The sequence below is a fragment of the Nannobrachium achirus genome, assembly GCF_963921795.1.
Source record: "Nannobrachium achirus genome assembly, chromosome: 10".
Lineage (NCBI taxonomy): Eukaryota > Metazoa > Chordata > Actinopteri > Myctophiformes > Myctophidae > Nannobrachium > Nannobrachium achirus.
In genome coordinates, this window is record NC_137819.1 from 49,323,213 (window position 1) to 49,440,712 (window position 117,500).

The following is a 117,500-nucleotide window of genomic DNA, read 5'->3' on the forward strand; positions in this document are numbered from 1 at the left end:
AGCATCTTGCAATGGGCCTGGTGTACAAGATACACTACACCTCCAAGATTCCCATGTACCTGACAAACTACTTCTTAAAGGTCAAGGATGTTCACGATCACAACACCAGAGGCAGCTCCACTAATCATCATCAACGTAGATTTAACACTAAACAAGGCTCTAACTCGTTCTCCTGCTACACCATCAACATGTGGAACGCCCTTCCTCAAGCCCTAAAGGAGAGCAAATCCCTAGCCTCCTTCAAAATTGGTATGAAAAGTCACCTTCAGACAGCTGCTACCCGTGACTTGTAAATAGATTAAGCCCCCATGCTCCCCCCCTCCCCCTTTTTTCCCCTTTTTTCTGCCTTTGTATTTGATGTTATGCTTTTGAAACTGATATTATCCTAGATAAAGTACTATGTTCTATCCGTCTGTCTTTCAATGTTATATGAGATACTTAAAGAGTGGTTCCTGTGGAAATAAGCCTCGGCTTTCTAGGATCTCCTTTTAGTTGACCTTGTACCAGTGATTTGTACTGTCATGAAACTGTACTTTTTTCTATTGCAAACTTCTAATAAATTCTTCAATCAATCAATACAGTAATACAACACAAGGTGGCAGCAGAAAGCAGATTTTGAGCTTTACAGCTTTTGCATCTTCCTCTCATCTACACTATAGTACTCTGCCTTCCATTATTATCTGTCCTTTTGATGTAAAAAGTAAATAGAAAGTTATATTTACTGTTTTGATACTTATCTCTATTAATGCTGGAGATCTCTACACACCTGTGTCACCTTAAGACCTCAGGAGGGACCCACCCATTACCTTCCCAGAGAAGCCGCTGGTTATGAAACAGGAGAGAGACTTTAGCTTTGGCCAGGAGGAGGAGATGGGCAGTGTTTTGGCCACCACTGCAGACCCACCATCAGTAGAGTGTTGCGGTTCAGGGTTGAAACACCTGACGATCAATGGATACCGCCTGAGTACATCAATTCCTCCTAGCCAAGGCTACATTCACAACATGAATTAAGCATCTTTAGATGTAATTGTAATCATATTGAACACACTTTCTTTCATTTTGTAGTAGCCTTACATTTTGTCCAGAAACTCAACCCGCATGTTTTCGTCACAGTACTTTTATTTTCATATTTGATGCACAAGATATTTGTTTCAAACAAACATTAAAGTGAAACTGATTTGTAAATCAGTGGACAGATTCACCCCCAAGAGTTTAGTGCAGATTGAGAGAGAGTTACTAAATACTAATGTATTCTTCTGAGATGATCATAAAGAACAAACAACGCTACACATCGCTAGCCTGGTAAACCATCCAGGTTACGTAAATTCACATTCACATGTGTCTTCTGCAGACTGGTCTGGTCCCAAGCACTGGTGGAAAGTGGAAAAGCCACTTTTTGGTCAGCGTCTATCAATCATAGGGCCCTGAGCGCAGACACTGATTGGCTCTGCCACTTTTTGGCTTCTGCAAAATGGCCACCGAGCACTTTGGGCCAAACTGGTCTGCAGAAGATGGGAATGTGAATTCATGCAACCGGGAATGTTTATGGAAGGAGAAAAACGCCCGCACACTGTTCATATGCTCCAAAAAACTTACTTTTATTATAGGCAACTGGCTGCAACGTTTCGACTTTACGTCTTCATCAGGCAAAACTGAACTTTTGCCTGATGAAGACGTAAAGTCGAAACGTTGCAGCCAGTTGCCTATAATAAAAGTAAGTTTTTTGGAGCATATGAACAGTGTGCGGGCGTTTTTCTCCTTCCATTATCTGATACCTTGATGTCCAGCACCTGGCCTGAATATAGGCTTGAGATGTGCACACAATCTTGTCTATGAACCGGGAATGTTTACCAGGCTAACACATTGCAACACCATCAAAAAGTAAAAATCACACCCGTGTGAACTGAGCGGTGGTTTACCCCCCTCCCCCCTCCAAAAAAGAGATGTGGCTTAAAACTCAGTGAAAGAAAATATACTAGATTATAGGTTGTTCTGATCACTAGTCAGTCTGCCATCTCAACTTTAATGGTTGATGTATAATATTTAATTTATAATCTAAATTTCATTTTATTTAAAATCTCCCTGGCTGGTATTGCTTCATATGCGACATGTGCAGACTCCATTGCTGTTGGTTCACAACCGTTTCAGCAGCAAACCATAGGGGCGGAGAGATTCCTGCACTATTGCTCTTGTCTTTCCGTCGTCAGAGCAATGGGGCACATAGATCACCCAGCCTTTTTTTTGACACGCGGTCCTCATCTTCGGGTTGATCCGGTTCTGAAGGACCACCTTGTAAGTATTCCCATCTACCTTGGACTTAAACTTCATGCAGTACTTCTCTGCGATCTTGATATCCGGTGTTGAGAACACGCCCCTCGTCTCTTGGGGGGTGAGCGAGTCTGCAGCCTCGCCCAAAAATTCTACCGGTTTCTCCTCTGTGTTGTTGTTGCCATTGCCATGGTAGGAGACTGGCCAGGCGCCGCTCCCAGTGCCGAGCCACGCTTCTCCACCGTCGTACTTTCCCACCACGCGCAGGGTGATGCGATTCCATCCGCACGGACGCAGGTACTGCTCGTTGCCCCGTGTGAAGCCCACGTCACCATCCTAAGATTGAAGTAAGGGTTGACAATTTGACCGAATTAATTAATTAATAATTAAGAATTTCCCTGCAACAAAACATATACATGTATTATCTCCACCATAATGTTTGTGCGTGTGTGGCCGTCTAATCTAGGGCCTTACTAATCTACAGCCATTACACGCACGTTCCCAGTAGGCCACATTTTTCAAATCGGCCTTATGGAGGTGACATTACATTTTGGCCGGTACTTGGATCATACATGCCACAACTTCCCACATTCATTTGTGCCTGACTCTCAAGACAGATTCTGCAGAACCTGTTGTGCCTGACTCTCAAGACAGATTCTGCAGAACCTGTCAGATCCTAAACGCAGAATGGTCACAGGGTCCATGGTTGTGTATTCAACAACATTAATCTAAAATGTGGTGTCATCTGCATCTGAATGGTTGTCATTTACCATACGAATACCTGTGCGTGCATCTGCTCCAGGACAGCTGTGAAATTATCCTTTGTACTTTAATGTTATCACAGAATGGAATGCAGTCTGACTGGTGTCGTTCACCACTCAAATATATGTGTATCAGCTCCAGGCGAAGCTTTGAAATGAATCTCTGTAATCACAGAATAATTTACCCTAGTAATTTCACAGTGAAATCTATGACAATGCATTGTTTTGGGGATGCACAGTTTGACCCACATATGGTATCCCCCCCCCCCCCCCACACACACTAATACATGGAACGATTTGCAGGGGTGACGGGACCGAACCTCTGGAGTGACAGGGCGACTGTTTGTTGCGATACAGAGCAACTGGTTTGGTATTCTAATCTACTCCCCCTCCCTTACCGTAACATTGGTGAAGTCGTAGTCATACTGTGGATCAAAGAAGTCTTGCGGATTAATTTTCAGCTTGGGCCTCCTGCCCACATCCTCATCGTCTGTGTCCAGCAGGGATAATGTCCCCACACTCGGGTAGACGAGTTCGTCGTAGCCTTCTCCCTTGTAAAATTCCTGCAGAGCCACAATGTTGACGATATCTTGAGGAGTCAGCTGGGACAATTCCGTGGTCTGTTCCACTTTAAACCCAGAGACAGCCGACAGGGCCTCCAGACACAGCTTCAGATCTGGCATGCTGGCAGAGTAGGAGATAGAGAACAAAAATGTGTATTGCAAATTTTCTTCTACCAGCAATTATTACTGTTCAAAAGAAGCTAGTCTATTCTGTCATTTGAATTGTCAAAGCTCCTTTCTAGAAGAGAAGCAGAATCACCGGACGTCTATCTCTGTGCACAAAAAAGTGTATTTTACTTTCACTTTCAGTTGCTCTCAGATTAGTCATTGTTGTATTAATAACCAGTCCAACTACTGTATAGACTATGCCACCGGACAGCTGTGGTTCGTCTCGTCATTTCTACTGCACATTTAATGAAAATGTACATGTATCTTTACAATACCAAAAACTAAAGGTCAAATAAATATAAACATACTTACATTGTTGAATGTTGTTCTCTTCGTCTTTAGGTAGAGCAGCTGAGTCTTGCTGTAATGGATCCCCCAGTCTGAAGGTAACTTTCCAGCTAAATTAGTATGTGTACACAAATTAATGTATATATATATTTTATTAATACAAGTGTGATCCTTTACTTTAAAGAAAAATGTACTACTATAGCCCATGTCATTTGTATTTAGTTTGATTTAAAAAAGTACACGTTTGTATTGATGTTAGTGTCATGTCAAGTTCATATATACATAAACATAGATACCTCTCTACAGCAGTGGTTCCCAAACGATTCAGCTCAAGACCCAAAATAGGTGTATTTGAAATGTCAAAAGATCCTCGATCCTTTTTAGAAGAGAGAAGCAGAATTACTCAATATCTCTCTCTATGCTTTGAGCAGCAACACGTTTTTGGAAGGTGACAAAGTCTGCCGTCCCTTTAAAGCTCTATGAAATGGTGGAGGAGCCATAATCAGGTGTGGCTGTGGAAAGGGGAAGTGTCTGAAAAAAGGCTAGTAAGGCCATTGGTCAGAGTGGGGGCAGTCAGTGTCATTGACAGTCTCAAATGATCCACCGTGATAATTTGTTTATTTTTGGAACATAGTTCTTTGACACAAATTACAATATAAAAAAAGGCTATGGGAATTCAGAATGGGGTAAAAAACGTGACACAGGTGGATTGTGTAAATTATGTCAGACTTTGGTGCTCTAATAGCTAACCACTTTAATCCTCACATTTTAGCCATTATAGGCTAAGAAGAAAAGAGAATAGATGATCTACAAGCTCACAACATGTCGTGATGAGTTGTGATCTTGTAGATCGTCATTTCCCCAAAATATTTTTCATTTAATTTTTAATTTCATTTGTTTTGATAAGTGACCCGTTTAAAATGTGTTGTGCAGTGGAATAGAGTAGACACTATGGCACATCAGGAGTCCATTAGTACTGTATACATTTGGGACTAGGCCTATGTGTTTGTGGTAATATTGTTGATCACTTGTTTTGCTTGTCTGTGGCAAAAGATTTATATTGATGGAAATGTCCTGAAGATGACCAGCTACTGGACGAAACATGTCGGCTTTTTAATATAATGAAATAAAGGCGATTTCCTCGATTTTAAACTTTGAGTGCCTGGATCACTTTTTCCTTTTTTATGATGGAAATGTCCATCACAAGCTGGCATGGTGATGATGACCCCTGACACAAGGTAATAGATCAAATGTGTAGAAATAGTCATCAGGTTCATGGGTCCACCAAGAACCTATAGACATTCCACAAATGCTTATTTAAACCTAGTGTTGTTTAAGAGCCTGCAGCTCCCAAGACGTGGCATTCCATACCTTTTTGTTTTGGGTAGCAGTTAGAGTACAGTATCTTAAGTATCTTGCTCAGGCCTCAGGGACACTTCTAACCTCAGGCTTCCCAGGCAGGCTTAACCATTCAACTATTGCTGCCCAACCTGTTGCAACGAATGACTGCTGGGCATGTATCGTTGTAGCAGGTAAATGAAGGGTCCTGGATCCTATATGCTTCGAAGTGAGGCTCTACTCGCAGCACTGGTTAGTCAATCTAAGCTATAAATGGGCATGACCCAAAGGAAATTGCAATAGTAATCATTCATGGTTTTTTATGATCCTTAGGTTCATCCAAAACACTTGTTAAAAATTGTCCAAAATATTCTTAGTGGATCAAGGTAAATTCAGGGGGTTCAAGTTTGGGTCCCTTCACTTACTATACAGGGGGGAAAAAATAAAATAGACCTCTTTAAGTAGCATGTGAGGGGTCTAACTAGGGGTTTTTCATGATTCTGAATCCATTGCAAGCATTTGTTTTGCACTAAAAACATTCCTCTGGCCAAAAACGGAACCACAACACTATGGTGTAGTGATGGTTTAGTGACTTTTCACACTTTTGTGGGGTCCATTTTTTGCCCGAGGAATCTTTTTTTGTGCATGGATTCAGAATCATGAAAAACCCCTAGTTAGACCCCGCACATGCTACTTAACCCTTAAGTGCTGTTCGGGTCATTTTGACCCGTTTTACATTTTCATTTGGAAAAAAAAGGTAGAAGTTAAAAATGTTTCCACCTGAAACTCACTGGCCTTAAAGATTCTTCTGAGATGAACATGTAAAAAAAATATTTTTGCACTACACCCATGCTACACCCCCCTCATATTTTTTGAACCTTAAGTGCTGTTCGGGTCATTTTGACCCGGAAGCACAGAAATACACAGTATTATGCCAAAACACAGACACACAGTCACCCCCACTTCTAACACCCCCCTTCCGAAGCCCCATTCCGAACCCTCCCCCCCTTCCTATAAGCATGAGCAATATTGCCCAGTATTAAATGAAGTCGTTTTTTTTACATGGATTTCAGCTAAATCAGTAAAAACGCCTAGCTCTTTCAGTGTTTAATGTGATATAGCAAAGCAGAAATGCAAACATTTACCAAATATATCATATGAATTGTTTGGTATTGAGTCAAAGTCAATGTATCATGATGATTTGTTAAGTTAAAATTTATATTAGTGTTGTTTTTTTTTAATCAAATATCCACCGGGTCAAAATGACCCGAACAGAACGAAGGTGTAGTGAATCTGAACAGAACTTAAGGGTTAAAGAAGATTTATTTTTGGTATTTATTTTCCTGTAAGTGAATGGACCCAAACTTGAATCCCCTGAATTTACCTTAATCCACTATATTTTGGACAATGTGTTTTGGATGACCCTAAGGATCATAAAAAACCTTGAACCATTACTATTGCAATTTCTTTTGGGTCAAACCTCAGATTGACTGGACTATGGTGGACACTCTGATCTTTTTTGTCCCTGTGGTTGTTTCCTTCAAAAGCAGGGGTCATCACCATGCCATCCATATTAAAGTTTTGCCATGAACATGCAAAACAAGTGATCAATAATATTACCAGAAACACATAGGCCTAGTCCTAATTGTAGACGGTACTAATGGACTCCTAATTTCTATTCCACTGCACTACACATTTTAAAACGAGCCAATTATCCCAAAAATAACCCAAAGCTCACAGCCTATCACGGCTTGTTGTGAGATTGTAGATCTATTTGCAGCTATTTTCTTGTATTTTAGCCTATAATGGCTAAACTGGCAGGGTTAAGGCCTTTGCACACAGGGTTTGATTTTCTGCACAGAAAAACAGACAATAAATGAACAGATGCTGTCTCTATGACCTCATGCACACTAGTTATATTTATTTTTAATTTAAACTGGTTGGATATGTACTGTATACTACTGAAGTCATCCTCTGTATACTGGCAGCTAGAGGGCAGTCCTGAGACAGGCATTAAAGTATGTTCCATGTTTGGGATTTCAATAATTGGGTTTTATCAGTTCAGTTCAGACAGTGCTTCCATTCCATCTTAAATTGCAGGAGCAAAAGGGCTAGCTGTAAAGGTGATTGGTGCGTATTAGATTTCATATGGTTATTAGGATGGCTTTTCAAGGGACAGTGTTATTTGAGGATGGAAGGAGACAGGATGTTCTACCAGCTGAACTAGTTTGTCAAGGTAGCTTCAATAGTTTCCATGAAGGTACAACTACTGGCTGACTCATGTTGGATACAGCACAAAATTCATGCAGTGCAGCAGGTGCTCTGAAAAAAGGTCATTTTGGGGGTTTAAAAAAACTCCTTTAAAATGTATTTAAAACAATTTTCATCTGCCCCATGAGTCTTCCCTCACTGTCTCTCTCGACACGGTAGAACCAGGGTTCTACCAGCAGAGACGGTAAAGTTTGACTATGCTGACTAAGTGTATAGTGTGCTGTGGAGTGAGAGCTGGTGTTTGAGATGGTGACAGGAAGATGACATGTGGTCAAATGGACAGAGATGTGCCTTGAGACAGTGACAGGAAGCAGCATGTGGTCATATGCACAGAGATATGAAATGAAAGCGAGAATGAACCCCCCATAAACTGTCAGAAACGAAACTTAGGAACAGTGAAGACACCAAACAAATCTAGTCACTTACCAATGAATGTTTGAAGAAGGGAAAGTTAGTGTCGAGAGAGCCTTCCGTTTTATGGTGAAAAGTCTGTAAACCACACGCATACACTAAAAGTGGTATTTTTTTCAGGCTATTGTGCATGACATCCCCCTTTCCTCGACCGTATATAATGAACTACAGGGGCCATGTGTCAGTCAGACAGTGGCATTATCACATAATCTACGAGGGCCATCCTCATTGAAGCACACTATGGCATATCGTAGATGGGTGATCATTTTCCTTAGTAAGTCCTTTTATTTCATTTATTTGATTGGCCAGTAGATAGTTGCTATAAATGGATGGATGGATGGATGGATGGATGGATATATCACGGGTGATAGCCAGATCTGCTGAAGCCTCAGCAGGTCATGCACACTCAAGCACACAGTCACCGAGAGAGAGAGGTTCACTTCTTTTCATTATCATTAGGCCTATATTGTTCATTATCTTCATTATCATCATTGTTAGGATGTTTATTATGGTTTTTCACTTGTCTCTTTAGATTATGAAGCCTCTCTTTAGTCTATTATGCGTGTTATGTGACTTCACTTGCAATAAAAGCCATATTTTATAGAGAGAGGGAGTGAGAGAGAGAGAGAGAGAGAGTAATCTGCCTCCTTTCTCCCCTCTTCATGACGTCTTCTGTTCCTCCTCACTCCTCATCACTACCTCCCCTCTCCAACCCCTTTCTCCTCTTCTCATCTCTACCCCTTTAATGTCCTCTCATCCAGGCCTCATCGTTGACCATCTCCCTTCCCCGGCTTCAGTTACTGTGTCTGCCCACTCCCTCCAGGTGACTAGGCCTGGACAGAACCTCTCTCTGCCCTGCAATCTCACCTCCAGCACAGAGGTCGCCTGGTACCGCCTGGGAGTGACTCCTGATAGTCTCCTCCTCCATCTACTGTCGGTAAATCAAAATAAATTGAACCAAAAGGCGGTCATTTCCAGCATAGACGAGGCTCGTTTTCAGGCGAAGGGTGACTCGAGGAACGGCTCGGCGAGTCTGGAGATACAGGCCGTGAACGAGTCAGACACCGGGGTGTATTTCTGCACAGGCCGGTACAACGGAGTGACACGTTTTGGGAAAGGCATTCCCCTCATTGTCGGCGGTAAGTCATTTTGATTTAATGTAATCAAATCTTATACAATAATGTCCTTGTTTTAGTTTTTTCTTATTTTGTGCATGGTTTACACACCTTTGGTGTCTGTCTGAGTGTCTGGCCCTGTTACAGCGCCACCAGGATGCGGGTTTGAGTAAAACACATTTTTGTACAGTACTCCTACAGATTTTGTCCAAAAATCATGCATCGGTACACAGTATCTCCATAGCCATTAAACCAAACAGGTATTTCTTACATTGGTGCTCCTGCATATTATCATGCAAGCACCAGTTAAAGTTACTTTTCATCCCTCATATACTGTATGCACAGTGCACAACCCATAACCCACACATTGCACATCATTTTGGAGCTCATATCTTCGAACGGATACGGGCTAGTATGAGTATAAAGCAAGAAACTGGAACTGGAACTGGTTCAGTCCCCTGCATAGCTTGATGTCTAAAAAACACCTTATTCAATAAGGCCGTTCCATTCTTTTCCGACTACCGACCCCCATTACACCCCCAATGGATAGTGTAGTTCGCATTACTGTGGTTTTGTGTTTGCAGATACAAATGCGGAGGAGGCATCAGACGCAGACAGACAGAACCTGCCATGTTGGAATCCCCTGCTATGTGCCCTTCCTGTTTGTCTTCTAGTCGTCACACTCTGTGGTTGTGCCTTCACTTTCTGCTGCTACTCAGGTGAGTTTGAGTCCATGTCTGTCTGTGTCTTAAAGTGGTTGTAGGGTGTTTGTAAGTGTGTAAGGGGAGGGCGGTGTAAAATTGGGTAACTACTAGATGTGCTATACTGGGATGGAAGGTGTTGTGCTCCGTCTCCCAGGATAGATTTAACACATTGAAAAAGGCCAATATAACATATGCCACTTTGCCAAACAGGTTGCATACTCTCCAGGGCCAGAAAGAAAATCTATTTACACCACAAGATGGCAGCACAAAGCAGATTTTGAGCTTTCCAGATGCAGTCCTTTTGATGTAGTCAATACAAAGTTATATTTACTGTTTGATACTTGGCTCTATTGTACTAGGCTGGCTTAGACAGACTATAATACGAATGCAGCTAACTAACACTAACTGGATGTCTAGCTGAGCTAGGCTACGATTGTACACAGCTTTGTCTCATTTTCTAGTAGCCTGACATTTTGTCAAGAAACTCAGCCTGCATGTTTTTGTCACAATACTTTTATTTTCATATTTACACAAGATGTATGTTTATGTTTCAAACAAAACATTAAACTGAAATTGATTTGTACATAATTAATTAATTATATTGATTCACCCCCAAGAGTTTTGTGCATACAAAGAGAAAGTGACTAACGCCTGAGATTATCAAAAAGAACAAACAACAAAAAACATTGCTAGCCTGGTAAACCATGACGGTTGCATGAATTCACATTCTTCACGCAACTGGGATAATATAATAATAATAGTTACCTACTTTCTCTCGAGGGGGAATTAAATATTTTCAGCCCAAGCCAGCTGATTCACTGCCCACAAGGAGCGTGTGAGCAATTAGGGGTTAAGAGTCTTGTTCAGGGACACACATCAACATTGCTACCCTGGCCTGGAATCAAACGAGGGACAACCAGGGACTCTGGTTCCCCAGGCGGGCTCCCTAACCGTTCAGCTATGCCAGGCTAACACATCACAAGTCGCAACACCATCATGTGTGACAAAGTAAAAACTCAGATGACTATTAATTAAGGCATAATGTACAATACAGGTTGTTCTGATCCCGTCAGCCTGCCATCTCAACGTTAATAGTTGATTTGTAATATATTTACTTTATAATCTAAATGCCCCAGATTCTGCTTTATACTTAGTAGTCCTCTCTTTGATCAACTATCCCACACAGATCAGTCTGATATACATTATAATGTTCCCATGTCTAAACAGAGACATGACCTGTTAAAAGAGGGTGTGTGAGCCAATGGTTGCCGACTCCAGTACTAGGCAGATTACAGACTACAGCTAGTTTTCTATTCTAACAGGAACAGCTACTGTAATTAGTTGAATTTACCTGGTGTCTCATGCATATACAGTAAGCTAGCTTGAGATGGCTGAATGAAAAGCAGCACTCTAGATCCCTAGGACTTCAGAAATACTGCACTAGATTCACCACGTAATGCTGTCACCTCACAGACTGGCAGCCTGTTAACTGTGGCTGAATATTGTATCTAAAACCTTTATTAGCTGCGCAAGTATTATGGAGGGCTGAAGGTATGCACGATTACTTTCCAACCAAATTGATTGATTGATTGAATACTTTATGAGAAGTTCGCATAGGAAAAGCACAGCACAGGACAGTTCAGATACAAGGACTACTAACAGGATTTAAACCCCAAGAAAGCACAATGGCTTGTTTACATTAGGGTCCTTTTGTACTCAATTCATAGGGAAAACCCCACCACCAACTGTTTTCACTACTTCATTACACTCTGAAGGTAAAATAATAAATGGTGTAGTGATTGGCCAGAGAAATAACCTACATACTGTAGGCCTACTCTTGTCGCTCATATGGGACATGAGCAGACTCAACAGCTGTTGGTTCACAACTGTTTCAGCAGCAAACCATAGGGGCGGAGAGATTCCTGCACTATTGCTCTTGTCTCTACATCATTAGCGCCGTGGGGCACGTAGACCACCCAGTAGCCTTCTCTCTGACACTGCTGCCTCTTCTGCGGGTTGATCCGGTTCTGAAGGACCACCTTGTAAGTATTCCCGTCTACCTGGGACTTAAACTTCTTGCAGTACTTCTCTGCGATCTTGACATCCGGTGTTGAGTACACGCCCCTGCCCCGTGTCTCTCCCGCAACGAGACAGGCTGCAGCCGCGTCTAAAAACCCTGGCTCCTCCGCTGTGTTCTCTCGACGGGCGAGGATGATTCCGGGGGTGCCGTCCATGTTGTTGCCATGGTAGGAGACTGGCCAGGCGCCGCTCCCAGTGCCCAGCCACGCTTCTCCACCGTCGTACTTTCCCACCACGCGCAGGGCGATACGATTCCATCCGCATGGACGCACGTACTGCTCGCTCCCCCGCGTGAAGCTCTTGTTACCATCCTAAGATTGAAGAAAGGGTTGACAGAATTAATGAATTGATTATTAATTAAATATTTCCCATATAGGCTACATAATCTCCACCATGTCTGTGTGTGTGTGTGTGTGTGTGTGTGTGTGTGTGTGTGTGTGTGTGTGTGTGTGTGTGTGTGTGTGTGTGTGTGTGTGTGTGTGTGTGTGTGTGTGCGCGTGTGCGTGTGCGTGTGTCTAATCTACGGCGCTGCTGGTGTGAAACATTACACACATGCTTCCAGTAGGCCACATTTTTCAAATCACATGACATTACATTTTGGCCTTTAACAATCCCATTGTCTTTTTCCCTGGATTCCTTGGATCATGCCACAACTTCCCACACTTATTTGTGCCTGACTGACTAATCTCTCAAGACAGATAAGAATAGCAGAACCTGTGTCAGCACCTAAACCTAATGTTGTTGTTTATTAGTAGGAATAAACATAGAAGTATCCAGGAGGAAGTGGACTAAGAAAGCCAAAACTATTTCCTGTTTCAACACAAAATAGGAGGTGGTGCCCCCAGAGGTATTTTCTTTACCGAATGGGCTCCCGGTTTGGTGCCTGACAACATTATCTACCATTTTGCGTTGTCTTCAAAACACACTTTTTGCTACTACTCCTATTGATTTTATTGAGATCTGCGCCCGAGCAGCTTCAGGTGCGCAATTTTCTAGTTAAGATTATATTCACTTTAATGTATTTATTTATTGTTTTGTAACAGGAAGGAGTGAAAGTAAAGAAAAGGTCAGAGAGGGATCACAACATGCAACATGGTCCTGGATAAGAACATGGTCACAACAGTTCACAGTTCATTATTTACAACATAATCCTGATGATCCTGATTCTACAGTTCTTCATTTTGTTATTCATCAAAAAAATATTTTGAAGTCTCCTACCGGAAGTTCATGGCGTGACAAACGTAGGCTACTATGTTTATTTGAGCTCAAGGAACAAACACACCTCAAAGTTCAAACAGATCCTATTTCCATGAAACAGCACCATTATACGATATGATATGGTATGATATTAAATAGACAGGCCTGTAGTGTATAGTTTGAGGAAGCACTACACTGCTATAATCTACTCCCCCCTTACCTTAACATTGGTGAAGTTGTAGTCATACTGTGGATCAAAAAATTCTTGCGGGTTAATTTTCACCGTGGTCTTCATGCTGGCATCCGGACCAGCTGTAGATGGTCCCTCCTCTAAGGCAGGGGGGGCACTGTACAAGTCCACATCATCTGTCTCCTGCAGCGATAATGTCCCCAAACTTGGGTACTCGAGTTCCTGGAAGCCTTCTTGCTTGTAGAATTCCTTCAGAGCCACAATGTTGACGATATCTTGAAGAGTCACCTGGGACAATGCTGTGGTCTGTTCCACTTTAAACCCAGTGACAGCCGACAGGGCCTCCAGACAAAGTCTGAGATCTGGCATTCTGTGAATCGGAGATCTAGGAGAAACAACACTGGTGTATTGCAAAGTTTCTTCTACCTTTTAAAGAGATTATTATTCTTCAAAAGAAACTAGTCTGTTGTGTAATTTGAATTGTCAAAACTCCTTTCTAGAAGAGAGAAGCAGAATCACAGACGTCTCTCTCTGGGCTCTGAACACAAACAAGTTTATCTCACTTTCACTTTCATTTTCAGTTGCACTCTGCTTAGTCACGATTGTTGTATAACTCTGTCCAACTATAGGCTATGCCACCAGACAGCTGTGGTTTACAATAAACACCAAAAACCAAAGGCCAAAAAATATAAAGATGTTAACGTACATTAATTGTTGAATCTTTTCCTTTAGGTAGAGCAGCTGAGTCCTGCTGTTGCCGTAATGGATCCCCCAGTCTGAAGGTAAATTAGAAAACTGTCAAAAAAAAAAAAAAAAACTCTGCTCTACACTACACCAGTGGTATCTTCTGATTTAATCATGTTATTTTTCTCTCTCTTTCTATAGGAAGTGGATTTACACTATGCCAGTGTGAGGTATGCAGGTAATACCCACCGCTCCATCGAGGGAGGAACAGGATTGGCTAAGGAAGATGTCACTTACTCAGTGGTGGCCCTTCTGTCATAAACCCCTTTTATACATATCCAATCCATACATATCCTTTGTTTTTACCACAAGTGCCTGTTTTCTCTAACAAAATACATTTCTGATTATTAATGTAAATAACCTTTGATTCCGACTTGTGTACTTTTAGTCAGTAGTAATCAATTGTAGCCTTAAAGGCACATTGCAAAGAAAATCACATCCCCTACTCTCACTGATTTATCCAGAGTTATCATGTGTTGCGGACACTGTTACAGTCTTTAAAACGGACTAAATGAATACCACCATATCTTAAGTCACCAATTTCATATGTTTTAATAAAACAAACAAACTTTTAATGAAAAACAAACACACACACACACACACACACACACACACACACACACACACACACACCTACACACACACACACACACACACACACATTGTTGAGAGTAATCATTGATTCAATCAGATATTATTATTACTACACATTTTGTACGCTACTGCATTTGAGAACTAAGGCTCCTAAACCATTGTCTACCCATTGTTCATTTAATGTGTTTGATATTCTTCTATATAGTTTTCTTATTGTTAGAAGCAAATGTCTGTCTTGCTAAAAGCCACATTTCCCATTTGGGACAATAAAGTCATTCACTTAAACATAATTAGTGAAGTTGGTGTGATTTGTTGTTTTTAAATCAGGCTGTTCAATTGCGGTCCCATTTTTCACGTGGGGCACCAGGTGGAAGCAGTTATCTAGAGCAGTGGTTCTCAACCTTTTCAGACCGCGACCCCCAAAATAATCATATTTCAACTGGGGACCCCCTTACCCTGATGAGCACTAATGCTCACAACGCCTCGTGTTGCGAGGCGTTGTGAGCATGTAGATCGTCTCTTTTCACAATTTCTGCCTCTAATATTTGGCAATTTGGCCAATGTTTAATTTGCCATTTTAGAGGTATTAAAACGTCCTTAAATTGTCACGTTAGAAATGTGCAGATACCCTGCATACACTTAAACTTTATGTTGGTTTGTTTACTGTTGAGTGAGAAAACAATGTTGCACATCATCATCTGGGGCCCACTCAAAATAATTTGGGGACCCCCCTGGGGGTCCCGACCCACAGGTTGAGAACCCCTGATCTAGAGAATAGATGTTAGTTACCATAACAGAAATAACACACACACAGCTCTGGACAAAATATCTGGTTGTTTGTGCCTTTGCACTATTTCCCAGTAGACGTGGTGATGACTGAGGAGTAGATGACATCCTTGTGGTACTGATCGGTCAGGGTCTGGACATGTCTCTCTCTCCAGTTGTGTTTTGCCAGAGAGGCATAGTGGATGTAGTCCTCCGCTGGACTCTGGCTCTCATACTTCTCAGACTCTGTGAATTAGAGAATTAAAGCTTTCATTTTGTCAGCATGTGGCTGAAAAAGAGCATATCCTAATATTAAGTTCTCAACAAACCTGCCCCTAGAAAGTGTAAAACATAGTATGTTAAAAGACCTGCATGGGACAGAAGCAAAGTGGACATGTGAGTCTGACACCTCCTTCCCTCATGTCACTTGTGTCTCCTCAGCCTGCTTATTTCACTGTTTTATTCTTTGATGACAAGAATATGTCACTTGTCAGAATGAACTGATTTCCAAATGAACACATAGATGTGATACATCGCTTGTTCTCTTGGAAATCTGTTATTTCTGAATAGCGACACCACTGTGCAATGGATATGCTTTAGTGACAGTGTCGTGTTACATGTCAAACGACTAAAAAGGGGAAAAAAAGTCATTCATGGCTGATGGTGGGATGTAGCTCTTACCTGTTGTTCTGTGGGAAGACTTCCATGGCTGGAGTTCAGTGTCTTCCTGTCTACAGGTATGTCTTGATTGTTCTAAATACAGAAGTTAAGCTGTTTTTAATTAGGTTTGTCAATATCATTTGATTGATTGATTGATTGATTGATTGATTGATTGATTGATTGATTGAACACTTGATTTGTCAGTGGTAGGATTATACAATGGTGCTAAAAGGCAAAAAAATATAACACAAAAAGCGCTGGGGGCTTAATTATGTTATGGTTGTGTGATATACATTACATTGTAACTTGAAGTTGAAAAGTTAAAAATGATTTGAATTTGATCCTGATCTGCCAGGTATCGCCTCTGAAATCCCAAAGTTCACATGACATTTTTGTACCTTTACTTTTGTTGCTCCTCTCCCTGGTACACTTGGTGTTGCTCAACAACATGCAGATCCCACCCATCAGTAGAGTCATCAACCCCAGCCCCGCCACCGCCACTATCACCATGACTACAGGAGACAACTTTGGATCATTTCATCATTTTAACAGTTAAGTGATATAAACAGGTACACCGTACATGTACAGTAAAAGTCTCAATGTAAATTGATTAATTCTTAACTTCAGAGGAAAACAGATGATCTGGATTTTACAGTGTAGGCTACCAAAAAAACTGTTTTTTAAACTCACTGTTCTCAGGGCTCTTCTCTTTATTCTTCCATTCAACAACACCTGGGGAACACAAATGGTGAAAGCACATGCTGTATAGAAATTTGTGTCAAACTTTATTTACAAACAATATTTTGGGATTTGTGTTAATGCCATTTAATTCAATCAGATGGTGTTTTCTTTTTTATTATTAATGATGTACACTTAATTAAACTCAAAACCTATTAAAGAATAAAACAAACACTAAAATGATAAGCAAAAGTGTTGTTAACAGGTCAGTGTATTGTGTTGTGAGAATAGAATTACAATGAAACAAGATGTGTGTTGCTGTGATGATAACAGTTTTTCTTTTTTACCTGTTTGCATCACAAGAGCAGTTGTAGTTGGTGTGGTCTGAGTGATGCTTTGATCCGTGTGCACTATAATATACAAATGCAAAATATAAACATTTCAAAATTCACAAATAATCTGTATCTGATATAGTCTGTTAGTCTTGTGATGGCCAGTTACTTTAACTATAAGAACAATCCTATAACAGTTCATTACATAATAAATACTACAATACATAGATGAATAAAACATTAATACTAATGGATTGCATTTTTATAGAGCTTTTCCAAGTGCTCAAAGCGCTTTACAATGGTCCATTCATACATTGGGTAGCGTCCTCACTTCCCATATTCACACACCGATGATGATGGCAGGCTAGCACCGACCTACTCATTGGAGGCAATGTGGGTTCAGTGTCTTGCCCAAGGACACTTTGACATGTGGACAGGAGGAGCCAGGATTTGAACCGCTGTCCGACGGATCATTGGCCAACCGGCAACCTCCTCTACCTCCTGAGCCACAGCCGCCCTGCCCCACCACAAGTGTGATTGTAACCACTTTAACCGTGGAATCCCTATTTTCATTTTGGGCATGTCAGTCAATAGGCACATTTATTTTAGACAATTTATGACTGTTGTCTTTTCTATTTTTTCCCACACAATTTTGTTAATTTAAGGCTTAAGAGGTTAACTAACTTACTTGCCACTACAGTGACTTGAGCTTCTAAATCTCCATTACACAGATACTGTCCGGTGTCACCTGGCTGTAAGTTGAGGATCTGCAGGGCGTCATGGTCATAACCATATCTCCCCCATGAGTCTTCCCTCTCCCTTTTCACTGTGCCATTTTTGAAGCGTGTAAAGATGAGTTGGCCTCGCCGTCTCTCTCCCTCCTTCTTCCGATGGTACCACCTCTGCTTGAGCTTACTGGAGCCTCGACACGGCAGAACCAGGGTTCTACCAGCAGACACGGTGAAGTCACGACCTGTGAAGAGAGAGGTATTGAAATATTATAGAACCCTAACCTAGTTAAACCACTGTTTACATCAATATGGGGAGCTTGACAATGTTTATTATTGAAATAAGAGGGTGTGGGGTTATTAAGATTCTTTGAGAAATTAAATATTCTTTGAGATTTTGTCTTGCTCCAAGTCAATGAAAGTATGAGGACATTTAGGATCCAAATATCTTGTGAAAGGGTGTGGGGGGGGGGGGGGGGGGGTTACAAATGTGGACATTCATTTAGAAGAAGAGATTCTGTTACTGTAGTACACACAGAGTTCTGTCTCCCAGCATCCATATACTGTACCTCAACATTGTGTGTATATTTTTTGATTGAATCTTCATACAGTATGTAGTCCTGTGATGTTGTCCTGTGATGCTCATTGAGTTTCTTGGGGTATGAAGTGTACTATATACATGAAAACCAAAGGACTTAAATAGAACGTACCTGTCAGTACTTCCACCTCAGCCACTAGCTTGTCATTACAACTGTACTTCCCGGAATCACTTTTCTCCAGTTCCTTGATGCATAGTGAGCCATTTGACAGGAGGCTATACTTGTTTCGGTTATGATTGGTTTCATAGTTTCCCTGTTTGGTGACAATCACTTTCCTGTCCTGTTGAGTCCAGATGACATTATCAGAGTCCCCACAGCGCAGATACAGACACGCACGGTCTCTGGATGTCTCCGAGCCACCCCAACCCCTCAACTACCTGTCTTAGCTGGAATCGCCCCAGCTGAGGTCAGAAGGGAGGGAGCCATGCTGGCCCTTGCCCAGAAGGCAAAGAAGAGTGAATTCCACCTCCTCCACCAGACGGTCACAGAGAGACCGCAGCGTAAGCGCCTCAAATCCCGGCGCCCTTTTGCCACACATGCCCAGGAACTGCTCAGCAATACACCAGCTGACACCAGCAGAGCTTCCTGGGTCAAGGCAAAATGGAAGGAGCAATGGAGAGCAGCAGCACCATCCAGACTCCACCGCTACATTGATGATCCGACCGATGTACCTGGCGAACACCTCCCCCGCGGGCAGTGGACAACCCTCAACCGCCTGAGGACAGGTGTGGGACGCTTCGGAGCGTCAATGCAGAGGTGGGGCCTTGTGGACAGCGCTCACTGTGACTGTGGAGACCCCTTACAGACTGTTGACCACATCCTGATCAGTTGCCCCAAACACCGGCCACCGAATGGCGACCTAGGCCTAAAGAACCTGGACAACGAGACACTGGAATGGCTTGCTACAACTGAGCTGAGGATCTAAAGACATACGCAAGAAGAAGAAGATACAGACAGTGCTCCTCAGGTACCGAGATCCTGTTCACTGCTGTGAACATCATGAAATAAAATGTAATACATAATATATTTATGAACAATGTGGACAGAGGCAATACTATCTTCTTTTAAATATATTACTCTTATACATTAATATGCGCTTTATAACTATGAATAACAACTATGTACATTAATATTACAAATAATCATAATACTTAAGCACAACTTTTAATTCTTCATCATGAGGTATTCTATATTTGTCTGTTGTTGTCATCCATATCTATATTAGTCCAGTATTAGACACAGGGCTTTACTGTCCCACTCATATCCTGCTGATGCTCCGTTATAGACATGTTTCCTGTTTTATCTGCCTTTCCGCTTTTATCACAGAGAAACATGCACCATACGCAAACATATAAACGGTACAATGAAGCTAATGTCCAGAGTAAGATTCTGAGTATCAATTCAATTCTGTGTTGCAGTATAAATGCAGTAACAAACATACATGTTTCTTTCCTAAAACGTTCAGAACTTTCTCTTTGAATTTTCCTTTGTTCATGTTAATTTCATTATGTTGTTATTTATATTTTCACATTGACATTAATATTTCAAGTTAATGCACTGCTTGCATTTTTATTTTAAATAATACATTTTGTGTAATAGTGTCAGCTAGATATGATTAAATTAAATGTAAGGATTAATTAAAAAAGTACATTTGCAATAAAGGTATAATATGCAGTACAGTACATAAAGGTATCATTCAACCTGACACTGTAATTATAGTTATTGTATTTATAATCACATAATAATAACATAATTATTATCATTTGCATTTAAAGGAATCAACCAGTAAAATTGACTTTTGGCAAGTAAATGTTTGACTGTTAACTTAAATGTTAAAAGAACCTGTAAATATAATAACACTACCTAGTACTACTACTACTACTACTGCTACTACTACTACTACTACTACTAATAATAATAATAATAATAATAGCTTTTTATCACATTACCTGATGAGGTTTCAGTGAAGGTGAAGACAATCATCAGAAAATAACAAACTTTACAGAACATCACAAAAATCATCTTTAAAGTACACAAACCCAGGATAATCTTTGTGTTCTGTACAGACTTATGTACTGTCCTGCACTGTATTATACTATACTGTAGGCTACTTTCTTGTCCTGTCCTGTCCTGTCCTGTCCTGTCCTGTACTTTACTGTATATACCCTGTGTTTAAAACAGACTTATACCCCTCCTTTCTGCTTCTCTTCCTCTTTCCATCTCACTCTCCACTGAGCTACGGTACATAAAAGAAAACACATAACACACAAACTCCCAGCAATTAGAATACATGTGTATGCATACTCTTATTCCTTTTATTAGCCATTTCAATGGGAGCTTGAAGCACCATCTAGGAATTTCCATAATATTTTGCAATGCTGTCAAATATCAGGAAATGTTACTGTTATTTTAGCTATATACAAATGTGTAAATAGAAATTATCAATCATTGCTACTATCATCAACTATACTAGAACTGCTACTAGCCTACTAATAATACTACTACTAACACCACCACTACTACAATATAGTACTCCTTTGAGGTTATTTTAATATAAACCTGTTTGTGTGTATATCAGTAATTTATACCACTGGCACTGGGGGGGGGGGGGGGGGGGGGCACTCTGGCGACTAGGTTGGTAGTAGGCCTATCGGCTTAGATATAGCAGTAGCGAGCGTCTAGTCGGCGACCTGGCCAACTCGGGAACGATGTAAATAGGGAATGAATGCCCCGCCCTTTAATGCAATCCCCATCATACCTGTTGTCATAGGACCTGTTTTGACCATCTGTTTGCCTGTGTCCATGTATGCACATATATGGAGATATCTGTCTGACTGCGTCCATGTTATGTCCATATATGGAGATCTCTGTATCTGCCTGACAGTCGGCTGAGCGTCTAGTCGAGGACCGGCCTACTCGGGAACGATGTAAATAGGGAATGAATGCACCACCCTTTAATGCAAACTCCATTATACCTGTTGTCATAACCTGTTTTGACCATCTGTTTGCCTGTGTCCATTTATGCCCATATATGGAGATATCTGTATCTGTCTGTCTGTGTCCATTTATGCCCCATATGGGGATCTCTGCAGACAGTGCCGGTTCTGAAAAACATGTCAGACATTAGCTCCGCATACGGAGATTCCGAACCTTTCGTGCCGGTTCCGGAAAACCGCATATCAGGTCAGATCGAGGCCGGGCACTGCACTCCCTGCTGCGGCGGGGAACGCGTGTGCCGAAGTCTGTGTAATGCAAACCCCATTATACCTGTTGTCATAGGACCCATTTTGACCATCTGTTTGCCTGAGTCCATTTATGCCCATATATGGAGATATCTGTATCTGTCTGTCTGCGTCCATTTTATGCCCATATCTCTGACACAGTGCCGGTTCCGGAAGACCCTGATGTCAGACAAGAGCTCTGCATACGGAGAAAATCGGGTCGCGTGCTTAATTTGAAGCTGGTGGGATGAACGGTTCTCGAGATAGGTGGATTACATACATACGGTACATATGTAACGGAGGTGATCCGAACCTCCCCACCCGGCTTCGAACCCGGGTCTCCCAAGCAAAAATCCAATATCTTAACCACTAGACCAGTCCGGGGGAGATACTAGACTTTTTGAGGCTTCAAGGCTGGGGCTGCGACTCTCTCCGTCACACTCACCCCCCTTTAACCTCCTCCTACGGGGAAGCCCGGATCCGGGTCACGGCACCAATATAGAGATGATCCGAACCACCCCACCTGGCTTCGAACCCGGGTCTCCCACATGAAAGTCCAATATCTTAACCACTAGACCAAAGAGACATCTTTTTGATCCGTGGGAGATACTAGACTTTTTGAGGCTTCAAGGCTGGGGCTGCGACTCTCTCCGTCACACATACATACACACTCACAGAGATTTTTTGTTGACTCATGTGGCGTACGTGATGTCAGAGACTTTTATGAAGTGATGTCACAATGAGTCAGCGCTTGCTCCGGTCCCTCCGGAACGGCCCGATGTCAGACATCATCTCCGCATACGGAGATTCCGAACATTTCGCGCCGGTTGCGGAAAAACGCATATGGGGTCGGGTCGAGGCCTAGCCAAGAACGTAGGCAAAGATCTGAGCTATCTGTGTGTGAAATTTGGAGTCTGTAGAACCAACCATGTGCTGTCAGGGCTCCTTCAAGCGATTCGGGCCAGTTCGCCTCGGCTTCAATTGGCTTCAATAGTAGCCAGGACTCCGCATATGGAGATTCCGAACCTTTTGCACCGGTTCCGGAAAACCGCATATCGGGTCAGGTCGAGGCCTAGCTATGAACGTAGGCAAAGATCTGAGCTATCTGAAAAAAAAATGGAAAATTTGAGTCTGTAGAACCAACCATGTGCTGTCAGGGCTCTTTCGTGCGATTGGCCCAAATCGGCCTCGGCTTCAATTAGTAGTCAGGATGACAAAATAGAAGACACATATATGCAAAAAATACTTTTATATCAACAGATACATTTATTATTTAGACATGGATTAAAGAAACAACAGAACATTGAAACATGCTGCATATACTACATTTATAACACAGTTCTATTGTAAAAATAGCAGATCTACAAGCATGTAGATAGTCTATCTTCACAATTTCTGCCTCTGATATTCGACAATTTGGCCAATGTTTAATTTGTCATTGTAGGGGTAGCCTCGGAACCCCAGGCTTATTTTGGCGATCAGAAGAAAAATAAGCCTGGGCGATCGGGTTAAAAACACTGTTGGAGGAAGTGTAGAATTTCCCTAACCAATCAGAGTGCAGAGGGGCGTCGCTCCGAATTTGTTGACGTCATGACGCAGCAGCGTTCTCTGCGCTGAGCAGAGGAGCAGAGGGGGGTGGGGGAGGAAAACACATGCTATTGGCCGGAGACTCCCGGAGAGATTCGCCGGGTCCGCCCATCTGCCAACAGAAACTGTCCGCGTTAGCTCAGAGTGTTGTAGGGGTATTAAAAAGTCCTTAAATTGTTACTTTAGAAATGTGCAGAAACCCTCTACACTTAAACATTAGTATACATTGGTTTGTTTACTGTTGAGAGAGAAAACAATATTGCACATTAAGTTAATCATCTGGGGACCCCCCGAAATAATTTGGGGACACTCCCGGGGGTCCTGACCCACAAGCTGAGAACCACTGGTTGCTTCTGTAGGACTAAACCTGTGTTCCAGTGGTATGTCTAATGAGACAACAACACTAATCAACAAATCAACAGTAATTAACTACTTCACTACATCACAAGCATTAGCTATTAGCAGAGTTTTTGCAAACAATTCATCATGAAGGTTTTGCAACCTATCCTATTCGTCTTGGTCTGCTGCTCTTCTGCCCCCTTCTGGTCATGTCAAGCCCTTGGACATGTATTCTTTTGCTCTCTTTCGCTCTATTCTTTCTCTCTGCCTCTGTCTCTCTGATATTTATCTCTTCTCTTTGCCCCTCTCATTCCATTCCATGTCACTCAACCTGTCTCCACTCCCTCATCAAAAAAAAAAGAAAAAAAATCAGCTCTGCACCCTTCTGCCTGTTATTCTCCTGTTGTCACTTCCCTCATGCAGCCTGCCTCTAAGCTGGACTCATGCCCTTCTGTCACGTTTGGTTCATAGTTCCCTGTAAGTGTAGGTACCTGTTGGGCTCATGCCGCCCATCTGTATTTTTTAGCATTCCTGGGAATCCCCTTTGCTTTGTGTTTTCTTGATCTGTATTTAGATTTTTTTTGTTTTGCCTGACGTGTTTGTTTTTGGCGTGTTTGGGGTTTGTTTAATAAACCCCTTTGTTTTTGGTCTGCCTGTCTGTATACGTACTTACTATATTCCACATTCACTTTTGACAGTTTTGGTACAGTTCCAATCAATGTTCACCTCTGTTGCATATCAGTCCCTCAGTCTAGCCTCCTGTCTTTGCACCATAGTGTGCATGCTGTTTCCCTTAATATTTTCTGTCATGTAAAAATTGGAGTAACGTTTTATAAAAAATATGTTGATAGAGAATGATGGGGATTCCCTTCATATTTGACATATCAAGGATTACTTGCTGTCAATTTCTTCCCCCAAATGTGAGAGGTATATACCGGTATGCCTATGTCAGAACTTTGTTATGCATTATAAAATGTGATGAATTTGCAGATCTATTTTGGGTGAAGATATTTGGTAGGTTATTAGAAAAAACAGGGAGACAATATATAATAATACCCTGGGGGACTCAAATCAACTAATATAGGATTGAAGTGGTATTCTCTGGATTAGATTTTTTATTCCTAATAAAAAAGATCTAATCAAACATAAAAATAAAATGTCCTGCCGAACCAAAGGGGGAATATCAGCTACTAGCCCCATGAAATCAAATCAATAAACAGCAGAAAAGAAACACTCCAGCAAAATTCCTTTACAGAAAATGTACATGGGGATTCAACAAGTTTCTTTGGAAGAGCATTTTTCGGTTATTCGAAAGCAGCCCATCTACAAGCGTCACAATGCAATTGTGATGCATTGTGAGCTTGTAGATCGGTTATTTCTTTAACATACTGACTAATCTTACAGTATGTTGACAAATCCTCTCTATGGGGGTCCCTGCAACAGAATCTTTTCAAATGGGGGTCCACGGCCAAATATATTGTTCTTGACAGGAAAATGTTTAAAGTGATCCCTGGCTAATACGACAAATATGCCTTAATACATTATAATAGTCCTCTATAACTACAATGTAAAATTAAAAACACCTAAAATATTTTATTTCTCCTAGAAATAACGAATCTTTCACTCAATAGGGGAAATGCCTGTCGCAAGTTGATGATGTCATAAATGTCATGTGTGATCTATCCCTATGGAATTTACGGCATGCATGTGCAAAAAACACATTTGAAATATTGATTTGATGCTCATATTAACCATAGGAAATATTAAGTTTATTTTTATTTTCACATGCATGCCATAAATTCCATAGGGATAGATCACACATGACATTTATGACATCATCAACTTGCGACGGGCATTTCCCCTGTTGAGTGAAAGATTCGCTATTTCTAGAAGAAATAAAATATTTAAGGTGTTTTTAATTTTACTTTGCAGTTATAGAGGACAATTATAATGTATTAAGGCATATTTGTCGTATTAGCCAGGGATCACTTTAAGAACCCATGGAATAGGGTTTATAATCCCAGCAACTGAGGATGTAGGACCTTTTTTCTGTGACGACTTCCTCCATGAAACGAGCACATGCTTTATCATAATAGATGATGAGTAGATCACATGGTGTTGATGGACCACAGACACAGCTACAGTAGTATCTCATCACAGTCGGCCTTTGGTCTCATTCTCAGGTCACCAGCTCCTCCTAGGCAAAGTTGAAAAGGTTTCCATTTTGTGCCTTTATTTCTCTTGTCTCTTTAGGTGAGTCAATGTTTATGTTTTTGTCTGTAGTCCTTACCAAAGCATTTTCTTGTAGAGTATATGCAGATCTAATATTGAATTACAATTTTATTGTTTTTTTATTTTATTTCTTTATGTTAAGCATTGCAGATGGGTTATGGAGGGACTTTAATATAATCGTATGATTATGCTGTTACTGTTGGATTGTGGCAAAACCGATCAGTTAATTAGATTAGTCTAAATCCATACACTCCAGTACTACAAAGTACAGTAAGACATGATTAGAACAACAAAGCTGAAATCTAATAATATTTTATAAATCAAATGTTCTACTGCAAAATTATATATATAATTTTGTTAAACCCTAAATACACAGTAATGTTAAATGTAGCTGATGTACCGGTAGTCTGTAAAGGTGAAAAGCGATTTTGAATGTAATCTTTTTGAAAAGCCAGCACAACTACATGATCTCAATACATTTTTTTTATAAATTGGAAGAATGTAATGTCTCAGTATAATTACATGGCTGGCAGCACCATGTTGGACCAGTGTGTTTCTGCCCTGGTTCCATAAGCACATTGTTCTGGGACAATGAATCCTCTTCTCTACCTCATGTACTTAATAGTACTGTCCTGTCTCATAAGAGTAGAAATGGATGCATTCCTATTATAACACTTCACGGTAAGGGTGCATGTTATACTATTAAATGCAGAAATCTATGTATTCCTTAAAATAATGTATGCATTTGACACATTAGTCCCTCATATTTGTCCGATGAGCAAGACATTCAGGCAAATCACTCACGTTCTTTGGAGCGGCAGCTGGATGATACAGTAATGAGGAGGATGAAGACTACTGTTAAAGTTGCCACGCCCACAGGAAGTTGCCAGTTTTGAGGAAGAGCTAGAGGATGAGGAAAGAGGATTCTGTTGGAATCAAAGATTATAACTTGGGGAGTGGGTAGTATATCAGTGTTACTCACCTTGGTGTACAGTTTGATCCATTTTTGTCCTTTTTGTTACTGCAAGTAGGGCTACTTTGGTAATTCCTATTACAATGACAATGACATGCCAGGTTCATGTTTATTGTCATATGTATTGATACAAAGTAAAATTACAATGAAATACTTATGCTATGAGCATCCTCAGCCTTATACACACGAGACAAGGTAAACCTACGTACTATTGTACACATGACAAGTCCCAACAGACAGCTGTAGGGAGTGTACGCTTATCTACCCCAATACAAACGACACAGTGTAACTAATACAATACAGTGCAACACAATACGATGCAAAGTGACAAGTGCGTACAGTGCGTACTGTTCAGCTGTTCAGCAACCTGACTGCCTGGGGGTAAAAACTTTCTGAGACGGGTGGTGCGTGATTTGATGCTCCGATAAGTTTCTTGGCTGGGAGGAGTGAGAACAGGGTATATGCGGGGTGGCTGGTGTCTTTAATGATGTTGTGGGCTTTCCTCTTACAACGAGTGGTAAAGATATTTTTTAGATTTGGCAATTCTGTACCAATGATTTTGGCTGCTACCTTTACTGTCCTCTGCAGCCGTCTATAGTCCTGGGCAGTCAGGTTAAGTACCATGCATAGTAGTACCGCAGGAATACACAAGAAACGGAGGGGGAGAGTGATTTAATCCGGTTCCTCCGGCCGTCCGGACGTAATTGATTGTCTCCGTAACCTTACGGACAACACTCAACCCGACGGATAAAAACCGATAAAAACGTACGTACACATGAACTACCCGTGGCGAACTTTTGTCAACCGTGGGGGCAGTAGTGAGGGAGAAATGTTTCGTCTTTTTTCTGGTCTCCATTTCGTATGTGGAAGTGACCTCATGCATTGCCGTGGGCATAAAAAAAAAAAGAAAGAAATCACAAAGTAACCAACACGCTGAACAGTAGTGAACAGGCCAAGACGCAGACCCGTTGCCAGCCTAATCAGCGCTCTCTGCCAGCTCTCTGCCTCTCTCGAATGTGCCTCTCTCCACTCCCATGTTTTGGGGTGTTTTTAGTCGGTTTTGGGTCGGTTTAGGTGGCTCATTAACTGTCGGCGGCGCCCCCTTGAGATAGCGCTCTAGGCGGTCGCTTGCAACGGCACTGCGTGTCCACGCTCATCCATTCTCCAGTCCTTTTTATATTATATCCAGACAGCACAGTGTCTAGCGCCGATGGGAGAGTGTTTTCTGCAGCTCGTTCAATCCAAGTGTATCTGTCAACAATGAATGTAGGCGCTAGCCTATGTAGCATTTGCTCATTGGGAAGATGCATTTGGGTGCCATCTAGTGGATACAACATAGGATTTATTGAACCTAATGTAACACAGAGACCGTACTGTACTATGCATGTCGACGCAATCACCGTACGTACTGTCTCACCCCCAAACGTACACAAAATCAACCATACGTAACTATAAATGGCCCTTTACCAGACCACACTGTGATACATTGTCATTGTGAATACAATATGGGCTATCATTATCCATCATATAATATTACATGCAACATTATTAGTTGATAGGATTGATTCTATATCATACTGTAGATGTGACTAACCCACTGAGGTGCATGTCTGCATGTCTATGTCTGAATGGGGAACAAAAGTAAGCAAATAACAATGGTTGAGGGGGGAGGACTAATAGAATTGTTTTATAAATTTGTAATTGGCTTGCTCTCAAAATTTATAATTGAATTGAAACATATAAGATAAATGTAATTGTATAGTCACCTATTAACAACTAACAGAGGCACAATTGGACTCTGCATTCATATAAGTATTTCCTTACCCTTTTTCTTCATTCCATTTTGATTCCTTGTATATTCACGTGTTTTAGGTTTCATTGCAGCGTTCTCTATTAAAAAAGAAAAAAAAAACTACTGAACAAACGTACATACATAGTGAATGAGACAAAATACACATGCACGCACGCACGCACGCACGCACGCACGCACGCACACAAACACGCACGCACGCACGCATGCACGCACGCACGCACGCACGCACGCACGCACACACACACACACACACACACACACACACACACACACACACTGTAATAATGCATTTCAGTTCTTTCTTCCTGTATAGAACGGAATGTAGAGAGAAATTAAGTGAGAAATATCATTACACATTTTGCAACTCTTCAACCATTGTCAAGGTACACTACTCAAGCAACGATAACTATTCTTCAACTGGAAGTCTCAGATAATACTCACCTTTGATCAGATTCAGAAACACAGCTGCTGTTGTTGTTGTTGTTGTTGTTGTTGTTGTTGTTGTTGTTGTTGTTGTTGCTGTTGCTGTTGCTGTCGACGATGATGTTCTTGTCTTTGCAGTGGGGTTTGTCATTGTGAATGTTGGTTTGTCAGTTGTCAGTAACAGTGTTTCATCAGTACCTGTGATAAGGATATAGATATTTTGGTAAATTCCTAATTCACAAAAGATGTTTGACTTCAGAATGAATGATAATCTAGATAATATTATGTTCTTATGAAACTAGTGAGTACTGAGCAGGGGGGTCAATGCAAAGGAAAGGAGAACCTAAGAAATACAGTAGCCTACCGTATAATTATACAGTATAAAGCAAGACATTGGTTTCATGTGGATTTTAATTTGCTCTTTTCTCAACCCCAGTCCAACCTCAAGTCAACAGTGCTAAATGTTTGCTCATAATGGCTGCTGGAGCCTGAAGTCAAAATGATTTGATATCTGAGTCATTGAATTTACAGTCAATGAAAGAGCAGTTCAGGTGTCTTGCCAAAGTACAGCTCGATATCACAAGTGTCTGTTGTGGAGATTGATCCTGCATGGGACCTTTCTGTTACATCCTAGTTGAATATCAAATATCATGATTTCAAGATTTTTACTGTATAATGAGCTCAAGTCTTTTTGCTGTAAAATGGAGTAAGGTTGTAATCCAACCAGAGTACGCCTAATAATAATAGAATATTTTATTTCATTTGTTCTGTGTTTTTCAAGGTACTCAAGTGTTGCTTAATTTAAAGATACTCAAAACCAGTGTGTCTATAATTTCTTTGCTTCAACGGGAAGTCTCACTTTTGATCAGGGTCAGATACACAGCTGGTTTACTGTTGCAGTAGTACAAACCAGAATCTGCAGCCTTCACTTCACTGATAGTCAGTGAGTTGTCTTCTGACAACTGGTAATGACTTTTTTGATTTGTAACATGGTTCTCTGTGATGTCGATGTTTGTTCCATTGATTACTCTGCTCCATGTTGCAGATTCTGAACCTGTGACAGACTGGGGGCAGCTCAGAGTGACCATGGTCATTTCTACAGCAGTTTGTCTCTTTGTATCTGTATATAACATGCATATAGTGAATGAGACAATATACAGTATATATATACTAGTAAGACACCTGAGGGTGGAATGCGACCTCAGGGTGACATGCGACCTCGCCCTAAAGGGCGAGGTCACGCCAATTCTTGACTATCTGGCCAACCACAGCGTTTCTCTGACGATTCTAGTTGTTATCATTCTGGGGGGAGTTTGTTCATATTTTTGTGAGGGTATCAACCCTAGGAGACATGGGGAGAACATGCAAACTCCACACAGAAAGGCCCTATCGCCAACCCCACCTAGGGTGTGAGCGATAGGGCCTAAACATGGAGATGTGGAGAACACTATATATGGAGATAGTCCAGTCCATCATGTCATATGGGACTACCGTCATAGACGGTAGCCATTGTTAGGCCGGAGTCAATGGCTGTCTGTCTGTCTGACTGTCTGTACAGGAAGTGATGTCACATGACATACTTTTTATGCCCATATATGAGTCATTCTGTACCACATCTCCATGTTTAGGCCAAACAGGTTCACTCCATTTCTCCATGTATAGGTCCAAATGACCAACGTCGAGCTTGACAAGGAGGATACCGCACATTGTACCTCATCCACCCTTTCTTCTCTCTCCTTTTGGTATCTTTATCCTCCTCCTCCTTTTTTTCTTTTTTATGCTTCTCTTTTTTTCACAGCCGCCCCCATATTTACTTTAGAAAATATATATTAAATTCTAAGAACGTTTCGAGTACCAGTTTGATACAAGAGCGAATAAGCGCTACACTTCTGGAATCCTGTGCGTCGACTTAAAGTCGGATCCAGGCCTAATAACTTTATCTAGCTGCCCCCGTTGCCACCTCCTTTTCTTTTCTTAGACACATTGTACCTCATCCACCCTTTCTTCTCTCTCCTTTTGGTATCTTTATCCTCCTCCTCCTTTTTTTGTCTTTCTTAGTCTTGTGTATCCTTCTCTTTTGGCTACTGTCTATGACGGTAGTCCCATATGACATGATGGACTGGACTATCTCCATATATAGTGTTATCCACATTTCGTGTACACTGTAGCCGCCCCGTAAAGGAAGTGATGTCACAACTCGCTGACATCACACTGACATCACAGAGGATACGGAAGGAAGGACACTCAAGCGACACGGTTCTTCAGAGTATATGCGACCTTCGGTCGCAATCATATATAGGCCATACTGACATTGTATTGCAGTTGTTTACTCCCTGTATGTGTAAATATGAGAGAGTAATAAAACAAATAGGGCAGGGGTGTCCAAAACTTTTTCAAAGGGGGCCAAATTAGAAAATATTAACACCCCCAAGGGCCGACATCTCCTGACATACGGTAATGTACTTTGGTCGGACCATAACAAAGTACAAAGTCACATATTATGCATTGCATTTAAACAATTTTATATCATTTTCATCATCAATATTTAATGTTAATGGACTTTTGTCAGGTGTGCGCTCTGAACAAAACACAAATAACTTGAGCACCAATAAATAGCCCTTCTTTGACTCCCTCAGAATGAGACAACAGGGAACAAGGAATCCTGACTACTCGATGCTGGAGGGACGTTTATAATACAATTTAGGAATGAAGCCACGGGCCATATAAAATGTGTCCTTGGGCCGCATTTGGCCCTCGGGACACACTTTGGACACCCCTGACATAGGGAGACATATTTAAGTTATCTAATCTTAAGGAAACTGTAAAACTGTATTATTTTACCTTGTGGTATCACTGTCAGTTCCACCACTGGCTCAGAATCACAGTAGAACAACCCAGCGTCCGAGATCTCAATACTTCGTATAAACAGTGACTTATAACCATCTGCTATTGAAGTGTATCGTTTAAATGGGTCATTATGTCTGATGTCACCATCACCGGTAGCAGTAAGAATATCAACGTTTGTTCCTTGACTCTTTCTACTCCATTTGACGTTTTCCTTCACATGGCCAGCACACTTTAGGATTGCTGAGCTCTTCTCTTCAGCTATTAAATGTTTGATGTCTGTAAAACAAAAACAAACACGAACTCAATATATTTAAACTTAATATACTTTAAGTGCTTGTGGTCTGGTGATGTGTCTTGCTGTATGTGACCCACTGACTTTCTATTACATTCCCACAGAACAGGAAAGAACAGAAAAAGCATTTTAGTACATTTTAGTTTCCTTTCTTATCTCATTGTTACAGGTTTTCCATGTTATCTGCATATTTTGTGAGGTTTGCAGCATAATATCAATTGTTCTCTTAGAAATGTGTGTGTGTAATTACATTGTTGTGAAACACGTTCTGCCAAGTAGCCTACACTGCTGTTCTAAACTCATCTACAGTAGGATGCAAGAGTTAATTTGTGCTTTTATTTCAAGCAGATTGGACTATGGTATTGCCATTTGTACTGGTCTTCAAAGATATAAAGTGAGTGACTGCAATTTATTCAGAACATGCTGCTAAAATATTAATGCCCTGTATGAATGGAAGTTATTTTACTTATTTATGAAATTGTTATAGTTTAAAATTATATATCAAAGATTTCCTTTCACCCTCCAAAATAAAATTGGCTTTTATTCATTATGGAGCTCCAAAGTACCAAAAAGAGATGCAGGCTTAGTGGACATTTTTTTTACAGAAAACATAATATAACCTGGTCAGCACTTTCTTATATAGTTTTTTTTATAGTTTCATCTTTTCCCTGTTCTTCAGATACTGTGTCATCTCATAACTGATTGTAAAGTTACTGCATCTCTGGAGCTGCTATACAAAAAAAGGAAATTGTTGTTTTTTATTATCATCTTATTTTTGAGCGGTGCTAACCACTCCTAGATCTGGCTTTGTCTGTTTGTCCTGTGTCTGTTCGGACTGTCATTGGTCAATTGGTGTCTGTTTTGTATGACCAGGGTCCTTCGCTTAATGAAATTAACTCATAAATAGCACCTATCACTTCACACTGGTGGTGGGCGTGATTTTTTACTACAATTATTACACGTTTTGATCCCATCTAAGTTAAAGCCCAATATTAAAGAACAAAAACGTAGATAAATAAATAATCAACGACCATGTAACCGTCTTACCTGCACGAACATTGCTGATGACATAGCTCAACAACACAACTGCAGAGACCAAGAAGCCACAGGTGTTCACCTTCATCCTGCGACACGACAGACTGATGATGCCTTGTTCGCACTAGAGTCGACAAAACTACAAAAAACAACCAAGCGTGGTTGTCGACATTGCTGCCAGAGCTCTGTTGAAGTGTTGCACAAGGCAGCCACAGTGCGTAAATGAAAAGGATAGGTTTACTTAGCTGTGGGAAGAGAGAATTGACTGGAAATGTTGAAACAAAAACATAGTGATTGATGCTTCACTGCGTCATTGGGGCGCTGAAAAAAGTTGAAGCCGGCTCAACATTATTTTGTAGCTCGTCACACACGTCATATTAACGTCCTACACAGGTTATGTGTAAAGACATAAGTGCAGGGCATCAGTTTGTAGCTTCATGTCGCTGCTTTGAAAATGATTTGTGGCCTGTTGCTTTGCAGCTGCTGGTGTCAACACCACACACACACACACACACACACACACACACACACACACACACACACACACACACACACACACACACACACACACACACACACACACACACACACACACACACACACATGTACTGCCTTGCAGAACCAGAACAGAAAAGTGTGTGAATGTAAATTGTTACTGAACCACCCACCTCTAGTCCGCACAGAATTAGAACGTCACCAGACGTGTTAGACAGCAGAGTTTTCTGATAGTCTGGCTACGTGAGAATACTAACGTTACAACGGGTGGCCGATACTGACAATGGGTATACAACAGATATTGCATACCTGGAGGGACTTATGTTCCCATTGGGCATCGTTCCCAATGGGCATCGCCCTAGTATTCATAGGCTCTATGCACAGCAGCCATTGGAAAGAAATTGGGCCTTACTTCCTTCACAGGTGTTACCAATGATACTTATGAAGGCTCTGATCCATTTGGGATGGTGTTTTCCTCTGGTGTTTCAGTCCGAGTGTATCAAAGGGTGTGTTCGGAAATGCGCAAACGGGGCGCTTTTTACGAACGCACCCTTTGATACACTCGGACTGAATCACCAGCAGAAAACACTCTCCCGTTCCATTTAGTGTAGCACAGTGGTTCTCAGACTTCTTAATTTCAAGGACCATCATAACTCTGAGAGTGCACAAATAGAACCATGTCCATTTGGTTCTATTTGTCATTGTCATATTACGGTTATATAAACACTGTTAACACCTGTTCTCTGTCTGCTGCCATACATTCATTAGGTCACTTTATCCACCCCCTAATTTTAATCTGAAATTATGCCTGTTTGACAACCCATAGGTAGTAGAAACCACAAGAAGAAAACCCTTTTCTAATGTGAGGTGGAAGAGTTTTGCTCCATCTTTGGTTAGAAACAAATGGGTGAGTTTATTCTAAACTTCTTCTTCAAACCAATTACGATATATTAAATTCAGCTGAAAATAAATCCCCTTGCAACATGGACAATGTATGTACCCCACCCACAAGTGTGAATCTGACAGGCTGTATGTAGAAACCACTGAAAGTGAACGTGCTACATCAGCGTTCTCATCTGGGCCCAGGCTGAAAGTGAAAACTCTGAGAGCGCCTGCAGTAGTTGACTGAAAGTGCAAAGTAATTATTTTAGATACTTAGCGTTAGATATCCTATAAGCAGTAGAAACCACAGGAAGTGAAGTGAAATGAATATTTCTGAGGTGGAAGAGCTTTGCTACTGTACACTGCGTCTTTGGTTGTGTGTGTTTGTTTATTGAAGTATAGAACAAGAGAAGTGGTTATCTTCAAACCAATATATTTAGGGTTAGGGTTAGCAGAACAAATTCAACAGAACAAATGTTTCATACTCAGTATTCACCAGTCTAAACAATACATCATATTTAATCAGCCTGCAAGAGGAATAATTGCACAGAAACTGTCATGGGAGTAGTAGAAGTAATAGTAATAGCAAAATAGTATAGCACTTCTATAGTAATGGTCAAACAGTTTTTACATTTACATACACTGTAACAGTAGGTATATTTTCAAAGGTTTTTCTAACAAATTAAATATGCCCAATTAAACCCTATAGTATATTGCTGGCGTATCCCACCTTTGTGTCCCTCTTCACCAAATCTCTTTGCTGAAAACTAATGATCTACAAGCTCATAATGCATCCCATTGCGACGTGTTGTGAGCTTGTAGACCTGCTATATTTTCACAGAATATTCCCCCCAGATTTGCACTATAGGGTTCATGTGGTTAGACATTTGATAAAATTAGAGAGAAGACAGCTGCCTCAGTTGTGTGGGCGAACATCACAATGTGGTCCTTCTGAATTCTGTGGGTTCTGTACCAAGGAATACACGTTGTCCCTGTCTTTCAGCGGCTTGTCTGTATAACAAAAATATTTAATAAGACACCTTGATCAGTCAAAGAGTCAAAAGCTCAACGTGCAAAATAGCTACCGGTACATCATGTAAAACTGTTCAGTTGCTTAATTTGTAGTGAAACATTCACTACATCATAATGAACGGGGGTCAAAATTGTCTACATCTACATATCTTTCTATTTTTTTCTATTTACCAACCAGAAAAAGATTGTTGATGTATCGTATTTAACAGGGAAGAGAGGGGGAACAAGCAGACTTCAGAATTCCCTGCTACAGTACACTGGCCTCATGCATTTTTGCACTAAAATACTTCACAAGTGGAAAGAAACCTAAAACTTTTCACAAGTACTCCTTAGGGGTTGTTCCTATGATAAAACACGTTAGACACTGAAAAATCAAAATGGCTGCCATGTTTCCAAGATGGCTGCCTCTGAACAGTACGCCAGCCAGTTAATGTCCAATTTTCATAATATTAGAGTTGTTTTGTAGGTTTTAAAACATCGTGAGTTCATGTATTACTCTTTTAAAGCAGCCAGAATAACTTTTCTGACTTTTGGTTGGGGTCTTTCCTCACCTGGGACCCCCCAAACAGACCCCTGAGCCTATCTCAGTAATCGCTTTGCTCCTGCTCCAGAGCAATGTTAAATTAGATCACAACTGAAGCATTAAAGTTGTTGTAACTGGGCTCTGAAAGCAAAAATGAGTAGTAGGTCTTCCACAGGGGTCCGGGACCCCTAGGGGGTCCTCAGAGTTACTACAGGGGGCCTGCCGAATCTTGATGGGGATGTTCTTTATATATATATATATATATATATATATATATATAAATATATATATATTGTTTACATTTGAAACTGTTTTTATTAGTATTCTCAGTATTATTTATAACATTTTTGTGTTAAACAGACAGGTTCACAGGTGCTACTGCAGGGATTGCAAGAATTAAGGTATTGCAACTTCTCACTTTGGGCGCACAGTCTAACATGTCCATTTATTGCACTGCACTAACACTGACAACACAACACACACACACCTCTTTGTTATCGTCACCCCAAAACCCGCACCCTATCCTCTTAAAGAGCTCACGGTCAATTGTACCCAAAGAAATTCACTACTATACATGTCCTCCCTAATAGTGTTTCCACTATATCATTTGCAGGGAGGAGAGTGCAAGGCAGGTTATTGTTTGAGCAGCTGCACCGTCCCTTGTAACCTGCTTTGCAAACACATTTGGAGCTTTGCCTTTGCAGCAGGGAGGGCAAGAAACCTGACTGGAACATACCCTCCACTCTCTGAATTCCATCTATTTTTTCAATTGATGGAAGCTCAGGGCAATTTGTCAGGTATGACAAAGTAGGCATCATAATACGATACCTTCATCAAGGGACATGATTTTGAGGAAGTGCAAACACATGAAGAGGCTGATACCCCGATTCCTTATCAAGTCCTTGCCTCCGGTACAAAAAAAGGAAATTGATATATTCGAGTGAGTTCAAGTTGATGTTACAAATGTCAAGGGTTCCTTTGCGTACATCGTTTTTCAGGTGCTGACTGGGGAAGAACATTTGTTGGAATCACCAAAAAGACATGGGTCAATGCCTACTTGATGATGATGATGACCAAGCCACTAACCGCTTCAAGGACCTTGGCAAGGTCATTGGCCATTCCTCCTGAGCTTATAAATTGTGAGCTTCCATCAACATTGCAGTCGGAACATTTTGCATGCCATGTTTACAGTTCAAAAGGTCCAACAACCCTGGGATTACTCAGATGGGAACTATTTCTGTCAAATAACTTGGAGGGTGAGATGCTACCTCCAACTCGTGCTGCACTGCTACCACATTACCTCCGTGCCAACTCCGTCACAATGCAGGATAAATCATACCTGACAAATTTCCCTGTGCTTCCACCAATCGAAGAAAATAGATGGAATTCAGAGAGTGGGGGGTATATTCCAGGTTTCAGGTTTCTTGCTCTCCCTGCTCCAAAGGCAGTACTTGAGCTCATCAAATGTGTCTGCAAAGCAGGTTGTAAGGGACGGTGCAGCTGCTCAAATAACCTGCCTTTCACTCTATGCTATGGTGGAGACTGTGTCAACACTATTAGGTTGGACATTGAAGATGATGATGATGATGAAGACGAATATATCCTGCATGTCTGAAATTAATGTATTGTTGTAGTGAATCTCTTTGGGTGTAATTGACCATGGGCTCTATAAGAGGATAAGGTGAGGGTTTTGGGGTGACAATAACAAAGAGGTGTGTGTGTGTGTGTGTGTGTGTGTGTGTGTGTGTGTGTGTGTGTGTGTGTGTGTGTGTGTGTGTGTGTGTGTGTGTTTTCAGTGTGAGTGCAGTGTAATAAATGGAAATGTTGTTCTGCGCCCAAAGTGAAAAGTTGCAATACCTTCATTATTGCAATCCCTGCAGTAACAGCTGTCAACCATAACTGTTTAACACAAAAAACATTATAAATAATACTGAGAATACTAATAAACCATCAAAGTACAATACATAAAACCAGGATACATAAAAACATTCGAAGTTTCAAATGTAAAAAAAAAAAAAAAAAAAAAAAAAAGATCTCATCGAGATTTGGCAGGCCCCCTGTAATAGCTCTGAGGACCCCCCCCAGGGGTCCCGGACCCCCCGTGGAAGACCTCTGTTATTTGCTACTAGTCATTTTTTATTTCAGAGCATATTTCAGATCTAATTTAACATTGTTCTGGAGCAGGAGCAGAGCAATTACTGAAATAGGCTCAGGGGTCTGTCTGGGGGGTCCCAGGTGAGGAAAGACCCCAACCAAAAGTCAGAAAGGTTATTCTGGCTGCTTTAAAAGTGTAATAAATGAACTCAGGATGTTTTAAAACCTACAAAACAACTCTAATATTATGAAAATTCGATATTAACTGGCTGGCGTACTGTAAAACATATCCGAAAAGGCGGCCATCTTTAAAACTGGCGGACATTTTGAAAATTAAGTGTCTAATGTGATTTTTCTAAAGAATGACCCAAGAGGTACACTCTGTAAAATTTTGGTGCTTCTTTCCAGAACTGAAGTATTGTTCTCCTTAACAGCCCCGCTTATCATAAACCACTAACTTCTGTAAATCTGTTCTGTTTTCTGGAAGTTGGTCGTTTACGAAGCTAACAGTACACCCCTCTCGGATGGGCTTTATTAGTCCGGCTGCCAACAAGCTTTGCTTGGCTTAAGTATGACATTTGGTATATCGTTTCTTTTTTTTTTTTTTTTTGCCTAAAATGTTGTTTGTATAATATACATTCATGAAACCACCTGCCGACCGCCTGTCAGCATTGAGCAATTCTTTTTTATAGGGGGGTAAAAGTTTGTGCCCGTTCCCTTACTATACACTATACTATAAAGGAAAGAAATACCCCAAAAAAATCTGCTTTAAGTAGCATGTAATGGGTCAAACTAGGGATTTTTTTGTTTTGCATGAAAAACATTCCTTGGGCTAAAAAAGCCCCCCCACAAGAACCGGACTATATTCACTAAATTAATTGCAGAACTCATGATCACATTTGAATGGGTTGGAATCAAGGTTCACTTGTGTTGCATGCCAGTCTCTTCGACTATCCTCTCTCTTTCTTGTGTCTCTCCACTGTATTGTCTAGTAAAACAGAAATTGCCTCATAAATAGATTTCAAAAGACACACTTACCTCCGTTGTTAACCTTAATATTTGACATTTCAATCAAGGAATATGTGGGGTCAATCAGAGAGTCTGCATCTAATGCGACAAAGAAAGAGATTTCAGTACTCACATTACAATATACAAGATTAGTTTAACATTTGGGACAACATTTTGCCTTTCTATTTAGAGGATGGATTAGGATTTTAAATTGTGATTAATTGTCATTACTGTTTTGTCCTGGTGAATATATTGCCTCAGACACCTCACGCACTGCTGTAAGATAAGACAACATACAATCAGACAAGATCAAACAACGCAACATTAGATTAGATAAGATTATTTATGATAGTTTATGAGTGTGCAATTTACAGCCATTGTTTCCTAGTTTTACTAGGTCAGGAATGGTACTGTATGTGTGGTCGTCGATTTTGTTAGCTGGACCTATGGAACCAAATACCACCAAAAATATATTAGTGAGCATAGATATAACACTGTGCATGTTAATACTGTGCAGTAATAGTAGCAAGGATGCCCATCAATTATAAAAGTTTCTCTGTGAAAGTGACTCATTGTGTGGTCGATGGGTGTGTGTCATATCAAAAACCTCTCATTTCCTCTACTCACAGGATGCTGGTGGGAGTTGAACCACAGACACATCCAGTACCGGTATCTCATGATAGATAGGCTCTGCTGCCTGCTCACCATCTTCTCCTATAGTCAAAGAGTTACTATTTTGTGTATTTCTTTATTGGCTTTGTTGCATTATACAGCATGTGAGTCCTGCAACACTGTACTGCATTAATTCTGTTTAATTATTTTTGTTACTAAAGCATGTTCCAAATTAGTTGTACATTTGGAAATACAATTGTTTTTACTAGAAATTAAATGCCATTGAATGTGATTACAATGACTATTATTTATATTATTTAAAATAGTGTCTAGTGACTGATCCTTATTGTTTTAAGGCTATAGTCTAGCTAAGCCATTTGGAAGAAAGAAAACTCCATCAAATTTCAATATTCCTATTAGAACATGTGAGCAAAGAAAAGGGTTTAGAAAATGTAATAAAATAAATCCAATCCACTATAAGAGTATAATTAATGGAAGCACCTTGGATCAGTCTTTTAATGCAATGGTCACATAAGCACATTTGTTGCAAGTCCATACACTTCTCTCTTCGGTTTCTCGAATGTTCTATATACAGTCCTGTCTTATCAAAGCAGAAATGGACGTTTCCCATTTTTTTAATTAATACGTGGATTTACTAATATTTAATTAAATACATTACCCTCAAATCATCAGATGTGTCACATTCAGACAAATCTTTACTCACGTTGTTTTTTGAAGCAGCATTTCCATATTGTAATGATGATGATGATGATGAAGACAACTGTTCCAGATGCCACGCACACAGGAAGCTCCCACTGGTGAGCAGGATGAGCTAGAGAGAATGGGGAAAGATGATTGGAATCAAGGATTGTAACTTTGGAGTTTGGAAGTGGGAAAGTGATGCTCACCTTGGTCTCCATGATGATGGTCAATTTCTGTTGTTTTTGTCTGTGCGCCTGGGGTGGTGGTTCTTGCTACAATGACAAGATATAGTGAATACAATATACTATTAGTTGCATGATTGTTTTCTAAATGCTAAATGCCTAAACTGTAAACTGTAAACTGTAAACTGTAATATGGTATAGATCCACTGAGAGCTAATAACAAGAACGACATTAAGAACAATAAAACTAGCACAATTTAGATTTATACATTTGAATAAATCAGTTACTTATTCTTCAAATATATAGTCTATCTAGGCTATAGTTTAAAAATAGAACTTTCAAATAATTTATGGTTGCTTGTATTACCGGTTAACAACTAAAATGAACTGAACTGGATTAAACTTTCAGATTAGTATTTCCTTACGCATTTGATTATTTTCTTCGTGTTTCCTTGTGTTTTCATGTGTTGTTGTAGTTTTCACAGTTTTGGGTGACTTTGTTCGTTTTCGTTTCTTTTTTATTGTAGCCATCGTCGTTGTTGTTGTTGTTGATGATGATGTCTTTGCAGTAGGTGTTGTCATTGTTGTTGTTGTTGGCTTGTCAGTTGCTGTCAGGAACTGTCTTTCATCAGTATCTGTGATGAGGATAAAGAAAGCACTGTACAGATTAGAACACATTCTCACATTAAGGTTCTCACAATAAGGTTCACCTAAATTACAAGGGGAAACAAATACTGGCCACAAACATCACCTCCCAGCTCCCCGGGCCTGGCACTACATGACGCCAGTCCCCAGCATCCAACAGTCCCCCTCCTCATTGCGACCAGCCCCCCAACACAACAATTAATGGATGCAGCCTTTCCCATTCCAGTGTATGGGAAACTCACCACGCAAAACCCTAACCCTAATTCACAACATGATGTTTGGCTTGAATGAATGCGGATCCAGTTAATATATATCCTTATGAAATTAGTGTGAACATACTGAGCAGGTGTTTAATACAAAGGAAAAGGGTATCTCATTAATAAATACAGTAGCAAGCAAAAAGTCTCAGATATTACTCACTTTTGATCACATTCAGATACACAGCTGGTTTACTGTTGCAGTAGTACAAACCAGAATCTGTGGCCTTCACTTCACTGATAGTCAATGGGTTGTCTTTGGAGTACTGGATGTTTTCTCCCTTGATCATTCTGCTCCATGTTGCAGCTTTTGAACCTGTGACAGACTGAGGGCAGCTCAGAGTGACCATGGACATTTCTACAGCCGTTTGTTGCTTTGTACCTGTAACAAGCAATGAGACAACATATACACTGACATTAGTGTTGATTTCGTCAACTAAAACTATGATGAAAAAGGGTTAGGTTACCTTTTTTACTTACTAAAACAAAATAAAAACTAAATAAGAACTAATGATGACTAAAACTATGACTAAATATATTGACAATTTCGTCAATAAATACTAAAATGTTAGGGAGAGACTAGTGGAGAAGAGATCCAGTAGAACTAAAAGACTAGTCATTTTATGTTTGGTTGTTGCAATCTGAAAATAGCAGATCTACAAGCTCACAACGCATTGTGAGCTTGTAGATCGGCTATTTTCAGCATGCAACCAAGTGTAAACACCTGCCATTATAGCGCCATCAAGGCCCGCCAAAATACATTTTAGAAAATCTAAAAAAAAGAAAAATACAAAAAATCAACTGTAGATTTAGTTGACAAAAACTAGCCTAAACTAAAACATATCAGATGACTAAAATATTACTAAAACTGGAATTTTATTCAAAAGACTCAAAATGTGCTGTCAAAATCACTCACTAACTGACATTGCATTGCAGTTGTTTCCATATAAAGTAATAGAGAGAGATAAATAAAGAGAGTAATAAAAGGAGACATTTTGAATTAAATTGTCAACAACCTACCTTGTGGTATCACTGTCAGTTCCACAGCTGGCTCACCATCACAGTAGTACAACCCAGAGTCTGAGATCTCAATACTTCGTATAAACAGTGACTTATAACCATCTGCTATTGAAGAGTATCGTTTATATGGGTCATTGTGTCTGGTGTCACCATCACCAGTAGCAGTAAGAATATCAATGTTTGTTCCTTGACTTTTTCTGCTCCATTTGACTTTTTCTTTCACTTGATGAGTGCACTTGAGGGTGGTTTCGTTCTTCTCTGCAGCTACTACATGAGAAATGTCTGTAAAACAAACAAAAACTGAATGTGAATTCTAAATTATAAAAAGCATTTTAAGATTCATACATTTTCTATATCATGTCACAGTTAAAAGATGCAATATATTAAGTAAATGCATACTTACTAGTTATTTAAACCCCAACTGCAGTAAACTCAAACTCAAACATTGAAATGGAAGGTAAATTATGCTGAATTGTAATCAAACATTATGAAACATTCTTACCTGCACATACATCAATGCTTATATAACTCAACACAATGACAGAGAACAGGCAGCCCCAGATGATCATCTTCATCCTGTCACTGACTGAGAAGAAATGACAAAGTGAGAACTGAGACTGATCACGTACCAACACCCCCACTCACATACACAAAGAACCAGGAACTGTGTGCATGCACGTCTGTTAAAGTATAATACCATATGTGGAAAAACACTGTACAGGTGTTGGAATGTAAAACTTAATGTTCTATTCTGGCCACCTTATTGAAATGAAGCATGTTTGAATGCCACAATTACATATGGGAGAGTTGTTGTTGCTGTTGTTGGTGGTGGTAGTGGTTATGATGGTGGTAATGGCGTTTTGATAAACAAACTTAAAATGGTAAGGTCAATATAGGGGCTCAGGGGTAGAGAAACCGTTATTAGAGGATGAAGGGTTCCCGAAGGGTTCCTAGTTCGAATCCGGGCTCCCCCTGAGTTAATGTCGAAGCTCTGAACCCCTAGTTGCTCCCGGTGAGCAGGTTGGTGCCTTGCATGGTTTCCTCTGCCATCGGTGAATGAATGTGTGTGTGAATGGGTGAATGAAATGCACAATCTATGTAAAGCGCCTTGGATGAAAGCGTTATATAAATCCACCATTTACCATTTACCATTTAATGGGTCAATTGCCACAATAAGCAGAGTGTTCTCAGACAAGACACTGAATCCTCCACCGATACTCACTAATTTTACAGTCAGATAATGTCAAATTAATAATCTCACATTCATAGCACAAATTCAAGGTTAAAAGTTATACCTTACATCTTGTTGTAGAGGATGCTTAGAAAATGTACTGTTCATTCTAGCATATGTACCGTAGTTATGAATGATCACAAAACATGTTGTTTATAAGTTGTAATGTTATTTAGATCACATAAAACAGTTAAATTAACAACTAAGATCTATTTCTTTGAGTTGGCCATAGTAACAAATGTATCTACATATGTTGGTCAAAACAAAACAGACACACAAAGGTTTTTTACATTTTCAAGATGTTTTATTGTTTTAAGCAAATGTATGATTATTCATAGATCTTGCTGAAACGGTGCCAAAGCTATGGTCATATTTAACTTTCTGATAGTGAAGCTGTCCAATATTTCAACATTTACATCTCACAAAACGCTGCAGCTGACATCATTAATTGATGACTGAGATGATAAAACTGTAGTATGGCAATAACAGCCAGTGTGGTCTGGACTCTGGAGGGTAAACTGCAAATGTTACACTTATGGCACTTTTGGAATGAAATAATTAGTAGAAGGGTTTTGCAGTTTTTTGGTACATGCTGGCCCAAAGTGTAATATTGAGCTCTCTAAATCAATGTGAACTGGAAGAGCAGCATCGTCTCAACTTGGCCGTGGCATTGTTTTGACGATGACTCAAAATGAAGACTATGCTGAAGATTAAAGTCAATAATAATTTAGTTTATAGTCAACTGCATTTGAAGGAAATCCTGTCCACGTTCTTCACATGCTTTCTTCGTCCTTATCTTTTCTCACCCAGCCTGTTATATTCAATACATTATTTACACCAGCCAGTCACATCAAAACAATGTTTGTCATAAAAACATAAGGTAAATCATTTTAGGCACGTTGTTTTCAGCATTTAACCAACCATATCAAATCTTTGAGTTCAGTATCAAGTTAAGTAGTTTGTTCAAGTTTGCTACACATTAACAACCTACTTAACTTGATACTTGCCTCACATCTATTAGCATACTGTATATTTTACATGCTCACGATATGTCAGTGTACGTTTTCAATTCACAAGGTGTATTTTATTGTCCAGACTAGGCAGCAGACAACTGGTCTATTCTAAACATAAATGAATGTCTTCATTCTTCTCTTATTTATACGTTGGTTTCCTCTTCTATAACCCTGGTGTCCTGATCAGCAGAAGAGTTGAAGCCTCGTCTTCTGACATTTACATAAATTGTACTGTCCTCCTCCTGAAACACTGTTTTGTCCTTGCTAGAGTTTTGTTTCCTTAAAGAAAAAGGAGGAATAAATACACTTTCTTTTTTTCTTCTTCAATGCTGACAAGAACATGATATAGTTAATATAGTTAGTTAAAATTACAAATGAGTATCAGGCCTTAAACTGTTATTTTAATGTGTTAGGTCCAGGAAACTCACCAGGCCCACAACATAACCAAAGGAAGCACCAGCACTGCTACCGCCTTGACTCCAATACCAACACGAATGATGAGAAGATGAACTGTAAGAAAAGGACAGGGTTTTTAACATTAATGTTAGTTGCATGAATGATTTATATATAATACCGCATATGTGTCCACTGAGGTGCATGACCATGAAAGAAGAAAAGAGATAATAACAAGTGGGAATTACATTCGAGTGATGCTCACCTTGGTCTCCACGATGATGGTCAATTTCTGTTGTTTTTGTCTGTGCGCCTAGGGTGGTGGTTCTTGCTATAATGACAAGATTTAGTGAATACAATATACTATTAGTTGCATGATTGTTTTCTAATATGGTATAGATCCACTGAGAGCTAATAACAAGAACGACATTAAGAACAATAAAACTAGCACAATTTATATTTATACATTTGAATTAATCAGTTACTTATTCTTCAAATATATAGTCTATAGGCTATAGTTTAAATATAGAACTTTTCATGGTTGCTTGTATTACCGGTTAACAACTAAAATGAACTGAACTGGAGTCAACTTTCAGATTAGTATTTCCTAACGCATCTGATTATTTTCTTTGTGTTTCCTTGTGTTTTCATGTGTTGTTATAGTTTTCACACCTTTTTTTGGTGACTTTGTTCGTTTTCTTTTCTTTTTTATCTTTGCAGTAGGTGTCATTGTTGCGACCGTAGGTCGCATTTACTACCAAAACCTCCACCGGCTGTCTGTGAGTGAGTGAGTCCGTCACACTTTTGCCCTGCTCATATCTCCACAACCGTTGCCCGCATCCATGCCAAATTTTGCACACACACTCCTTGACTGCCAAACTACAACCTCCAAGGACCCCGGAGCCCCAGGGACCCCCAGGTCCCTGGGGGACCCCCAGATGTAAAAAATGACCAAATGTGCTCATACGTCACACGTCACACTTTTTCCCTGCTTATATCTCCGCACCCGGTGATCCGATCCATGCCAGATTTTACACACACACTCCTTGCCTGCCAAACTACAACCTCCAAGGACCCCCGGAGCCCCAGGGGGACCCCCAGATGTAAAAAATGACCAAATGTGCAAAAATGACCAAATGACCACCCCAACGGGGCTGCTCACGGGGAATTCCCGGGGACCACCCACTCCTGGTGCTCCAGAACGGATGCAAAAGTGGTGGCGCCCCCAGTGGAGGACCCCCTGCCACTGCAGCTCACATAAAATGCCGTAACTCGGCCTAGGAGCGTCCGGGAGAGCCGGGGCCGGTACCTATTCGTCCGCCAAGGCAACACGGAGACCCCACCCCTCATTTCTCACATGGCCCTATTCTAGCGCCACCTTCAGGCCGATTTTTAAAACACATTTTTGGACACTGCTCCTACAGTTTTTGCCCTAAAATCACAAATATCACTACACAGCATGTCTACACTCATGTCATCAACATGGATCAGGAAGATTTTGGAAAAACACATTTTTGCCCTATTTGTGGAGATAAGCCACCTACGGTCGCTTATCTCCCGATTAGGGAGTCTTACTGGTTGTCGTTGGCTTGTCAATTGCTGTCAGGAACTGTCTTTCATCATTATCTGTGATGAGGATAAAGAAAGCACTGTACAGATTAGAACACATTCTCACAGTAAGCTTCTCACAATAAGGTTCACCTAAATTACAAGGGGAAACAAATACTGGCCACAAACATCGAGGGACAGCGAATGCATTTCCCGGCAGCGGCGTCTGCCGCGGCGTCGTCGGACTTGCCGACAACAGCCGCGGCAATGATTCGTATGCCGTGGCAATTATACCTAATCCGTGGCAACGCCGGACAGACCGACAATCGAGCTGCGTCAGCCGCTGTTGCCGAACCTATCCCCCCCCCCCCCCCCCCCCCACACACACACACACACACGCACGCAGGCACGCATGCATGCACACACGCAGGCACCATGATCAGCAGTGGACCAACGTGCTCATATAGTCAATTATGTATAAAAAAATGAATGAAGTATTAAAACAGTCATGTCTGCTCTCTCTGGTGGTCGCTTGCTGACCTTCCGGATCTGCTGGTGGACCACCGGGTCCGCCGGGCCACACTGGCAGCCGCCGTAGCCGCCGTCACCTGCCGGGCTTCACCGGCAGCCGCCGCTAGCAGCCGTCACCTGCCGGGCTTCACCGGCAGCCGCCGCTAGCCGCCGTCACCCGCCGGGCTTCACCGGCAGCCGCCGGTGACCCGCCGGGCTTCACCGGCAGCCGCCGCTAGCCGCCGTCACCCACCGGGCTTCACCGGCAGCCGCCGCTAGCCGCCGTCACCCGCCGGGCTTCACCGGCCGCCGCCGGTAGCCGCCGTCACCTGCCGGGCCTCACCGGCCGCCGCCGGTAGCCGCCGTCACCTGCCGGGCCTCACCGGCCGCCGCCGTCACCTGCCGGGCCTCACCGGCAGCCGCCGATAGCCGCCGTCACCTGCCGGGCCTCACCGGCAGCCGCCGTCACCCGCCGCTTCTACCGATCCGCCGGTCCATCTGCCGGTGCATCGGCGGCGGCCACAGTGCTGCCAGAGATGGGTCTATCTGTCTGTCTGTCTGTCTGTCTGTCTGTCTGTCTGTCTGTCTGTCTGTCTGTCTGTCTGTCTGTCTGTTCCACCCTTTCCTTAGTAGCCTAGTAGTAGTAGAAATAATAATAATAATCTGTGTCTATCAATGTCCCTCCCTCCACCTCCTCGCCTCTCCACTTCTATCTATCCATTTTACGCACAGCTGTTTTGCGCTGCACGCATCCCGCCACACACACACACACACACACACACGCACGCACGCACGCACGCACACACACACACACACACTGACAAGCGCTGTGGGATTACTTGATTATTTTTAAACCAACACCACTTTCTATTATCTGTATTTATTTTGTTACAATTTCCCCCCCAATGCCCATCTATCTTTTCCCTTCGTTTTTACCCCTCCCTAGTCCCAAATATACAGTATAGGCTAGGGTGACCATATTTTCAGCCACTCAAACCGGGACGCAAAACACTGTTGCCTAAAACTGGGACCCTAAAAGCAATGCGCACGTTACCGCGCACGCGCGTGCCCATTCTCTAACGTTCGTGCACGCGCACACACGCACCGCAGGGTTGCAAACAGGCAGTGAGTGATTGACAAACAGCCTCAGCGTTGAATTCAGACACGCAATGAATTTGTTCCTTTTTTCTGATTGGTTAGGTGAGCATGTTTTCATGAAAAGAACATGATAAATGTCTATGTAACCACTGAAAACAGCTACTATTATTTTAATTCTGGCGAAAACCGGGACAATTTTGCAGTGAATGTTGAAAACCAGGACATATTAGTGTTTTAGAGATATTTGTCGGGACACCAGGACACGCAGCTTGAAAACGGGACTGTCCCGGGTAAAACGGGACGTCTGGTCACCCTAGTATAGGCTTATGCCTTATTGTATTCATTTTATTGTAGGCTATATAGTTAACGAATGGGCGCCTCGCCGCCACCGCGAGGTTTTGGCCGTAGCGCGCCGGGAACGACCCACGGAGCGAGCAACGAACACCGTCTCGCCGCCCCGCCAACGAGGGGTCGCGCGATCCTATACGGCCGGAGCTATACGGTCGTTTTACTTTTCAGCCAAAGTAGCCTATAGCCGAAAAGACGCGCGGCGGGCAACAGAGTGTCTCTTTTATTAAATAAAATAAACATTTCATCTGTATGTCTCATATGTGTAGGCCTATTTGAAACCAAACAGCACTGCTTTCTTTTTTTCGTCTCCAATTAAATTTGGATTCGGTTTTAACCGATTGGAATCAAGGATTGTAACTTTGGAGTTTGGAAGTGGGAAAGTGATGCTCACCTTGGTCTCCATGATGATGGTCAATTTCTGTTGTTTTTGTCTGTGCGCCTGGGGTGGTGGTTCTTGCTACAATGACAAGATATAGTGAATACAATATACTATTAGTTGCATGATTGTTTTCTAAATGCTAAATGCCTAAACTGTAAACTGTAAACTGTAAACTGTAATATGGTATAGATCCACTGAGAGCTAATAACAAGAACGACATTAAGAACAATAAAACTAGCACAATTTAGATTTATACATTTGAATAAATCAGTTACTTATTCTTCAAATATATAGTCTATCTAGGCTATAGTTTAAAAATAGAACTTTCAAATAATTTATGGTTGCTTGTATTACCGGTTAACAACTAAAATGAACTGAACTGGATTAAACTTTCAGATTAGTATTTCCTTACGCATTTGATTATTTTCTTCGTGTTTCCTTGTGTTTTCATGTGTTGTTGTAGTTTTCACAGTTTTGGGTGACTTTGTTCGTTTTCGTTTCTTTTTTATTGTAGCCATCGTCGTCGTTGTTGTTGTTGTTGATGATGATGTCTTTGCAGTAGGTGTTGTCATTGTTGTTGTTGTTGTTGGCTTGTCAGTTGCTGTCAGGAACTGTCTTTCATCAGTATCTGTGATGAGGATAAAGAAAGCACTGTACAGATTAGAACACATTCTCACATTAAGGTTCTCACAATAAGGTTCACCTAAATTACAAGGGGAAACAAATACTGGCCACAAACATCACCTCCCAGCTCCCCGGGCCTGGCACTACATGACGCCAGTCCCCAGCATCCAACAGTCCTCCTCATTGCGACCAGCCCCCCAACACAACAATTAATGCAACCTTTCCCATTCCAGTGTGGGAAACTCACCATCCATGCAAATCACCTTCAGCTCACACTCTGAATCAGCCCCATAGAGGGGACACACACAATATTAGACACTTGCTACGTGCATCCCCATCCCCTGTACTAAATGGCCCTCAATCCATAAAAATGGCATTGGTCAACGCTAGATCAATGCGAACCAAGCCACATACCGGTATTCTCAACAACTTCTTCACATCCTGTGGATTAGATTTTTTATTCCTCACTGAGACCTGGCTGGAGGTCGGTGAGTTAAGTTCCCTCATTAAACTCTCTCCCACTGACTGTAATTTCGGTCCCATCCTCTTTTACAGTACACTTTAAGACATAATAAGACATAATAAGACAGAATAAAGCCATAATAAGAAATAATGTGTTGGTAATTAGAGGTAATATATTTTATTAGACAGAAACAAAGACAGAATACTAGAAAGAGCGAATACATTCTCTGGCACCGTCACCTGCCGCGGAACTGCAACGGCAGACACTGCCGCACGACCGCTAGTTCGACCAGCAGTCGCACTGCATCGCCGGCGATAGGACCAGCAGTCCCGCCAGTAGGACCGGCGGCCGCCACATGGACCGGGAGGTCCCGTAGCGGTAAACTGCCCGTCCGTGCGGTGGTGGCTGAGACAGAATAGCAGAAAGCGAATACATTATCTGGCACCGGCATCGCTGGTAACTGCCGCGGCAGCCACCACCGCACGGACGGGCAGTTTACCGCTACGGGACCTGCCGGTCTGTGCGGCGGCCGCCGGTCCTACTGGCGGGACTGCTGGTCCTATCGCTGGCGATGCAGTGCGACTGCTGGTCGAACTAGCGGTCGTCCCTGCTAGAAAAACCAGCACAAGACCAGCAGTAAGACCAGCACCAGCCAGCGCATGTTGTGTTTTACTGCTGGTCTGTGCTGGTCCCACCATCTAAACCAGCATGAACCAGCACAGACCAGCACCAGCACAAAACAGCGCATGTTGTGTTTTACTGCTGGTTTGTGCTGGTGCTGGTCTGTGCTGGTGCTGGTATTATTAGCTGGTTTAGGTTTAGCTAATTAGGTTTAGGTTTAGCTTTAATTTGCTCTTTACTCTGGTACTTGAATCCTGTTCCGATGCTCTGCTCCATGGGTATTTGACCATATTAGATTGTGACATTATTATTGACATTGTGAGTGGGATTCGAACTTACTACCTCTCTGGATCTTGAGTCCGGTACTGATCCTCTGCACCACCGGAACCTGTTAGTTAAAATGGGTGTTTGTCCCTATTTGTATATGACCAGCTTAGACCAGCACAGACCAGCACAGACCAGCACCAGCACAGACCAGCACCAGCACAGACCAGCAGTAAAACACAACATGTGCTGGTTTGTGCTGGTGCTGGTCTGTGCTGGTGCTGGTCTGTGATGGTGCTGGTCTATGCTGGTTTATGCTGGTTCATGCTGGTCTGTGCTGGTCTATGCTGGACCAGCACCAGCACAGACCAGCAGTAAAACACAACATGTGCTGGTTTGTGCTGGTGCTGGTCTGTACTGGTCTGTGCTGGTCTATGCTGGTTCATGCTGGTCTGTGCTGGTTCATGCTGGTCTGTGCTGGTGCTGGTCTATGCTGGTTCATGCTGGTCTGTGCTGGTGGACCAGCATGGGACCAGCACAGACCAGCATAGACCAGCACCAGCACCAGCACAGACCAGCATGAACCAGCATAAACCAGCATAGACCAGCACAGACCAGCATGAATATTGTGCTGGTCTGTGCTGGTTTTTCTAGCAGGGGTGCGGCAGTGTCTGCCGCTGCAGTTCCGCGGCAGGTGACGGTGCCAGAGAATGTATTCGCTCTTTCTACTATTCTGTCTTTGTTTCTGTCTAATAAAATATATTAGCTCTAATTACCAACACATTATTTCTTATTATGGCTTTATTCTGTCTTATTATGTCTTATTATGTCTTGAAGTGTACTGTAAAAGAGGATGGGACCGTAATTTCCTCAGTTCCCCTTGGACCACAGGCCGTGGCCGTGGCCTGGCCTGTATATTCAAAAACAGTTTCCACTGCCGTCCTCTGACCCCGCTCCCCTACTCCAGTTTTGAACTCCAACTGTTTTAAGTCGACCTATCTTTCCCAGTGCTTTTTGCCATAGTGTATCGACCACCAAAAACCTACAACTTCATCCGAGAGTTCTCAGATTTTCTGTCCTCTATTGTCCTTAAATGGGCCAAAATCGAGATTCTGGGGTACTTCAATATTCATGTTGATTGCCCATCCAGTCCCCTCGTGAGAGATTTCGTAAATCTTATCGACTCTCTCAATTTTGTCCAAAATGTCAACGGCTCCACACACGAGCATGGCCACACACTAGATCTCATTTTATCTTATGGTTTTTCAGTTGCTAATGTTGAAATATGTGACCAAGTGCTCTGTCTGTCGGACCACAAGTCGATTGTATTTAGTGCCACTCTACCCCATCAAGTACCTAAAGCCCTCCTGGGCCGTCCTTCATGACACAAACAGTGTATCCACCACACCATAAACTTCTCCAACTCCTACTCCGCAGCCCCAAATTGCTGTATTACCGAGGCCCCACCCCTCCACCTGAGCACTGAAGTGTTGGTCACCTTATTCAATTCCACCTGTCTAGATATCCTGGATCATGTTGCCCCTCTAAAATCCAGGTGGCCCAAACCCAAAACTCAGCCTTGGCTATATATAATGAGGCCACCAGAGCTGCACGGCAAGACTCTAGAAATGCAGAGCGAAAGTGGAAAGCGAACCGGCTACAAGTTTTTTACAACACCCTGTAGTCGGAGGCCTAAGGGAGATGACATGGTAATCTCGCGCTAATAAGTCTAAAAGCGCGAAATATTGCACAGATGTAGCCCAGGGTATGCTCTAATGATTTAGCTAGGGCGCCCGAGTCGGCGACCTTCGGGGTCGCCACAGCGGCCAAATCAAGTTGGGCTCCCATCGACATTGTTGAAACTGAAAGAGTAAAATATTTCTCAAACCTTATCACCAAAAACTGCCACAGACCAAATTCATATTTAGCAAATTGCACAAATCAAATCTTTTCTTTCAGCCCACGATCTAGAGAAAGTAATCCATGCCCTTGTAACATCAAGGCTGGATTACTGCAACTCCCTTTACATAGGGTTGCAAACTACCTGGCTCCTGCTGGCACCCGTAGACGGGACCACATTACGCCTGTACTGGCCTCTCCATTGGCTGCCAGTCAGGTTCAGAACCAATTTTAAAATCCTTTTATTTGTTTTTAAAGCCTTAAATGGGCTAGCACCACCCTACATCGTGGAGCTATGCGGATCCAGTTAATATCCTTATGAAATTAGTGTGAACATACTGAGCAGGTGTTTAATACAAAGGAAAACAAAGGAAAAGGGTATCTCATTAATATATACAGTAGCAAGCAAAAAGTCTCAGATATTACTCACTTTTGATCACGTTCAGATACACAGCTGGTTTACTGTTGCAGTAGTACAAACCAGAATCTGTGGCCTTCACTTCACTGATAGCGAATGGGTTGTCTTTGGAGTACTGGTAGGGGATGTTTTCTCCATTGATCATTCTGCTCCATGTTGCAGCTTTTGAACCTGTGACAGACTGAGGGCAGCTCAGAGTGACCATGGTCATTTCTACAGCCGTTTGTTGCTTTGTACCTGTAACATGCAATGAGAAAAAATATACATTGACATTAGTGTTGATTGTGTCGACTAAAACTATGATGAAAAATGTTCGTCTACCTTTTTTCACTTACAAAAACGAAATAAAAACTAAATAAGAACTATTAAAGCTATGATGACTAAAACTATGAATAAATATATTGACAATTTCGTCAATAAATACTAAAATGTTAGGGAGGGACTAGTGGAGAAGAGATCCAGTAGAACGACTAGTCATTTTATGTTTGGTTGTTGCAATCTGAAAATTGCAGATCTACAAGCTCACAACACATTGTAATAATAATAGTAATAGTTACCTATATTTCCCATGGGGGAAATTCAGATATCGCAGCCCAACCCAGCTGCCTTTTTTTTTTTTTTTTTTTTTTATCAGCTTTAACCCAGTAGTCCGAGCGTTTCAGGCAAGAATCGTGCACTTTATGAAAGAAGCATGAAATTTGGCACACAGTTAGAACATGCCATATGGAACATTTTTGGCTATAGGGGCATCACAGATTTGTCTTGGGAAACTTGTGGGAGCCAATCAAAGTTGGGCTCTCATAGACTTTACTATATAGTAAAATAATACAAAAAATAAATATGCTTTAAGTAGCATGTGAGGGGTCAAACTAGGTGTTGTTCGGGATTCTGAATCCAATGCAGGCATTTGTTTTGCACGAAAAACATTCCTTTCCAAGAAACGGACGCCAAAAAACTGTGAAAAGTGATGACTCATCAATAAACCATAGTTTTATCACTTTTATGGTGTCCGTTTTTAGCCCAAGGAATGTTTTTCCTGCAAAACAAATGTTTGCATTGGATTCAGAATCATGAAAAACACCTAGTTTGACCCTTCACATGCTACTTAAAGCATATTTATTTTTTGTATTATTTTACTCTATAGTAAAGTCTATGAGAGCCCAACTTTGATTGGCTCCCACAAGTTTCCCAAGACAAATCTGCTATGCCCCTATAGCCAAAAATGTTCCATATTGCATGTTCTAACTGTGTGCCAAATTTCATGCTTCTTTCATAAAGTGCACGATTACATCAAAATACTGCCCGAAACGCCTGCACTACAGCTGAACTCAACCCAGTGATGCCCACAAGGAGCACAAGGGGTAAGGGGAGCAGTGATAGCTGGAGCGGGGAATCGTACCTGTGGCCTCTGGGGCCTCCGGAGTTCTAGGTGTGGACACTAACCACTCAGCTATCACTGCCCTAAATCATATCAATGCTCATTGTGAGCTTGTAGATCGGCTATTTTCAGCATGCAACCAAGTGTAAACACCTGCCATTATGGCGCCATACATTTTAGAAAATCTAAAAAAAATCTGCATTTTACAAAATCAACTGTAGATTTAGTTGATAAAAACTAGCCTAAACTAAAACATATCAGATGACTAAAATATGACTAAAACTAAATGGAATTTTATTCAAAAGACGATGACTAAAACTTAAAATGTGCTGTCAAAATCACTCACTAACTGACATTGCATTGCAGTTGTTTATAGAGAGTATTAAAAGGAGACATTTTGAATTAAATCGTCAACAACCTACCTTGTGGTATCACTGTCAGTTCCACAGCTGGCTCACCATCACAGTAGTACAACCCAGAGTCTGAGATCTCAATACTTCGTATAAACAGTGACTTATAACCATCTGCTATTGAAGAGTATCGTTTATATGGGTCATTATGTCTGATGTCACCATCAGTGGTAGCAGTAAGAATATCAACGTTTGTTCCTTGACTTTTTCTGCTCCATTTGACTTTTTCCTTCACTTGATGAGTGCATTTAAGGGTGGTTTCGTTCTTCTCTGCAGCTACTACATGAGAAATGTCTGTAAAACAAACAAAAACTGAATGTGAATTCTAAATTATAAGAAGCATTTTAAGATTGATACATGTTCTATATAATTTCACAGTTAAAAGATGGAATATATTAAGTAAATACATAGACCTACTAGTTACTTTAACCTCAACTGCAGTAAGCTCAAACTTAAACATTGAAATGGAAGGTAAATTATGCTGAATTGTAATCAAACATTATGAAACGTTCTTACCTGCACAAGCATCAATGCTTACATAACTCAACACAATGACAGAGAACAGGCAGCCACAAATGTTCATCTTCATCCTGTCACTGACTGAAAAGAAATGACAAACTAGTGAGAACTGAGACTGGCCACATGTACACCAACACCCCAATTCAGATACACAAAGAACCAGGAACTGCGTACATGCACGTCTGTTACAGTATAATACCGTATGTGAAAAACACTTTGTACAGATGTTGAAATGAAATATGTAATGTTCTATTCTGGCCACCTTGTTGAAATGAAACATGTTTGAATGCCACAATATGGGAGAGTTGCTGTTGTTTTTGGTGGTGGTAGTGGTTATGATGGTGATAATGGCGTTTTGATAAACAAACTTAAAATGGTAAGGTCAATGGGTCAATTGCCACAATAAGCAGAGTGTGCTCAGACAAGACACTGAATCCTCCTCCGATACTGACTCATTTTACAGTCAGATAATGTCAAATTAATAATCTCACATTCATAGCACAATTTCAAAGTTAAAAGTTATACCTTACATCTTGTTGTAGAGGATGCTTAGAAAATGTACACAATGTTCATTCTAGCATTTTGTATGTAGGAATGGGGAATTATGAATGATCACAAAACATATTGTTTATACGTTGTAATGCTATTTAGATCACATAAAACAGTTTGATTAACAACTAACTTTCTTTGGGTTGGCCATAGTAAAAAATGTATCTACTTGGTCAAAATGAAACAGACACACAAAGATTATTACATTTCCAAGATGTTTAATTGTTTTAACAAAATGTATGATTATTCATTCATTGGTAGATCTTGCACAAACGGGGCCAAAGCTATGGTCATATTTAACTTTCTGATAGTGAAGCTGTCCAACATTTCAACATTTCCATCTCACAATGCAGCTGACACCATTGATTGATGACTGAGATGATAAAACTGTAGTATGGAAATAACAGCCAGTATGGCTTGGGTAAACTGCAAATGTTACACTTATGGCACTTTTGGATTGAAATAATTACCAGAAGGATTTTGCTGTTTTTTGGTACATGCTGGCCCAAAGTGTAATATTGAGCTCACTAAATCAATGTTAACTTGAAGAGCAGTATCATCTGAACTTGCCTGTGACATTGTTTTGATGATGACACAAAATGAAGATTATGCTGAAGAGTCAATAATAGTTTAGTTTATAGTCAACTGCATTTGAAGGAAATCCTGTCCACCTTCCCTATCCTTTCTCACCCAACCTGTTATATTCAATATATTATTTACACCAGCCTGTCACATCAAAACAATGTTTGTCATAAAAACATAAAGTAAATCATTTTAGACATGTTGTTTTAAGCATTTAACCAACTATATAACATCTTTGAGGTCACTATCAAGTTCAAGTATTAATTCTTACATAACTCAACACAATGACAGAAAGCAGGCAGCCACAGATGTTCATCTTCATCCTGTCACTGACTGAGAAGAAATGACAAACTAGTAAGAAGAACTGAAACTGACCACACCAACACCAGTCCCCACTAACTCAGATACGCACAGCAAAACCTAAAATGTCTGTGTGTGACACTGTGTGCATGTCTGTTGAATTTGGGGCATTTTGTGCTTTTACATTTGGACATTCCGTATGAAAAGTAATTCTATATGCAGTGATGCAGACAGATATGTTTAAATTAAGAATGTTTTAATCTAAAACAATTCCAGACACTGGACAGGTTGTGTACTTATAGTTTTACTTAGGTTTTAGCCTTTTAGGTTAATATTTAGGTTTTAGTTTATTACTTACAAGAGAGGTTAAAGTGAGCAGTGCATTTGAGCAGTTTGTTGCGACCGTAGGTCGCAGTTTACGGTCAGAACCGGCACAGCTTTTCCGTATCCGCCGTACGGGTAACGCCTGACACTGAGGTTCCCCTGACACATCACTGTGACATCACAGGTGAGGTGACATCACAGTGATGTCAGATACTCAGAGCAGGGATAACACCTGACACTGGTTTCCCTGACACATCACTGTGACATCACAGGTGACATCACAGTGATGTCAAATACTCAGTGCAGGGATCTCCATATATGGGCATAGACAGGTGACATCACAGTGTTGTGGCTGGTTCAGACAGGGTCAGGGATCTCCATGTATGGGCCTTCTCAGATGGACTGATGATGGCCTGCAGTTAACAATGTTGTCATGTTAGGTGTTGGTTTGGTGTCCTGTCCTCATTTACCCTGCCATGTTATGTAACAAAACACTAATCCTAATAAATAACAATAAAATGTATGTTCCTCCACACAGATATCGGAATAATAATTTAAAAAATAATAATAAATGCTACCTGCCTGTCCGTTGTAATGTAAATTCAATGTTTTTTGTTTGTTTTTGTTTTGTTTTTTCAGAGAGAAAAAAAAAAAAAAAAAACAGGATCCCATCCTACACAAGGGGGATAATATCCCACAACAATGCCTGTACGTGTTTTTTATTGGATGATGTTTCTCTTTTTTTTTTTTTTTTTTTTTTCTTTTTTTTTTTTTTATTGACAAAATATTACAGTACATACAAAGAACAGGTCAAAAAGCAGTCACATCACAATACAATTAAGAAATACAAAGAAAAATATAATAAAATAAATAATAAGCTCGAGGTTACTTAGGTAATATATTCATCACAGATTCTTATGGTTTTCACAGCTTTTAATCAGAATTCTGTCATCCCTCTGACGTTTGTGCCATGTGGCACTGGGTTGGCCACCCAAACTGTCAATTAAGCCTTCCTTCGCTAATTCGCTTGAGCGCCGTGAGTGGGCGTATCCTTTTCCGGAAAATAGATTTCCTTGTCTGTATGTCATATGCGAGACTGCTGGGCAAAGGACCGACTGCGAGTTATGAAACCAATTGATTAAAAAACACATTCATCCTGGGAGATTATTACTTGATTTAAAGTGCAAATGCAATTTGCAGCGTATTTTCCCTACGTGCTTTAAATAGAGCGCCAGGGGCCGTTCTGTTCATGTTCTATTTTAGATAGCTAGCACCTTGCTATCTAATCGCAAGCTCTTTCTAAAACACGCCTTTGTGGCTATGACTACGGATTTACTAGCTGACTTGGATAGTCGCTTCTTCGCTGATAACCTCCTAACGAGCGAAGACTGGGGTGAGTTAATAATGTGAACGTAAAGTTGTAAAATATGAGCCCGTTCTGGACATGATTGCAGGTTCTTGTGTGATAGAAGAAAGCTCGACGCTGGGATGCGCAGACAGACACTGGTCTGGTGGGCAGTCATTTACTGACAATGGGCGTGAAGGATTCACATGCGAGGTGTTGGTATGCCGAGGTTAGCCTAAAAATCCCCACCAATGCTTTAAAAGCGTGTCTTGATTAAGAAATGAGGAAGTTAAATGGCGTCTAGATGCACGTTGTTGAGCACATAGAGTCACGCATTTGCGTGTGGATCTGCGCGTGTTCGCAGCCATATACGTGCCCAGTGTGGAGTAAAGTAACTAAGTGCTTTTACTCAAGTACTGTACTACTTAATAATATTTTGAGGTATTTTTTTGTTTGTTTACTTGAGTATGTATGTCTATTTTCTGTACCTTTACTTCTACTCTACTACATCTCAGAGGCAAATACTGTTCTTTTACTTCACTACATGTATTTGAAAAAAGAAAAAGAAAAAAAGAGGGACATTCGAGTACTTTCTAGTTTGTACTAGTACATTTTGATATAGCCCTGGGGGCCGTCATGTATTCAGGGCTAATTTTGATACCATTACCAATAGACCCTACTTGTGTACTTTTACCCAATTCGAATTCAGGACTTCTTCTTGTAATAGAGTATTTCTACATTGCAGTATTGATACTTTTACTTAAAAAATGGGAGTACTTTCCCCACCACTGGTTAGCAGCGATACGTGCCCTCCTCCCTCCGTGTGGTTTGCAGACCCGGATATGTCAGTTTATCTTACACGCACGTGAAAGTGAGCGTTATTAAACGCCAATAATGGCCATGCCGTCTCTCATTTCATTCACACATTGTCTTCCCTTTATTGCACTTACAGACATGTCTTTTATGATCTCCTACTGTTGGAAATACATAGCCATAAATTATAACTACCAGGAGATATGTCGCTAATATTCGGACGTTGTGTCTCGTCCGAATATTAGCGACATATCTCCTGGTAGTTATAATTTATGGCTAGGAAATACAAGCGTTGTGCACTTGTGCTTGTGTTATGCTGAAGCTCACACCAGGTGGTCATTAGGCCTACTGCTTACACATTCTAGAGTAGACAATAATGTGAAGGCAATTAGCCCTGAATACATGACTATCATATGATAGTCATGTATTCAGGGCTATGAAGGCAATATGAAACCAGACAGTGGTGTAAGTAAGTAAGTACATGTGCTCAAGTACTGTACTAATTTTGAGGTATTTGTACTTTACTTGAGTATTTCCCACTTCCAATACTTTTACTTCTAGTCCATTACATATCAGAGGCAAATATTGTACATTTTACTGCACTAAATCTTTTGAAAACAGTTACTAGTTACTTTTGGAATTGCACCATTAATCCATAGAATGACAGCAGTCACAGCACCACTGGTGTTTGAAGGGTTAGAATTGACTAAAGCTCCAGACTAGAGTGACATGCGTTTAGGTTCAATTCCCGCCCATATTATGTCCTCTTGTCCTGTTGAATTGTCCTTGAGATTCTGAATGGGAATGTTTGTGGAATATTCAAAGGCGAGTTGTTGAATAAATGCCTAGGTTCTCTTTTACATTTCTCTCAGATTTGTGTATATGTATTTATGTACATGTCATTGACTGTTTGGTCTGGGAGGGTGTAGTAGACTAGACAACCACACGTGTGTGTCCTCTGATACATGGAGTCACCACCAGCCACTGTGTTTACTACCTGAGAGTGAGGTCTTTCACCGGGAGGGCGTAACACATGCATACTGTAGGTGCAGAGTCTGCAGATTATCCCTTCCAGTTCTGCTCCCTAAACATGAGCCCCCAACCAACTTGTAGTAATAATCTTGAGTACATTGACAGAACACCCCCCCCCCCTGCCCGCTTCCCACACATGTTCATTGGAGCACTCGGCCAAGCCGGATGTACTGTGGGAATGGAAACTCAGTCTCCTGAGTCCAGACGGTGGTGGGTAAGAACTTCATACTGTACCTGCGATGCCCTTGTCTAGCTGTTAGTCTAAGTTCACAATGCTTTTACTTCAAAATGAGGAAGTTAAATGGCGCCTAGACATGCATGTTGGGCTGCATTAACATACTTTTATGTGTGTTTTTCCACTTCCTCTGTGTGTGATTCGCTTCTTTAAATGTCAGTATAACTTAATTTCAAATGTTTTTATTGTAAAGCAGTGAAGCACAGGTATACAGTTTCAAATCAAATACTTATACAGTGGAGTGCTTCCTATTTTCTTACGGCCGGACTACATCAGAAAATGTGTGCACGCGTGCGCTGTCCGTGCACGTGTAAAAAGCCCCTGGCTACACCAAGGAGGGAGTAATTGTGTGGGAGACCTGAGGAGTCAGTGTACAAAACGCATACGCAACGCACGTGTACAAAATAGAACCGATCCTATTTTTACAGCATGCGTATTCGGGGCTCACACTATCCGTGGGCCTGGTGTAGCCGATATCATTGATATATATTGGATCTTTCCAAACGCGTTGCGCACCCGCAGTAAATTCTATCCACAGATTCACAGAAGCGTGTGAAAAGGCTTGTTGTAGTCCAACCGTTAAACAGACATGCACAAAACTAGATTGCACTCTGTCGAGGTGCCACCTTGCATCAGGTCGCACTTGTCGGTGGTGACGTCACAGAGAACGCTGTTCCCTCATTGGCTAAAGGCCCAAGCCACATACATATCCACCTGTTTCCGTGGGAATTTACTGAAGAATGTTTTGCACCACAGTGACCACACTGCACCACACTTTCGGTTAACAGCAGACATACAAGCTCACGTCGCGTCGCAGATGCAGCCGTTGTGAGCTTGTAGATCACACTCGGCTGCGGCGCCGGAAGCTTTGTCCAATTTCTGCGCAATGCACGATGGGATGTTGGAAACTTGTGGATACATACCCACAGACAGAGCTCATGTCAAATGTACATATGGGGGGAATACTCATAACTGTTCACAACCAAGGCTGCTTTTACATAACCGAATGTGTAGTGTACACTCAAACCCAAATAAAAACAACAAAGACTTGGGCTTCAGTATAAAATGTAGTCGATATTGCATCCAGAAGTGAAGTGAAATTTCGAGCTAGACGAGCATGCAGTTAGAAACATCACGCAGGCACTTGTGGGTGCAATAAATTGAAAATACTATGTTTCAACTGGAGCACAACTGTGTGTGTGAGTGTGAGATGGATTTTGTAATGCAGGTTAAATCCCCACAACAACCATGTCTTGTTGAATGGTGCTTAAGCAAGACAGAAGCCTACTTGCTCACTCATTCCAGGTTTATTTGCATAAGAGTCTAAAGAGCATTTGGCAAATGCCTAACAAAATGTAAATGACATGACGTACATGAGCTTCAGCTTATCCACTGATGCACTTATACTCTCTCTTTTGCAAAGAGAAAGAGAAGTAGGCACATTTTCAGCTTCCATCTCATCTAGGCTAACCTTTTTAATAGGCTGACTTTAGTTTAAGACAGAGGCAGTCTGTCTTCTGTACAATAGTGTAGATCTGTATAGGGTAGATATATGATATGATCCCAGCTCCTCTATTGAATCTGCAACACCTCAAGGTAACAAACCCACCTTGTTGGCACTGGGCAGTTTCTTTCTTTGCCACTACTCAGGTTTCCTTGGCTTTTGTACTACTCCCTGCCTTAGCTTTTGTATTTAGAAGTGAAAGGAAAAACATATAGGAATAGGTGGTAATAGGATAGTAATACAATAGAATTGTATCATCATTAGTTAAAATTGACTTAGTTAAAGGGATAGGGTTAGTTACTTTTTGTGCCCAAGGCACCCCAATGTGTAAGTGAAGTCGCAAGGCACACCTGTATTCATAGTGAAAAGTGGCTGCAATGTGAGCTTGTAGAGCTACTATTTTTTAAATTAATATTTATTTTTAATCAAATACAGATGAATTCCCCAATTTTGACATGCCCAAAATATGGATGTCAGGTTGATTTTTTTTTTTTTTTTAATGGAGGAATAGATTAAAATAAACCTTTTTAATGAGAAATAGGTGTGCACAAAGTACCAATATGGTAAATCTAAAAAATAATAAGCATACAATAATAATTTGTAGTTGACACAACATTAATGCACACCAGTGTGTCTCAGCACATTATGGAAACCACTGACTGTACACACCAAAATGATGAGGCAGAGAATACAGCCTGTATTGATGAGGCACTGGCCAGTGGCCACAGTCAGAAACTAAAAGAAAGGAGTGAGCCTCGCACTCATAGTCTCACAATGCAAATAATAACTATCAAATGGCCCTGTTCCTATTCCCTCGAGAATATTGTATTGTGCTGTTGCTCTTCAGTGGCTTGCAATAAGTCAGAAGTGGAACAAGCAGATAACCAGAGTTAGCTATTTATAACCTCATATGAACCAAAGGACACCACATGATTCACACCTGCTATTAACAGGAAGCCAATAGTTGAATATGTTTGACTGGTTGTTTTCATGGGAGCTCCTCTTCTCTTAGCTCAAAGTCCACGGTTATTTGTTCTCGCTCAGCCCTTCATCACAGAACCAAAAGATGGACGATAGGAGAAATAATGGTTGATGTCATGTAAACGTCTATTGTGGTGTAGTGGTTTTAGGGCTGGCTTCCTAGAAAACAATGTTATGGCTGGCCCAAGTGCATAACAGTAGCTAACCTTTATTATTAGTAAGCAGAGCTTTTGTATCACCTTGACGCTCTGTGAGTGTAAATAGTGACACTGAATGAATTTAGAGCTATATTGTTGTTGCCCTGTACATATACATATTATTTTTTGTCTCCTATCATGCCACATTTATCCATGTCTTTCGCTATCTCATCCTGTTCTTTCTCTCTCTCTATCACCATTAGTGCTTTCTCTGGGCGTTCTTTTCCTTGTACATAATCCATATATTAATCATCATCTCTAACTTTTGTCCATGTCCTCAGATGCCTGCCTGTACCAGTGTGAGAGTATGGAGGAGGGCGAGGACGGAGATTTCAGCCGAGGGACGAAATACGATACATCGGTACAGAGGCATACACACAGTACTGTTTTCTCCTCTCCTGTCTCCTCTCCTCTCCCACGGCCAGTGACGGTGTAACCTGATCTCACCCCAGTCTCCAAAATACTCTAATCTAGCATATGTTTCTCCATGCTAGAGTTCACACGGTTTGCAAGGTTTAGAAGGTGATCTGGGGTTAGAAACAACTACAAGCCAAAGGCCGGCAAATCCAAACGATATACTGAAATTATGAATATTTTGAATATACAAATTTGAATATTTAAATGTAAAAACAGCCCACATTTGAGTGCGACCCCTCTGAATGGTTTGGAAAATATAAAGAGTGCGACCCCTCTGAATGGTTTGGAAAATATAAAGATTGCTTCTGTTGTTTATGCCTAGAATGTCAAGGCATTGGCCAGGCTCTGTTAAATGAAGCGTTGGTGAAAAAGGAGACTGGCTGGCGAGTGGCTAAGTCAATAATGGATAGTAAATGCAGAACAAAAGTACCACTTCATGTCCTGTTCAAACGTATTGTTATTACAGGAATGGGGAGTATATAATTTAGTATTATATCTATATCCTCACTGTCAGGCAGACCATGTATCTCTATTTCATTGTCTCCAGAGAGTATGTTTTCCCCTCCGTCCGTCCGTCCGTCCGTCCGTCCGTCCGTCCGTGCGTCCGTCCGTGCGTCCGTGCGTCCTCGCAGTTTGTGAGCGCCTAATCTCAGTCGCTGTTGGCCCGGTCGCTGCCAAAGTGAGCACACACATTCCCTGGAAGCCAATCTAGAACCTCTGCCCTAAATTTTTCAAATGGGCCTTTTCTAGCGCCACCTAGTGGCCGATGTTTGCAAAACACATTTCTGTGCACTACTCTTACAGATTTTGTCCAAAAATCCTACAAATCGGTAGGCAGTATCTCGACAGTCATGTGATCGACACAGATCTGTCCGATTTTGCATATTACATCCTGATTGGCTAAGATTGGCTTCCAAAGTTTGTGGGATCGAGCCGTTTTGAACAAAATGCCTCAAATCACAAACGCAAAGTGCAATTATCATGAAATCGCGCACACACGTTCCCACTAGGCCGAGGAAGAAATGCCACTTAATTTTTTTTAAATCAGCCTCATGGTGGCGCTATAACAGGACGATTTGTGGTTTTACCTATAACTCCACCGATCAGTTTCAAACTTTGTAAGCGCACTCCCTAGAAGCTAAGGATAAACCTTTGCCCTGCATTTTTCACATAAGCCTTTTATAGCGCCACCTTTGGGCCGACTTATGTAAAAGACATTTTTGGATATTACTCCTTGAGATTTTATCCAAAAATCACGCAAATCGGTACACAGTATCTCTATAGTCATGTGATCAAGTCCGATCCGTATGATATTTCATATGCCATCCTGAGTGGCTAATATTAGCTTCCAAAGTTTGCAGGATTGCACCACCAGGACGCACAGTCTGGTGGAGACCTGTGCTCGGAAGAGCACTGCTTCTAGTTTTTTTTTGTTTTTCTTTTCTTTTCTTTCTTTTTTTCTTTTCTTTTTTACAAATTGATGCCCTATTTTCATCGTAAGCATCAAAGCTAAACCTTAATCATGATCTTGACCTTTAACCCTGTTAAAAAGAGTAAAAGTCTTAACTTTGGTGAACCAGTGAAATGGAGGTTAAACAAGATAAAAAAAACACAAACCTTGTGATAGGCTATCGTTTGGTGGGAAAATGGTTGTGTGTGTTTGTGCTTTCTCTCTTTCTCTCCCACTCTCTGACACACAAACACACAATGCCTGCTGAGGTTGATCTAGTCACTAATCCTGGAGTTGCTTGACCTAATTCCTTTTGCATTTTTTTCTCTATTTTTTCTTTATTACTACTCTCTTTCAACCCCCCTTTCTGTATCTCTTTTTTTACTTCTTTCATTTCTGTTTTGTTATAATATAAACTCTCTCTTTCGATTCTATACCCCACATTCTTCCCTCTATCTGCCTTTCTCTCTTTCCATTCTCTTTTCCCCCACATGTCTAATTATCGCTGCCTCTCCCTCCCTTCTCAGTTTGAGAATGACCTTGTGCTGACACTAGACCCTGACAACCCCACATCGCCATGGAGACACCTCGACAACAACCTCCTGACAGGTACTAGCAGCCAGCCAACCATGACAGCCATGGAACATTAGCAACGTCAGGAAAACTTTAAGTCAGCGCCTTGCTTCTTTTCTCAGACAGTAAACTATCAAATAATATCTACTGACACATCCAATACTGTAGAATAATACTGTTGCTGTGGATTCGTAACAACAATAAGTAAAACAAAAACTTCTGAAATTGTTTGGTAGTTATTTCTCTGATGTAACAATGCTTCTTGTCCATAACCTTTATACCGTTTTTATTTTTATTTATTTTATTTTAAGTGGTGCCCCATTTGTAAGAAATGTGCAATTGTGGAATGAGCAGCACAGCTGAATATTTGGGCCCATGAAAAATAGCCTATTGTTTAATGTATTGGATGATTGAAGTCTTTCAATCACAAATTATGCATTTAAGTTCTGTGATTGCAGAAGTCAATTAAATTGGTATTTGTGAGCTGTGAACTTATCTTTTTCTTTGTCTCTTTCTTTAGGTGACAGTCCAATAATAAAAGAGGAGATGACTATAACCCAGCCCTTACCTGTAGAGATGTGTAAGTGACTCTTTCTATAACTTCATTTTATCGCCTTTTCTAGGCTTTGATATACAGCAACTAAATGTTCATAATGTGTGTGTCCGTACAGTGTTCCAGATTAAGGCAGAGCCTCCATCACCTGCCTCCTCCCTGGAGTCTGACTGCTCCTCATTATCACCAGAGCCACAGGTGAGCGTAGGTTAACTCTTTGTGTGTGTATATGTGGGGTGAAAAAAACTTCTTGAGAAACAGGAGTACAACAAATTTGTGATTTATTTTTTGGAGTTTTGTCAAATCGTCGTCATTGAGTCGGATGCCAACCCCGATTTTGACGTGTTGTGAACTTGTAGATGGCTCGGCTATCTATATATTTATGACTATTTAGTATCTCGAGAATGGTCGGACCGTTCGACTTCAAAATCCAGCGGGAGAGTGATGCGTTGAGTGGGATCAGCGTATATATATATATATATATGGAGTACCCTGATGTCATCAATAGTGTCCAGGACATGATTGGTTGGGCATACCTCACACCATACTGTATATTGGCATAAACGGGTCACAGACAGGCAAACTGGAACAACGGGTACTCTGACAGCATGTACATTGTACAACAGTGTTAAATAACCAGGTGAGGCATGCATTCCCAACTTTCCCATCATTCCCAATTTGCATTGTTCATGAGTAGGCCGGTGCCCAACGGTTCTATCTCTTCTCGATTTTGACCATGACTGTTTGTATACCCAAGTTCACCTGGCCAAGCTTCACGGCCACGGGACGCTTAATGAAATGAATTCATAAATAGCACCGCTCACTTCACACTGGGTGTAATTTTTAAGTGACAACTAATTCAGTGGATTGCAAGTCACTTTTCCTGATGGTACGTTCTGTCTCTGCCAGATCACAGTGAAGGGGGAGAACCCCCCCACTCCTCCCTACATGTACGGCGATGTGCTTTCCCCTCCGCTGGGCACCATGGAAGTGACCGTGGCCTCCACCACCTCAGTCTCCCAGCCACAGACACAGAGGCCCACGGTGTCGCACACACAGATACCTGCCCTCATCAGCACGATGGACACACAGGCTACAGGTATGCTGATTTGAATCCTGCGAGGCGTATTGTTGAGTCTGGTATATATGGCAGATACTGCTGGATCCGTACGTAATGTTAATTTAACTCTGAGAGTGTACACATGGAGCCGAAGATGGTACCATCCATTTGTAGGATATATGTTGAGTTGTTGTGAAGGAATGAAGGAATACAGAATTTAATCAGTGATACAATTACCGGTTTGTACAGTTTGGAACTGCAACAAACATTCTTTTCATTTAGTGCTTGACACCCGGACGTGAAGTGTGCTCTGTGAATACAGTACAGTATTATCTGAGTATACTTCTGACTTCCTGAAACGCCCAGATAATCATCAACAAACTCAAACTGTATCTCATGTTTCTACTGGAAAGAGCTTGCGTTTAAAATAAAACGCTGAATCTAGTGGTTTTAATATTCTCAGGAGGGTCAACCGTGTCGGTGTACAAACTCACATCCCACCTTTCACCTCTCTCCCACATCTTTCCCTCCTCTTTCAGACTAGTTGGTTATTATTAGATGTTGTGCTCTATATCTTGTCCTCTCGCCGCTCTTGTGACTCAAGGAGCATAGGAATATTATAGCTATTACCCTAAGCCATCCTTACAACTGATTAATGATTACTGCTACAATTCTGAATGAATTAAACCAAAGAATTTTACTCTTGTGTACTTTTATATGAGATGTACTATAACAAATAAAACATCTTGGATTTTGTTCCTGTCATATGTAAGTCTATCACTATATAAAAGTCAATACCTAAATACCTAAAATAAACGATGACTCCAGATTAGTATGACTCCAGATTAGCCATTTATATTCCCTATGATTGTTTTCCTGCATCAATTATATACTTGCTCAGAATACATTTTTTAATTTACTTTGTTTTCAAAATGTCTACATTGCTTAAAGGTTGTGTAGGCTAATTGCAAACATGTTCTTTATTTTGGTATCGTTATATTATAACTGAAATGGAATGAGGCACATGTTGTAAGCTACTGGAGTCGCTTCAGTATATTTTACATTGGTGTCTTTAATAGTAATATGACATAAATGTTTAATGCCAAAAATATGAAATTTGCTTCCAGTACTCCCAACAACAGCCAGTGTGAAGGCCAGTACCATACTGAGCAGTAAGACTCCCATCCAACCCAGGCCCATCTGTGTCGCCACAATCCCCGTCTCACAGACCACGGCCCAGGGAAAGACCCTGATCCTGCAGAGCCTCCCTGCCATGGAGCAGCCAAGACCTGGTGAGAGAGGCTAGAGGGCGTGACAAAGTATGGCTAGATGCGTGTAGCTGTGCACATGTTGTAGAAGACTTATTTTTATTTTTATTTACTTATATATTTAAGATGTCTTATATATCAACCAAAAAATCAAGTATAAATCAAGTACCGGTATATTTTTGCCAGACCCAGGGGGTCGGCCTACATAAGGCTTTGTCGGTCTGTCGGTCTGTCTGTCGGTCGGTCCCTCTTTTCCTCAGTGTGCCTGTGTTTGCCTCTGACTGCTCATCTGCCCCTCCCTTCCCTTGCTCGGCTGATTGCCTTGAGTGCCGTCACCTGTACGGGACCAGCTGAGTTGAGTTGGCTGACGAGCTGCTGAGACTATAAATTCCTGTGTGTTCATGTGTTAGTTCAGTGCTGCAAAACATTTGCCCCACAGCCATACTAGTGAAAACAGCCCATCTACAAGCTCACAAACATTTCCAGCTGCTCAGCCTATAAAATCCTGTGTGTTCATGTGTTAGTTCAGTGCCATACTAGTCAAAACAGCCGATCTACAAGCTCACTACGCTTTGTTGCTGAGACTATAAAATCCTGTGTGTTCATGTGTTAGTTCAGTGCCATACTAGTGAAAACAGCCGATCTACAAGCTCACTACGCTTTGTTGCTGAGACTATAAAATCCTGTGTGTTCATGTGTTAGTTCAGTGCCATACTAGTTTTCATTGCGGGTCTGGCACAACCAGGTGACCTGGTCTAGTTATATAAGGCCTGTTACTATCAAAACCTCCACCGGCTGTCAGTCTGTCAGTCAGTCACACGTCACACTTTTCCCCTTCTCATATCGCCGCCACTGTTGCCCCGATCCATGCCAAACTTTGCACACATACTCATTTCTCACCTGGGCCTCTTCTATCGCCACCATGAGGCAGATTCTTGCAAGACACATTTTTGGACACTGCTCCTACAGATTTTGTCCTAAAATCAGGCAAATCGGTACACAGTATGTCTAGACTCATGTCATCAACATGGATCTGTTCCATATAGCGCCACCATGAGGCCGATTCTTGCAAGACACATTTTTGGACACTGCTCCTACAAATGTTGCCCTAAATCACGCAAATCGGTACACAGTATGTCTACAGTCATGTCATCAACATGGATCTGTCCCATTTAGTGCCACCATCAGGCCGATTTTTACAGAAGGCCTGTTATACTTGGTTGGAAAATGTGCAGAACTAGTGCTCTGGCGTCCCCAAAGTAGGGACACCAGGTTGAAAGTGGTTAAATCTGTGGGTTTTATAAATATATTTCAAGTATTAACGTGAGCTTGTAACTAAATAATAACTACACTGGATACATTGGAACATAGCTTATTATTTTCCATTTCCTGAAAAGTAAAGGGTTTGGGTATACGACAGAGATGTAATGTAGAAAACCCCAAATCCCATGCTGTTAGTGTTGTGTCTTTAATGTTTCAGCTGGCTGCATGAGTGTGTATGTGAGAGAGCTTTTGTGTGGTTTTCACAGGAATGTGTATGTGGTCATCAGTTTACAGAAATCCTTCATTGCATACCATTGGTACTTGCTGTCATTGGTGTCTGCATTTCTTCCGTTGATTTGCCACGCATGACGATGCCAAAATATGGTGTGCATGTGAGGTGGTGCATGCACAGTGTGTGTCAACAAGTGTGTGTCAAAATCAATGTTTTGTTTTTTTACTCTGACATATGGGCATTTGCTGACCTGATAACTGACCTCTTCACATTGAGATGTTGTGTATTACTCCAGTGCATACTGTAGATAACTATGAGCTCCATACATGTAATGTACTCTGACACACTAGCCCAACCAACCAGATACATGGTCATAGAGATTCTCAACATTTTTTATTTCAAGGACCCCCAGTTCACCCTCTGAATAACTGTAAGGAAATATTTGGTTCCTAATTACCAATCCCTGCTCCCCAGACAGCACACTGAGAACCAGGACTTGCGCATAGTGCAAAAGGAAATTGAGAAAATAGAATTTCATAAAATGCATTCAGAAAGTACACCTCACATTAGAGAACGGACAATACTATTTGGACAATAATCCTAAAATGAGAACACAGAAAATGTGAATGACAAACATGTTTGAATTCTCTAACATACCGTACAGTCTCATTTGGGGGTTTTAATTTCTGCCTACTCTCTCAAAGTGGAAACCTCATGTTGACATGGTGAATTCTCTGGTATTCGTTTCTCTGTGTCTGGAGAGTTGAAGGCCATTATGTAATGGATGATTATATAACTTCTCACCGCTCAGTGATGTCACATTCTCTTCTCTTCAGTGGGCAGGCTGGTGTTCATTTTCAAAAGATTCTGGCATCTTATTGGATAGGAGAAATTGGAGAATTTAAAGGAGGAAGAGATTTGAGGGAAGTTGGTGGGTTGATGATAATGCTCACGTGTTCCCCAGATCCAGCCTAAATTCTCCATTATGCTTATTGAAACGAGGCTGTAATTATTGTATCTTTTATATCAAGAGAACAGGCAGCCTTCAATGTCCTTTTTAATTAATTAATTTTATTCAGACAGTGCATAATGTAAGTAATGCTGTATACCGGTTGCAAAATGGCAGAGCTACAAGTGTCACACGTCAGTGCGACGTGCTGTCAACTTTTTCTTCTGCAATTTTTGGTGCACACCACTGTCGCACAACCAAGTACAAATCACACCTAAAGCTCTGGTGAGATTCAAGCCTAGGCCGAACTGTAGTGTAGGTGTTTCCAGAGGTTTTTTTATAGGCAAAAAGTTGTTTTTATTTAGATAAAACACTGTAGGGAGACAGAAAGCTGGGGTACTGAAGGGAAAGTCTGTGGCTGCTGTGGCTGCAGTCATATGGCCAGCACACTAACCATTCAACCACCGTCCCTAGACATGATTGTTTTTAACCAGTATGCGTTCAACACTGTTGAACGCATACTGGTAAATTCTGTAAAAAATATTAAAAGATATTCTGTAAAAAATAAGAACACAATGCCTGTTGAATCAACAGGCATTGTGTTCTTATTTTTTACAGAATAACACCATTTCTCCTGACATTTTGTCTAACCTAATCATTTCTCATTCCTTTAGCAAAACCCCATCACATGACACATGCCTAAGAGACTCCCAGTCTGGTGGCACTCATAATACATAATTATGTTGGTCACTCTGAATTGAGTTAAGTGAAAAACAAATTAAGACCATAGTGTGTCTAGTGATTAGATTTAGTGCAGTGGTTCGTACCCTGCGTCTCTGGATCCACATGTAGCTCTTCTGGCCTGCAGCGAAACGACTTCCAACATTTCAGGCTTTCTCACTAAGGACAGAGCCTGGAGCAAGCAAGGTTTGTGCCTCCTGTGCCAAAAGGGAGGGAGCAGACTTTGTACTCTGATTGGTCTATAGATGTCTCACTGTCAATTGAAAATGTCAAGAGGAAGTGCAGAGTTTGAGGAGGAAACAGAAAAAGTGTGTGTGTGTGCGTGCGTGCGTGCATGCGTGCCATTATGTAACATGTATGTTTGTGTGTGGTACAGTATGTGTATTTGAAAAGAATGACGAGGGATATGCATGTAATGTAAATGCCAAAAATGTTAAATATCTCTTTTCTCTTGCTCTCTCTCTGTAGTTGTTCTGTCTCAGTCGGTATGTTTGGGTTCGACTCCGGCCATCGTTAAAGTGGAGCCAGTATCTCCCAGCATCCCTCAGCACTGCTCCAGTCCTACGGCCCCGCCCTCCAGCAAGCCCATTGTCCCAGCAACTGCCTCATTGCCCGGCAATAATTGCAATGACATCGATGTGAGTGAACAGAGCCATCCATGACACTCCTCTCAGTAGTATTTGACATAAATGAAAGATTTTAGAGCAGCAAGTCCCAACCTGTGAGCCATGAGATTATTGCAAGTGGACCCCCAAATAATTGAAAAAAATAAATACAAATAAGATTTTATATATTGCCACCATTCACTGCGCTTTATTTTGAAGAGCCCCGTAAGCCACGATCGTGTCCATGTTGTGGAAATTCACGATGATGTAATGGCGATCAGTATGTTTACTTTCACTCGGAAATGAAAAATGTGTCGCTGTGAAAAAAGGGGTTCTCGGTTATCGTAGCGTTTTTGGAAGTACAGTAGATTCCGAGATAACGCCGTTTCTTTGCAGCAGCAATGAATAGGAGCCTATGGAGATTACACGCTTCCTGTTGAGGATGGTGGCCGAGTTGCATCATGGAATATGACGTTTTTTGGCTCACCAGCAGCCACACGTAACACGTCCCTGGACGTGATAACGGGACCACTTTAACTCTCTCTCTTCTTAAACTAGTTCCGTTTATCCAAGAAAATTGGAGACTGCTCAAGCTTAAGTGTTTTCTTTTCCTATGATATTAATTTAGGCATCATTAGAATGATGAGAAATCTTGCCATAAAACTCCCAAGATGTTTAACGTGTGCTTATCGACCTGGCCAGAGTTCAAATTCTACCTGAACATTTCCCACCTGTGCCTCCCCTGCACTGTCAATACTGGAAAAACAAATACAAAAGAAGAGCTGACTGCCCACGCTCTAGTTTAAAGTGTTGTCGGAGATATTGATTTGAACTCTTTTACTGCCGTTTAGGTTGTTTATAGTCTGCTCACGGCCAACAAAGTAGCTTATCTTTGTGACTATAGAAAAATATCCATCCAATATTTCCAACCGCAATCTTTTGTAAAAGACAGGTGTATCGCTCATCTAGTTGTAAAAAAAAAAAAAAAACGACCGGGAGCTGCCGTTCCAATGAACGAAGCTGAAGTTTGTCCCTCGGTTGCACCAGTTGTAGAGCATAGAAAACGACCAGAAAAGTGATCCCGCCGCCATTATTGTTTGTGTGTTCAAGATTTTAGACTAGCGTTACTGGCCCCACCCCTCATCTGCTCAGACAGGCTCTGCCAGGGAAAGAACGAACGTTCGGTATGGCGGCATCGCCGCGTGAAAAAAGAAACAAGCGTTCGTTCGGCGGCAAAAGAGTTAATGTCATTTTTTGTCTGTGTTGCATGCTGGGTAACTGTGATTATGAAACAGGGTATATTGCCCGGCATCCTAGTTGTAAACAAACTAGGGTATAGATATTTGACCGGGCCATGTTTTGCAGATAAATCACTGAAACTTCCTCCTCTTCCTCAGATGAAGGTGCTGAAGCGGCAGCAGCGTATGATCAAAAACCGCGAGTCGGCATGCCAGTCCCGCAAGAAGAAGAAGGAGTACCTCCAGCACCTGGAGGGCCAGCTCAGGGAGGCCCAGCAGGAGAACGAGAGGCTCCGCAGGGAGAACCAGGCCCTCAGGGAGAGGCTGGCCGGGAAGGAGGTGAGCGGAGGAGGAGAGGAAAGGAAATAGGGCAGTAAGGAGAGAGGGATTGAGCCAAATTCAAATACCCACATCTTTGTTCACTCCACACGGTCCTCCAGTTCATCCTAGAAATAGTCTGTCCCAAGTTGAGACCGGAGAACGAGTCAGATCTCCTATTCACTTGCAGCGCCAAACAGCGAGTTTGAGTACTCTACAGTGAACCAGTGTACACCATAGACATAGAAAGGTAGACGCCTCCTCCGGCTATTGGGCGTTGGTAAAAAAGGATTGGCATTTTTTAAAGCAAATGCTTCGGGAATTCAGAATGACGCTTCCATGTGTGTCACAGAAGGGGACATTCGGTAGGCCAATCAGATGCGGGACTCCCTCTTTCCCAGAGGCACTTGCTTTTGCAATGTAAACTTTTGTCTCCTCAGTCCTCATGCCATAAGTTCCTTTTAATTGAATGTAACTCTCGGAAAAGGCACGCTGTGATTGGTCAGTAGTCACTTTGAGTGGCAGAATGCCTTCCGCACTTCCGCCAATCCTTTTTTACCAATCGACACATAACCTAAATACACAAAGAAATTACTGACATATTTGACAACTTTCTACTTTAAAAATATTTTAAAAATATTAAAAATAACATTGATAGTGGAAATAGCCGATCTACAAGCTTGTAGATCTGCTATTTCCACTATTTCTGAAAATGTTTGAAAATGTGTGAACATTTTTCAACATTCACGATAATGATGATTATGACAAAATAATTGCGATTAAACGATTATGTAATAATTGTGACAGACCTACCGGGGAAACTAAATGGAGACTACGCAAGTCTAATAATATACATCCCTCTTGTACGTGTGTGTTTCAGGGCAGTGACTCGGCCAACAATAAGAGAGCTGTATGTGTAATGGCTGTTCTTCTCTTCATGACCTTCAGTTTTGGACCTGTCGGGTACTGTATCATGCTAATTAACTATGGAACAAAGACTCAACATGCTAATTGACAAAGAAACAAATTAGCGTGCCAAACGACTCAAGATTGTTTTGTTGAGTAAAGTTGCATTCCCATTGGACACAATAAAAAAATAAATCATGTTGCTTGTATCGCGAAGAGCTGTGTAACTGTAACGTATCAACTGACATTTTGTGAATTTGGTCATAGCAGCTGGACTGGTTTGCATCATTTTACTAGAGATTTTTGCAAATCACAATGCATGTTTGTATACAGGTATACGAGAGTCTGATTAGGTTTCAGCTTTTTGACATGAACATTGCAGCTACAATACTAAATAACAAAAAATGGCAATAAATTAACAGTAATAGTGAATAACAACAATAGGCCTACAATACCGGCCATACATTTTTGGAAGCATGTTTATTTTCTATAATACACAGTGCTGACATCAGTTTTGCCCTTGTACCACCAGCATCACTGACAGGAAGCTGCCTACGGGCCTACAGGAAGGAGTGGTGTCGTACACAGGAAGACACCTGCTGGAGACGCAGCCCCGGCAGCGTCCCAGCAGGGTGAAGTACAGGCCGGAGCCGCCGGAGAAGGAAGCAGAGACCAGGTGGACGAGAGGAGACACGGAGAGAGACTCGGCCACAGAGGCCTGGTCAGTGAGTGTGTAATGATAACAATAACTTATAATTTATATAGCGCCTTTCAAAAACCCCAAACAAGCTTTACATCAATAAACATAAACAAACTATTTTCCAAAAGCCTGAGTGAACAAGTGTCTCTCAAGCCAGACAACTACTTCACAATCTTTGAATGTGACATACCGGTAGTCTGCAAATACATCTCCTTAAAGCTGCGAATGGAAGCTGTTGGTTGTTTTAATATATTTAGACCGTTTACATTTCTGCTAAGCCACAAGCTGCGTATATATGCATAGACCAAGGGTCTTCAACAGGGGGTCCGGGACCCCTAGGGGGTCCTCCAAATCTTTGTGAGATAGAAACTTTTTTTCTCCTTTTTTATATTTTTATATTAATTTGAACCCTAGAGTCCATATTCTGAGAACTTCATCCAAAAATAGCAGATCTACAAGCTCACAACGCCTTGCGCTGTGTTGTGGCCTGAAAACATTGAAGGCCCCCTGTCATAGACTATTTTGTTTTTGCAGTAGAACAAATGTACTCGACTGCCAAGACAAAAAGTTAGTGGTTGGGGGTGGTGTCGGGATATCCGCTGTTGTTTATTTGTGTTTTCAGTGCCTCTTCGCACAGACTGTTTGACGGAAGCATTTGTAAATTATGTGAAAATTGTGTTAGTTAACAGTCTATCTCAAGAGACAAGTGAGTGTGGGGGGAAACAAACCTTCATTTGATGACTCAAAACATCATACCAGACAACTTGGAATGATAATCTATGACGTCTGTCCACCATCATTCAATGTTTCTTTTTCTCAAAAATATGCGTAACTCTGGTGTTGGCTGTAGAATGTGGCTGTTCATGTTCTAGGGTTGATTATTTAACCCCACTGCCTCACTGTTGGGAATTACCCCTACAAATGTCAGGTTGTTGTTTTATTATTAACTCACACAAAGCCATGGGACTGAGAACAAGTGTAGTAAAAGTGTTATATGGAATGACTGACTTGAAGTTGTAAGGCATTTTGTTTGTGGCTTTGAACTCAGTCCTCCACGTGTAGTGGCCAGCCAAATTAATATTTCCACTAGGGCTTCAGCCTGTTAAAATTAAGCCAGCCTTATACTTACCGCACACAACCAAGTTTAATTTGGGAACTGCGGTTTACTTAGACATTTAGCAGACGCTGCAGAGCAACTTACAGGTGTGACATCAGGGTAAAGAATCTTTGGCAAAGAACAAGGACAACCCGGGTGCCTTCTGCTAGAGTTCAATAGGTGACGACTCCAGTCCAGGTGGTTAAGAGGTCATGAAGTCAATAACATTATAGATGAAAGGAGGCGAACTCCAAGCACACCCCTGACTTTTGGTATTGAGTAGCATGAGTATGAGTAGCAGTCATTCTGCTGTATGTTATAAGGACTAAAGCGATCTGTGACTGTTATACACTACTATGCTCATTGTGATAAACCTGATCATGACTGTACTTTAACAAAAAATATTATTGTGTATTCCAGGAACATTAGTGACGTGTTCAGTGACGTGAAGGACCTGGTTCTCCAGGACATTGATCGTTACTTCTCCTCCTCAGACTGTCGTCAGTTTAACCGCTCGGAGTCTCTCAGGTCAGTCACTGCAAGAAATGGGCCTACCAACCCTTTCTGATATGAGCTCTGGGAAATGTTTGGTGTTGGCCTTTCACACATGTAACATGCAACTAGAGAATGTCAGTTCCAGATGCGTTAACATAGTATAACTGAAAATATTGAAAATAAATGTTTGATTAGGCGAGGGGTGGTGTCTGGGTAGACTAGACACACATGTTGGCTAATCCCATGTGAGGGAGGATCAAATGCAATCTCTTTTTTTATTTTTTTATTTTTTTTTTATTTCCTTCCACAGAACAAGACGTGAAAATAAAATGTGTATCTATGCTTAGAAATTGACATGCTGGAAATGCAGTCTCCCATCAACGCAATGTAGTACAACAAACGGATTATAAGGACTGAAACCTTTATTGGATTTGTGTATTTCACCTGCTCAAATATTTATACTGATGAGAGTACAAAGGAGGGTATAGGGTGTATTTCTTTATTTAATTCATAAACATAGAATGAAAAGTGTTCATCATAAACTAATACTAATAACTACCATCAAACTTCTGTGGTCAATTATTGTGAAACATGGCTAAAATACAAACAACATATCTACAACCAAATCTTCATCAAAACCTCATTACAAAAAGTGATCCTGTAAGCGAGGCTGGACAAATAATATTGATCAGTTTACAGACTGAAATAATTTGGTTATATCTTGTTGCATTCCTTTGGCAGGAAAGAGGCGCGTGTGTTGTCGGTTGTCACAGAAGATTGAATCATTGAATATTTCCAACTCACAGCACTAATAAAAATAGCCGAATGAATGAACTGCTTTTATTGAATGAACTGCTTTTATTGATCTATGTCCAAATGCTCGGGTGAGGCTCCTCTCTACTCAACAATAAGTGTCCTTAACACGCCCACTTGCCCATGTAAATACACCTGACCATCAACGTGTCCGTTCACACATTGAGCTCTTTGAGCCGAGTCGGACATTACATCGAGTTGCATATTGGCGTTCATGTTTAGAAGAAATTCACCAATGCCACTTCAATTGAATTATTCTAACAATTTATTTTGCTTGTATCAACATTTTTTACAAAAGTTACACAAAAATAAACAATATTGAAATAGATTGTCAACACAAAAACCTGTTCAGTCACTGTGCACATAGTACAGGTGGCACTCGGTTGCTTTGTATAACTCTCTCTTTCTCATTTGCATGTGGTGGAGACTGCATGGTTTTATGTGCTTCCAATCGCTCTCTTCCCCTGTGAATCTCACTCTTTGTGTCATTTCTCACTCCATCCCACCCTCAAGATAAACACATTACCGTATGTCATTTTTGCTCTGTGTGTGTGTGTGTGTGTTCAGGTTGGCTGATGAGTTGCGTGGCTGGGTACACCGTCACCAGATCGACAGGAAGAAGTCAGGAGGAAAACCAAAGATGGCCAAGAAGGTGAAGATTGCCCAGGTGGGGATCGCAGAGCGCTACAAAGACATCACATCATTAATCTGGTTTCTGTTTCTATCTGGCTTCTGTTTCCAGCCTAAAGTGTCCTTGAGTAAACCACTATCCCTGACTATTCATTCTGAGAGGACAGTCGATACCATAATATAGAATTATGGATCATAGAAGTATTCATAATTAACAAAGCTCAAGTTCAGCTCCTTTTGGAGAGTTTGAGTGGGTTGATGCATGGATTTTATGATTTTTGTTGTGCGGCGGAATAGTAAAACGTAATTTTCATTAAGCTTTTCTTTTTTTTTTTGTCGTGTTCTCTTACCACAGAAAGCCCAGCTAAGGAAGACCAATTTCTCAAGATATCTTCCCATCCAGGCCCATCGTTCCATAGAGAGGTACAGACAGATCACAGGGGTTAAAGTTCTCCGTCCTGGGGACAGATTTCCGTCTTGAGGATTCCCTAGGGGCTATTTATGAGATTGTTGCAGATTCGCAAAAGAAATTGTGGGGAGGTGGGGGGGAGTGTAGCCATGGCCGCCATGTGAATGACCAAACTCGTCAAAACGCAGCATATAGAACCTAGTTGCGCCGTGTGAATGACCAAACTCGTCAAAACGCAGCATATAGAACCTAGTTGCGCTTTCACTATGTTTCACAAGTCACTTATTGGGACTTAGATGTTTTGCTTTAACTCCTGAGCTCACTCCAGACAAAAGCCCTGAATTGTCATTGTTATAACATTTTACATTTTTGTTAAACTATAGTGCAGTGCCTGTTCAGTGCTGTTTGCAGATTTGTTAAAAATTGCTCATACGATCAACTACTCGCATTCAATCAGATATGTGCAGACATAAAGAGAATCCTGGACTTTATAGAAAGATAGAAGTTAAGTTTACAAAAATGTTATCTGATGCTGTACATTTCTTCCTTAAAACATGGTATATAGATATTTTATGTAATATTCAATATGGATACTAACCCACGTTCTGTTGTGTTCTGAATGCCAGTCACCTGCAGGTTCTTCCTGGGCCAGAGGTCACTTACAGCGAGTTCCTGGACGCCATCGATCGACGAGAGGACACCTTCTATGTTGTCTCCTTCAGACGGGTGAGACAAGCGGGCGCGTGGTGATTTTCTGATGGCCTTAAAGTCCGAGAGACTTAAAAGCAGAAAGGCTGTTCAAATATGAGAGAGAGATTTTCAAGCTCACTGAAACTATTACGTGCTGCTGTTCACCTGAGAGCGGACACACACACACACACACACACACACACACACACACACACACACACACACACACACACACACAAAATAAATCAATCAATCAAAAAAGGCGTAAAAGTAGGCCAAACCAATTAGTGCAAGAGCCACAGCTGGTCTGGACTCGCTAATAACTTTCCAGCTCTGCACTCCTCCAACTCCAAGTTACATTAAACTGGTTCTCACTCTCAGCAAATTTATGATTAAGCCTGTGCATTCTCCATGTTTCCACCTCAAAATGCTGGATTATAATTGTCTCCACCAGCCGAAGGCTGAGGGAGAGTATGTTTTCCCCTCCGTCCGTCCGTCCGTCCGTCCGTCCGTGCGTGCGTCCGTGCGTGCGTCCGTGCGTCCTCGCAGTTTGTGAACAGCTAATCTCAGTCACCGTTGGCCCGATCGCTGCCAAACTGAGCACACGCACTCCCTGGATGCCAATCTAGAACCTCTGCCCCACATTTTTTAAATCAGCCTCATGGTGGCGCTATAACAGGCCGATTTGTGTGGCATGCTTGTTACCAGCTAATCTCCGGCGCCGTTGGCCCGATCGCTGCCAAACTGAGCACACACACTCCCTGGATGCTAATTCAGAACCTCTGCCCCACATTTTTTAAATCAGCCTCATGGTGGCGCTATAACAGGCCGATTTGTGTGGCCTGGTGGAGACCTGTGCTCGGAAGAGCACTGCTTCTAGTTCTCTATGTTTCCACCTCAAAATGCTGGATTATAATTGTCTCCACCAGCCGAAGGCTGAGGGAGAGTATGTTTTCCCCTCCGTCCGTGTGTCCGTGCGTCCGTGCGTCCTCGCAGTTTGTGAACAGCTAATCTCAGTCACCGTTGGCCCGATCGCTGCCAAACTGAGCACACACACTCCCTGGATGCCAATCTAGAACCTCTGCCCCACATTTTTCAAATCAGCCTCATGGTGGCGCTATAACAGGCCGATTTGTGTGGCCTGGTTGTTACCAGCTAATCTCCGGCGCCGTTGGCCCGATCGCTGTCAAACTGAGCACACACACTCCCTGGATGCTAATTCAGAACCTCTGTCCCACATTTTTTAAATCAGCCTCATGGTGGCGCTATAACAGGCCGATTTGTGTGGCCTGGTGGAGACCTGTGCTCGGAAGAGCACTGCTTCTAGTTCTCCATGTTTCCACCTCAAAATGCTGGATTATAGTTCTTCAAATGACAGGACCTCTCTCTCTCTCTCTCTCTCTCTCTGGGACATTGGATTTGAATCTCCGTGCCCTCGGATTTTCATGCCGTCGGAATATCGAGATTTAGCCAGACAAGCACCAGTTCACCATAAATATTCTCTCTCTCTCTCTCTCTCTCTCTCTCTCTCTCTCTCTCTCTCTCTCTCTGGGACATTGGATTTGAATCTCCGTGCCCTCGGATTTTCAGGCCGTCGGAGTATCGAGATTTAGCCAGACAAGCACCAGTTCACCATAAATATTCATTTGATTAAGTTACTTTTGTATTCTCCATGATGCAGAATTTCTGTAAAGCTGTCCACTCAATTATAATAACAGTACAGGCAGCAGCGATAATGAATATTGTGTTTCCAGGATCACCTGTTGCTACCAGCCATCAGCCACAACAAGACCGGCCGCCCCAAGATGTCTCTGGTCATGCCTGCTATTTCTGTCAATGGTAAGTAAATGCAAGAATTAACCATGAGTTCATGTGCATCATTAGACCAGGTTGAGGTTAATGTAACTATTCTTTTGACATACTGGAGATTACATGGAGGAATCATGAGTAATCAGGTTTCTGCTTCGTATAACTGTCTTCTTGGATGCAGTTGGCACAAAGAGGATGTTTTCAGTCTGACTGCGCATACTGTATCATTGTTACTTCGCACGCAGCGCTCAAACTCATTTTATAGAATGCTTAATAAAACGTACCGCAGGTGCAATACTTGTCATTCAGTCTGGTAGAACTTGCAAACATTCTGCTTTATTTGAAGAGGATAAACACAGCAGAAAAATAACGGAACTTCATTCGACTTTGTTACACTAACCCCAGAGTCAATACAACTGCTAAAAAAAATGACAGTAGAAAGGTGCTTCTGTAATTGTAACCTTTTTAAATCCTGTAAAGATCTTACAGGACAGTGTGAAATGCAAAGATAAAAACAAAAACAAGAAACAACGAACATCAGCTTTGCGACATGCCCAGACATGCCCTCTCTCGTGCACGCGTAACATAATGTTCATTTCTCAGGTGGTTATTACTTAGTGGGGGTGTTATTGTGTTCTTACACTGCATGTGAATGCACTCATTGAGTTTCACTTCAGTTCATATGAACTGTGCAGTATTGCAGTGGTTCTCAAAGTGGGATCTGGGGACCCCCAGGGCTTGAGGGGGTTCCAGGGGGTCCCCAGAAATAAATAAAAATAATAACTTCAACATTTAACTTTGTACTTCAGCTATTCAGAAATAGCTGATAGTTGTGAGCTTGTATATTTTTGATCAATCTTTTCAGATGGAGGACTGTACATTTAAATTTGGGGGTCCTTGACACAACATCTTTTGAGAACCACTGCAGTATTGTACAAAGCTGTCTCCCTCCCACAGAGAGCCTGTACAACTCGTCTCAGGGCTATGAGATGATGATGCAGGTGGACTGCGAGGTCATGGACACGCGCATCGTCCCCATCAAGTCCTCGGCTGTCCCCCCGTCCCTCCGGGATCCCCCTCCTCGCCCCCCCTCCACCGACTCATCTGGCGACCATCACCACGGGAACCACACCTCCCTCCGCGGGCGGCACCAGCACCACCACCAACAGCATCATCATCAGCCCATGGCGACCGCTCCGTCAGCGCGACACCAGTTCCCCGCTGGCGGCCGACGGCGGGCGGAGTACCTCATTAGCCAAGCGGAAGGGGTCTGAGAGGCGTCACCGTAGTGGCCCGAAGGTAAAAAGGGATTAGGGTTAAAGGTTTACTGAGGGTAGCAAAGATGGCGAGAGTCACAACAGTTGAGCATAATTTATGCTCTGTTGCACGGCAGTGTTAGGTGGCGAAAAAAGCAGTTCTATAAACTCAACTAAACGTGGTGGTGTGACGCATTTTGAGCTTGTAGATCTTTTTCTTTCTTTTTCTCTTCTTGCCGAGCGACACTGTCGTGTGACAATATGTAAAATTAGGCACCAGAGGTCAAAACGCTTTGACTCCGAGACTGAAATACATCTCTCGACATCTCACACCAAGAAGGGCACAAATTACTAATCTGATCATTTAATCTTAAACCGAGAAAGGCCTAAGAGGATTTCAGATTGTCAGATTGACATCTTGTACTGTAGCTCCCTGGAAATTACAACTTTCCATTTGTGGGGAAACTAAAAGATGATTAGAAATAGATCAGTATTAGTTTATGAAAAAATGAAAATATTGAAAGAAAGAAATGGATTAGAATGCCTTTAATAACCTATTGATTGACTTGAATCAAACCTATACACAGTTAAAATGGTAATCCAATAGTTACTATATATACCTTTTGTTACAGCATCCAGGTAAAATATACTTTGATCTTCATAGCTATTAGATTGGGGCACTGGAAAGACAAATCATTGCCTCCTTGGGAGATTCTAATATATAAATGTATATTTCTGAAATAAACAAAAAAGCAGACAACAGCAGTACACTGCACTTAAACCTGCTGCTGCTGTCTTTAATATTGAATCAGTAAATATATGTGGTATGGGTACCCCAGAATCATCTATGCAGCCAGCAATTAGAACAGTGAAACAAAATGTACCTGTTTTTGCATTTGATAAATGTTAAGAAGCAAGAGGAGTTTGTCATTCGGTCTTACAGGTACAGTAGTGTATTACTCAAAGACATTTTAAAAGCAGAGGCAGGTTGGTTAGTTTTTGGATATCGTGAACACCAACATTGGTTGGTGACTTTTACAGGACAACAGTGTGAAATCCTGTAAAACCAAAAACATGGTCACCAGCAGAAACGCCAAAAAGGGAACTTGAGCTCACTGTTCAGTCGTACGAGTGACAGTCATACGACGAAGCATAAATCAACCGCTAGGCCTCTGATTTGATTGTAGGTTAAAGTTGATTGGCTGGTATGCTTTCTACACCAAGGCTCTGGTGGGCCAATAGGGGTGAAACTTGCGGAAGTATCCAAGGGACCATGCCATGGTCCATATATTTTATATATAATGTGTTATAGCAGGGCTCGATTTGTTAAAACGACTAAAGGGGATGGAGGAGGGGACAAATAGCGTGTCAAATTGTGAAAATATCCGTTCACAAAGCGTGTGCTATTTTCCATTATAATGTTTTTGAGGAAATGTGCCCACATTAGGGACACCAGGGTAATTTTTAATACCCCGCCCCCAGCAAATCGAACCCTGCCCTATATGTAATGGGGCCCAGAATTCTAGACAGCTCCCCTCTGCCGAGGAATAGCAGTGGGCATACGTTGGTACAGATGCAAGTGGTTAAAACCCTTGACTTCACTACTGATTCTTAAGACTTGTAGACTTTTTTTTTTTTTTGTATATGTGTATTTGTGTTTGTGTTATTATTCTCGCTTGTAATTGGTCTATGTCCAGATTAACAGACACATGCAATCTGTGTGTGAGTAATCAAAACTTGTAATCAAAATGTTTTGTTCCAAATAATAGGAGACCTAGGTTAACTGGACAACCGTGTTTGAGAACAATGGGTCTATACCGCTGCCCTACTAGAGGCAAACAGCTGTAACCTGTAATGGCTTATTTGGCAATAGTTGAACTTTTACCACTAAATACCACTAGAAATATATTTTCCTCTTCTGTACCATGCATTTTGAGGGACAGAAGAGCTGTCGTTTCACATTGCATTGCAACATTACCATTGCAAACACACACACACCGTCTAACTTGGATCCTAATTTGTTCGTGGCAACTTTTAGAGTTGTTTTGTTTTATATACAAATTACTTTATAGTTTGAATTTAAATAATTTAATATTTGTAAATATCAATGTTTATGTAGATATTTGTTTGTTTTTTCATACCCTTTTCCTTTTTTTAAATATATATTTTCCAACCTTTTGGAAAGAAAACATGAAAAATACAAAAATCTAAACAAAACACTTGGTCCAGTGTGTACCGGTGAATAGATGGATAAATCTTGAATATATGCCTATATTACAATTCACCACAGATGGCCACACCATTCTGTCATTATATTATTTTCCAGAGAACAGAGTTGTATTTATTAAGATTTAAATACAGATTGTATATGCACATGAGACGTGAGAAGATTCATAGAAAGCGATGGCTGATAGAAAAATATGCTTTGAAGAAATGTCTAATATTTCCCCAAACATAACAAATGTTGTTGCCAACTTCATCTGCTGCTAAGCAGACATTTTGAAATGTTGTGACTTTGAGATCAATATTCTAATTTTGCTGTAAAAGCTCCCTTCTGTCCCTAAATAAGTTTTTTCTTTTGACCAAAATGTCTAGATTTTTGTTTTTTAATTAACAAGGACATTTCGAAATGTGTATATGGTGTCTCCAGTCCTTTCCTGTGCTTTGGCAGTTTTGATCATTGTTATGTGATTGATGCAATGTGTCTTCACATCAAATACATCTCTAAAAGTAGTTGGCATAGAACATGGAGCTGGGTTCCAGAGCAACCACTGAAATATGTCATAATAACCCTGAGAAACGATCTGTCCATTGCTATAGCTCTGTTTCCTTCTTCTTTCCTTTATCTGACTTGGCCAGCTGCATGCACTGCACACAGACGGCACTTAGCATCAGTTTGGCAGGAAGAAAAAAAAAAGTTGAATATAGGCTCCTTTTGATTTAGTTTTATTTTGATCTTCGAACAAAGGGCTCCGGCACACTCATCTTCACTTGCAATTAAAAACTATTTATTGAGAATGTTTTGGTACAAAGACCATCAGATCATCTCAGAGATAACCTGATGAAGGCATTTTATTATCAAAATGTTCCCAATATTTTTCTTCCAATTGCAGGTGATGAAGAAAGTGTGCAGGAGCCCTTTGTTCTATAATACTTAATGTTCTCCGATGCACCTGTCAATCTTATAGGTGTGCAATAACTATCATCTTTTAGGAGTTTTTTATAATTGTTTATATCTGCAATATTTGAACTGCTCTTTTTGTCAAAAAATAAGAAACTATTAAGGAAAAAAGTTGATGTGAAGCTATTGTTTTTTATATTAAGCTTTTTTTTATTGAGGATTCAAAGTTTGAGTTGGAGGGCTATAAATGATTTAATCCTGCTGTCATATTTTATACTTGTTAGGCCAGACGTTTTTTATGTTGTTGAAAATATGGGAATGAATGCTACTGCGTAGGTTTAGAAAGGTTTGCAGGCATGAAGCATTCTGACTGGGAGAAGGCCAGTTTGAAAACTAGCAGTAGAATGTGTCCTGTGGGCTAAACTGAAGAGCCACTGCTCTGATATTTGGGATATGACTTTGGAGTGATTGGTATCCTAGCGTAAAAGCAGTTAAGAACCATGGGCAAAGACATTCCCTTTGGCTTGAACAAATCTGTTCATCTCTCACACACGCGCGCGCGCGCACACACAAAACACACACTTACGTTAAAGGACGATACGGGCATCAATTAATCATGTCAGTCACAACATTGTTCATCAATATTGTACATAAATGTTATTGTCCCGTCAATAGCTGTATTTTCATAATGTTTACATTTTGGCTACTAAAACGTTGAAGAACTTAACCTGAATTGGTAACAGTTATCTTGGCCAAGCAACTGTGCAGCTAATAGGTCATGAACATTTGAATTTAATTATATAATATAATATAGTCTGCGTTTAAAAATGCATTAAAACGGGGCATCCATGTGTGGCATCATGGGTGAAACCAAACGTTCCTGACTAAAGGGTCTGTGTTGGCTTGAACCCCCGATTCAACTTCATCTTCTTTTGATCATCATCTTTATCTTCATCTTCACATTCTTCTAATGTGCTTGGACCCCTTTAATTGCAGTTGAAGCTATATTAATGCAAATGCTTGTTTTTATATAGCTGATGTAGTGTACTGCATCAGGAAGTAAAAATAAACAATTGCGGGGAGTGTTCACTTTAAGTCCAGTTATCGCCAATTCATAGGTCTCACTCACACATACAGTATACACTGCTCTCTCTCTCACACACACGCGCGTGCGCACAAGAAGCGCCTTGAAGCATGCAATCTGTGGTAACTAAAGTAATGATGTAAATATGGTTTATGCCTTTGACTTATTTTTTCTTTTTTTACATTTTCTTATTTAAATGACATTTTCATAACATGTATATAATACATCTTTCTAATTTCCTCCTTCCCTAATTATGAATGAGATGTTTTGAACTGCTGTCTTTCATGTTTGTAGAAAAATGAGACATTGAATTTCATAAATAAAGACATGCGTACAGTTCTGTTTTCTTTTGATTTGACCGTTGCTTCTGAGGTTGTGTCAACAGCATCACGGCGCAGAGGGATAATGTGAAAATTTGGTCAAGGTTTGTGCCCTTGCACAATGATGCACAGCAAAATCCTTGGTGTTAATTTAAATCTTGTAATTAAATTAAGATTCCTTACCTTACAGGTCCATTTACAGTTAAATTAACACTGAAGATTTTTCTGTTTATGTACCACAGAAAAAGATTCCGCTTCCATATATATATAAACAGAAACAATAGTCACACAACTGTCTGGTGTGCACTGTCATACCCGTAGGTCCATTCAGACTCAGTTTTACCTTGTAATTCCTGATCCAAATAAGGACAATTAACACCTCAACAGGTTTGGTAGTGGCTCAGTGTCCGTCTTGAAATCGGAAGGTTACCGGTTCGATGCCTGGCTCCTCCTGGTTGCATGGCTAAAAGTGTCCTTGAGCAACACACTGAACCCCTAAACGCTCCTGATGAGCAGACACGTGCCTTGCATGGTTTTCACTGCCGTCAAGTGTGTAAATGTGTGTGTGTGAAAGTGAATGTGAAACTGAAATGCAGAGAAAGGCACTAGATAAATGCGGTCCATTTATTATTTACATGCGCAAAGGACCCAAGCTGTCAAGGAAACGATAAACCAATCTAGGCCTGAACTGGAAGCGAGAATCCCTGGGTCCATTTTTGCTTGCTGGTGTTTACTCGTTCTGAGCCAATCGGATTACATTTTATGTTCGTGGATGATGTAGTGCTACCATGGCATAGTATTGGCTCTCCATCTTTCAGTCTTGTTCAACCTTATACCTCCTAGGCTCCTATACTGTACCTCTTCATGTGTTCCTATCACCTTCCAAACCCTGTGAACCAGCTCTCTAGACAATGGGAACAGACAGAGGTGCATAATTAGCCTGTTAGAATGCTGCTTCTAATAAGCTGCAGTTTAAGATTTGCAGTGAAGGCGGAAAATGGTACGTAATGTAATGGCCTCAATTTTCCAAAAGCAAAAACACTGTTGTGCTTGATGACGAGAAGCCTAATGAGTCTTCTTCTTGGGCCAGGCTGCTGGCCAATATGCATTAGTGTGTGTTTTAGGTGAAATGCCATGACACACACACACACACAGCCCAGGTCGGTTTCAGATAACGGTCAAGTTGATTTCGTCGACTAAAACTATGACGAAAAATGTTTGTCGTAAACAAAAACTAAGCTGTGATGACTAAAACTAAATATATTGACAATTTTGTCAACAAAATAAAAACTAGACTAAAACGTTAGGGAGGGACTAGTGGAGAAGAGGGTAGTTTTATGTTTGTTGCACATAAAACACACATTGGTTGGAGATTGTATCTGCTATTTTCAGCACACAACCATGTGTAAAATCATTACGATGCCATCAAGGCCTGCCAAAATGCATTTCAGTTACTAAATCAACTGTAGATTTAGTCGCCTAAAATCTTATAATATTTAGTCGACTAAAATTAGACAAGCTAATACTTTTCAGGTTATGACTAAAAATAAATTACATTTTATTCAAAAGACTATGACTTAAGAACTAAATTAAAATTTGCTGTCAAAAACAACACTGGTCCAGTTCAGACACGTGCGCTTGGTAACGAAGGTTTGAATCCCCCAGAGGTCAGAGACACAAAATATGAGCTGGCCAACTAGTGTGCTGTTGTAAATACTGGGCAGTAAACCTTCAGGTGATGGAGGGAAGATAAGAGACTTGGGTTCATGTCGTAAAAGCTTGTGTTCACATGCTCCTGGGTGTGGTGAGTGAATGAATGGGTAGTGCATAGAGCTGAAAGCCACTATTGGTTGTTCCCGACCCATTACCTTCGTAAATGTTGTGCCAGATGGCACTTGGAATTCCTTGATTACAGGTGTTAAATCATCATCCACAGCTAGGGGGCAGCAGAGCACTGGAGAGAGAGTGGGCTAGGTCCATTGTATTTGTATAGTGCATTTCATGCCATGTAAACTGAATGTGCTTCACTTTAAAAACAAATTCAACCACCATCCACCCAAACAGAAGAAAAGCATTTATATTTATTGTCTCCACCAGCCGAAGGCTGAGGGAGAGTATGTTTTCCCCTCCGTCCGTCCGTGTGTCCGTCCGTCCGTCCGTCCGTCCGTGCGTCCGTGCGTGCGTCCTCGCAGTTTGTGAGCAGCTAATCTCAGTCGCCGTTGGCCCGGACGCTGCCAAAGTGAGCACACACACTCCCTGGATGGCAATCTAGAACCTCTGCCCCACATTTTTCAAATCAGCCTCATGGTGGCGCTATAACAGGCCGATTTGTGTGGCCTGGTTGTTACCAGCTAATCTCCGGCGCCGTTGGCCCGATCGCTGCCAAACTGAGCACACACACTCCCTGGATACCAAATCAGAACCTCTGCCCCACATTTTTCAAATCAGCCTCATGGTGGCGCTATAACAGGCCGATTTGTGTGGCCTGGTGGAGACCTGTGCTCGGAAGAGCACTGCTTCTAGTTCTGTATGAAGCTTTTCAGTATGCATGTGTGTGCGTGCAACAGAAATACACACACACAATACACAACACACACACACACACACACACACACACACACACACTGCAGATGAAACAGTTCTAGCGTCAAACTGGTGCCCTCTTGTGGTTAAAGTTACAGAAGTATAGAACATCCAAAGGGTAGATTCCTTCAGTTGGCTTATTCAATTATTTGCAAAATGAGACATGAGGATCATGAACTCATTAAACTGATGTGTTTATTTCCATAAGGTCTGGAAATCTTTAAGAAATGGAGAGAGAGGAAGACGGACGGAAAGTGAGCGAAAGAAAGTGACAACATGTAGACATTATTTAACTACATCCAGACAAACTCATCATTATTGATTACCTTCTGAGTTGAGTGCGTGCGTGCGTACGCGAGTGCCATTCGTATGTGTTTGTGAGACAGAGACAGATGATGTAATATTACTGTCTAATTACCTATTTTATGAAGCTGTAACCCTGACTACCGGTACTTTCATCTTGAATTTGTATTTCTACTTTAGTCTGAAGCTGTGTGACACGCAAGACAGTAAATCTGCGTTCGATGACAGCTCATGTCTCTCTTGCCATTCTCTCTCTCAGACTTGTCTCTTTTCCTTTCTCCCAACCCTCGTTCTGTGCGCCCTCTCGTTCTGTGCCCCTGACAGAGCGCGATCCGGTCTCACTTTCTGTATCTCTTCTCATCCTCTCATTCTCAACCTTCCTTACCTCACTCATTAGCATTTGGCACAGATTGTCAAATGCTAATAATGCTAAGGATAGAGAAGTCGTATTTTCTCAGACCACTAGGTCCCACAAGGTTAAGACGTAACAGTCTTGCTGTCAATCTTATTATAACTCTCTCACTCTCTTTCCATCTGTCTGTGTCTTTCTCCCTCCTCCAGTTCCGTTGTTCTTTCTCTCTCTCTCTCTCTCTCTCTCTCTCTCTCTCTCTCTCTCTCTCTCTCTCTCTCTCTCTCTCTGTCACACGTCTGGGTTCGAGTTCCAGACACAATTTTATTTTATAGTTTTTAGTCGTGTGCAGCATAGATGGAAAAAGCCACCTGCCCCCAGCCATATGGTAGAAAATACAATCTCACATTGAAGTGGGAAGAGCTGTTCCAGAGATGCATCACCATGTTTAAACTCATTTTGGTAACAGTCTCACGTAATGTGAGGTTTCATACATGATAATTATGTAACATGTTATGATGTCCTATCTTTGACGTTGAGGAGAGATGGCCTGTTCACCTATTGTGCTGCATTTTCCCTGCATCTCCCACATATGAACAGTCTTGTACTGTACTGTATACTGTACATATTTATGTATTAGTTTAATCACAGTTTAGTTTCCGTCAAATATGATTTATCGCTATTTGTAATTGATCACTATTTGTAAATGGGTCCATTTTCTCTGTTGGAATGAACAGATGCTGTATACTATACATACTATATTACATTACATGCATTTGTTTAGTATGATTATAAAAAACAAGTGTGCAACCTTGGATGTGCTACTGAAAACGGAGAATAGCCTACTTCCAATATTGTAAACATCGACATAAACATAGACAATACATTTAAATGTATCTATAACATTAACACAGTCCAGTCCTGTTCTTTCATCTTGAAATGCACTTACACCTTTCAAATATGCTTCCTACACTTTTCAAAGTATAGTTTGTATAGTATATGTTCTAGACAAGTTCTACTAGACAATCCAATAACCTCCATCCTCTCTCAACTTCCCAACCAGTACTTGTTTGTGTGAAAACCTTGTATAAGCCGTATATACAGGTTTCCTTTCTCACCTGCACTTATTTCTGTCTTTTAATAATTGTTACCTTAGGCACAATTTTTTTTTTATTGTGCAAAATGACATAATATGACATATAAATGACTGATATAATAGCTCACAAGGCACTGCAACAAGAAAAAAGGGGACCAAATACAGACCCCTGGGGACGTTATTATACTGTATACTTGTTGACCAGGGTGGTCAACAAGTACAGTATAACCTCTAGTAGTGCCAGTGGCTGTGTAAGGAGAGGCACTACTTTGCGTGATTTTTGTTTTGACGACTACTGAAGATTGGCAGCCTTGTTCTGGAAGAATATGGGGGGTTGGCCACCGGTACAACTACTTTTGTTTAATTCCCTTACTGATTGTTGCGACAGAAGATCAATTAGTTACCTGGGGAAGGGTACTGGGCTAGATTAACACACACAATACCGTATAAAGTTGAACTATTGGTGGTGTGAAGAATTTCTATGAAAAATGTGGTTCCCCATGGTTTAAGATGTAAAACCACTGTTCCATGTGGGTGCTAACGATACTAATTTGTTCTTTCAGAATGTGGTGGTTTTGTCATTATGTGTTCAGTGAGATTTTATTTTTCCTGTAACTGTGCTATGTTTACAAGCTAAGCCAGACAGGAAAAAATAAGTAAGACATAGTTAATGCTGTGCTTGTGTGGGTTTTTAAATGGAGGTTCAGGTTGCATAGTCAAGACTACTTATGTATGTGTGTGGAATCTTTATTGGTTTATTAAAAATGCAAATTTCTCACTTGCTACCATAACTTGAGCATTTTTCCACCATATCCACTTAGACCCTATAGTATTTCCTGTTTCGCAATGTTTTGTGAGCTTGTTGATCTGTCCCATCAGAATTGGGACAGTAGGGCTCATGTGGTAATGGTCTCTTTGTCTCACATCGCACGCACATATACATACACACACACTCATACTTACACACTAAATATACACAGTAGCACGTGTGCAAGCGCTCGTGCACAAACACACACACACGCACACACACAGACACACACACAGACACACACAGTGTCGTATAATTCAATTCGGTATAAAGTGCCAGTTTCCTTTAACGTAATTGTGAAACATTGGCTAGGTGCTGCAAAGTGGAAACACTTCACCAGAGAAAAACCTGCACTCATGACTTATGGGGTTACACCCGCCATTCCGAAACACCGCTATTCCGAACGTTGACTTCTAACCCTAACCCTACCCCTAACCCTAACCCTAACCCTAACCCTTACCCTAACCCTAACCCTAACCCTAACTAACCCTAACCCTACCCCTAACCCTACCCCTAACCCTAACCCTAACCCTAAACCTAACCCTAACCCTGCTTCGGAATAGCGGTGTTTCGGAATGGCGGACTGTTGCCGACTTATGGCTTGGGCTAATGTTTCATTGTGTGTGTGTGTGTGTGTGTGTGTGTGTGTGTGTGTGTGTGTGTGTGTGTGTGTGTGTGTGTGTGTGTGTGTGTGTGTGTGTGCGTGTGCGTGTGAGAGGGGCTGTGAACTGCCTGCTTTCTTCAGCCAATATCCTAATTACACTACTATTATTATCATCATATTATCCAAATTGAGTTTATGCTCCTCGAATCTGGTTCATGACCTTGGTGTTGTTTGTCTATCTGCTAGGGTTGATATTGTGTATATTCTTTGCATTATGCATTGCAATATGAATAAATATTGTCTTATATCATTTCACTAGATACTGTATATGCAGATCTGCTAATTATCTAAACTTCAAATGTTCATCATTTATCACTAGTCAAGCACTGATTAGTGTAATTTTTCCATACTCTGGTGGGATCAGCATCACACCTCTGAATGCAAAATGTGCATGCAAAACCGTTTTCATGGTCATGGTTTTCAGATTGGTCATGAAAAGTACAAGCTTTGCCACTTTAAGTTTTCTGTCAGTGTTGTAGTGCAAAGTGAATTGCCTTATTTTGCCAAAGCTGAAACCATATTGAAGCCCAAATATCTGGCATACTGTCAGTAAAGAATCACTCTTAAACTGGCGTCCCTATTTTGGGCATGTAGTTCTACACAAAAATGATTAAAATCGTTCACAATTTCTTTGACCTCTAGATTTAAGTCGCTGTGCGTCCCTCACACAAACGTAGCACAGCCGATCTGACCAATATGCCTACAAGTGGAGATCCCTGATGTCATCATTAGTATACAGTATGCGCATAGTTGGGCATAGTTATGTCTGTTGGTTTAATTAGATCTACTGTACAAGCTCAATATGCATAGACCATGAGTGTTAATTTAAAGGAGCTATAGTCAACTTTTTCTTGAAAAACGGACGCTAAAATAAAAAGAATGTTTCGAAAAATATTTTATAAAAAATATTAAGTTTCATATACAGTATGTGTTTAGTGTTTCTATAAAAAATAAACACAAAAAGCGTAAAATAATGATAAAATAATCATTTTGGCCATTGTCAGGCTGACTATGTTTACATCCCTTATCAATCCATATAAAAGAATAGAAGAGGGATATAAACAAAGCCAGCCTGACAATTGCCAAAATTATTATTTTATCATTATTTTAAGTTTTTTGTGGTCTTTTTTTGAATAGAAACACACATATGAATTATCTTTTTTATAAAATATCTTCGACATTATTTTTATTTTAACGTCCGTTTTTCAAGAAAAAGTTGACTATAGCTCCTTTAACTCCTTTAAATGGACACTCAGCATTTCGCAGTGTAGGCGTGGCCTCTGGGTGAGCCAATATGAAATGTCCCATAACCAGGAAGAATTACCATTATTCTTACTGCGTTTAACCACTTAAAAGGTTCACATGTTCAATTCTTGTTTGTGTCCAGATCACATCATGTCTCTCACTCGTTGGTTCTCTTCCCTCCCTTTTCCTGTCTTCTTTCACTTTCCTGTTCCAATATGGCAGAACTTTTTAAAGGCTGTTCTTCTCATTCACCACAAATGTTTAATGCAGTGTTTTCTACCGGACAAACCGTGACACGACACGTAACACAAAGAGCAAGTTATCGCGTTCCAACCTCTATGGCGCTTGTACAGTATGTGTCCTCCTGAGGTGTGTGTGTGTGTGTGTGTGTGTGTGTGTGTGTGTGTGTGTGTGTGTGTGTGTGTGTGTGTGTGTGTGTGTGTGTGTGTGTGTGTGTGTGTGTGTGTGTGTGTGTGTGTGTGTGTGTGTGTGTGTGTGTGTGTGTGTGTGTGTGTGTGTGCACATGTGTGCGACTTGTGTGTGTGTGTGTGTGTGTGTGTGTGTGTGTGTGAGACAAGAGGAGGACTGTAAAAAGCGTAGTGTAGATTTCCCCCTGGTGCACCTGCGTTACTACGTGTGATTTAGAGTTTGTGTGCACAGGCCAGGAGCCTTGGTTGTGACAGCAGAGCCACTAACATGCACAGTGTTCACAGACATGGAATAGAAAATACAGCCCTCAGTTGTGTGTGTGTGTGTGTGTGTGTGTGTGTGTGTGTGTGTGTGTGTGTGTGTGTGTGTGTGTGTGTGTGTGTGTGTGTGTGTGTGTGTGTGTGTGTGTGTGTGTGTGTGTGTGTGTGTGTGTGTGTGTGTGTGTGTGTGTGTGTGTGTGTGTGTGTGTGTGTGTGTGTGTGATGGCGAAAGAGACAAAAACAAGCAAGAGAGAGAGAGCAGAGCAGTGTGTTATGGATTTGTGTATTTGTGTGGTTTGTATCTGGTTTCTATCTCATCATAGTTTATTGTCCGACAGACCCCACACAGACACTTAACTGTAACAATAGTAATAAACACAGATTTTGCTGTTTCAACACCAAATTAATGTCTGTTAATAAACACAACAGATAAAACGGGTGGCCAAGTCCCTCTCTTTCCTTTGCTTCTCTCTTTCTGTGGAAATAACTGTTCTAATTCCCTTTTAAAATGCTGTGTGTGTTGTTAGTTATAAGATGTTGGCAATAATGGAGCACTAATGAGAGTAGCTCAACATTGTCTACGGCCTGATTTATAATTCGTCGCATAATGCTCACAGAAAAAAGAAAGACAATCTACAAGCTCACATGTCTCGAGTTGTAGATCCGTTATTTTCTGTGCATGCTGTGTGCAATAGGGCTGACTGAGGAAAACATTGAGATCTCCAACTCAATAGTGCAGGGTTCTTCAACGTTTTCAGGCCAAGAAACCCTTAGTTGAGAGACCCCCACAACATTTTCATAGATTCCATATTTCATTGTTTGACAGCACGATCATCAGTGTATTTTGGATTCATGTCAATTTTTGTTTTCAGATATTTAACCAAATGATCTGTCAATACTTAATAAACTTAACCTTTCACTCTGTACTTAGTCTGCTCTTTTTCCCCTCTGCACCAAACCTTTTTGCCGAAAATAGCCAAGGCGTTGTGAGCTTGTAGATCTGCTATTTTTGGCTAAAGTTCTCCGAATATGGACTCTAGGGTTCAAATCGTTAATATAAAAAAGGAGAAAAAAGGTTTCTATCTCACAAAGATTTGAAGGAACCCCTATAGTAACTCTGAGGACCCCCTAGGGGTCCCGTACCCCCTGTTGAAGACCCTTGCACTAGTGTGTGTGTGTGTGTGTGTGTGTGTGTGTGTGTGTGTGTGTGTGTGTGTGTGTGTGTGTGTGTGTGTGTGTGTGTGTGTGTGTGTGTGTGTGTGTGTGTGTGTGTGTGTGTGACATTTTGACGTCCGTCCCCTGTCCTCTCTACCGTCTCGGAGTCTTCAGATGAAAAAGTCATCAGCCATCGATCGTCACGATGATGATGATCCCATGTTGTTTTCCAAGTCCTGCGCAGCCTGGCGGTGCCACGGGTCGTTAGAGAGAAAGCAGGGGATTGGATCAAACGATGAGGGAATAAGCAGAGACGTTTCAGACATATATACGTGCACGCACGCCCGCGCACACACAGATCTACACATGCATACTCCTACAGTTTTATGTTTGTCTATCAATCAATCCAGCCAGCCATCCTTCTACCTGTCTGTCTATCTGCCTTCTTTCGTGTAGCCAATCCCCTCATATCTGGCCCCACGTCGAGTAGGAGTTTCTCTCTGGCACGGTGCCCGATCGTATAGAAGTTGTCACTGCTGTGACAGGCACACAGAGCCAGAGTGGGTTTGGACTTGGATCACAATGCTCCAATCCGACATTTATACACTTGGGGAATAAACACACAAAATCGTATTCTTTCACTGCTTTGGCTGCACTGGAAAGATCAAGTTGTGACTCATATGGAACTGTGGGCATTGTGGGTATTTGCATTTACGAGTGTGTGTGTGTGTGTGTGTGTGTGTGTGTGTGCGTGTGCGTGTGCGTGTGTGTGTGTGTGTGTGTGTGACTGACTGCGTGTGTGTACACTTTGGCTCTTGGTGAGGAGAAAAGGCAGGTGTCCATCTCCCCTCTGGCAGTCAGAGAGAGACTGTCAGACAGCCCAGGGCACATTGAGGACTGCAGATGTGTGCTACTGGAGAAAGGAAACCACCTGAACCAGTGCTTCTCAAATGTTTTAATTGGAAAGGACCCCCGTAAAATACTGTATGTGCAAATGGAACATAGCTCGACACTTGGGAGGTGCTGTGTCCTCCCAATGCCCAAGCCATTCTCATTATTTATAAAAAGAGCTCTTCCCCTCCTGATTTTCCACCAACTAATTAACCACTTAAACTCGATTTACTTCATTGCGCGTCATATAGGGGAAATGGCCGATATACAGTACAATGATATACAGCACCATGATATACGTTGTGAGCTTGAAGATTGGCCATTGTCACCGATAGTTTGCCTTAGGGATGGGACGATATGAGAATTTCATACCACGATTATTGTGACAAAAGAAATCTCAATTTACGATATCACAATAATCAAAATCCATTATCCTGGGGTGGAACATTTGCCAAAAAATAGCAGATCTACAAGCTCACAACATGTTGTGAGCTTGTAGATCGGCTATTTTTCGGGAAAGACATTTGATAGAGAGTAAAAAAAAAGACGTATCAATATATTATTAAAGGTGAATTGATCCCAGTGCATGACGGAGGACAATATCACGATAAATTAAATCTCCACGATACGATTATCGTGAGTGTTTTTTATCACGATAAACGATAATATTGCATATCGTCCCATCCCTAGTTTGCCTACCTTTGCTGAATGTTCGACGATGGTGAGTGACAAGCCCAGAATAGGGACGCTGGGGTTCATTTAAGGAGACTTTTGTCCCGTTTCCATGAGGCAACTCTCTGGTCACATCCCAGGCTTTGTTGACGGTCACTTTGTGGTGATACGTTTGGTCTCAAACAGAGCTCTTTCAAATGAGGGCACCACACAGGATGACTGTTTACTCACTAGGCCATGATGGAAATTGTTTTTGATCGGGGCGTCACACGCGCTGTCAGAGAGGGATCTGCAGAGAGAGCGATGGGAAGATGATGGAGAGAGAAGACAATGAACAGATCTCATCTGCTATTTACTTCATTATTTATTTTCTTCAGCCCAGTTTCCGTTTGTGTCTAGATGCTTTGGCGTATGATGTTCGTCTCCCATTCATGCAAACGCCATTCATGCAAACAAACCATCTTCAACTGAAAATAATTGAGAGAGCCAAGGGGATCAGCCATGCTGATGACGCAAGTGCCCGCACGCACACACGCACGCACGGAAGCACGCACACACACACACACACACACACACACACACACACACACACACACACACACACGTTCACATGCAAATCATGCGTCTTTACAGAGATCGTAAGCGGTTTGTTGTCATAACAGCTGGTTACCCCCGGCTACCAGATGAGCCCTCTGTGACCTCATCAAATGCCACTTCCTGGGTCACAGAGAACCTCTGACAACAATCCCATGATGCAACATTCCACAGCTACGTTTCCTTACTGCCAAGTAACCAGATGATTGCTCTGTGTGTGTGTGTGTGTGTGTGTGTGTGTGTGTGTGTGTGTGTGTGTGTGTGTGTGTGTGTGTGTGTGTGTGTGTGTGTGTGTGTGTGTGTGTGTGTGTGTGTGTGTGTGTGTGTGTGTGTGTGTGTGTGTGTGTGTGTTCGTGCACAATTTGTGTGCAGAATAGAATTGATTCAATTGATGCAGACCTGAGTAAAACTGACTTGACTTGAAAATCAAATCATCATAACATCACCACAACCAAAAATGTAATTATGTGTAGATATCACTGGCAGCGTCGCATTGATTCATTTACCTTTTATCTGGAAGAACAGGATATTGTTATTGACTATTTGAAATATATTATTTTTTATTCACAGGTTAAAGGGCCACTTCACCTCTGGGATAACCCGATCTTATTTTATTGTCGTTTGGGACACGATCAACACAATCCTGAGTTATTTTTTGTGTTCAATCAGTTTTTTTTAGATATTTTAGTATTTCAGCATGTACTAGTGATGCAAAATGCATCACTAGTCATGCTGAAATACTGAAATATCTAAAAACACAGATTGAACACAAAAAATTACTCAGGATTGTGTTGATCGTGTCCCAAACAACAATAAAATAAGATCTGGTTGTCCCAGAAGTGAAGTGGCCCTTTAAGAAACGAGATATACAGTAGATTATGTTCTGGACACTTTATTTTATATTGTGTAGATATCCATAGAAAATACTGCTCTGCACGTTTGTTCACTAACGTTCTGGTCTAGTCTTTGGAATAAATAACATGATTTGATTGGGCTGGAACATGCTACAATAGGACAGAACTGTAATAGAATAATATGAGCACTTAACTGTACAGTAGGAAATGTCTGCTGCACCTGCATGTGGGATGAGGGGAGGGAGCAGCTTAACAGTGTGACTACAGTATGAGCTGCATGACCTTTAACACTGGCAACCTCAGCATTGAGGAATGGAGAGAGAGAGAGAGAGAGTTAGAGAGAAAATGATAGATAGACAAGTTAGTGTATGCAAGTGAAAGGGGGGTGAAAGGCAGAGACACCTGTGTCTGTGCAGTAAGAGCCGGGCTCCACTGCAGCCATCCGGCGTTGCGTCCCTTTTTAATCAATGAAGGGTGCTCCATTGCCGACGTTGCGCTGTGTTCGGTGCCGGCATCGGACGCCCAATTCGCCCGGTTAATTTTTGGACACTGTCAAGATGACAGCACAACGCAACGCTCCTAGTGGAGCCCTAGCGTAAGAGTTGGACAGTGAAGGATGGACATCATGTCTCACTGGACAGAAAACAACTCTTATCATGGAGTGCGCGCGTGCGTGCGTGCGTGCGTGTGTGTGTGTGTGTGTGTGTGCAGAAAGAAAAATCCTAATTTAACTCTAAGATTGGGCAAATGGTAACCAAATGGTCCCAAAGGGTCAATCTGCGCACAGACAGAGTTCTAAATGTTTACATTTAACACTCATGCATGCATGTGCAACTTGCGTGCATGAGTTTGGAATTTGTGCGCGTGTGTGTGTTGGGGGGGTCACCCTCATCTCAGACTTGCCCTCAAAGGTCAAGGGTCACCAGGTCAGCTGAGCAGATTCCTTGCTGTGGTTTTGGTGTCCAATCGCGTACGTTTGAACGCTACACCTGCTGGTTTGACTGATCAACACATCTTCTCCCAGCTGCAGAGCTTTTGCCAACTGCAACTTCACGGTTGCAGAGACAAAGCAGGCGTACAGGCACAGTTCAGCTTCACAGTTCATCGCGCCCACTGTGTTTATACTTCTCTTCCCTTTGAGACCGATTTTTTCTCCCCCTCTTGATCTTGATTTTTTCTTTTTTTTCTACTACAGCACCAGTTTGACAGTAACTGTCCATCAAAGAATCACTGCACCACAACAGCCCGGCGTCTTGGGAACATTCCGTTCCATGACCTCAAACTATGGAAGACTGTTCAATGTAAATTGTTTCTATGCCTCATCATGTGTAGCCCTCACTCGTTTGCTTGCTTCATTGCCTCAGCCCACACCAGCCCAGAAGGCTTTCTTTATTATTCTGTGTGCTCCTCTGGATGGATGGATAGACCTGACCTCTCATCTCCTCTCCTCAGATGTTTTCCAAAAGCATTAGCCCTACATCTTGACCCCTGACTCATGTCCCGTTGGTGGATTCACTTCCTCTTGTAGCACCTACAGGACTCGCCAGCAGGAATAAACACCTCTGCCATGGACTAGGAACCTGTCAGGTCCTACTCATGTCCCCCTTGGGAGCATTCTGAATGCTGCAACTAAGTGATAATCCTTCGACTCACGGCGATGGCTGGGCGCAGGGCTCTTTCTGGATGGGTTGCTGTATCAACAATGGGGAGCTACCAGAGGCGAGGTAAAACTGCCACGGTCAATGACATCACGTTCCTTTTATGTGGAAATTACTGTGTCATGGCGGAGTGTGGTGACGGCGAACACGGGGGTGATGAATGACAGGTGGGGGGTGCTCGCTGCCATGGGAGAGAAGGAAATGAGGGGTGAGATGTCAGAAAAGGCGGGGAGCGGAGAGAAGAGCAAACTCAGAATTGAACTGAAGAGGGAAGGAGAGAAGTGCATAGCAGTGGAAAGATCATGGGGCAGGATCAGAGGAAAGAGAGGAGACAGGAGAAGGCGATAAAGACAAATGCTATCACCTCATTTCCTGAAGGGTGATAATAATAAACTCAGCGCCATGTACAGAGGAGAGGGCTTGGGCTTGGATGAGAAGGTGTATGGTGTAAGATAAAGAAGAAGAGGCAGTGAGAGAGAGAAACAGAGAGAGAGAGATTAGAGGGGTTAGAGAGGGAGAGAGAGAGGGCGAGAGAAACTCACCTGGGAGTCATTAACCTGACAGCTGTGTTTCCAAGTGGGATGGACTTGGGGGTGCACAATGCAGTCATGTGTCCCCAATAAAAGGGTCCCCCCTCGTTTCCAGATGGGTTGCACTGATTACTTTAACAGCTGCGGTGAAATATGCAACACTAATTTGACACAGGCACCTACTTACTGGATTGTGCACCCGCTCTCGTTACGTGCATGCACAAACACACACACCTAAAGACATTCCCCTTGTGCATGTTGTTGAGGGAAAACAGAGCTTCAGGTTGAGGTTAGACTAAAAGGCCCAAACAATGTAATGATAAACTGTATATAATAGCTCTTTTTGAAACCTGGGTGGGGATGTGAATGGCCACCACTTAAACCCCCCCCCCCCTCCCCCCACCCCACCCAACACGGCTGAAGTGCCCTTGAGCACGGCACTGAACCCCCAACTGCTCAGTGGCAAACAGTATATCGTCGTTGTCGAGTGAAAACCTTGTATCTCCAAAACCGTTTGTTTTGCATTTATCATTTTAAAAATGATTTAAACTAGTGAAAACAGCCGATCTACAAGCACACAACGCCTCGCACTGCGAGGTGTTGTGTGGTTGTAGATCAGCTGTTTTCACTACTTTTGTGCGACGGCCTTGTGTGTTGAAGCAGTGCTTTACTTTGCGAAAAAATTTACAAATGTAAAACTTGGAGATACGAGGTTTCTGCCCGACAGTGACGATATGACTGTGGTTGTACTGGGCCGTTTCCAGATTTGAACCCTAATAAAACACAAATGAGCAAGCAAATCAAAAGAGAAGTGAAAAGAGCAATATATTCAATGCTCCCTAAGAAAAAGCCTTTACGTAATACTAAGTGATAAGTGATTTAAAAGCTGTCACTGACCTTGCTAGCCTGAGACGCTCTAGCAAGGTGTTAAAGCCCCGATGGCCGGCTGCAAATGTCGGATCCCTCCAGGTGATGAGGTGTGTTCTAAGGTGCCGTTTACACGACGGCAGCAAAATAAAATGTCAGATGACGTCTGTTTAGACAGCATTTTCGTGGGTTGAAAACTCAACAAAGTGAAAGCACCTTTCAGAGTGGAAAGCTTTGAAGACACCCCACCTCGCGTCTCCATGTGAGCATGGAAAACGCAGGAAATGGCAAAACATGTGATGTCATGCCCCACGTCTGCTCACGGTGTAGACTAAAGCTGAGCCCGCTGCAGTGGTGAATGTAAACAAGGAAGTACACCGTCACCGCCACCTAGCGACATGGCATGCACATTACAGCGTTTTCAATCACTGATGCGTCTCCATGTAAACACGGAATAAAAAGTGAACGCAACGCACTTTGACGTTTTCTGTTCTGATCGTTGCCGTGTAAAGTGAGCCCAAGAACAACAGAGACTATACCTGAGGATCTCAGGTTGAAATAAATTCTGGGCTCAAGAGGCTCTAACCACATTAAAATATTACATATATTTCTGTGATATATTTTCTAAGTAGATTATCTTGTGTGGACCCCTGTAATATAGCCTTTGCCAGGTGTAACAGCTAATGGGGATCCAAAATGGTTAAAAGTCATCACTGATGACTCATCAGCTAATTTAAATGTGTATCAACCAAATCGAGAATAATCCAATTACATTATTTTGCTCAACAGTAACTGTGCATGGGAGGGATAAACCATTAGTTCTCAGTTGTCATTTTTCATGCTGGCTGTAATGAAGCATTTGGAATGGAAAAGAAGTTGAATATTTGTCACATCGTAAATACTAATCTTTCCTGCTCCCTGATGGGACCTGATTCCGTTTGGAGAGAGAGTGTGTGTGTGTGTGTGTGTGTGTGTGTGTGTGTGTGTGTGTGTGTGTGTGTGTGTGTGTGTGTGTGTGTGTGTGTGTGTGTGTGTGAGTGTGAGAGGGGTGGGGGGGTGTACAGGGAGGGGAGAGAGAGCGTTGCTGTTGGAATTGACTTTCCAATCGGTCCCTTCCTCCAAGACGCACAAATTCAAACACATATGTGCACTCTCGTGTGTGTGTTTGAAGACACACACACCAAACACATTGTACACACATACAGTATATACAGTACATTATATCAGGGCTGTAGTTGTCCCGATTTAAAATGAAGCAAACACGGAACTGAAAGTTCCTATGATTGGCTGCTAGTTGCGCTGTTCTGGTACCAGAAGCAACATGTTCTCCATAGGATTCCATTCATTTCCCCTGAACTTTTACATTTGATTTTCGTTTAAAGCCTTGTTTCAATCATCATGATATGCGTTTTGTGAAAATATGGTCCAATTTATGTTATATTTGATGTTATAGCAGGGTATGCTGTAGGAGGGGCTTGTGATCATAGGCTTGTGATGATCTTTTGTGCTTTATTTTCGCTTTTATCCCTGCGGTTGCATGTGACCATAGGCAGCCAATAGCATTCGAGATGGTACCATTTCTACCAATGAGCGTTGATTTCTACAATGATGGCGGCACCCATACAACGGCCAAAAAAGCTTCATTTGCGCATTTTAGAAACCAATGGCTTTCCACTGTCCATATGTTTTTATAGTCTATGCATTATATATACACAAATGCATACTAGCAAGATGCCTTAGGACGACATTCTTGGCCATCTGGCCAGTGATGTATATCGGACCAGTTACCCATTTATGGAGATCCATGTACTGTATATAGTACATCCAATTTATGCCCATACATGGAGATCCCTGTCTGAACCAGCCGCACAGATATGGGCTGTCTTCCTCCATATACAGTATGGGCATTCCCATATGAAGTCCTGTTAGATATGGGCTTAATATTGATTACATCAGGGATCTCCATATATGGGCATAAAAGAGATTCTGTTAGAGTGGTTCTCATGACATCACAACATATAATATATTTTATGCCCATACATGGAGATCCCTATCTGAACCAGCCACACAGATATAGGCCATGTCTTGGCCATCTGGCAAGTGATATCGATGACATCAGGGATCTTCATATATGGGCATAAAAGGGATTCTGGGGAATACCCATATATGGACTTTTACATAGGTGATGTCACCTGTGATATCACCTGTGATGTCACAGTGATGTGTCAAGGGAACCAACCCATAGACTGTAAAAATGTGTACACACACAAGCTGTGACATTTCTCATGGTAAACTGCGACCTTCGGTTGCAATTAACATGTGCATAGCAGCGAACTTAAACTTAGATGGGAAATATATAACTTATCCATCTTACGCACACACACACACACACACACACACACACACACACACACACACACACACACACACACACACACACACACACACACACCTCAAATAAAAGCACCTGTGAGTCTGCAATCCTGCTTTCCTTGTTTATGCTGCCTATATCCATCCATTTACGTTTTAGGTTGGTCCAGAAATAACCTTGTTATGCTGTGAAGAGTGTACTATCTGGCATTCAGTCGGTTAAGTCAACAGGACATGTGAAAGCAGTCATATTTACCTACTACAAAACCAGGGAAGTGTTCTGTATAGCACATTGGCACAAACCTGTGCAAGGAATTTGCACTTTGTTTTCCAGGTTCAAACATATAGTACAGAGCAGAGTAAGAAAATATTAATACTAACAAAGAGCTATAAGGCTCTGTGTTAAAACTATAAGCTATACAAAGTTATAGGCAGGTATGGTAATATATCATTTTTATTTATTCACTCATTCATTCATTTAGTATTTGTTTTCAAAATTCTTGCCTCTGACAGCCACAAAGAAAGAAATGCTCTGAGCCTTGGGCCCTGGTCTTTGAGACACCTCAAGTGCTTTCCTGTCCGCATCGCCACAAACAGTCCGTATAGTCCAAATAGCCCTGAAAGGCGTTAAGACAAGCTATCTACTTGTTAGGGGAGAGGGTGATTGATAATTACACATATTTATGTTGGGAGAGGAGGACACAGGAACTGCGATGAGAGAGGAAGCTAAGTGCAAACACTATGCACCATGTAGCTTAGCTAAACGAAGTCCAAGTCAAATACATGGCACGTACTGTAGCTATGCTAAAAGGTGGGGGAGTCAGGGAGAGTTATAGCAGGAAGGTTGTAAAGAGAAAGTCTGTGTTAGAAACTCTATAGACCTACAGTATTTACAACAACACAGTAAACTTTGAGAATGTTCAAAATATAATCAAATGTACCATACATTAAGTCCTTTTGGTTATACATTTGTACATTCTAAGTTACTAATAAACACAGAAGCACCCTGGAGGAAGTGGATAAGAAAGGCAAGGGGACAAAACAAGTTCCTGTTTTACACTTTTTTTTTGTGGAGTCCCAGATTGCTAATGTATGAACACCAGCGATTTAACTTTGAAGCCTCATTTGTTCTCTCGCGTCATAGCGTGAAACTATTAGAAATCATGTAGAGAAAACAAGACTACATTTTGTCTGCAAACTTTCTATTTTAACAGCTAGTTTATTGGGTTCTCAGCTGTAGTGCAAGACTATTGCACGTTTTCTATCATAAGAGGCCAATGAACTGCGTTCATCTGGTGTCCCAAGTCTCCATTAGCAACCAATGTCATGCTAGAATGAAAACCCACAGCCCTAAGGGTGTCCTGGAGTGACAGCATTCAATCCTTGAAAGCTCAAGTCCAGATATTATTTCAGAACCAGTCCAGTACAAGCACAGCAGGAATAACAGCAACAGAACTTCTGGAAGACTAGCAGGGGTCTGTCCCTACTGAGTCTTAATATGACGTCACAGGCTGCATTGTCCTTCCAACAGCACTTAATTTCACATTGTATATCATTACCAGATCTTTGCAGCAATAAAATAAACCCACATGAAGGGTGTGTGCTCTGGTCTTCCACGGTTCTTAAACTAGGAAACGAGAGCCCAGCACTGGGTTTGGGGATTAGTTCTGGCAAGGCTGCAAGTGAAATAAGAATAGAAAATTAATTTTGATATTGTCACTGCCGGTCATCTTTTTTTATGTTTTATCAATGAATGAATTCCCTATTGTTCGCAACTTGTCGTAGGACAGTGTTGTGCAAAAGAAGTGTTGTCAAGCTGATGATAAACTCGCAACTTGTCGCACTGCAATGCTTTGTGAGCTTGAAGAGCCGCTATTTTTTAAAAGGGTTGAAAGGGTCTTTGCCTATGACATGCCAAAAATAGGGTTGCCAGGTTGAAAGTGGTTCAATCTATTTGTGGGGTTTATTAATTAATACTTTATAAATGAAACGTATCAACAAGAGCTTGTGAATATGTGAATCATTTTGTCATTTAGCTGGCTTTTGTTAAATTTACAGTGAGTGAACAAGTACGGTATTTGTGCCTTGCTTATTGGCAGGTCACCACCTGTTAGCTGACACCAACTCGGGTCGTGCTGGATTGCCCCCCTCCACTCCTTCCTGTCCTTCCCATCTGAGTTCGGAGGTCTGCAGTAATGTTGGTTCCGCTATCGTGCCGCAATGTGTCCACGTAGGACAGGTGGTGCACCCCTTTCCCCTCTAGCTGTGCCATTGGGTTGGCTCCCAGAGTTTCAGTTCACTCGCCATCCTTTCTGGGTGCCTGACATAACCCTAACCCTGCCAGCCCAGCCTCATCCTTCTCTCGCTGACCTTATCCGTGACCCACAGGAGGCCCCCCACAGAGGTGCACGTTTCTAGTTAAAAGCGCTAATCACACACACATCCTGTGTGGCCCTACAGTACATCCTGCCAGAGATTGAACTTGTGACATTTAATTCAGTGTGAGCTCACTGTTCGGTCACAGATTTCCATGCTCCCTACAGACAATGTTTGCCAATATTCGGACTCCCACCCTCTTGATGTGGTCGGCATAATTTAAATTCTCAGAATCCCTTTTTTTTTCCTCCCCTGAAAGATTTGCTTGGATTTCTCACTCAGAGAGAGTCTCATTCCCTCCCATTTTACAGTAGGGTTCTTTCATGTCCTGGGAGACACAGAGAACTCCTGTTCTGAATACTGTAGTTTTTTGTCTCTGAGCTTCAGACCAGGCCGCCCACCTACCTTCTGCCTGAAATAGAGGATTTCCACTTCAACCACATGAACCCTATAGTATCCCTCCTCTCTATTGAACATTCGGCGCGATCTACCAGCTCACAATGTGTCACAATGTGACATGTTGTGAGCTTGTAAATCGGCTATTTTCTTTTAGTGTAGAGTGAAAACAGGAAGGGAATCCCCGGGTAGATGGTTGTGTTTGACTCTGAACTTGATAAAACACAGTGTGGAGCAAAACCAGCATTGCACTGTATTGCTGGTGTTGCTCCACTGTGTTTTATCAAGTTCAGAGTCAACCGAGCCATCTAGCTGGGGATTTTAGAGCACTTTGTGCTTCCATTGGTTGACAAGCTTTTTGGAGATGATGATTCCCTTTAACCAGAAGCACTTGGCACCTGCCCACAGAGCCAAAACTACTAGTAACTGGTGTACTGACCATGGTATTACTGGGTTTAACTGACCAGCAAACTGGCCTGACCTGAACCCCACAGAGAATCTGTGTTTTCTCGTCAAGAGGAAGATGAGAGACACCAGACTCAACCACATAGGTGAGCTTAAGGCCTCTATCAAAGCAAACCTGAGCTTCCATAAGACCTCAGCAGTACTACAGGCTGACCACCTTCATGCCACGTCCCATTGATGAAGACTTTTGTTCAAAAGTATTGCATACATAACCTTTCAGAAGTTTAACATTTCTGTATTATAAATCCTTCTTTTGAAGTAATAGTCTAATATTTTGAGATATGGATTTTTGATTTTCATGAGCTCTATGCCATAAAAAAAAGAAAAAAAAAAAGGTTTTGAATATTTCCCTGCATGCACAATGAATCTAAAATATACGAAAGTTTAAAAAAATATATATATATATACCGGTATATATGTATGTGTGTGTGTGTATATATATATATATATATATATATTATATTATATTACAGAAGAAAAAACATTTACACAATATTCTAATTTATTTAGTAAGATCTGTACATTATCTATCAGTGTAGCCCTGCCTGGAACCCAGAAGCCTCTTGTTTCCCTTGGTTCTGGGAAGGTTTTCTTTTGGTTGAGTGGTAGATTAGTTTTCCCATACAGCAGACATGTTTCAATCCACATGGTTACAGTTAGGAAGAAGATCAGTACTTCAGTATTAAATTCATTTTATGGACATTTTTCTTGGGTTGTTCGATAGGATTTGTACTGTCTCAGCCATACATGTGTGAGATGTTAAAAGAACGAACATCATGAATTATTCTTTCCTTTGTCCCATGTGAATCACTTTCCTTTATGACTGAAGTGCATTTAACTAGTTAACTTTTATATTGCGTGGACTGCCTGGTGCATGCCTTAGTGAAACAATAGATGAATCAAACGTTTAACAAGTTTTAAAATATACAAAAAAGGCCCTGTAATGCAATGTTCAGTGGAAAATATGCACTATTTAGGTTGTCTGCTTGAATATAGTCTTAGTGTGGTGACATACTACACCTCACTTGGCCAAATGTTAATGTTGTTATATATGAATACTTAATAGGTACTATACGAGACATCTGCTGAAAAGACGTAATATATCAGGCTTACATGGAGAAAAGTGGTTCCGTTTCATCACACCATAAACACTCTTTTTTTTATTAATCAAATTTTGAAGGAGCAGACATGTACATAATACAAAACGTACATACTGTACATCATTACATCCATGAATAACTTTCATACACATAGACTAACCCTACATGGCTTGGCACATGGCCATGCTATAAAAAAAATGTTAAATGGTCCATGGTCCAAGATATGTTACCAAATCCATTTTTGGTCAACAGTTCATTCATTCTGAGACATCCATGTGACTCTGATGTTCAGAATCTCAGTGTGTCTGTTCCCAGAGCAGCAATCAGACAAAACAAGGACTAACCCCCCCCCTCCCCCCCCCCCCCCTCCATCTTTGCCCCCTGCCCCATCCAACCGCATTGCTGATCTCTGGGAAACATTCAACCTTTATCAGACCAATAAAACCCTTTCTCAGCTGGTTGACTGAGATACAGACAGACAGATGGTGGAGGCAGACAGGGAGGACAGACACAGTGTAGGAATGTGGGCAGGCGGAAAGAAAGAAAGAGAGAGAGAGAGAGAGAGAGAGAGACAGATACAGTGGCAAACGGACAGAGATCCAGAAGGACAGAGTTGCGAGCGTACTTCTATTCAGACAGACAGACAGGCAGAGAGACAGAGTGACCGAATGCTCCTTTCTGAGTGGTCGGGACCTTTCATGTCATCAGTATCATTCTAGTCCTCGATACCTTTGAGAGACCTTTAACTGTGTGTCAACTCCCACCATCTTGTCTTTCCTACTGTCTGTCTCTGTAACCGAAAATAGAATTTCAGTGGAAAAATCTTTCTTTTTTGTTGAGCGATGGGGCTCTAGTGATGAAGTATAAATTAGCCTATCCACAATCTCTCTTTGACAGTAAAGGAGAGGAAACCGAGAAACCCCCTGGACAGTCGGAGGATGTTGAGACTTTTATCTACTTGTATTTCATTTAATCTCGTCATATTTCTATCATAGTCCTCATATTTCTGTCCAAGGGTTTTCTGACTTTACATGGTGCATGATGAATCGTTTCCTCTGTTTCTCACTCTGCCACTCTCTCTCATATTCACAAAAATATACAGTATATCATTTATATGCATTTCACAATTATGTTTTAAAATACAAACATTGGCCCTGGAAACGTATACAGGTACAGTATATCCAAACATAACAGTATTTGTTTTGGTCTTTTTGTAAATTAGAACAAACTTGAAGAATATTTCCCTCTCTCTCCTCTCTCTCTCTCTCTCTCTCTCTCTCTCTCTCTCTCTCTCTCTCTCTCTCTCTCTCTTTCCAGCTCTCTGCTCCAGGTACTTGTCCTTCAAACTTTTATAGGATTAAGAAATTCATATGGTGGAAAAATGAGAAAAACAGCCAGAGAGAGAGAGAGAGAGAGATGATGATGATGATGATGATGATGATGATGGGAGTAAGTAGGTAGTAAGTGGGTACCCAAGTGTTTTACTTAAAGGGGTACTGTCACCTAAAGGGGTACTGTCACCTTAACACATGGGAAGCCAAGGTTTCTAACATTTCTATAGCTGTTGCTGCTGCCGCCGTTCACTCACACTTTATTTTGAAGAGCCTCGGAAGCCTTGTGCGTGTGCACGTGAGTGTCCACTGACGGTTGAGGAAGAAAATCCATTTGTTTACAAACGCTCGCGAAACTAAAATCCAAACCGGAGCCGACCATCGCGGTAAAGTGTCGCCGTGAAAACAATCAGATCTCTGCTTCCCTGGCGTTCTTTGCACCTCATTCATAGATAAAGCCCTTTTTATGTTTCAGCCTAGAATGGAAATCAATGCAGCCTAGTCGCGCCATTTTCTCTCTCTGCAAGCCACGGTGTGACGTATGGACAAGGGTCTTTCACAGGGAACACAACAAGCGCGCAGCACGCTGCACAGTTAACCCTTTGTTGTCTCGTTGAGGAACGAGATAACTCCTTTTGGCAGAGCGACCTCTAGTGGCCGTATCTCGTTACTGAACGAGTTTGGCGTACAAATTGTTAAGAAGTCATCTTAAAATATAAGTTAATATTTTTATGATGTCATTGTGGGAATGCGATAAGCCAATCAAATTAATTGACTGTACTTGGACTACTTACTGTACTGGTCAGCTGTTGTTGGGGGGCGAGGGGCAGATTACACTGTGACATGAGTTTCAGACTATTTCAGACTGTTTTCAGAGAGACCACGTGACCTACTGTATCATACTATTATAATTCCGGGGCGTGTCAGCGGGCCTTTAAGTAAAGTAGCAATACTCCATTAAAGAAAATCTACTTTAGTAAAAGTGTATTGGCATCAAAATGTACTTAAAGTATCAAAAGTAAAAGTACTCGTGCAGAATGTCCCATTTTCACATGTTCAAAATGTATAAAAATCATTTGAAAATAGCAGATCTACAAGCTCTCAATTTTGATAAAAATAAGTAAACTTACTTTTACTTTTACTTTAAATTTAGAATACTTGTAACAGAGTATCTCTCTCTCTCTCTCTCTCTCTGTCTCTCTCTCTCTCTCTCTCTCTCTCTCTCTCTCTCTCTCTCTCTCTCTCTCTCAGAGGGGTGATTGCTGTGTGTCTCTGTTGTTTCCTGATGTACTTCCAGAGAGAGTACTACTTGGTGTGTAGATGAACAAAACAGAGGAACCCTCAGCAGCAAGGCCACTTGATACAGTGTACATGGTAACTAGCAAAACAAAGAACAAACACCACCAATAAACTATCTTAATAAGGCCCTGGGAGGCAATGTAGGCAAGGCAAGACAAGGTGCCGTGTGTGTGTGTGTGTGTGTGTGTGTGTGTGTGTGTGTGTGTGTGTGTGTGTGTGTGTGTGTGTGTGTGTGTGTGTGTGTGTGTGTGTGTGTGCGCGCGCGCGCGCGCGTGTGTGTGTAGCTGACTGGACAAAAAAAACAATGTTTTGTCATAAACTTATGGTAACAAAAGGTTGCTTATCGGCAAGCTTTCATGTCAACCAAACCAAACACTACACCGGGCGATTTAGCTAATTATCACGCTTAACGACCAATCAGAGGGGTATAATTAGTCAAATTAGTGGTTGTACGGGCTGGTTGGAATGAGAGCCTGCGTAGGTATGAGGGGACACCATTGAACTGGGAAACCGTAGGGGGCCTGGCAGAGGATGCCGGTGGAAAGAATGAGTCAGAGAGTCTATCTTAAACACTCTGTGAGGTCCACACATGCCCACCTCGGACCCTGACCCCTACTACGGGTGTGTTCATGTGTGCGTGCGTGGGATTATGTGTGTGTGCTGTGCATGTGTGTGTGTGTATATGTTTGTGTGTGATACATTTGCATATTTATGCTTGATTTATGACCGTTTGAACAGAGCATGTTGTGAGTGGGTCCTGTGTGAGTGTGAGCATAAGTGTGTCTCTGTGTGTGTAAATACGTGCGTAACAGAAGGCAAAAGAGACTGTGTGTGTAGAGAGAGAGTGGGGGGACAGCGTGTGCGGTAGGTGTGTGTCAAGCTAGGGAGGGTGAGAGAGAATTTACGTGTGTATGTGTCTGCGCAGTAAAATCCTCAGTTAATTTAATTAACTTTGGGAGCGTACAAATTGAACCAAATGGAACAAAAAACTCAGGGTGTGTGTGTGTGTGTGTGTGTGTGTGCCGTGTGCGTGTGCGTGTGCGTGTGTGTGTGTGTGTGTGTGTGTGCGCGTGTGTGTGTGCGTTTGTGCGTGCGTGATTGTAGATGTGTGTTTGTAACCCCTAGAGACTCCCCAACATGGCAGAGAGGGTAAGTCACGGTCATGTCTGTGTGACACATGTAGGTTTGACACGACCAGACGTACATGTGTGTCTTTGTGTTTGCGGTTCAGTTGTTTCAGTGTCTTGCTTGTGCTTCTGTTTATTTAGGAAGTGCGGATGTTAAAGGTGCTACAATGCGTATCCAGTAAAGATGACCCGACAAAGACAGGCCTTTGTCACTATCAAACCCGTCTAGTAGACCTCCAATGATCTGTGACTGACCGGGGGATACAGCGCATGCATAGTAGAGTAGCCCTGTCTGACATTTTTAATGTTATTAAGATTGTTTAGACAGATGCTAGGTTCAATGTTTACCCGGTGTGCTAGTTCTGAATTGTTTTCCCTGCACTCACACACTGTTTACTTGTTTGTTAAACGGGGTTATCGTTAGGGTTACTCTGAACTTGCACTTGTACTTGCACTCTGAGAATGCATTAAACATGCATTTAATATATAATCACACCAGCAGCCTTTTCAACATGTAGGCCCTTTAAATAATTTTTCCATTTCTGAGATATACAAAGATATGCCTATTCATGATTATTGCTATTTCAGTCTGATGATGATACTGGGCACTGAAGTACTGGAAGCTGGTCTAGTTAGGGGCGTTGTGAGCATGTAGATCTGCTATTTTCACAATAGAACAGTCTTATACAAAATATAATGCCTCAACTCTTAGTGCTTGTCAGGGTGGGGGGGTTAAAATATGTTAAAATATGATTATTTTGGGGTCCTACTAATTGCACCACAATACCCCAAAAGTATACCCCAAAGTACCCCAAAGTACCCAAAAGTATACCCAAAAGTACACAAAACTACCCAAAAGTACACAAAACTACCCCAAACTACCCAAAAGTACCAAAAAGTATACCCCAAAGTACCCAAAAGTACACAAAACTACCCCAAAGTACACAAAACTACCCCAAACTACCCAAAAGTATACCCCAAAGTACCCAAAAGTACACAAAACTACCCCAAAGTACACAAAACTACCCCAAACTACCCAAAAGTATACCCCAAAGTACCCAAATGTACACAAAACTACCCCAAAGTACACAAAACTACCCCAAACTACCCAAAAGTATACCCCAAACTACCCAAAAGTACCCAAAAGTATACACAAAAGTACCCCAAACTACCCAAAAGTATCCAAAAAATTAAAGCTGCAAGCAGCAATGACCGGGCCCTCGCAGCTCTATCCACGTCACAAGGGGTAGCAGCCAATTAGCGTTAGAATTTTAGATTCAGCATTAGCATTTGTTAGCATTAGCCTTTGTTAGCATTAGCATTTGTTAGCATTATCATGTGTTAGCATGTGTTAGCATTAGCATGTGTTAGCATTTGCATTAGCATGTGTTAGCATTAGCATTAACATGTGTTAGCGTTATCATTAGCATTTCTTAGCATTAGCATTTGTTAGCATTAGCATTAGCATGTTAGCATTAGCATGTGTTAGCATTAGCATGTTAGCATTAGCATGTGTTAACATTAGCATGTTAGCATTAGCATGTGTTAGCATTAGCATATTAGCATTAGCATTTGTTAGCATTATCATGTGTTAGCATTAGCATGTTAGCATTAGCATGTGTTAGCATTAGCATTAGCATTTGTTAGCATTAGCATTAGCATCTGTTAGCATTAGCATATTAGCATAAGCATGTGTTAGCATTAGCATTAGCATTTGTTAGCATTAGCATGTGTTAGCATTAGCATTAGCATGTGTTAGCATTAGCATTTGTTAGCATTAGCATGTGTTAGCATTAGCATGTTAGCATTAGCATGTTAGCATTAGCATGTGTTAGCATTAGCATGTGTTAGCATTAGCATTAGCATGTGTTAGCATTAGCATTAGCATGTGTTAGCATTAGCATTAGCATGTGTTAGCATTAGCATTTGTTAGCATTATTACGACAAACGGTTCATGAGATATAGAGGCACTTCCTGTTTGGTGAAGGGCACTTCCTGTTTGGCGAAGGAAGCGTCAATTAAGGTGAAGGACTCTTAATCAAGTCATATGACATCAGCCACGAGTCTGTACGACAAACGGTTCATGAGTTATAGAGTCACTTCCTGTTTGGCGAAGGGCACTTCCTGTTTGGCGAAGGAAGCGTCAATTAAGGTTAAGGACACTTAATCAAGTCATATGATACCAGCCAAAACTCTGTACGATAAACGGTTGATGAGTAAAAGCCAAAAAAGGAACAATCAAGTTTCGGCCAATCAGAAGAGGGGGCGGGGCTTAGTTAAACCAATTAAGGTGAAGGACACTTAGTCAAGTCATATGATACCAGCCACAACTCTGTACGATAAACGGTTGATGAGTTAACAGCCAAAAAAAGGAACAATGAAGTATGGACCAATCAGAAGAGGGGGCACTTCCTGTTTGGTGAAGGAAGTTTGACGCTACGCCACGTGGGGGTCCTTGGGGGTCCGTGGTGGGCCCCGGTGGTGGGGCGGCCACCAGGGACCCCCTGGGTGCTGATCCCTGCCTACTTTTGTGTACTTTTGTGTAGTTTGGGGTAGTTTTGTGTACTTTTGTGTATACTTTTGGGTAGTTTGGGGTAGTTTTGTGTACTTTGGGGTAGTTTTGTGTACTTTTGGGTATTTCTGGGTATACTTTTGGGTACTTTTGGGTAGTTTGGGGTACTTTTGTGTATACTTTTGGGTACTTTTGGGTAGTTTGGGGTAGTTTGGGGTAGTTTTTCGGTATACTTTTGGGTAGTTTGGGGTAGTTTTGTGTACTTTGGGGTAGTTTTGTGTACTTTTGGGTACTTTGGGGTATACTTTTGGGTAGTTTGGGTTAGTTTTGTGTACTTTGGGGTAGTTTTGTGTACTTTTGGGTACTTTGGGGTATACTTTTGGGTAGTTTGGGGTAGTTTTGTGTACTTTGGGGTAGTTTTGTGTACTTTTGGTTACTTTGGGGTATACTTTTTGGTACTTTTGGGTAGTTTGGGGTAGTTTTGTGTACTTTTGGGTAGTTTTGTGTACTTTTGGGTATACTTTTGGGTACTTTTGGGTACTTTGGGGTATACTTTTGGGTAGTTTTGTGTACTTTTGTGTTCTTTTGTGTACTTTTGGGTATTGTGGTGCAATTAGTAGGACCCTTATTTTGGAGGTCGCGGCCTGAAAAGGTTGAGAACCACTGGTCTAGTGAGCCTACCCATAAGTCCTTTTCTAAAGCTATTGCCAACCAACAAGGCGAGGGAAAAACAAAAAGCAGAGCAGGTCTGCTCTGTATTATTGCTACTAGCCCCAGTAGGATACTACCACTTTTACCAGATGATTGCTTAACAACAAATTCTCATTTATAAGGACAACCTGACAAGAGGGACTTTAAGAGGCCACAGAGTCAGTTTCCAGCTCAACACACACCCACACCCACACACACACACACACACACACACACACACACACACACACACACACACACACACACACACACTACACTACACACTACACAACACGACCCATACACAGGAAGCTTGTCAGTAGCGCGGCTCTGGGTTTGTGATGACATCACAGACGAGAGTCTTGTTACTCGTGTTCCTGACTGAGGGAGAGGTGAAGTTTCTATCTGTCTGGTGTCTTATAAAGTCACTGCATTGCATTGCACCATAGGGTGTCAGCCAACAACGTAGTACTCCATTCGGTCAAGAAAAGCTTGGCATGTAGAATACAACATTTTATATCTGGGACCAAACTAGTAATATATCTTTCTTTCTCCCTCCGCACTTGCTTCCTTTATCTTAATGACTTGCGCTCTCTCTCTCTCTCTCTCTCTCTCTCTCCTCTCTCTCTCTCTCTCTCTTTCTCGCTCTCTGTCTCTCTCTCTCCCCCCCCCCCCCCCCCCCCCCCCCCCCCCCCCCCCCCCCCCCCCCCCCCCCCCCCCCCCCCCCCCCCACCCTCCCATCTCTCTCATGAAAACAGACAAGTCTTATATCCAGACAGATCGGTCCCTGATAGAACAGTTACACAGTACACTAATGAAAATTTGATCCGTTGTGACGTCAGTTGCTTCTGTTGGACTCCTACAGAAATCTGAGAGACAGATGAACATTTGTGTCTTCAATAGATTGTTATAGCAGTAGGGAGGGAGATTCTGTTTCACTACTAGGCACCTTGTACTGTGCTGGAAGCATTGCACAATATACTGAAATGGCGAGAGACCATAAAGCATAAACGGAAGGCAAATGTATTTGCATAGCACATTTAATACACAAAGGAAGTTCAGGGTGCTTTGCATAAGGTCTAAGATATTCTAATGCATACATATAGAAATAGAATTATGAAATAATATTATAATAAAAAAGAAGCAAGGAAATCTTTTTCTTAATAAATTAGAAAACAACATTTTTACACTGGATATAAAAGTAGACAGAGTTGGCCAAATCTTCCAACTTTA

At 41.5% G+C, this 117,500-nt stretch overlaps 2 protein-coding genes across 3 annotated transcripts; one reads left to right on the forward strand and one right to left on the reverse strand.

The window, feature by feature from the left end:
- Positions 1-1,940: 1,940 nt before the first annotated feature.
- On the reverse strand, positions 1,941-4,481 carry LOC308292624 (uncharacterized protein). The gene is made up of 4 exons (XM_080735015.1): positions 4,345-4,481; positions 4,073-4,158; positions 3,428-3,713; positions 1,941-2,604 (listed from the first exon to the last, which is right to left on the reverse strand). The coding sequence occupies exons 3-4, from the start codon at positions 3,710-3,712 to the stop codon at positions 2,134-2,136; spliced, it is 756 nt and encodes a 251-aa protein (XP_080591141.1). The 5' UTR covers position 3,713; positions 4,073-4,158; positions 4,345-4,481; the 3' UTR covers positions 1,941-2,133.
- A 54,148-nt stretch (positions 4,482-58,629) lies between these two features.
- On the forward strand, positions 58,630-87,662 carry atf6b (activating transcription factor 6 beta). Of its 2 annotated transcripts, XM_080734360.1 has the most exons (17): positions 58,630-58,933; positions 63,929-64,008; positions 66,042-66,123; positions 66,608-66,667; positions 66,759-66,838; positions 67,550-67,739; positions 68,828-68,992; positions 72,622-72,791; positions 74,156-74,335; positions 75,195-75,277; positions 75,753-75,941; positions 77,437-77,544; positions 78,892-78,991; positions 79,310-79,377; positions 79,990-80,089; positions 81,808-81,892; positions 82,820-87,662. In XM_080734360.1, the coding sequence occupies exons 1-17, from the start codon at positions 58,861-58,863 to the stop codon at positions 83,134-83,136; spliced, it is 2,130 nt and encodes a 709-aa protein (XP_080590486.1). In that variant the 5' UTR covers positions 58,630-58,860; the 3' UTR covers positions 83,137-87,662. The 2 variants fall into 2 exon arrangements, with proteins under 2 accessions (XP_080590486.1, XP_080590487.1); XM_080734361.1 differs by lacking the exon at positions 79,310-79,377 and having other exon boundaries at positions 82,820-82,954.
- Positions 87,663-117,500: the final 29,838 nt, after the last annotated feature.

Coding starts and splice junctions, on each gene's coding strand:
- LOC308292624 (XM_080735015.1), bottom strand. CDS start 3,712: ATGCCAGATCTGAAGCTGTGTCTGGAGGCCCTGTCGGCTGTCTCTGGG. Junction 2,605..3,427: donor ACGACTTCACCAATGTTACG/GTAAGGGAGGGG, acceptor CTTCAATCTTAG/GATGGTGACGTGGGCTTCAC.
- atf6b (XM_080734360.1), top strand. CDS start 58,861: ATGACTACGGATTTACTAGCTGACTTGGATAGTCGCTTCTTCGCTGAT. Junction 68,993..72,621: donor CATGGAGCAGCCAAGACCTG/GTGAGAGAGGCT, acceptor CTCTCTCTGTAG/TTGTTCTGTCTCAGTCGGTA. Junction 80,090..81,807: donor ATGTTGTCTCCTTCAGACGG/GTGAGACAAGCG, acceptor TTGTGTTTCCAG/GATCACCTGTTGCTACCAGC.